Consider the following 117,135-nt stretch of genomic DNA (forward strand, 5'->3'; position numbering starts at 1 on the left):
CATCAGAGGGCGCCGCGCTGTGCAGCACAAGGGTCTCAGCCTTCGGGCTGGGTGTATGTAAATTGATTGTATGTTCCCAGCATTTGTGGTTGTGTTTATTGCCACATTTAAGTAAAATTCTGTTTTGGCAAAAGCTGGTATTGGGGTTGCTTTCCTCATTCGTGACTTCATTGTATCCTGGGAGCCCACCCCGGTACACGGCTTACACATAAATAATAAGTTCTCCCTCCGAGTTCCATAGTAAACCACGTTCCTGCCTTCACGCGTTACATTTCACAGAGGTTAATTCATGTTGGACTTTGTCAAGAACTGAGACTTGATTGCTCCAAGCATCTATAAGAGAATCTTCTGGATTCTTAAGCAGGCCACAAGAATCTACACTGAGGACGAGGTCTGGAGTGAGTTATGTTACTTATAATGAAGCTTAACAACATCCTAAGGGCAAGGAATGGGTTAAAAGCCACCAAAACCGCTGTGCAATTTAGGAGCTGGTGAAGCAGAGCAGAAACCATTCTTGGACACAACCTCCCATTTGTCTTTGGAGAGTTACGATTGCTGGGTCTGGCCCGCACAGGAATAACATTTCGTAAACTTTCACAGTAAGGAACAGATGGACGGTCAAGATATGAGAAAAAAAACGCACTCGCCGGCAGACGGATGGACATTTTAGACTCAATCTCGAATTTTTTATTTTTCTGCTAAAATCCATACAGAGAAAAACAAAGAAAAGTTCACTTACCAGAAGTGACCGATGTAATGTTTGTGATCTGAAAGGGGTTGTGCCACGAAAACCTTTTTTTGCAGTTTTTAAACCAGCACCTGGATCTCATTACTTTTGTAATTGCTTGTAATTAAACATTTAGCATAGCCAGTTATTCAATCAAATGTGTCAAAGTAGCCTTTTTTAAAGGCATAAAGGTATACAGTGGTGAACAGAGTGTTGGCTTATTAAAGAGGACCTTTCACCGATCCTGACATTGTGAACTAAGTATCATGACATATATAGCGGCGCCTAGCGATCTCACTGCACTTACTATTATCCCTGGGCGCCGCTCCGTTCTCCCGTTATGTCCTCCGGTATGTTCGGGGACTTGGTTATAGTAGGCGGAGACTTAGGGGACTTGGTTATAGTAGGCGGAGTCTGCCCTTGTTCTGCTGGGCGTCTCCTTCTCCTAGGCTGTAGCGCTGGCCAATCGCAGAGCAGAGCTCACAGCCTGGGAGGTTTTTTTCTCCCAGGCTGTGAGCTCTGAGATGCGATTGGCCAGCGCTACAGCCTAGGAGAAGGAGACGCCCAGCAGAACAAGGGCAGACTCCGCCTACTATAACCAGGACATAACGGGAGAACGGAGCGGCGCCCAGGGATAATAGTAAGTGCAGTGAGATCCCTGGGCGCCGCAGTATATGTCATGATACTTAGTTCACAATGTCAGGATCGGTGAAAGGTCCTCTTTAAGTAACCTTAAAGGGGATGCCCAGAATTTTTTTCTACCAGATTGTCAGGGGTCTGACACCTCGTAGCCCTGTGGATCAGTTGTTACCTTGTAGCTCTGACGCCATAAGTCGGCACTGGAGTTAAAAAAAACTCCATCCATTGTGTAGTGAATGGAGCTGGAAACTGCAGCGCTGCTCCCATTCACTTCAATGAATGGGTACTGTTAGATAGCAAGCATTCATATGAATGAGTGACCATGATAACGTGGGCATGTTGAACATTTCAGATGGACTCCACTCTATAGAAAGCCAAATGTGGCTCCCCTTCTATGGATAAATAATCTATACAAACCCACAGTCTGTGGGTACAGTTATGCACTCTTGCTAGCAAATAAAACATAACAGATCTGTCAACAGCAGCATTTTGATGGTTTCCTTTTATCAATATTCTTCGATATCTTTTTTTTTACCTTGCTCGGAGTTCAAATATATAAAACCGACAAAATGGGGAAATTTCTTGGAAGCATTCTGGATTTTACATTTGCTGACTATAAAGTCACGTCAGTGGTAGAGGTTGACTTCAAGCTGTCGATTGATAGGCATCAGGTCTTATCAGCGCAGACACTTCTGACAGATCCTGCCTGAGCAAACCTAATTACCGAGAAATGCATTTCAGTTTACTTAAACCGAACTTGTGATGGAAAATAAAATGCGACTGATCAAATTAGGAAAAGTGAGACGCTGAAAGATTTGGTGTTCTTTCAAATATTCCCACATGCCAAATATTTAAAGGCTCCAGAGAAAACAAAACAACGGCCTGGGGAGCGTTGGGTGAGAAATCAAGAAATTGGGTTTGTTGCTCTTCCAATCTTTTGTCATAATGATTTCTTTGCTTACAGCCATTGTAAACAGAGCCACAGTCAGGAAGGTATTTTCCATCTCAGTTTTATCTCTTAGAGGGGTTTTCCTGTCACGGATGTTGTAGGGGAGAACACCAAAGGACAACAAGAAGGAAGGGAAGAGACACTAGGCCTCACCGCTAGGGAAGGAAAAGGGTCACCACCTATAAAACCCTGCTCCTGGCCCTAACTCCTATCCGTTCAATGGTAGAGATGCCCATACACAGGAACCTAGAAAACCCTGGTGGCCCTCAGATGCCCTAATAGTAATGACCTGGCAGAAACAACCCGCTCCTTCCCTGGTGAAGGAACCAGCGTCTCGCTGAGGCCTAGTAAACAACAAAGGTGGGGGGAATACAAAACACAACAAGCGGAACACTTAACTTCTGAGGCTGATGGATGATGGACGAACAGGACTTCACCATGAACCACACTCCAGCTCTTCCAAAAACCAAATGAAGCTATCCAGAGCAAGGAGTGATGGGTAAAGTCAGACTAAAGAGGGGGAGGTGAAGGTCACATGATCCACACCTGAACAGGAGGTGTGGACATACAAGCAACACACAAAGTGAAACCAAAAGAGGCTGTCAGATAACTAATGTGCAGATATTCTTTCAGACCTTCTCAAACCTGTCACCGGCGTGACATTTCCAGGCTGTGACTGGAAATGTAGGGAAAAAGACGAACCATTTAAAAGATAAAATTCTGGCTTCCTGCAGTCACCACTAGGGGGAGCTTAGTGTACAGTGTATACCTCCCCTCATGGACAGAACTGCAAAGGGAAGTACACTTACCTGTTTCTGTCCTCTTCCAATCCTTTCAGGTGCCTGGATGTAAACTTCCAAATAAACTTCCAAATTGAAGCTAGTAATTTTCCACTCCTGTCATATGGGACTAGGCAGAGCTCAGTTGACCATCTGGTTTATTTCTGTTAGAGTTGTTGTTTTTGACTGAAATCTGCTTAGTCATTCCCATTGACTTGTATTGAGGCCTAATACAGATCTATGGCAGCCTTGAACTGCAACATTGTTTCTACTCTCGATTCACCCCTCGCACTAGAACAGTCTAGATCAGATGGAAACTGTATAACAGTAGACCAGAGCCCCTAGTTTTCTGCAGACAGGGACCTGTGTTTAGTAGGAGAGACTCTGCCAGTCTGCAAAAGTGACCAGAAGAAGACGCTGAGACGGTGATACTCTGCCACAGACTCTTTAATCATGGAGCCAGCTGGATGACTGAGCCACAGACACTGGGCCACCAGCCCTTTGACAGGGTACCAACCTTCTAAGAAAGAGAGGGACAGCTAACTTAGGCCTTTCCTCAGCACAGAACCTTCTTCTACCAAGCAGGAGACTAGATAAGCTAGCTCAGTGCATTGTCTGTTTTGTATTGCACTTGAGCTTCTCCAGTTAAGAAGCACACTGGTTTATTGCCAACTCTCACTCTCTGATTTCCCATTGGGGTGCACCACTCTTTACCCTCCCTTCCGGACAGCAGCAACACATGATGACACCTAGATGGTGTCTGGGTGACCCGGAGTAGCATTGGGGGCCACCTAAAACCAGGCCACTGCATCAGACACAGAGAAAGTCTGGTGCACCGAACAGAACGTCTCCACCCACTGTGCACCAAAAACCTTATTTGCATTAAAATAAAAAGAAGCGCAGGACCGGATAGTCACATGAGTGGTATAAGTAATGTTTCGGGACACTTACACTTACCCTACATGGCGGTATGCTTAATTCAATACTGATTCGGAGGTGACAAACAAACAGCATTTACTAAAAGGGGTTATCCCACAAAATATATGAGAAGTCTATTGTAAAAATGTAGAACTTTGCATTATACAAATACAGAGTGCCCCTTTAAGCTGTACAAATCAACCGTTACGTCTCAGGGCGTTTTATCTTTTCATTTTCCATCCAGAACAGCAAAATACATTGTGATGAATAACAAATTCCCGGTCCTGTTCCAGATATTGTTTAAAAAACGCAGGAGAAGATCCAGACCCGTCCACAGCGCGAACAGCGGGATTAGTCAGAGCGCAGGCGAGAAGCCCTATATATGTGTCACCCACTTATCACTATCTGCAGTGCTTCCTGCCGTCATGTCTTCAAAGTGTCATATGGCGACAGCTAATGTATCACGTTTTCTGGAAAGTCCAAGATGCCTTCTACTTAAAGGGCCTGTCCAGGATTTTTTAGATTGATGGCCTATCCAGCATTGGCAACCAGTATCAGATTGGCGGGGGGGGGTCTGACGCCCTGCACCCTTGTCAGGGCTAACTACATCTCCTAAAATGCCTGACCCAACCCAGGGGGAGCTGCAAGGAAACGTAGGACCCCCCACTGGACTCCTAAGCATAGAAAGAGGAGGGTATTAAATGATTAAAGTTCAGATAATACTGATCCTTACCCAAGTAAATACGGCTGAGCTGCATTATCAGATGCATCGACAAGAGAGGCGCTCTGTTAAAGGGGTTGTTACTTTTCTGTAACAACCCCTTTAAGATACATGTTCGACGTGCTGAGAAAGTATCTGTGCACTTTATAAAAAAGGGTCACATGACAGCAATGTATCAATCTAAAACCGCGGTGGTCCGAGGGGCACTTACCCCTGTGACAGCCACTTCAGCCCCGTCACATAATTCACAAGGCAGAACATAGCTGTGTACATATTTAGTTTCCATCATCCTGTTATTAAGAAGACATTCCTTTCCGTTCCTTAAGCCTCCGGTACCCATGATATTCCAGTAACCACTGGGAATTACTGGTAGCTGGAAGCCGGATCAAACACTTGTCTCTCTCCTCCTACACTCCTGAAAATACCAAGTGTCATGGAGATGCCTTTAACGGCTGTGCGGGTTATTATATGAGGTGAGCCGGGACGGGTGACTCCTGCCCTTGGACTGTATCAAAATGTCCTAAAGAGGAGCCGTCCCCTCCCCTGACATGTCTGGTTCAGTAACTACTCGTGTTCTCCATGTAGTAACGATTCTGGTGCATTCATTCTTATGACTCTATGTGACATTCCTCTATTACTCCTATTAGAAGTTATAAATTAATTGCCAATGTAGTGCCCTGGAGCAAGAGTACTTTGGACTATGGACATTTGCCTCTATTGTTCCTATGCAAAGTCATCAACTCCCTACTTTATTGCAAGTTGAAGGGTTAATTGCACTGTGATTTATGTTTTGTGTTTATTGTAATATATCCTGTTCATTTGCACTGTTGATACATTATAGCTGCACTATACAGTGAAAAGGGTTAATGCACAGCCTGCTTTTACTGACAGACATATGAACGTTCTATCTATACACTGAGAAGTTAGAAATCTTCCACAGTTAGAGCTCATTCCGTATGCGGAACCCTTTACTTCAATGGGTCCGCAAAAAAACGGAAATGACTCAGTGTGCATTCCGTTTCCGTATGTCCACATGTTCGTTTTGGAAAAAAATAGAACATGTCCTATTATTGTCCGTTGTTACAATGGATCCGCAAAAAAACGGATGTCATCCGTTTTTTGTTTTTTTTTGCAAATCCGTGTTTTGCAGACTGCAAAATTCATACAGTTGTGTGCATGAGCCCTTACTATAATGGACTATGCAGACCTTTTAACTGTCTAGTTTAGCTCTGTTGTTTATGGCTGAAGACTTCTTTATGTCTGGATAAAATAATTATTCATTCCCATAGACTTGCATTGAAGCTCTACCTAGTTTACGACAGACTAAAATTGTAACATTGTTTCTGTTTATGCTGTGCCTCTCCACTCCGCCCCTCCCACTAGAAGGTTCTAATTCAGCTAAAAACGGTATATAAGGAGAGCAGTCAGAGCCCCTAGTTGCCTGCAGATAGAAGAAGAGGCTTGGCTGTAGTCCCTCACCTTACAGCAGTGTCTATAGATGCCGATCAGAGCTGTACACTTTGCTGTCTCGTCCTCAAGGCTTTCGAGTAGTTATCTCTGAAGAATCATGAATCAGGAGCTTTGCAGGTTGCTTCCTCTCCCTTCTGTCTCTAGACAGGAACTCCCCCTGGAAAAGCCCACTCCTACCAAGAAGGGAGGAACAGTGTGGTTAACCCTATTCCTGCCAACCCTTGCCATCCTTTCCTTGCTAGAAGGAATAAACAATTTGTAGTACCCTCAGGCCTGGGGTACTACACCCCCCCACCATGCACAACAGCAGACTATAAGCCTATTTATTAACCTCCAGATATCCTGGGCCTATGTCTCACAGAGCATGTTGTGCTGCTTTGCACTATAGGAGATGTGGTATACGAGATGATAAAAAAACACAAAAGCTAGGAGCGATTTGATCAATGTGCTTAAAAACCTCTTTGTAGTTTCATCTATGGCAGAAACATTTTGGATTTGGATGCGTCTAATGTTTTTTTTTTTATCTGTGTTAGACAAAGCGTTTGCCAGAAAGCATTTACGCTAAATAAATCTTCAGCAGCGGCGCGGTATCTCCTGCGCCTGGCAGACATCACGAGCGCCTTCACTACATGTAGTACTGGGCCGAAATTATTACTTAGACTGAACACAGCTTGACTTATGAAGTAATATTTGCTCATAAAACAGAATTAGCCATTTTATCTATGGGCATTATGTGTCACCCCTTTGGATCAGAGCTCAGACGAAAACAGCGCTATGCAAAGTGGAAGCAGAAGTCGCGGCCTTATTTGCTAAAACTTTGCTAATTTGCTAATTTTTACCTCAGGCAGTAGAAAGGCTAGGTGCTCCCCTGCCCCTTGCCACAAGGGGAAGGGGGGGGGAGCCAAGCTAAACTCTTGAACCAGGGCCTATGAACCTTTAGCTACGCCCCTGGGTAGGACCCCCACCGATCTAATCCACTCCATTTCCTGCCTTGACATGCAGTTTGTAGGAAGTTTAGGAGATTAGCAGGTAAGTGGCTTTCCTGCTAAGGACAACACAGTAATTTCCCCAACTCTGCCCCCACATGTTCGTTATGTGCAACCAAACGACTGGACCGATCTTCACCAAATTTGGCACACAGGTACATCAGGTGTCCAGGAAGGTTTTAGAGTGGGTCTCAGCTCTCTAGGACATACAGTTTCTGGGATATTCCCAAAAAATTACCTGCATTAGCCAATACAAGCTGTCACCGCTGATACTGTCTGCTGAGCTGTGTATCTAATCCTATCCTGTGTGATACTGTCTGCTGAGCTGTGTATCTAATCCTGTCCTGTGTGATACTGTCTGCTGAGCTGTGTATCTAATCCTATCCTGTGTGATACTGTCTGCTGAGCTGTGTATCTAATCCTGTCCTGTGTGATACTGTCTGCTGAGCTGTGTATCTAATCCTGTCCTGTGTGATACTGTCTGCTGAGCTGTTTATCTAATCCTATCCTGTGTGATACTGTCTGCTGAGCTGTGTATCTAATCCTATCCTGTGTGATACTGTCTGCTGAGCTGTGTATCTAATCCTATCCTGTGTGATACTGTCTGCTGAGCTGTGTATCTAATCCTATCCTGTGTGATACTGTCTGCTGAGCTGTGTATCTAATCCTATCCTGTGTGATACTGTCTGCTGAGCTGTGTATCTAATCCTATCCTGTGTGATACTGTCTGCTGAGCTGTGTATCTAATCCTATCCTGTGTGATACTGTCTGCTGAGCTGTGTATCTAATCCTATCCTGTGTGATACTGTCTGCTGAGCTGTGTATCTAATCCTATCCTGTGTGATACTGTCTGCTGAGCTGTGTATCTAATCCTATCCTGTGTGATACTGTCTGCTGAGCTGTGTATCTAATCCTATCCTGTGTGATACTGTCTGCTGAGCTGTGTATCTAATCCTATCCTGTGTGATACTGTCTGCTGAGCTGTGTATCTAATCCTATCCTGTGTGATACTGTCTGCTGAGCTGTGTATCTAATCCTATCATGTGTGATACTGTCTGCTGAGCTGTGTATCTAATCCTATCATGTGTGATACTGTCTGCTGAGCTGTGTATCTAATCCTATCCTGTGTGATACTGTCTGCTGAGCTGTGTATCTAATCCTATCCTGTGTGATACTGTCTGCTAAGCTGTGTATCTAATCCTATCCTGTGTGATACTGTCTGCTGAGCTGTGTATCTAATCCTATCCTGTGTCACAGTCTGCTGAGCTGTGTATCTAATCCTATCCTGTGTGATACTGTCTGCTGAGCTGTGTATCTAATCCTATCCTGTGTGATACTGTCTGCTGAGCTGTGTATCTAATCCTATTCTGTGTGATACTGTCTGCTGAGCTGTGTATTGAATGTCCTATCTTGTGTGATACTGTCTGCTGAGTTGTGTATCTAATCCTGTCACATGTGATACTGTCTGCTGAGCTGTGTATCTAATCCTATCCTGTGTGATACTGTCTGCTGAGCTGAGCATCTAATCCTATCCTGTGTGATACTGTCTGCTGAGCTGAGCATCTAATCCTATCCTGTGTGATACTGTCTGCTGAGCTGTGTATCTAATCCTATCCTGTGTGATACTGTCTGCTGAGCTGTGTATCTAATCCTATCCTGTGTGATACTGTCTGCTGAGCTGTGTATCTAATCCTATCCTGTGTGATACTGTCTGCTGAGCTGTGTATCTAATCCTATCCTGTGTGATACTGTCTGCTGAGCTGTGTATCTAATCCTATCCTGTGTGATACTGTCTGCTGAGCTGTGTATCTAATCCTATCCTGTGTGATACTGTCTGCTGAGCTGTGTATCTAATCCTATCCTGTGTGATACTGTCTGCTGAGCTGTGTATCTAATCCTATCATGTGTGATACTGTCTGCTGAGCTGTGTATCTAATCCTATCATGTGTGATACTGTCTGCTGAGCTGTGTATCTAATCCTATCCTGTGTGATACTGTCTGCTAAACTGTGTATCTAATCCTATCCTGTGTGATACTGTCTGCTAAGCTGTGTATCTAATCCTATCCTGTGTGATACTGTCTGCTGAGCTGTGTATCTAATCCTATCCTGTGTCACAGTCTGCTGAGCTGTGTATCTAATCCTATCCTGTGTGATACTGTCTGCTGAGCTGTGTATCTAATCCTATCCTGTGTGATACTGTCTGCTGAGCTGTGTATCTAATCCTATCCTGTGTGATACTGTCTGCTGAGCTGTGTATCTAATCCTATCCTGTGTGATACTGTCTGCTGAGCTGTGTATCTAATCCTATCCTGTGTGATACTGTCTGCTGAGCTGTGTATCTAATCCTATCCTGTGTGATACTGTCTGCTGAGCTGTGTATCTAATCCTATCCTGTGTGATACTGTCTGCTGAGCTGTGTATCTAATTCTATCCTGTGTGATACTGTCTGCTGAGCTGTGTATCTAATCCTATCCTGTGTGATACTGTCTGCTGAGCATCTAATCCTATCCTGTGTGATACTGTCTGCTGAGCTGTGTATCTAATCCTATCCTGTGTGATACTGTCTGCTGAGCTGTGTATCTAATCCTATCCTGTGTGATACTGTCTGCTGAGCTGTGTATCTAATCCTATCCTGTGTGATACTGTCTGCTGAGCTGTGTATCTAATCCTATCCTGTGTGATACTGTCTGCTGAGCATCTAATCCTATCCTGTGTGATACTGTCTGCTGAGCTGTGTATCTAATCCTATCCTGTGTGATACTGTCTGCTGAGCTGTGTATCTAATCCTATCCTGTGTGATACTGTCTGCTGAGCTGTGTATCTAATCCTATCCTGTGTGATACTGTCTGCTGAGCTGTGTATCTAATCCTATCCTGTGTGATACTGTCTGCTGAGCTGTGTATCTAATCCTATCCTGTGCGATACTGTCTGCTGAGCTGTGTATCTAATCCTGTCCTGTGTGATACTGTCTGCTGAGCAGTGTATCTAATCCTGACCCGTCATATGACTGAATATTTAAGGACCTGCGTCACATGTCCCTTATCAGCCAATAGAAGCTCGCAGGCCCTTAGTCTCCACATACACACAGTTTTACTCCAGGTTTCCATAACAACCCAGCCATTTTTCTTCACTGCTGTAGATCAGCTTTAGGCTCGGGCTACAGGACGACAATAAGTCGCACGACACATAGGGCACAACTACGCTGCGACATGCATCCATCTTGGATGGATTTTTTACGATTGTCGTGTCGCAGCATGTCACATGTCGCAGTGCGACACCATAGCCTATCATTATAAAAATTGTTGCGCGACATTGGTACGACAAAATGTCGCTTGATACATGTCGTCATGTAGCTCTGGCCTTAAAGGGGCAGGGCGCTATGGAGGTCCCTGTTGAGAGGGGGCAGGAGCCACTATTAAAGGGGCAGCTGCTGTGGAGGTCACTGTTAAGGGGGCAGGGGCCACTATTAAAGGAGCAGCTGTTGTGGAGGTCACTGTTAAAGGAGCGTTCACTGTGGATGTTACTGTTAAGGGGTCAGGCCGCTGTGGAGGTCACTGTTAAAGGGGCGGGCACTGTGGAGGTCACTGTTAAGGGGCAGGGGCCACTATTAAAGGGGCAGCAGCTGTGGAGGTCACTGTTAAGGGAACGGGGTACTGTGGCAGTTTCTGTTAAAGGGACGGGTGCTGTGGAGGTCTCTGTTAAGGGGACAGGGAACAGTGGAGGTCACAGATAAGGGGACAGTCCCCTATGGAGGTCAGTGTTAAGGGGCGGGGTGCTGTATAGGTCACTGTTAATGGGCGGGCCCCTGAGAAGGTCAATGTCAAGGGAATGGGGTGCTTTGAAACTCACTGTTAAAGGGGCGGGCTGCTGTAAAGGTCAAAGTTAAGGGGATGGGCTGCTGTGGAGGTCCCATTTTAAGGAGGCGGGGCACTGTGGGGGGGGTCAGTGTTAAGGGGCGGGGTGCTGTGGAGTTCACTGTTAAAGGGGCGGGGCACTGTGGGGGGGTCAGTGTTAAGGGGTGAGGGGCTGTGGAGTTCACTGTTAAAGGGGCAGGGAGCTGTAGAGGTCACTGTTATGGGGGATACTGTCGATATCTTTTAACGACACACACAAACATTAAATGAAATATATGCGATATCCCCTGCATAATGGAAACGGGGCGGATCCGTTCTGCAGCCCATAGACTTCTGTTATGAAGGAATGAATGACGGAATGCCTCTAAAGGCGTTCCATTATGTATTCCGTCATGGAATTGCATTATGGTCCGTGGTAACGGAATCTATAACGCAATTCACCTTTTACCACCAAAGTGTGAACGAATTTCAAAATATGAAATTCGCTCATCTCTACATACCTCTTAGTAAAAACATATCACCGTACATACATTAGATCTTCTGTAACACAAGTACATATCAGGCCACAAATTCACCTGCCCTAAACATTCACGTTTATGTTTAACTAAAGATCCAAACCCAGATGAGTTTATCATTTTTTATTTGTTTCGGTCATATTCCAACAAAAATATATAACTTAGTATTTCAAGCAATGCTTTATACAAAAGAAAACAATCACTTAAAACAGTACGTGTGTGGGATAAGCATCAAGTTGATAACAAAACGGCTTTAAAGAGGTTTCCCAGGAATATCTATCGATTGCCTATCCGTATGGGTGCTCTACTACTTCTCCTCATCTGACTCGATCCCAACTGATGACACAGTGATGGCCTGTCTCTGACCTATCAGTGGAGGTCCCCCACCCTGAATTCTTCTGATCAGTAGTGGTCACAGGGTCCGGGACTTTTATTAGGTCCGTATTAATGGCCATAGATATATATTCCTAGAAAACCTCTTCTACGATGTCTGGTGGTCATCAATCATGTACACAAAAAAAAGAACAAAAAAACTGCATTGAATGATTTGCGGATGTTTGTGTATAAAATATCTACATATAAAACAACACATATGAGTTTCCATTTTAACGGTAGCGTATCATTGAAAGTTTTTTAAAAAAATCTGGATCCATCGGCAAAGCCCTAAAAAGAGGGAGCTCGAATGACAAAATGAAAGCAATGCCCCTGCAAACCTGATACACTGAGCTATGCCTGGAGCAGAGCATGACGCAAGGATACGGGAAAAATAAAGAGAGAATCCTTGTGTCAGGCCCCGCCCACTAAGGCCCTACACTGGCCATTACTCAGTTTTGCCTGGAGTGTTCCTTTAAAGGAATGTTAAATCATGACCCCATTTTGAATTTCCTCATATGTTGTAAACCTGCATAGTAATACACGTTTTTTTTTTCCTCTGACTTTCCGCCGCACCCCGTCACAAGCTGTGACCCTACCCTGAGGCTCATTCAGTCAGTTTAATGGTTTCTGTAGTATTCACCAGGACAGGTTCCCTTTGATTACAGCGTCTGAACAGTGCCCTAACAAGACGGCACAGGTCCATCCATTAAATAGCTTCTTAATGTACAAATCTATGGGCAAGAAGAAACAAAGCCCACCCTGGACTCTTTAGAAACAGGAAGAGTCCTCTCCTCCATTCCTCAGGGCTGAGATGGGTCGTGTGACAGATGTCTTTGCAGCAGTGATGAAAAGCTGGTTGAGCTTAACAGGGTCTCCAGAAATAGCGGTCGATGGGCTCTTGGAATGTATAACAAGGAGAATAGTAAGAGAAAAGTTCACTGTAATAACCCCTTTCAACTTGGATGTACACTTTAATTTTTGCTTAGGCCATGTTCACACAGTTCCACTTTGGTGCAGTTATATATATATTTATATATACAGTACAGACCAAAAGTTTGGACACACCTTCTCATTCAAAGAGTTTTCTTTATTTTCATGACTATGAAAATTGTAGATTCACACTGAAGGCATCAAAACTATGAACTATGAACATGTGGAATTATATACATAACAAACAAGTGTGAAACAACTGAAAATATGTCATATTCTAGGTTCTCCAAAGTAGCCACCTTTTGCTTTGATTACTGCTTTGCACACTCTTGGCATTCTCTTGATGAGCTTCAAGAGGTAGTCCCCTAAAATGGTTTTCACTTCACACGTGTGCCCTGTCAGGTTTAATAAGTGGGATTTCTTGCCTTATAAATGGGGTTGGGACCATCAGTTGCGTTGAGGAGAAGTCAGGTGGATACACAGCTGATAGTCCTACTGAATAGACTGTTAGAATTTGTATTATGGCAAGAAAAAAGCAGCTAAGTAAAGAAAAACGAGTGGCCATCATTACTTTAAGAAATGAAGGTCAGTCAGTCAGCCGAAAAATTGGGAAAACTTTGAAAGTAAGGGCTATTTGACCATGAAGGAGAGTGATGGGGTGCTGCGCCAGATGACCTGGCCTCCACAGTCACCGGACCTGAACCCAATCGATATGGTTTGTGGTGAGCTGGACCGCAGAGTGAAGGCAAAAGGGCCAACAAGTGCTAAGCATCTCTGGGAACTCCTTCAAGACTGTTGGAAAACCATTTCAGGTGACTACCTCTTGAAGATCATCAAGAGAATACCAAGAGTGTGCAAAGCAGTAATCAAAGCAAAAGGTGACTACTTTGAAGAACCTAGAATATGACATATTTTCAGTTGTTTCACACTTGTTTGTTATGTATATAATTCCACATGTGTTAATTCATAGTTTTGATGCCTTCATAGTCATGAAAATAAAGAAAACTCTTTGAATGAGAAGGTGTGTCCAAACTTTTGGTCTGTACTGTATATATATTGTTTACTGTGATTATACCCCCTCCCCCCAATAAAGAATCATATCGAACATTTCTGTAGGCTTCACTACAATACACTTCTTCTCCCTTTTTGGCTACAAATATACAAGCAAAAATTGTGCCCATACAGGGAAACGACGGACTCGTGGTTTAGTGTCTCAGCTTTTATCTAATCGCCTCTCAACCCTCTATAAACACGGTTGAAATCCCCTTGCTAATGTAAAAAGCAGAAAATAAATGCACCCTCGGACCGCTTTGACATGCTATGATGCACCCTCCTGCAACCTTCACTCAAAATTAACCCTGAAAATACATTATTAGATGGACGCTTTAGACAAAAAAAAATCTAGATGACCAACTGGGGGTGTAGATGACGTTTCCCTAATCCTCTACATCAGGCATCTCAAACTGCGGCCCTCCAGCTGTTGCAAAACTACAACTCCCACAATGCCCTGCTGTAGGCTGATACCTGTAGGCTGTCCGGGCATTGTGGGAGTTGTAGTTTTGCAACAGCTGGAGGGCCGCAGTTTGAGATCCCTGCTCTACACCAAGGGCTGAAGAAGGTTCCCCTCTTGACATGCACCCTGGTGTTAGCCCACAAGGCACAGCAAGAGGGGGGATGAATTAACTAGAATGAGAGGAAGCACTGTAAAGTCATGAATGAGTACTAGAGGGGAGGGGGGGGTGATTTATTTTTTTGCATCATGCCCATGGTGGTCATAACCAGTGCCTCGAGTTAATCACAGTTCTCTACTCAACACACAAGATCCACACGGGGTTTATGTAGACTGAATGTGTGCCATTGTGGACATGCCCTTTAAGAACTACGTGCATCAGTGTGTCCTGCTGGATACATTCAGCCAAGTCAGAAGTGCGCAGTCTATTCATCTATATACAAATACAAGCTTTGCTTCATTATATTAGTGGATCCCTCTGCATATCCCGACGGGACGCTATTATAAAATTATCATCAGTCAAGTGTTTAGCAGTAATTAAACTTAATTGGAAATGTTGGTGCTTTTTCACGTTAAAGACGTCCTTGTTTAGCGTCTCCAATCGCTCCCCAGACATCAAAAACAAACTCATCCGGAAAAGCGAAGTCCCCGAGGGCTTCATCTAAAGCCACCGCAAACTCATCTGGATTTTTCTTGTCCCGTCCGGCTTCCACCATGGTCGCAGCTGAGAACGAAAAGAGAGGGAAATAATGGACATAGTCTTGAGGTAAAAGTAACAAAAATGTATAAAATACATAACAAATTAAAGAGAAACATGCAACACTTATCACAAGTCCGTTTTGACCTGAAGAAGGGTTTTTCAACCTCGAAACGTGTAATCGGCTTGACGTGAAAAGGCATTGAAGCCTAACACAAAATGTGCCTATGACTATTTGAGGAGAAGCGCAATATCCGGGATTTAAAAAAAAAAAAATGTCTGTGGTATCCATTCCTCGTCTATCCAACACTTGTAAAATCCTCGTAAAAAATGTGATGCCCCTCGTCCTATTGTCTGGTATAGTTTTGCTATATGGGGGAGATTTATCCCTTTCTTCCCTGCGTCGCTGGAGGATGCGCCTAATTTATGACGAGGTGCAGGTCTCCTCATAAATTAGGCGCACCCTCCTGCAGTCCGCGAGCCTACAGCTCAGAGCGGCTGTAGATTTCTGGCTTCATTCGCGCACCCCTTTTCATATGTGCAGCGCCGTGGAAGGAGTGGCGCTTTAATAATAAATAACGATAATAAATTTGTCGGGGCGGCTGGCGACGCTCCTATTCCTGCCCTTAACGCGCCCCCTTTAGGGAAAGTGGCTAGGGCGGCGTACGACAATTGCAACTTAACGCAACTTTTTCGCGCCGATCTGATATTGATGACCTATCCTGAGGATAGATCACCAACGGTAAAAGCCCGGACAGCCTCTTTAAGTTAAATACATTTTAACATATTTTTGATATTTTTTAACAATAGACTGACCACCAGGTGGCAGTGTTTAATTGCGCCGTACCTATAACACGCTGCACTGACGCAATCATGAAATTCCCGGAAACGTATAAATTTGAAGCCCGGTTCCTGGTAATTCACTGACTGTCAGATACAGTTACTTTGTAATAACACAAGGTGATAATGTGTCATCTGAGGAAAGACAAGCGAGGACCTTGTATATATATTTATATCCCCTAATCGTAGAGAAAAACTGATATTTCATAGGAATGATACCGACTGTTTTCAGAAACACATATGAGAGATACATTTTTGGCACAAGCGGCAGCTATTGGGTGCACTAAACAGGGGCACAGCTAAAGCCCAGGACAAATCACTCATACCGCCATAAGCAGTCCTCCTAATGAAGCTGAACATAGCCGCATAATACTGCCATACACCGCCTATGCCATACAGATGTACACAACCTACTATATACCAATGCTTGTAAAGAACCTACATAGTACCACTGTACACAGCCCATGTAATTTCATCATACTGTACACAGCACATGTAATACCGCCATACACAGCCCATGTAATACCGCCATACTGTACACAGCCCATGTAATACCGCCATACACAGCCCATGTAATACCGCCATACACAGAACACTTAATACTACATTGCACTAACCACAAAAAAACACCATACACCGCCCATGTAATACCACCTGATATAGCCTATGTAATTTCATCATACTGTACACAGCCCATGTTAGGATACTTTCACACTTGCGTTAAACTTTTCCGGCACTGAGTTCCGTCCTAGGGGCTCAATACCGGAAAAGAACTGATCAGTTTTATCCCCATGCATTCTGAATGGAGAGCGATCCGTTCAGGATGCATCAGGACGTCTTCAGTTCAGTCACTGTACGTTTTTTGGACGGAGAAAATACCGCGGTATTTTCTCTGTCCAAAATTCCGGAACACTTGCCGGAATGCCGGCATTATTTTCCATTGCAAACGCATTAATGCCGGATCTGGCCCCAAGTGTTCCGGAAAAACGGATCTGGTTTTGTGGTCTGCGCATGTTCAGACCTTTAAAAATGTCAAAAAGATAAATACCGGATCGGTTTTTCCAGATGACAACTGGAGAGACAGATCCGGTATTGCAAAGCATTTGTGAGACGGACCCGCATCCGGATCCGTCTACAAATGGTATCCGTTCGTTTGCTTACAGATTGCCGGAACTGCCAGCCGGAATCCAACTATGCAAGTGGGAAAGTACCCTAATACCGCCATACACAGAACACTTAATACTACATTGCACTAACCACCCATGTAATACCACCTCATATAGCCTATGTAATTTAATCGTACATAGCCCATGTAATACCGCCACAGACAGTCCATGTATTTATCGTACATAGCCCATGTAATACCGCCATACACAGTCCATGTATTTATCATACACAGTCCATGTAATACCGCCATACACAGATCGCCTAAAAATAACACCATACACAGCCCATGTAATTTCATCGTACACAGCTCATGTAATACCACCAAAGAGAGTCCATGTAATCATCATACATAGCCCATGTAATACCGCCATACACAGTCAATGTAATTACATTATACTGTACAGTGCTCATGTAATACCACCATACACAGATCACTTTATACTACAGTACACTGACCACATAAAAGTACCGTACACAGCCCATGTAATACCAGCATGTACAGTCCATGTAATCATCATACATTACATAGCCCATATAATACCGCCATATGCAGCCCCTATACAGACTACATACAGTAATACCACCACACACAACCTATGTAATTTCATCATACACAACCCATGTAATCATGTAATACCGCCATACACAGTCTGCTTAATAGCACTGTATACTGACTCCATAATAGCACTATGCACGCCCGTTGTTATTTCCTCAATCATCAGTACACTTAATAGCACCATACACGGACGGACACAATACCCCCACATACAACCCACGTTATACCGCCATACGCAGTTCATTTAATTCTAATGCATACAGGTTCCATATTACCTCCATACACAATAAATGTAATCTTATCATTCAGAGGCCAGATAATATCACCATCACCGCACGTTCCGCATAATGGCACCACATACATCCCATGTAATACCGCTCTATGTAGTAAGTAGCGGTCGTCGCAGGAAGCCTGAATTTTATGACGTTACTACATGTCTATGAAGGAGATTTGGATCTGTGTGCCTGAGAAAAAGGACATATTACACATTCAGAGACCCCCTTTAAGCCTCGCCGATGAGGTTACACCCGGAGGAGAAAGGTTCCTTTAAGAGATTTGCTCAGTTCTCGGTGTGAACAGATTAATGCTATTAAAGCCCCATCTCCGGCCATTACAGATAAGAAGGTCCACAAAAATCACATTAAATGAAGGCGTTTTACAAAATACCAAATTAAAATGCGATTATTTACAGAAATTCCATTAAAGGCGTTAGATGAAGACGACGCGCTTCTCATTAGCCGCTTAACGTCTCCTTTTTTTCACCCCATTTAAAGCGATCTTGGCAACGAGGCGCGTTCTGTATGAGGTCCCTGCCTGCAGTAATGTGGTTACACCAGGACAGATACGGAGCCGCCGGCAGCAGATGACCCGGCCACCGGTGAAGCCTGGCGGGCACGCTCGGCTGCGGGAGCCGCTGTCTGCGCTAAGATATTACAGAACATCTAATGAAGGATTGAGCACTGAGAAGAGCTGCACGCTCCACCGAAAAGGTGTCCACGTGTACACACACAAACCACGGACAAAGCTGGGTCAGCGGCTGGCACATACCCCCAAGAGTCCACAGAATCCCCTCTGCAGACCCACCAAGTCCTGAGACCGGGACCCGTCAGAACTGTAAGGACTGCAAGAATGGAGGCGACATAGTCAGAGCTGCCAGCAGGTGGCAGTATTACAGTGGCTGCTTCCTGAGACCCCCAGTAGGAGACATTAGCAGGGGCGTAGCTATAGGGGAAGCGGCTGCTTTGGGGCCCTGACCCAGAAGGGGCCCATCCAAGAGGAGGAGGAGGACTAAAAGATTTTGTCAGGGCCCCGTCAACAGTATTACACAATGAAATGATATACAGTGGCGGTATAGACGGATGGAGCGGCTGCCGGGCCGGGTCTGAGAGAGCGATCTTTACTAGCCACAGGAATGGGGGCGGCATGAAAGGAAGGGGTTGCGAAAAAATTACTGGGGGAGGGGGCCCCATTCAAAAAATTGCTGTGGGGCCCAGTCATCAGTATCTGACTAGAGACCCCTGCTGATCAGCTGCACTCAAGTAGCGCTGCGGCCTTCTCTCAGCTTCATATGACGTCACGTTCGGCGGTCACATGGCCTAGGCGCAGCTCAGCCCCATTCAGCTGTGATACCAAGCACGGCCACTATACAATGTACGGCGCTGTGCTTGGTCAGGCGAGAGAAGGCCGCAATGTTACTGTGAGCGCCGGTGCCTTCTCAGACAGCAGATTGGTGGGGGTCCCGGGGGTCAGACCCCCACCAATCAGATACTAATTGACCGATCCAGAGGATAGCTCATAAAACTCTTAGAAAACCCCTTTAAGCGGCACGGAACACTTTGTATTTGGGGGTATATGGCTGCACTGTATATGAGCAACATGTGGCTGATCTATACAAGGGGGCGTGTCCTTGTGCTATATGTAGGGTTATATTAATAGGGGGCGTGTCCTTGTGCTATATGTAGGGTTATATTAATAGGGGGCGTGTCCTTGTGCTATATGTAGGGTTATATTAATAGGGGGCGTGTCCTTGTGCTATATATAGGGTTATATTAATAGGGGGCGTGTCCTTGTGCATTATATATAGGGGTATATTAATAGGGGGCGTGTCCTTGTGCTATATATAGGGTTATATTAATAGGGGGCGTGTCCTTGTGCTATATGTAGGGTTATATTAATAGGGAGCGTGTCCTTGTGCTATATGTAGGGTTATATTAATAGGGGGCGTGTCCTTGTGCTATATGTAGGGTTATATTAATAGGGGGCGTGTCCTTGTGCTATATGTAGGGTTATATTAATAGGGGGCGTGTCCTTGTGCTATATGTAGGGTTATATTAATAGGGGACGTGTCCTTGTGCTATATGTAGGGTTATATTAATAGGGGGCGTGTTCTTGTGCTATATGTAGGGTTGTATTAATAGGGGGCATGTCCTTGTGCTATATGTAGGGTTATATTAATAGGGGGCGTGTCCTTGTGCTATATGTAGGGTTATATTAATAGGGGGCGTGTCCTTGTGCTATATATAGGGTTATATTAATAGGGGGCGTGTCCTTGTGCTATATATAGGGTTATATTAATAGGGGGCATGTCCTTGTGCTATATGTAGGGTTATATTTTTTGGGTGGCGTGTCCTTGCGCTATATATAGTGTTATATTAATAGGGGGGTGTCCTTGTGCTATATGTAGGGTTATATTAATAGGGGGCGTATCCTTGTGCAATATGTACGGTTATATTAATAGGTGGCGTGTCCTTGTGCTATATGTAGGGTTTTATTAATAGGGGTCGTGTCCTTGTGCTATATGTAAGGTTATATTTATAGGGGGCGTGTCCTTGTGCTATATGTAGGGTTATATTTATAGGGGGCGTGTCCTTGTGCTATATGTAGGGTTATATTTATAGGGGGCGTGCCCTTGTGCTATATGTAGGGTTATATTTATAGGGGCGTGTCCTTTTTCTATATGTAGGGTTATATTTATAGGGGGCGTGTCCTTGTGCTATATGTAGGGTTATATTTATAGGGGGCGTGTCCTTGTGCTATATGTAGGGTTATATTTATAGGGGGCGTGTCCTTTTGCTATTTATAGGGTTATATTTATAGGGGGCACGTGGCAGGCTCTTTATATGATATAACAAGTGATTTGCTAAGTGGGCAGTCCAAGACATTTCCAGCATATCAAGCCCGAGCCCTGGAAATGGAGAGAAGCAGTGACTGCAGCATGGCCGGCAGTCAAGTAAGGCGAGTAATGGTGGCTTGCTATTTTAACACACTTGGTTTTTAGTTAAAACGATTCCCTTGAACACCCCTTTAAATGGATCTTCCACTTTGGGCAATCCCTACTCGTTTGAAGGGTCGATAAGCTGATCACTAAGTCCCCTTTCACACGGGCGAGAATTCCGCGCGGGTGCAGCGAATGAGGTGAACGCATTGCACCCGCACTGAATCCGGACCCATTCACTTCAATGGGGCTGTGCACATGAGCGGTGATTTTCACGCATCACTTGTGCGATGCCTGAAAATCGCAGCATGTTCTATATATTGTATATTCTGCGTTTTTCACGCAACGCAGGCCCCATATAAAAGAATGGGGATGCGTGAAAATCGCAAGCAAGTGCGGATGCGGTGCGATTTTCAGGCATGGTTGCTAGGAGATGATGTTAGTAAATTGATTAAAGTCTATTCACTGTTATTTTTTGCCTTATAACATGGCTACAAAGGAAAATAGTAGCATTCTTAATACAGAAGGATTACGAAAATGTTGCTTGAGGGGTTAAAAAAAAAAAAAAAATTAACTCACCTCATCCACTTGATCGCGCAGCCGGCATCGTCTTCTTCCTTCTTCTTTCAGGACCTGCAAAAGGACCTTTGATGATGTAATCGCGCGGTGACGTCAGCGCAGGTCCTGCTGAATGAAGATAGAAGATCCTGCGCTGACGTCACCGCGCGATTACATCATCAAAGGTCCTTTTGCAGGTCCTGAAAGAAGAAGGAAGAAGACGATGCCGGCTGCGCGATCAAGTGGATGAGGTGAGTTAATTTTTTTTATTTTTTAACCCCTCAAGCAACATTTTAGTAATCATTCTGTATAAAGAATGCTATTATTTTCCTTTATAACCATGATATAAGGGAAAATAACAAAATCTACAGAACACCGAACCCAAACCCGAACTTCAGTGAAGAAGTCCGGCTTCGGGTCTGGGTACCACAGTCAGTTTTTTATCACGCGCATGCAAAACGCATTGCACCCGCGTGGAAAAAACGGAACCACGCAAAGCAAAGTCAAAACTGCCTGAAATTGCGTGCACACTCGCGCGGGTTTCCCACAATGCACACGGGACACACCCGAAGCAAATCCGGGACGCCCGTGTGAAAGAGGCCTAAGTGTCCTCCTGCTGGGACCACCAGTGACCAGCCGTCATCCGTGAGGAAACCTGGCAGCAAGTGTTTCATTTCCCAGCAGCGCGCCGGCCGTATATAAACTGTAATAATGAAGGCAATCTGAAAATTCATAAAAGACAGAAAGACGAGAAACAAACAAACGCCGCGGCCATGACTCAGGGCGCTGCGGGGGAGTCCCAGGTTACGTCGGGATCTATCACAGTTTCCAAATTTGTGAATCTTCGGTCAGATTGTTCTCATTTTAACCACGGAAATCTCCAGAAGACACGCTGTGCGCCGTCCGGATTGCATAATGCAGAGTCCACCCTGTCACATGTAGACAGAACCTTTCACCACCAGGGGGCAGAACAGACGAGTCACTGTTATCACCGCATATAGGAGCAGACAAGGGATGGCTGATCTATTAGAGGCATATTGAAAATCTGATCATCCAGAAGGTGACGGATTATTATTCCGGACGACCGGATACAATTATCTTTACTCCACACTTAGGGAATGACATGATGGATAAGTGTCTGTAAGGTACCTCATACTAATCGGACACGTGACCCCCCCCGGGGGTATTGGGCGTGTATAGAGTGTCCGAATAATAGAAGTGAGATACTTATAGTGTGATATCTAATCATAAGTGTACATATATATACAAATAAAAACGTATCTATACACACAATGTATACATGTCAACATATACAGTACATGTACACATTCATACAAAGGCATTTATAGGCATGTAAACTCATACATTTACAAACACACACATACATGTAACACATGCATATATAAAGACATACATTTACACAAACATGCATACACATAAATGTGCTGACATACACACATACAATATATACACATAGACATAGACACATACAGTATATACAGACTTGCACATAGACATGTATACACACAAACTCAAATGCATACACTATATGCACATATACATACGCATGCATACAATACATATACAGTATATACATATATGCATAGACACATGTATACACATATAGACAGCTCAGATGCATACACTACATTTGCACACACACACATATACAGACATCATATAAAGCGGTCTTTGGTGCACTGTTTGCACCCACATTTCACTCTCCTCTTTCCTTCACACTGAATTTGCCGCACTGTCCTCTTCCATGTATCTGCATCTGGACCTAAAGCAATCATTTACAGCTTGGAGGGCTCTCTGTGGTAGAGCAGGGGGGCTTTCAGTGACAACTCCATGTACATGTAGGTACATGTGATCTGCAAAGAGTTATCAAGGAAGAGAACCATCTCACTAGCGCCACCTTGTGGAAGTGGCCCCCTATGAGTCAAAATGCAACTTTTTAACAACCCTTGGAACGTGACGACAAGGGAAAGTGCCAAGACAGATATACATCCGTAGACAGCTGTTTTGGGGTGCTTGCCCCTCGTCAGTATGGAGTAGGATCCTGGCTGGCTGGGTGCAATGCCTTTGAATCATTGCCAATAAGTCTCCATGTGACCACGGCATCTGGGAGCACTAAAAGCAGGAGCAGCGTGCTTCCCCTGGCTGAGATCAGGGAAGGCGGTGTCACGGCGGTGTCTCGGTTGTTGTAGTTCGCCATGACACGTCTGCCGTGCATGCAGTTGCCTGGGGCAACGTGTTGTTCTGCATGTTTGTGCACTGCTCCCTTTATCTTTGTTCCTTCCCAGTCTGGTGGGTGTGGATCTAGGTGTGTTCTGGGTGTGACCTCATGGCTCTACTTATTCTGGTGCTGTGAGCTTGAGGTCAGTGGTCTTCTTGCCTTGGTTGGTGATGGAGCTTTGCTCCTGTCTAGATTTTTCATCTGTCCAGTGTGAGGGCCACCTAGTTAGACATCTATGTCCTTTACCCATCCTCACCTGTTGGTCTGTTTGGTGTGGTTTATGTTCGGGGTGTGTTGTTATGTCTAGTTTGGTGTTCCATGTCTGGTCTGTTTGGTGTTTCTAGTCCAGCATGGTTGCTAGACATTTACCATGTCTGTTTGTGCCTTCGGTGAGAGGGTTCCTGGGTTCCCCTGAGGGGGAACTACAAGTCAGTGAGCAGCTCTGCCTGGTTCCGCCATGCTGCCCGTCCGCATGGAAGTCCAGGTAGTCGTTGGTGTTGGTGTTTCACCCTGTTGCTGTGGCAGGTAAGTGCTTGTTGTTCCGGTGTGTTGTTGTATCACTGGGTTCTTACCTACCGATCCAGTTGCTGTTCACTGTCTTCCCCTATCACCTTTTAATTTGCATTACTGAAATAAATCAACTTTGCATGATATTCTAATTTTTCAAGTTTCACTTGTATTGATTGCATGTTGTAGTCACTTAGGGTGACTTAAAAAAAAGTTTTTAAAAGTTTTTAAAAATATTTTTTTTAAATATAAAAATTCAAATCATTACCCTTGCCCTAGAATAATAAAAAAATAAACAAATAAAAATAAACATGGGCATCTCTATCTGAAAACTCTCGTACTATTAAAAAATAAAAAAAAATTGCCATTTTCTCGTCACTTCACCTCCCAAAAAATTTAATAAACAGGGATCAAAAAGTCATACACATTCCAAAATGGTATCAATAAAAATTGATCATACTGCAAAAAAATGAGCCCTCACACAGCACCATAGACATAACTATATCAGAATACGGCGATGAAAAGAAAAAGAAAAAAATTTCCAGTCTTTTTTTTCAGTATTAAAACACAAGAAAAACTACACAAATGTGGTATCTCTGTAATCGTACTGACCCAGAAAATGAAGGGCACAGGTCAGTTTTACCGCATAATGAACGCCGTAAAAACAAAACTCATAAAACTGTGGCGGAATTGTGTTTTTCCAATTCCACCCCATTTAGAAAATTTTTCCAGCTATGCAATAATACATGGTTCTGTTAAAAAGTACAACTTTTCCCGCAAAAAAACAAGTCCTTATATGGCTGTTGTGTGCGGAAAAATAAAAAAAGTTACATCTCTGGGAAGGCGGGTAGTGAAAAAAGAAAAATGCAAAAACAGAAAACCGCCGGGAGCTAGAGGGGATAAAGCTGATCATATAGTAATATAATCAATAACTCCAATGCATCCCATCCATGGTTTACATGAATGTCCCACAAGATGGACCTTAAATGGGGCAGAGTTTAAGCACATGTGCCCCAAAGTCTACGTCTCCAGGATAAGTTTGGTGGATGTTCTTGACAGATTGAAAACGGAGCTTAAAATTACGAAATTAATTCTTACAAATTTCCGAAATTCTTAAAATTCTGAAATTATTTACATTTTGGGAGGTATCATATAATGTATATGAGGAACGCCAAGACTATCTGCCCCCAAGAGAAGACAATGATCAGACATGTTGGGTTTAAACATGACCGGATCTTTGTACCTCCTGATAAGTGGCAGATGTGTCTGTGAGACGCTTATCTCCCTTGGGAATAAACACGCATGATAGGCCAATCTGATTATGCATCGGTTTGGGGATGAAGTAGCTGTTGGCCAAGTGCTTAGGGTCAGCCCTAAAAACGTTCTATACCAGTTCAGTGGGGGTGCGGGGGTTCTGACTGGGTGACGTCCCCCATGACCATATTCCCTAAAAGAGCAAATGCACGGGGGTCATCCTTATAGAGCAAATACAGGGATTGCCCTTTAATCCCAACAACGTGGAGGTTTTCTCCAACAGAGCAAGCGGCAGCACAGACACAAGACGAGAACGTTCCAAAAACAATTCTCCTTCCAGACTAAATACTTTCCATGTGTGAGATGTAATGACTTGAGACAAATATTTGTAAATCGCCTTATTTCAGATGGTCTCCGCAACTTACACAACACTCACCCTTCAAAAATAACCAACAAGCCAACATAAGGAACTCATCTAACAAGGACTATGGTTGGCCAAACCACATGTTTGGAGACGGTGTAGACGGTATCAGGTAGAAACCATGATCAAGAAGCCAAGATCTCAGATTCTGTGGTTCATCTCAGACACATACTTGACCCAGGTGGAGGCACCAAGTGTATTGATGTCTTCGAATCACATCAGGAAGAAAGACATTGTGAACTTTCGGGATCGGGATCACTTGTCAAGTGCAAAGGTCGGATTTGATTTGTGATACAAGCCCACGGGATGTGTTTCTTTTGGCCCGAATGCCAACAGTGTGCTAGTAAAAACCATCTTGCTACAGGCTGTGAAACCAAGGTATTCGCAAGGAAAATAAATAGAACTTTCCCCGTCTTCTCCTCAATTTTACTATTTCTAAGCTTGGTATTTCGGCTTCAAGATTACCTAAAACTACATATTAATAATTTATGTACAAGCAAAGCAATTCTCCGAGCCCCCGGGCAGAACGTATTTTCTGGGAGAGGAGCCGACAAGTAATAAGGCAGGATTATGGAGACCTTTGAATCTTATTTCTCTAAGATGAAAGCCAAAGACTCACCCAACTCAATATCTCGGATGCCCATGTAGCTCTCCAAAAGGTCGTCCACTTTTTTGATTGCCTTCTCTTCAAATGCAGTCGGCTAAAAGGAAACAAGCAGCAGCGTGAGCTCCATAAACGTTATATTTCATCTCGGCATTAAAACTAGCGGAAAGAGGAGGCGGACGGAAGAGCGACGGGGAACTCTATGGTGAAGGCATATACTGTAACATCCATCCTATCAAATATTCCTGCAATAAAATACTCCAAAAAATACCTAAATTACATAAAATAGTTCATAAAACTTATTTTTAATTGATTCGGGTGAAGATAATTCCACCGGTAAGACCAATAGTAGGACTCATCAAGGTGGTACGTATCATGGATAGGGCACTTGGTTTGTTCCCTTTTACTACTTGGTGGCAAAAAACGATACAGGCCTCTCCTCACCTGCGTTGTTAAAAACAAGGGGGCGGAATGTTGCCCTAAGAATCAAGAAAAAGCTAAAGGGCATCTGACAGCAGATTTGTGTTGGTCCCGTATTCAAAAATGATGGTTTAATATATGCAAATGAGCCCCTAGGAGCAACGGGGGTGTTGCCATTGCACCTAGAAGCTCTTCTCTCTGCAACTGCTGCATCCTCTCCACTTTGACAGTGCTAAGCTGTGTAAACGTCATCATACCTGGCCTTGAATATCAAAGTGGAGAGGAAGCGGCAGTTGCAGAGAGCAGAGCCTCTAGGTGCAATGGTAACGCCCCTGTTGCTCCTAGAGGCTCATTTGCATATATTCATTTTTCTCAGCAATGTGGACACATATGAACATGGGACCAACACAGATGCCTTCAGCCGCAAAGCGCACATGTAACAGGTCAGCCAGTGTCATAGGGACAAATCTGCCGACAGATGCCCCTTAATGGATTTTCCGTGACAATATTGATGTCCTACCCTTAGGATAGGTCATCAATATCAAATCTGTGGGGGTCCGACTTCCAGCACCACTATGATCAGCTGTCTACTAAAATGTTCCTATTTGAAGGGGTGTCCCACTAATATAATATCTCCTATACACAGAATACGGGATAAGTGTCTGATCGGTGGGGGTCCGACAGTTGGACACATGTGTAATAACTATCAATAGTAGTAAAATTCTAGTACACTGCTGTGGGTAGACCATTTTCAATAGTCACAAGGGTACCAACGATCTTAGTTCCCTACAAATGCATTACGTTCACGTTGCGGTAATGCCGTAATTTTACCACGACTTTAAAATTCACCAAGGTTGCCTCTTTCTCACCTTAAAGACCACCTATTCCAGGCCATAGATTCTCTGCTAGTGTTCAAAACCCTCCTCTATCTAGTGTAAGACTGTAGACAGGGAGGGAGGGGAGGTGGGGTATGCAGCTGCAGATTTTCACAGCATGCTGTGAGAGGGGAGGATGAGCAGCAGCGGTGAAACATCTACAAGGGCTTTTCCCGGGAGAGAAAATGAGTGAAAAGAGCAACTAGGTAAAGAACATTTAATAGAAAAAAAGCTGAATTTTACTTTTCTGACTACAGCCGCTGTTAGTCAAATACTTTCTACTTGGTGTCTTGTTGGATGTGAAGACATTTGCTCTGGCAGATAGATAGTAGATAACTGTATAGAGAGAGAGAGGAGGGCGGAAGGAAGGAGAGGAGAAAAAGAGCTAAAAAGTAAATGTCCTATGAGAGGATAGAGAGGCTGAGTGAATGAAACGTCTGGTCCTCGAGTTGCGGTAGAAGACGCATATCATCTCCTTTGTGCTGGCGGTGTATACAGATTCACATCGAGGAGGAACAGACACAAAACTCACCATTTCTTCCACGGTGGCAGGACCCTTAGATCTCAACCGGAGGGTCTCTCGTCCGGTGGAAATTTTACCTTCTGTTGGTTTTCCTCCTTTTGATCGTGGCTCAATCATTTCTGGGGGAAAAACAGAGGAATACGAATTATTTTAGAAGTAAAGGAGATGCCAGAAAAAGGACAGTAACAAGGTTGTGTTTTGCAGGGGAGGGTCTGACAGGGCATGTGCCCTAATGCTGGGTGAGGTGCCAGGTTTGGTGCCAACAAGCCATTCAGCCAGGGTATTCAAATACAGGGCTAGGGCAGAGTAACATAGCCTATCCTATGGGCGAGCGAAAACCAAGATATGACCTGTCAACACTGGGGAGAAGCCTTGATATGTTTATGGTCCCTATAATGTATCTATACACTGCTCAGAGCACCTACATGTATCTATACACTGCTCAGAGCACCTACATGTATCTATACACTGCTCAGAGCACCTACATGTATCTATACACTGCTCAGAGCACCTACGTGTATCTATACACTGCCCAGAGCACCTACATGTATCTATACACTGCTCAGAGCACCTACATGTATCTATACACTGCTCAGAGCACCTACATGTATCTATACACTGCTCAGGGCTCCTACATGTATCTATACACTGCTCAGAGCACCTACATGTATCTATACACTGCTCAGAGCACCTACATGTATCTATACACTGCTCAGAGCACCTACATGTATCTATACACTGCTCAGAGCACCTACATGTATCTATACACTGCTCAGAGCACCTACATGTATCTATACACTGCTCAGAGCACCTACATGTATCTATACACTGCTCAGAGCACCTACATGTATCTATACACTGCTCAGAGCACCTACATGTATCTATACACTGCTCAGAGCACCTACATGTATCTATACACTGCTCAGAGCACCTACATGTATCTATACACTGCTCAGAGCACCTACATGTATCTATACACTGCTCAGAGCACCTACATGTATCTATACACTGCTCAGAGCACCTACATGTATCTATACACTGCTCAGAGCACCTATATGTATCTATACACTGCTCAGAGCACCTACATGTATCTATACACTGCTCAGGGCTCCTACATGTATCTATACACTGCTCAGAGCACCTACATGTATCTATACACTGCTCAGAGCTCCTACATGTATCTATACACTGCTCAGAGCACCTACATGTATCTATACACTGCTCACAGCACCTACATGTATCTATACACTGCTCAGAGCACCTACATGTATCTATACACTGCTCAGAGCTCCTACATGTATCTATACACTGCTCAGGGCTCCTACATGTATCTATACACTGCTCAGAGCTCCTACATGTATCTATACACTGCTCAGAGCACCTACATGTATCTATACACTGCTCAGAGCACCTACATGTATCTATACACTGCTCAGAGCACCTACATGTATCTATACACTGCTCAGAGCACCTACATGTATCTATACACTGCTCAGAGCACCTACATGTATCTATACACTGCTCAGAGCACCTACATGTATCTATGCACTGCTCAGAGCTCCTACATGTATCTATACACTGCTCAGAGCACCTACATGTATCTATACACTGCTCAGAGCACCTACATGTATCTATACACTGCTCAGAGCTCCTACATGTATCTATACACTGCTCAGAGCACCTACATGTATCTATACACTGCTCAGAGCACCTACATGTATCTATACACTGCTCAGAGCACCTACATGTATCTATACACTGCTCAGAGCACCTACATGTATCTATACACTGCTCAGAGCACCTACATGTATCTATACACTGCTCAGAGCACCTACATGTATCTATACACTGCTCAGAGCTCCTACATGTATCTATACACTGCTCAGAGCTCCTACATGTATCTATACACTGCTCAGAGCACCTACATGTATCTATACACTGGTCAGAGCACCTACATGTATCTATACACTGCTCAGAGCACCTACATGTATCTATACACTGCTCAGAGCACCTACATGTATCTATACACTGCTCAGAGCACCTACATGTATCTATACACTGCTCAGAGCTCCTACATGTATCTATACACTGCTCAGAGCACCTACATGTATCTATACACTGCTCAGAGCTCCTACATGTATCTATACACTGCTCAGAGCACCTACATGTATCTATACACTGCTCAGAGCTCCTACATGTATCTATACACTGCTCAGAGCACCTACATGTATCTATACACTGCTCAGAGCACCTACATGTATCTATACACTGCTCAGGGCTCCTACATGTATCTATACACTGCTCAGAGCACCTACATGTATCTATACACTGCTCAGAGCACCTACATGTATCTATACACTGCTCAGAGCTCCTACATGTATCTATACACTGCTCAGAGCACCTACATGTATCTATACACTGCTCAGAGCACCTACATGTATCTATACACTGCTCAGAGCACCTACATGTATCTATACACTGCTCAGAGCACCTACATGTATCTATACACTGCTCAGAGCACCTACATGTATCTATACACTGCTCAGAGCACCTACATGTATCTATACACTGCTCAGAGCTCCTACATGTATCTATACACTGCTCAGAGCTCCTACATGTATCTATACACTGCTCAGAGCACCTACATGTATCTATACACTGCTCAGAACACCTACATGTATCTATACACTGCTCAGAGCACCTACATGTATCTATACACTGCTCAGAGCACCTACATGTATCTATACACTGCTCAGAGCACCTACATGTATCTATACACTGCTCAGAGCACCTACATGTATCTATACACTGCTCAGAGCACCTACATGTATCTATACACTGCTCAGAGCTCCTACATGTATCTATACACTGCTCAGAGCACCTACATGTATCTATACACTGCTCAGAGCACCTACATGTATCTATACACTGCTCAGAGCACCTACATGTATCTATACACTGCTCAGAGCACCTACATGTATCTATACACTGCTCAGAGCACCTACATGTATCTATACACTGCTCAGAGCACCTACATGTATCTATACACTGCTCAGAGCTCCTACATGTATCTATACACTGCTCAGAGCTCCTACATGTATCTATACACTGCTCAGAGCACCTACATGTATCTATACACTGCTCAGAGCTCCTACATGTATCTATACACTGCTCAGAGCACCTACATGTATCTATACACTGCTCAGAGCACCTACATGTATCTATACACTGCTCAGAGCACCTACATGTATCTATGCACTGCTCAGAGCACCTACATGTATCTATGCACTGCTCAGAGCACCTACATGTATCTATGCACTGCTCAGAGCACCTACATGTATCTATGCACTGCTCAGAGCACCTACATGTATCTATGCACTGCTCAGAGCACCTACATGTATCTATACACTGCTCAGAGCACCTACATGTATCTATACACTGCTCAGAGCACCTACATGTATCTATACACTGCTCAGAGCACCTACATGTATCTATACACTGCTCAGAGCACCTACATGTATCTATACACTGCTCAGAGCACCTACATGTATCTATACACTGCTCAGAGCACCTACATGTATCTATACACTGCTCAGAGCACCTACATGTATCTATACACTGCTCAGAGCACCTACATGTATCTATACACTGCTCAGAGCAGCATTTGTCACAAAGCTCCAAATCCCCTGCATAGACAGAAGACTAAAACAATACAATTCCGGCTTCCCGTAGCTGCCACTAGGGGGAGCTTACGACATGCTGCCAATAAGGGTCCATTCACACGACCGTATTTCTGGGTCCGCATCCGTTCTGCAATTTTGCGTGTGGACCCATTCATTTCAATGGGGTTGCAAAAGATGCGGACAGCACAACGTGTGCTCTCCACATCCGTACTTTCGTTCCTCGGTCCTGCGAAAAAGATAGAGCATGTCCTATTCTTGGACAAGAATAGGCATTTCTATCATAGGGCTGGTCATGTGCATTCTGAAAAATCTGGACACCACACGGCCGGCACCTGTGTTTTGCGGATCCGCAATTTGCTTATGGTCATGTGAATGGACCCTAAATGTGAGCAATGTCAGATTTTCATCCATTTCCTACGTTGCCAGTGAGGTAGGTAACGTTTTGGGCTAGGAGAAGATGTCTCCGTGTGTCACCACCTTTACTTATAGATCAGGACTAATCTCTATTGCAGCACTGTTGTAATTCTAACTGTAACCACTGGGTGGCAGCAATCTAAACCACATATTTATTGGGCAGGATCCATACATAGTTATTGATACCCAGGGGCCCAAGTGTAATGTGCATTTCCCAAAAAGCAATGCAGGAAGGGTGCATTAAGAGCCTCATACATCAGAGACCATAATGACGGGTTTCTGGTGTAATATTATAGGACAGGTTGTTGAAAGCCGTTGCCTTCCCCCTGGAGCCAAGTTGAGTTGAAGCCGCCTAGACCTTGTGATTGGATGTACGCGGTATTATCTATTCCCGTAAAGTCGGATGTTACAGGAAGACAATTTGGTTGAATTGATTGTATTTCCACTGTCTATATTAAGCATGGCAGGACATGCTGCAAGGATTAAATATTGGGAAATTTCCTAAAACTCTAAGAAATATGTCTGGAGATGTGGCAAGCCGATTAGGACAAAGGAGGAAGTCCAAAAATCTATGTAAAACATGGAAGGATCATAACCAAAGGTTGGAAAAGATATTGGAGAAGTTCTGTTACAATTGTATCAAGTTGTAAGCTCAATGGTCTGCACTGATACATTGTAACAAACCATCAGGAGCTGGAAGAGATGTGCACTGCTGATGCGTTTCACTTGCAAGGGATTGTATAGAACGTATACAACTGATACAGGATGCGAATTTGTTACGAGTTTTCAATGCTGTGTCCATTCACTGACTGCGAGCACAGATCTTAAAAATTGAAAAGTATTGAAATTCAAAGCATGTTAAAAAAATATAATAAATGTTCCTAATATTATGTATGTGCATGAAACCGGAGCAAAACTGCCCATAGCAGCGTATAGACGCTGTACCAAGGATCCATACATCCCAGATCCATAATACAGAGGTGTCCATGAGGTCTTAAAGGGGCCGTGCAGGATTAGATAAACATGGCTGCTGTTCCTGAACACCCGCCCGTGGGTTGTGTCTGGTATTACCGCTCAGGTTCAGTGAAGCGAATGTGGCTGCAGCTGCAATACCAGACGCAACCTGTGGGTAAGTGTGTCGCTGTTTCTGGAAGAATAAAAAAGCAGCCATGTTTTTCTAATCCAGAAAACCGTTTACTGTTAACTTAGGGCTATCTGACCTGTATAAAAGATAAAGCACTCCTGCGCCCTTAGGCCATCATCACTGCTATCATTTGCAAAATCATGAAGACATGTATGATAAAGCTCTCCGACCGAATGACCAGGGTGTAGGTTTTGATGACATAAGCCGCGACATTCAAAGTCCTGTAGAGAAACAGCATTTAATGAAGCTGTAATGTCATTGAGCTCCACTGGGGGGCGCTAAAGGCAGAACAGTTACTGCAGCCACAAAGTAAGTAAACTCCACTGGGGAAGAGCTAAAGGCAGAACAGTTACTGCAATCAGAACGTTAGGGAGCTCCACTGGGGGGGGGGGGGGGGGGGCGCTAAAAGCAGAACTGTTACTGCAGCCAGAAAAGGTAGCAAACTCTGAACAAGTACTGCAGCCAGAAAATTTTGCATGCTCTACTGGGGGGCACTAAAGGCAGAACAGTTACTGCATCCAGAAAGTTAGTGAGCTCCACTGGGGGGAGGCAATAAACACTGAACAGTTACTGCAGACAGAAAGTTAGTGAGCTTTACTGGGGGGTGCTAAAAGCAGAACAGTTACTGCAGCCAGAAAGTTAGTGAGCTCCACTGGGGGGGTGTAAAAGCAGAACAGTTACTGCAGCCAGAAAAGGTAGCAAACTCTGAACAAGTACTGCAACCAGAAAATTGTGCATGCTCAACTGGGGAGGCAATAAAGACTGAACTGTTACTGCAGCTAGAAAGTTAGTGAACTCCACTGGGGGGTGCTAAAAGCAGACCAGTTACTGCAGCCAGAAAGTTAGTGAGCTCCACTGGGGAAGAGCTAAAGGCAGAACAGTTACTGCAATCAGAAAGTTAGGGAGCTCCACTGGGGGGTGCTAAAGACAGAACAGTTACTGCAGCCAGAAAGTTAGTGAGCTCCACTGGGGGGTGCTAAAAGCAGAACAGTTACTGCAGCCAGAAAGTTAGTGAGCTCCACTGGGGGGTGTAAAAGCAGAACAGTTACTGCAGCCAGAAAGTTAGTGAGCTCCACTGGGGGGTGCTAAAAGCAGAACAGTTACTGCAGCCAGAAAGTTAGTGAGCTCCACTGGGGAAGAGCTAAAGGCAGAACAGTTACTGCAATCAGAAAGTTAGGGAGCTCCACTGGGGGGTGCTAAAAGCAGAACAGTTACTGCAGCCAGAAAGTTAGTGAGCTCCACTGGGGGGTGTAAAAGCAGAACAGTTACTGCAGCCAGAAAGTTAGTGAGCTCCACTGGGGGGTGCTAAAAGCAGAACAGTTACTGCAGCCAGAAAGTTAGTGAGCTCCACTGGGGAAGAGCTAAAGGCAGAACAGTTACTGCAATCAGAAAGTTAGGGAGCTCCACTGGGGGGTGCTAAAGACAGAACAGTTACTGCAGCCAGAAAGTTAGTGAGCTCCACTGGGGGGTGCTAAAAGCAGAACAGTTACTGCAGCCAGAAAGTTAGTGAGCTCCACTGGGGGGTGCTAAAAGCAGAACAGTTACTGCAGCCAGAAAGTTAGTGAGCTCCACTGGGGGGTGTAAAAGCAGAACAGTTACTGCAGCCAGAAAGTTAGTGAGCTCCACTGGGGGGTGCTAAAAGCAGAACAGTTACTGCAGCCAGAAAGTTAGTGAGCTCCACTGGGGAAGAGCTAAAGGCAGAACAGTTACTGCAATCAGAAAGTTAGTGAGCTCCACTGGGGGATGCAATAAACACTGAACAGTTACTGCAGCCAGAAAGTTAGTGAGCTCTACTGGGGGGTGCTAAAAGCAGAACAGTTACTGCAGCCAGAAAGTTAGTGAGCTCCACTGGGGGGTGCTAAAAGCAGAACAGTTACTGCAGCCAGAAAAGGTAGCAATCTCTGAACAAGTACTGCAGCCAGATAATTTTGCATTCTCAACTGGGGAGGCAATAAAGACTGAACTGTTACTGCAGCCAGAAAGTTAGTGAACTCCACTGGGGTTGTAAAAGCAGAACAGTTACTGCATCCAGAAAGTTAGTGAGTCCACTGGGGGGCGTCAAAGGCTGAACAGTTACTGCATCCAGAAAGTTAGTGATTCCACTGGGGGGCGTTAAAGGCTGAACAGTTACTGAATCCAGACAGTTAATGAACTCCACAGGGGGGCGCCAGAAGCAGAACTGTTACACAGCACAGTGTGCTATTATCCAAGAGCATTTTTAAAAGGTATGGCCCCCCCATAATGTTACCTCCTCTTGAGGGCGCTACATCCTCCTCTCTGGCTGCATCACTTAGTATGAACCTGTCTGGATGAGTCAATACAGGAAATCTGAGATGTCAATGGAATGAAGCCGACACGTACTTAGTACTGTTAGTACCGCCCCAGGGTGCAGAACTGTTACGTGGCCAAGGCTTTCAAAAGCTTCCACAGAACAGGGCTCCCAGGGCTTTTAAGGAAGCGGGCAGCGTGCCCCTGGCAAACAGATTTTGCCATTGTAAGACCACCCACGATGAATAAAGTAAGCGTGACGTGCTGAGCAGTCTCCACATAGAGGAAATGACTGTGAATATTTCAGCTTATACTTTATCCCTTAATTGATGTATTTCATGCTTTTATTTTTACTTTTGTTTGTTTGTTTTTTTGCTATAAATTTTTGAAAAATTTATTATAAAACTTATCGTTTTGTATTATTCCTGCTAGAAATTATTAATTAATTGCTAGCATTTTGCAGTGAAGGTCCAGGTGGGTGTTAACAGTTGTTTTTTTGTTTTTTTTTTGGGGGGGGGGGGGGTCCCTACATAGTTTGATACTGTCAGCACGGATTGGATAGTGTCAGACTGTGCAGGGACACACCCTCAACTGGTAACACCCATCTGGACCTTCATTGCAAACTGCTAGTAAATTCATTCATAACTTCTGGCAGGAAAAATAAAGGAATGGCACAACATAGAGTCATAGAAATAGATGCTCCAGGATTGTTATCACATGGGGAATGCAAGTAGTTACTAAAACAGACATGTCAGGAGAGGGGACGGGTCCTCTTGAAGAGGCCATGAGCCGGCACATGCAGGGGACCATCAGTCAGATCAGAGTGATGCAGAAACAGAGCAGCAGCCAGAAAAAGGATTGCTAAACTTTTACCAATTTAGTAATGCGCTTAAGGCCTCATGCACACGAATGTATTTTCTATCCGTGTCCGTTCCGGGTTTTTTTGAGGACCGTACGTGGAACCATTTACTCCGTGTGCATTCCTTTCCGCAAAAAAACATGTCTTATTATTGTCCGCATTACGGACAAGGATAGGACTGTTCTATTAGGGGCCGGCTGTTCCGTTCCGCAAAAAACGGAATGCACACAGACGTCATCTGTATTTTTTGCGGATCCGTTTTTTGCGGACCGCAAAATACAAACGGTCATGTGCATTAGGCCTAAGGGGTGTGTATACTATTGCAACTCTCTGTTACAATGCACCTAAGAACGCCTTCACACCCTGCATCCTTCACCCCCCCGGTTCCATTCATTTCAGCGGGGCGGCGAGCACACGGATTTCTGCAAGCCCCATTCAGGTGAATGGAACTGATTTTCAGTTGCAGTAAATTTTGCAACAAAATAAGCAGCGTGTGAAGGTGCCCTTAAATTACAAATGAAGCAATTCTGCAAATAGTCTTCTCTAAAAAAAAACTTCCTACTGATTGGAGCATATAGCTTGTATACAGGTCTCCATGGTTACAGACTACAAACAACGTCTAGGTGTAGTCGGATCCTGCAGCCACGTGCTACTCCACTCCATCTGCTCCTTCTTCTTGCTCAGTCACAGTAGAAGAGATGTTTGTTAGATGGAAAGCCTGCACTTGGACATCTCCTGATAAGTCCTTTTAGTCATAAACATCTTTGGAATATGGTTTACCAGGGACGGAGAGCTGTCTTGGCGTATACTACTAGTCTGGTGCGCTACGTAAAATATTCTACAGTTTTCAAACCAGCACCTAGATCTCAATACTTTTGTAATTGCATGTCATTAAACATTTAGTATAGCCACTGAGTTATTTAATAAAATGTATCTGTATGGCGCCACCTGCTGTCTGTTCTTTTCCTTATTTCTTGTCCACCTCACTGAGGTGGTCGCACATGCTCAGTTTAATTCTTCAACTGTCACCAGTCATATCTTCTGTTAGAAGCTGTGGCAGTTACACAGAGAGAGAGAGAGAGCTGCAGTGGAAAGCAGTCACCCTCTGAGCTATGATAGGAAGAGGGCTGCAGCAGAAAGGACACACCCCTGAGCTATAATAGGAAGAGGGCTGCAGCAGAAAGGACACACCCCTGAGCTATAATAGGAAGAGGGCTGCAGCAGAAAGGACACACCCCTGAGCTATAATAGGAAGAGGGCTGCAGCCGAAAGGACACACCCCTTGAGTTTTAAGAGGGACAGAGCTGGAACAGAAAGGACACACTTCAGTGATTTGGTCAGTGACTTCCATCAGTGATTTTGAGACAAAACCAGGTGCAGATCTTTCCATAACCCTGGTTTCACATCTGAGCGTTTCTGAAACGCACGATTTACGCGCGTATTTGTCGTGCGTTTTTATGCAATAGTAAACGCACGTTTGACGCCCGTTTGTGTGATTGACAGCAGTGTCCTATGGCCGCAAACGCGCGTCAAAACACCCCAAAGAAGCGCAAGAACTTGTTCGAGCGTCGGGCGTTTTACAGCACGATCGTACGCGCTGTAAAACGCCCAGGTGAGAACCATTCCCATAGGGAAGCATTGGTTTCTCCTTGTTGAGCGTTTTACAGCGCGTAGGAACGCGCTGTAAAACGCTCAGGTGTGAACTTAGGGTTACACCTCATCTCCGTAGAGCCTCCACTCCTGGTTTTGGCTCCCAATCACTAGGCCTGAAAGTGAGAGAGCTGCAGCAGAAAGGGCCGTTGTTTGGGTCCGCACCCGAGCCGCCGTTTTGGCGGCTCGGATGCGGACCCATTCACTTCAATGGGGACGCAAAAGATGCGGACAGCACTCCGTGTGCTGTCCGCATCCGTTGCTCCATTCCGTGGCCCCGCTAAAAAAATATAACCTGTCCTATTCTTGTACACGCTTTGCGGACAAGAATAGGCATTTATTTTAAAAGCTGTCCGTGCCGTTCCGCAAATTGCGGAACGCGCACGGACGCCATCCGTGTTTTGCAGATCCGCGACTTGCGGACCGCAAAACACGCCACGGTCGTGTGCATGCGGCCTAATTGGAAGTTATCCGTATCATAGGACCCCCACCAATGTAATAGCTATCCCCTATCTCTGGGACACCCAATAATCACAAGAATGGGGACCCCATGCCGCACAGGGTCCCCCTGAACTGAACAGAGTAGCAGGTCGAGCGTACGCACCACTGCTCCATTCTTCTCTATGGGACTGCAGTGTTGGACTGGGGTGCTTAGGGCCCTCCAGTAAAAATCATTCTGGGGCCCCACTGTACAGCTACATGCAAATATTACCTGCGCAGACAGCGGCAGCAGCAAGATGCTACAAGATGAGTGACTATGGGCGTCTCTGCGGAGACCTGGAGAAAGAGGATGCTGGCAGGCCTCCATAGTTAAGCCTCATTCACACGTCAGTGTTTCACGGACAGCACACGTCCCCATTCCCTTTAGGCTACATGCACACAAACGTTGTTTGTTTCGGTCCGTTCAGTTTTTTTGCAGATGGGATGCAGACCCATTCACTTCAATGGGTCCGCAAAAAACGCGGACAGCACACTGCATGCTGTCCGCATCAATATGTCCGTTCTGTTTCCCCAGCAAAAAAAATAGTGCTTGTCCTATTTTTTTCTAGCTTGCGAACAAGGATAGGCATTATTACAACTGATCCGCAAAAAAACTGATGCCATACGGAACGTCATCCGTTTTTTTGGCGTATCCGCAAAACACATACGGTCGTGTGCATGAGGCCTTAATGTGTGTATTCAGACATCAGTGTTTTAGCACGGTTCGTGGGTCCGTGTTTTTAGCACGCATGCGTGCTCTATTTTGTCCATCCATCACGTCCATTATAGTCTATGGGTCCGTGAAAACCACGGATGCAACATGGATGCCATCCGTGTTGCATCCGTGTTTCACGGACCATTAAGAAGAGACGCTTTGAAACTAATTTTTCAGCTGTTCAGCTGTTCAGCGTCAGTGAAACACGGGTGCAACACGGACCGAACACGGATCCTTCACGGATGCATCACTGACCACCTGCGCACGGATTTGAGCACGGACACGGACGTGTGAATGAGGCTTAAGAAGTAATCTCAGCCACCGGATGCCTCTATAATAACACACGGGGCGGTCTGTTCAGCAATCTGCCCGGTTTTCATATGAACTGAGGTTGGGTGAGATACTCTGCGCTGTCTATCTATAGGGAGAGCGGTCTGCGGTATCATGGGTTCTTTATCTATGTTACTCACTTAGGTCTGTGCCGGCCATTCCGTGCACTGGGGGCCGCATCACACTGTCCCCAATGGGGCTCACAATCTAAGGTCCCTATCGGTATCTCTTTGGCGCGTGGGAGGAAACCCACGCAAACACGGGGAGAACCTACAAGCTCCATGCAGATGTCATCCTAGGACCCCAGCGCTGCAAGGCACCAGCACAGGGCCCCCGTTCTCGTGATCAGTGGTAGAACTCCCACCCATCTAATAGTTAGGCCTCTTTCACACGGGCGTTGCGGGAAAATGTGCGGGTGCGTTACGGGAACACCCGCGATTTTTCCGCGCGAGTGCAAAACATTGTAATGCGTTTTGCACTTGCGTGAGAAAAATCGCGCGTGTTTGGTACCCAAACCCGAACTTCTTCACAGAAGTTCGGGCTTGGGATCGGGGTTCTGTAGATTGTATTATTTTCCCTTATAACATGGTTATAAGGGAAAATAATAGCTATCTGAATACAGAATGCATAGTAAAACAGCGCTGGAGGGGTTAAAAAAAATTTAAAAAAAATTAAACTCACCTTAGTCCACTTGTTCGCGGCCCGGCATCTCCTTCTGGCTTCATCTGATCTCTGTGCAGCAACAGGACCTGTGGTGACGTCATTCCGGTCATCACATGGTCCGTCACATGATCTTTTACCAAAGTGATTCACCATGGTAAAAGATCATGTGATGGACCATGTGATGACCGGAGTGACGTCACCACAGGTCCTTGACCTATAATTAATGCTCACCACAGGTCCTATTCAGTAAAGGGGACAGAAGGAGATGCCGACATCGCGATCAAGTGGATTAAGGTGAGTTAAATGATTTTTTATTTTTTTTAACCCCTCCAGCGCTGTTTTACTTTGCATTCTGTATTCAGAATGCTATTATTTTCCCTTATAACCATGTTATAAGGGAAAATAATAATGATCGGGTCCCCATCCCGATCGTCTCCTAGCAACAGTGCGTGGAAATCGTACCACATCCGCACTTGCTTGCGGATGCTTGCGATTTTCACGCAACCCCATTCATTTCTATGGGGCTTGCGTTACGTGAAAAACGCACAAAGAGGAGCATGCTGCGATTTTCACGCAACGCACAAGTGATGCGTGAAAATCGCTGCTCGTGTGCACAGCCCCATAGAAATGAATGGGTCAGGATTCAGTGCGGGTGCAATGCGTTCACCTCCCGCAACGCATCCGCGCGGAATACTCGCTCGTGTGAAAGGGGCCTTATCCCCTGTCCTGTGGATAGGATATAACTTAATATTATCGGAAAACCCCTATAAAGATGCACAAAATGATAGTAATTATTAGGACATGGATAACGAGTGGGGGTCAGGTGACGACACTCGAGCGCTCTAAGATGTCTCGGTGACATTGTAAGAACAGCTACTAAGTGAATATACATTACTGCAGGAGGCGGCTACCGCCACATACCATGAAGACGCCAACAGGGATCTAATTAAACAGGAATCTGATGCAGCAAATAAGAAATGGAGAACATTAGCGTATTAGCAGAATGTAACATCTCTCCCCTGTTACTGGATTCTATTTATCAAACCCTGCCCTTTCTGTTACTTGTTTAGTTTCTAAATCAGACAAATCCCCCCCCCCCCCCCCCCTAATAAACACTGGAGCCGCCGCTAATTGGCAGCTAAATGTTGTTCTGCGCAACACAAGCTCCAGCAAGAAATGCAAGGTGACAGCGCCACCTAGTGGTCAATCTGGGAATGGCCGCCCAAAAAAGTTGTGTGTTGCGTTTGTTTGTCATTTCTGTAAAGATATTATTTATTTATTTTTGTTCTCAAGAGTGGGAAATGAAGGACGGCAAGAAGACAGGGCTGTTAGGTGACTAAAACCCTGCGCACGTACTGTGGTACGGCACTACATGAACAGTCAACCCCTTCCCCTGGATGCATTCTGACCCTAATGACCAATTCAGATACTGCCCTTTTAATGCATTAAAAAAAAAATAATAATAATTTTTTTAAGAAAATGCAATTTTTTTTCATTTTCAGTGTCATTTTCTTAATGACGTAAAATAAAAACCATAAAATGTTTTTTTTTTCTTCATTGTGTAAGGGCTCATGCATACGAACGTATCTTTTATCCGTGTTCTTATTTTTTGCAGTTCGTATGTGGAACCATTCACTTCAATGGGGCTTAAAAAAAAACGGAAATGACTCAGTTTCCGTATATACCCACGGCCGTTCTGCAAAAAAATGATGTCCGCATTACGGACAAGGATCATAGGACTGTTCTATTAGGGGCCATCTGTTCTGTTCCGCAAAATACGGAATGCACGCGGACGGTATCCATGTTTTGCGGATCCACAATTTGCAGACCGCAAAATAACAATGGTCATGTGCATGAGCCCTAATGCTCATTTAGATATAGGACATGTCCCACTGTGTCGAGGGGCCGGGCTTTGTACACGATTTGCGGGTATTCATTTATTATGAGTTTATTTATTTATTTTTGATTATGAGTCCCCCAAAGGGTTCCCTATAACCGACGCTGCCATAGAAACCCCCAGTTACAGAGGAAAACGGTCCTGACCACTGTCACGGACAGGGCGGTGTAATGCCTCGTTCACACGTCCGTGAGATACCGGACCGGCATCCTGCTGAGTGCATTAGTGCACGGCCTTATTGGTTACTATGACGCCGTGCGCTTCGAGCCACCGCCGCTGTACAGTAATACACTCATATGATCTATACGAGTGTATTACTGTAAAGCAGCAGCGGCACGAAGCGCACGGCGTCATAGTAACCAATGACGCCGTGCGCTCCTGCACTCAGCAGGATGCCGGTCCGGTATCTCACGGACAGTGTTCCAGCCCAGCCCAATTTTTTCTATGTAATTACTGTATACTGCATATGCCATACGGAAAAACGGAATGGAACCGGAAACACTACTGAAACAAAAAAACTGAAAAACTGATCCGTTAAAAACGGCCCGCAAAACAGAGAAAAAAATCAAACAAACGGTCGTGTGAACAAGCCCTAAGGCCTCTTGCACACCGTGCGACCGTATGGCTTTTTCAGTACTTTGCGGTCCGCAAAAAACGGATCCGCAAAAAACACAGATGATAGAACAGTACCATCCTTGTCCGTTATGCGGACAATAATAGGACATGTTCTATCTTTGAACGGAACGGAAATACGGAAAGGCATACGGAGTACCTTCAGTTTTCTTGGCGGAAGAGATACAACACGGACGTCACATGCAGACCACAAAATACATACGGTCGTGTGAATGAGCTGATAACAGGTAACAACAGGTTACATTCCAGGACACAGGGAATGGAGGGAAGGGTCTCTGTCTATTAGGCCTCATTCACACGTCAGAGTTTCACGGACGCGCGCTGTACGCGTTCTCCACTGGCAGCACACGTCCCCATTGATTTTAATGTGTGTATTCAGACATCAGTGTTTTAGTCTGTGGGTCCGTGTTTTTAGCACGGATGAACGCTCTATTTTGTCCGTGTTCCCGGATCCATCATGTCCATTATAGCCTATGGGTCCGTGAAAACCATGGATGCAACATGGATGCCATCCGTGTTTCACGGATCATTAAGAAGAGATGCTTTGAAAATTATTTTTCAGCTGTTCAGTGTCCGTGAAACACGGATGCAACACGGGCAGCAAAAAAACGGACACACGGATCCAACACGGATCCTTCACGGATGCATCACTGACCACCTGCTCGCGGATTTGAGCACGGACCTGTGAATGAGGCTTTATAAAGGAAGGTTACAGCGTGGGCCGTGAGCCCGGGGGTCACCCCGCACAGCGACTCCTGTTCTTCAGCACTTTGTTCTTGTCCTGTTCCCATCCCCCTCCTCCTCCTCCTGAGAACCTGACTCCTTCCACACTTATCAGACCCATACACTTTCCAGCATCTTTTCTATCCATTTCCCTTCTCGTCTTTCTTCGGGGATCATCTTACGGTTTTCTCTGCTCACCAAATGTATGTTGCTTCCCAACAGCAGCAAAAACCCAAGACCTGGAGGTTTGTAGTCTAGCAGCTGCCGTAGGGACTACAAGCCCCAGCATGACAGTGTTTACAAAGGAATGGATGTAGGACTGCCTAAAACGGTGTTATATGGACCACATACTAGATCAAGGATCAGCGACCTCCGGCTGTTGTGAAACTACAACTCCCAGAATCCTCCTTTCACTTCTATGGGAGTTACAAGAACAGCCGAGCAAGTGTGCATGCTGGGAGTTGTAGTTTCACAGCAGCTGGAGTGCCCGAAGGCTGCTGATCCCTGTCCTAATGAGTCCTCTTCTGGCTCCATTTAAAGGGGGTTTCCCACTCTTTAGATATTGCTGACTGATCCTCCGATCGGTGGGGTTCTGGCTCCCGGCACCGTCGTTGATCAGTTGTTCTCGGCAGAGTGGACGGAGCCGGAGGCAGAAAGCCTTCTCCACTGGTCGTGCACTGCTGCCGAAAATGAGCTGCAGTAACCAGGAACGGCCACTACAGAGGGTGTGGCGCTGTCTGCTTCCTGCCCCGTGCACTGTGTTTATCTGGCGGCTCCTGCTAGCAGCTGATAGATTGGGGCGCCTGGTGTCGGACCCCCGCCGATCTGATCTGATATTGATGACTTAAACCCCCTTTAATTCTACAGGGATACAGATGTAGCCAGGTGGGATGTGCTCAGATGTTTCTGTATTCATATGTGCCTCCTCAGCTCAGTCCTCTATAGCATATCACTTTACATGATGGGAATACCCCTCCGCGCTGCGCAAGGTTTTAATTATGGCAGACTGCTGGCTGACAGACAGCAAAAGAGTGAAATGACAAACTCAGCTCTGCTACATCTATGTAATCAAAGTCCTGGGATCCTGGAGCCAAGTCAGTGACGAACTAAACAGGAAGAGACGCGTAAAATCCTCTCCAACATCTCCACAATCACAGCAGCGGATTGGCACGGCACGTCGAGCTGCAAGCGTCTTTCCCTTACATGGCGGTGACCCCCGGCCTATAATAATACTCCTGGTGTGTGAAGAGTCAGAAGCCATCTGTCAGTGACAGCCGCCATTGTGTAGAGGAGAACAAAACGTGTGTCCGGAACCGGCGTCTATAATAATATCCCCATCACCGCAGTACGGGATAAAAAGTTTTGCCAAAAAAACTTTCTACACCTATTAATAGCTTCTTATTAACTACATTACCTTTGTTTCTGCCTTTAATTATTGAACAGATACTTTGTTACTGTTTGTTGTGATGAAAAAAAAACAATGTTTCTAATTGGAAACCATCAGCAGGCAGGAGAGCTGCTGTGGAGGCTTCTTACCTGGCTGTGCTTTCATTTAAATTCTGGTTTCTGGGGCTACGCCGGACACACGCACTAACATTGTGAAAACGGAATATACAGCAGATAGAATAATCATATACAGTATCAGCCAACAGCAGCTTGTTGACTGTTTCCAGGTATTAACAAGCAATACCGCAGCCGGAAAGATATTGTATTACAAAAAGCCAAACACAAAGCGAAACCCAGAACTTACCGAACGCTTTTAAGGGCTCTATTAACTTCAGGGTGAACGTCTTGCCTTTCTCCAGCTCCTTCAGCATCTTGGCAACTTCGTAATGGCGCGTCCCCACGATGTTCTTCCCGTTAATGCACTCGATGTGGTCCCCGACATTTATTACTTTGATTTTGTCAATGATGCTGTCCTCTTTAATACGCTGCAAAACAGGAAATGTGATCGTTTCATTCAGAAGCAAAAAATCTGATTGATAGTGCAGGGGGAAATAAGGAATGGAGAACCTGGGGTCATGTCCGACAGACTGGTTGCTATGGAAATACTGCCTAACAACAAGCCTGTTTAATAGTGCCGCACTCTGTCTAAAACCGGCCCTGATTGAACGGAGTAATAACATTGAGGGCTACAAGGGTGCGGGCAAAGGGGTAGGATCTGCTGTAGATCTGGCCCTTTCACAACCTCAATACCCTTTTTACAGTCCCAATTACCCCATTCCAAATACAATGCCCCTCTCACACCCCCAATGCCCCATCACAGTCCCACTACCCTTTTTACAGCCCAAATACCCCTTTTCACAGCCCCAATATCCCTTTTACAGTCCCAGTACCCCGTTCACACCCTGATGTCCTTTTTACAGTTCCAATGCCCCATCACAGCCCCAATACCCCTTTGACAGACCAAACGTCCCTTTTAAAGTCCCAATTCCCCATCCCAGCCCTAATTCCCCCATCCCAGCCACAATACCCCCTTCCCTGCCATAATGCCCCTTTCACAACTACAATACCCACATAGCAGCCATCCCGGCTTGCGTTTTCAAGGGAATACCAGACACTCACCTCTGATGTGCACCAACCTGCCCCCACTGACTACTAGCTGTAGTCTCACCCAGTCCAGGAGATAGGTAAGTATAAGCGACTGTATGTGCCACAGAAGAGCCACAGTGCCCTCATTGCAATGACTCAATCTACTTAACCCCTTTGGGACACTACATTATTTCACCTTAAGGACTTGGCCATTTTTTGCAAATCTGACCAGTGTCACTTTAAGTGGTGATAACTTTAAAACACTTTGACTTATCCAGGCCGTTCTGAGATTGTTTTTTGTCACATATTGTACTTCATGACACTGGTAAAATGAAGTAAAAAAAAAAAATTTTTTATTTTATTTATAAAAAAAATACCAAATTTACCAAAAATACCTACAAAAATAGTTATTACTTTACATTCCTCATATGTCTACTTCATGTTTGGATCAATTTGGGAATGATATTTTATTTTTGGGGGATGTTACAAGGCTTAGAAGTTTAGAAGCAAATCTTGAAATTTTTCAGAAACTTTTTAGGGACCAGTTCAGGTCTGAAGTCACTTTGTGAGGCTTGCATAATAGAAACCACCCAAAAATGACCCTATTCTAGAAACTACACCCCTCAAGGTATTCAAAACTGATTTTACAAACGTCGTTAACCCTTTAGGTGTTCCACAAGCGTTAATGGCAAATGGTGATAAAATTTCAGAATTTTGATTTTTTGGCAAATTTTCTATTTTATTCCATTTTTTCCAGTAACAAAGCAAGGGTTAACAGCCAAGCAAAATGCTATATTTATTGCCCCGATTCTGTAGTTTGCAGAAACACCCCATATGTGGCCGTAAACTACTGTACGGGCACACAGTAGGGCGTAGAGGGAAAGGTGCGCCGTATGGTTTTTGGAAGGCAGATTTTGCTGGACTGTTTTTTTTGACACCATGTCCCATTTGAAGCCCCCCTGATGCACCCCTAGAGTAGAAACTCTATAAAAGTGACCCCATCTAAGAAACTACACCCCTCAAGGTATTCAAAACTGATTTTACAAACTTTGTTAACCCTTTAGGTGTTCCACAAGAATTAATGGAAAATAGAGATACAATTTCAAAATTTCACTTTTTTGGCAGATTTTACATTTTAATAATTTTTTTCCAGTCACAAAGCAAGGGTTAACACCCAAACAAAACTCAATATTTATGGCTCTGATTCTGTTGTTTACAGAAACACCCCATATGTGGTCGTAAACCGCTGTACGGGCACACGGCAGGGCGCAGAAGGAAAGGAATGCCATACTGTTTTGGAAGGCAGATTTTGCTGGACCGGTTGTTGACACCATGTCCCATTTGAAGCCCCCCTGATGCACCCCTAGAGTAGAAACTCCAAAAAAGTGACCCCATTTTAGAAACTACGGGATAGGGTGGCAGTATTGTTGGTACTAGTTTAGGGTACATATGATTTTTGGTAGCTCTGTATTACACTTTTTGTGAGGAAAGGTAACAAGAAATAGCTGTTTTTATTTTTTGTTATTTTCAACATTCATCTGACAGGTTAGATCATGTAATATTTTTATAGAGCAGGTTGTCACGGATGCGGCGATACCTAATATGTATACAATTTTTTTTATTTATGTAAGTTTTACACAATGATTTCATTTTTGAAACAAAAATAATCATGTTTTAGTGTCTCTATAGTCTGAGAGCCATAGTTTTTTCAGTTTTTGGGCGATTATCTTGGGTAGGGTATGATTTTAGCGGGATGAGATGGCGGTTTGATTGGCACTATTTTGGGGTGCGTGTGACTTTTTGATCGCTTGCTATTTAGTGATGTAAGGTGACAAAAAATTGCTTTTTTTACACCTTTTTTTTTTTTTTTTTACGGCATTCACCTGAGGGGTTAGGTCATGTGATATTTTTATAGAGCAGGTTATTACGGACGCGGCGATACCTAATATGTATAGGTTTTTTTTTATGTATGCAAGTTTTACACAATTATTTTATTTTTGAAACAAAAACAAAAAAAATCATGTTTTAGTGTCTCCATATTCTGAGAGCCATAGTTTTTTCAGTTTTTGGGCGATTATCTTAGGTAGGGTCTCATTTTTTGCGGGATGAGGTGACGGTTTGATTGGTACTATTTTGGCGTACATACAACTTTTTTGATCACTTTTATTATCTTTTTTGGGAAGTAAGGTGGGCAAAATGTCAATTTCATCATAGTTCATTTTTTTTTTTATGGCGTTCACCGTGCGGGTAAAGTAACATGACCGTTTTATAGATCAGGTCGTTACGGACGCGGTGATATCAAACATGTGTAGGGAATTTTTTTATTTTATTTTATTTATTTTTTCTATTTCAACACCTTTATTGATATACAAAGGAACTTCAAGCTTAGTGTAATTAATACCACTTTACCCCTAACCCCCTTTCCCACCCCCCACCCCCCCTGTGATGCGTCCGCCCCCTCCTCACCCCCCCCCCCCCCCATATAAAGGGGGCGAGAAAAAAGGGGAGAAGGAAGAGAAGGGGAAAGAGAAAATTGAAAAAAAAGAAAACTTCAGAAAACAGTTAAATCAACACTTCCTGTCGTCCCATATCTTAATCCATTTCTCTAATGCATCTCTCTGCTTGTAAAGAATCCGTTCGTAATTTTTAACCTTATTAACCAGATTTATCCAATTGTTTACCTCTGGAGTATGGCATGCAAACTAACTCCGACTAATCAGGACACTGGCCAATAATAATATTCTACCTAGGAGGATCTTTTGATATTTATGGCTACCTAGTGACGAGAAATCATTCAATAAAAACAATTGTGGCTCAAGAGGAATCCGTATTTTTTATTTATGGGTAAGAGAATTATTAATACCATTCCAATAAGCTCCAAGTTCTGGGCATGTCTAGATCATGTGCAAATAATCCGCACCTACAGTATCACATGGAGGGCATTTGGAGGTATCTCTTAATCCACACTTGTTTAACCAAATTGGGGTAACATATAATCTATGATAAATATTGAACTGTATTAGAACATGATTAAAATTGTGAGATAGTAAGTAAAAGTTAGTAAAAATACTTCCCCACCCTACCCATTGTATATTTGGACAATCCATCTCCCAGGCCCTTTGTGTCTCTCCAAAACGTGACTTAAGTAATAATTTATATATATTTGAAATCTTCATTCTTTGTGTTATCTTCCCTAACCACCCATTTAATGGAGAGGTATTATCTATTTCTAACAGTGATTCATCATTCAAACTAAAGTGCCGACCGAAGCTGAAAATACCTAAACCAAGAAAGATTCGCTATGTTATGTGATAATTCCACAAACGACTTAATCTCTCTATTCTTAACAACCTGTGTAATATAAAGAATCCCATTCTTTTGCCAAAATATATCCGCTGCTATACCCTCTAGGGTCTGTAAGTGAGTATTACGCCAAAGAGGCGTGAATGTAAGTGATCCCTTTACCCCCAACCATCCTCTAGTGATAGCCCACATTTTCAGTAGTGATTTATTTTGTAGTCACTTTATGGCCCTGGTCTCTATTAATCAGTATCCCGGATTCCAAAAGCGTAAATATGTTGTTATGCGAGGGGCTTCTCACTAACCTACTTAAAAAGGTACTATTTTGCCATTCATAGCACGTCCATAACTGAGCAGCAATAAAATAACCTTTGAAGTAAGGAAGATTTAAGCCCCCCTGCTCCAAAGGTTTATATAGATATTCCAATTTGAGGCGCACACGTTTTCTTCCCCGAACTAAGTCATTGATTATTCTTTCCGTAAGTTTATAATATTTATCCTCTATCCAGATGGGTGTATTCCTAAGAACATAGAGGATTTGGGGTAGAATCACCATCTTGACCAGTGATACTCGATCAGCCCTAGATAAAGGGAATCTCAACCAAATCCCTATTTTTGCCCGAATTTTCGTTATCAATAGGATCAGATTGAGTCGAACACAATTTTCAACCCTGGGAGATATCATCATACCCAAGTATTGAAAAGTGTCAACGACATCTAGCTGGGTAATCAAGGACTCCTTTTGGGACACCGGATCTAATGGCATCAACATTGTCTTCGACCAGTTTAGGTCTAGGCCTGATACCTCACCAAATAATTTAACCGTCCGGATAATTCTTGGGACAGTTATTTCTGTATTATCTATGAAAAAGAGGACATCGTCTGCGTGTAGCGAAATACGATCCTCCACGCCTAGTATTCCAAATCCTTTAATTTGAGCGTCCTGCCTAATAGCCAGAGCCAGGGGCTCAATATAAATATCAGATAGGAGTGGTGATAGTGGGCAGCCCTGGCGAGTACCTCTGTTTAAGTTAAAACTGGTAGTAAAGCTCCCGTTAAGACTTAACTTAGCCGTGGAGGATCTATACAATAGTTTAATCATATTTATTAATCTCTCCCCAAAACCCATCCTGGCCAGAACCCTCCACAGGAATCGCCACTCCACCCTGTCAAAGGGCTTGGAGGCATCCAATGACAGGATGGAGCGAGCGGACCCCCCGGGAGACTGTATATTAGCAAAAAGCCGGTGAAGATTGTGATGAGTACCCTTATTTGGGATGAAACCGTTCTGGTCCGGGTGGACAATGGAAGAAATGACCCCGGCGAGTCTTGTGGCCAAAATTCTTGCCAGGAGCTTTACGTCCGCGTTCAACAGTGAAATCGGTCTGTAGGATCCCAAATCTATGGGGTCCTTACCTTTTTTTGGAATTAATATTATTACAGCTTCAGACATTGAACCCGGTAGGGTCCCCTCCTCCACCGATTTAGCAAAGACCCCCAACAGTTTAGGAAGAATAACCTCCTTATATTTACTATAGAATTCGTATGGGAGTCCGTCTGAACCGGGGGTGGAGTTACCCGAGCAAAGTTTAATTGCCCCTTCAAGCTCCTGAATTGAGAGATCAGACTCAAGTACCCTCCTTTGAGCCGAGGTAATAATAGGAAAAATAATACCATCAAGATAGACATCCATCATTTCATCCGTAATCCTACAATCGGCTCTATAAAGTTCTGAGAAGTAGTCCAGGAAAACTTTCTCTATAGAATTTTGTCCAGCAACTATCCTCCCATTAGCCAGACGGATATTGTCTATGTTTCTCTTGGGATCCTGATTCGAGATAACTCTAGATAAAAATTTCCCCGGTCGCCCCGATTCGGTGAAATATTTTTGACTCTTAAAGGATAGACTCTGTTGGGCCTTCTCTATCAAAAAATTAGAGTATGATTGTGTGGTCTTCTGCATAGTTTCCCTATTTTCCTCTGTCCTATTTATATAAAAGGATTGTGTAGCTAAGGAAGCTTGTTCTTTTAAGTTTTCCTCCTTTTCCCCATACTCTTTTCTCAGGTTGGCGATATTACTAACCATTATTCCCAACATGTAGGCCTTGAAGGTGTCCCATACTACTTGGGTTTTTGCTGAAGTATAATTAGCCTCCCAGAATTGGTTAATTTCCTTTTCTTTTCTTTTTTTAATTTTTAATCAGTGATAAAAGTGTTTTTTGATTTTTACTTTTTTTTTTACTTTTTTTTGACCCAGACCCACTTGGTTCTTGAAGATCCAGTGGGTCTGATGTCTGTATAATACAGTACAGTACACTATATAGTGTACTGTACTGTATTTTCACTTTACAAAGTCTGATTAGCCATCACCATGGACATCAGTGGGTGATGGGGAGGGAGGGGGGCCCCCTCCCTCTCCCATCGGGGGCTGAAAAGGCACCGCAGCCACCGATGGGAGGGGGAGGGAGCTCCCTCCCTCTTAACCTTTTCCATACAGCGGTCCCTACGGACCGTGGCATGGAAGGGGTTAAACGCATGGCACCTGTGCCAGCACAGATGTCAGGCGTTTCAAGCAGAGTGTCAGCAATGTACTGACACTCTGCAAACCGCTCGGCTATCCTGAGAGAGGGGGCGGGTGGATGATCGCATGCCTGCCCGCCCGCCCAACCACCCTCCCTGCTGCAGGGACCGGGTTCCGATCATCGTCTGCCGGGCGGCGGTGATCGGAACTAAACATGACGTACCGGTACGTCATGTGTCCTTAAGTACCAGGACAACATGCCGTACCGATACGTCATGTGTCCTTAAGAGGTTAATAGTGCCTCCCATACCAGCCAGGACTGATGACATAATCAGTTTTCAGCTCCACTGTTGGCGGTAGATGGGTGCCTACAGTGCCACTGCCATGATGACAGCTGTGCCCTGCTCAGTGCACCGTGTGCCCAAAAAGAGCCACAGTGCCTTCAATGTAGTGCCAGCCACCACTCAATTAATCTACTTGATAGTGCCTCCCATGCCAACCGGGATTGATGACAACATCAGGGGTAGATGGGAGCCTACAGTTCATACTCCCCAGATGACACCTGGTGCCCAGCCTTGCTGGGTGCTGCCGCCAGTCCTGACTGTGCCCTCACATGACGCAGGATGCTCGCCCTCCATGTTTACAGCTGTGAAAAATTGCTGTATTACAACCTCATTAATAAACCAAAGAAACATTAACGGAGAAATCCTCCGAGACAAAGGACCTGGCCTGTCTGCCCGCGCCCAATCTCTGCCCCTCTCTGTCCTATTCATCTCTCATGACAGATCAGTCGGGATGTGGCGGTGTTTGTTACCAGACCTGTCTGCAGCCATGACCCCACCGCTCGCTCCGTCCCTGCAATCAGCCAGACACCTTCTCCAGAAATATTACACCGCATGTAGCCGAGAGAAATCCATCATCTGCATGGTGTAAATAAGAGCTTACATGATGCAACCGCAGCTGCTGCCTGCAACCTGTCCTCAGGACACAATATGGGGGGAATCTATCTATTATCTATCTATCTACTATCTATTATCTATCTCATATCTATTATCTATCTATCTATCATCTATCTATCCCCGATGACTTTTGCTACTTTATTTACCAGTGAATTGTATTAGGTGTCAGTAAATTCACTAGCAGGTGACAGTCACCCTGTAATTACTCCGGTCGTACAGTCAGTGACGTATATACTATTGCATAATACCAGGGTAATGACACATGTAATAACCTCCGCACTAGAAGCAGATTTCTATCTCAGACTCTACAACGCCCACAGGTACATCCAGGGTAAGGTGCACTGATATAACCAGCCTTAAAGGGGTTCTCCCATGAATAATGTAAAAAATGAAAATCAGACATCATGTAGTACATGACAACCTCTTTCTAACAAAGCTAGAACCAGCCCTGTACCTCACATGGATCCAGAGATCTCCCCAGTCATTGCTCTGCTAGATTTATATCAAGCCGACAGCTCAAGGGGAGTCTTTTCTGCTGCAGCTCAGGCGGCGTGTCCAAGCTCTGCCTATCACAGCTCAGGGGGCGTGTCCAAGCTCTGCCTATCACAGCTCAGGGGGCGTGTCCAAGCTCTGCCTATCACAGCTCAGGGGGCGTTTCCATGCTCTGCCTAATACAGCTCAGGGGGTGTGTCCATGCTCTCCCCATCACAGCTCAGGGGGCGTGTCCATGCTCTACCTATCACAGCTCAGGTGGTGTGTCCATGCTCTGTCTATCACAGCTCAGGGGGTGTGCCCATGCTCTCCCTATCACAGCTCAGGGGGCGTGTCCATGCTCTGCCTATCACAGCTCAGGGGGCGTGTCCATGATCTGCCTATCACAGCTCAGGGGGCGTGTCCATGCTCTCCCTATCACAGCTCAGGGGGCGTGTCCATGCTCTCCCTATCACAGCTCAGGGGGCGTGTCCATGCTCTGCCTTTCACAGCTCAGGGGGTGTGTCCATGCTCTCCCTATCACAGCTCAGGGGGCGTGTCCATGCTCTCCCTATCACAGCTCAGGAGGCAGTTGAAGGATGAAACTGAGCATGTGCGGCCATCTCAGTGAGCAGGTCAAAGAAATTAGAAATTAAGTGGCACTATACAGATACATTTTATTGAATAACTGAATGGCTATGCAAAATTTTTAATTACAAGCAATTACAAAAGTATTCAGATCCAGGTGCTGGTTTGAAAACTGTAGAATATTTTTCATGGGGCAAGCCCTTTAATCCTCATAGTATTAGGCCTCATTCACACTTCAGTGTTCGGTCAGTGATTTCCATCAGTGATTTTGAGCCAAAACCAGGTGCGGCTCTAAACACAGAACAGGTGTAGATCTTTCCCTTAGGGCCCTTGCACACGACTATTGTCCTGCACTCATAGGATTTTATGAGTGCAGGACAATAGCCCCGCGGGCGGCCCGACGTGCAGGGCATCATTGTAATCTATGATGCTGTGTGCTCCCGTACCCACAATCAATGCCGGGACATATGGCCCGCTTATGGACCGTATGTCTCGGAGGCCATACGGTCGTGTGCAAGGACCCTTATACTTTACGTCTGTGGAGGCTCCACTCCTGGTTTTGATGAAAATCACTGACCAAAACAAGGCTTTACCCTTGTTAGATCAGCAGTTTGTGCTCCGGAGCTGCTCTCCCTATAATCCCCGGGGACAGGAGGTTTTCTGGTCACCTGGTTACCCCTATAGTCCCACCTATGTATTATATCCAGGTTTCCCTTCATTTCAATTTATTTCAGGCACTTCTGGTGACAAAAGCAGAAAAACGCGGTAAAACGTTACCTTTATAAAAGCGACCCCCGCGCCATTGTCCGTGATGGTCAACCCCAAAGCATCATCTGCCTTCAGCACGTCCACTTCTTTCTTTGAACCTTTTACATGGGCGAAGATGAAGTCTTCAAGGCCGATCTGCCCTCCTAGGAGTTTATCCATGTCGATTTTATGGGTGTTCAAGGTGCAAAATAAGATCTAAAGGAAGAAAATTCATAGTACTATTAATAAAAGTCTAAGATTACAAAAAACTCGCCTGCATTCTACCAGAAACAGTGCCACTCCTCTCCGCAGGCTGTCTCTGGTATTGCAGCTTTGCTCCATTGAAGTGAATAGGGATGAACTGCAGTACCGCACCCAACCAGTGGACAGGGGTGGAGCTGGAGGACAGAATAGGAAAACAAAAAAAAACTAACCGTGCCCAAACTGTTTTCACTATCGTTCTGTAATGTAATGATTAACGCTTTGGACTTTGAATCCGCTAACCTGAGGTCAACTCATGGCGGGACATCAAGCATATGACTAAAAGCAGAATCTTATACTGAATTTTAACCTCCATTCCTCAGTTAAACACTCCTTAAAATTCCTTGCTAGAATCCCCCAGAACATGCACACCATGTGTTCGGCACCCACCAGCAGGATCAACCCCATTACACAATCCATAACACCTGGTGGGGTTGCTCCTGCTGAGTACGTCGATACTTTAATAATTGGTTGCGCCGTTCCAGAGCAAATTTGCTATTTATTAATATATAAAAGTAGGTTTTTGGTGCACCAAGTGGCGGCCCTGTGCACCCGAGCTACTCTTCTCTTACTGCCTCTCATCCCTTCCCTTGATTGACAGGGATAGGTACCTTGTGTGAACAGACCCTTAGGCCCTGTGCACACGACCGTGTCCGTTTTGCAACCCGCAAGATACAGATGCGGTCTATGTGCCGCCTGCATTTTTTTTCTGCACACCCATTCACTTTGATGGGTCAGTAGTCCGCATTTTGCGGTCATATTCTGTCTTTTCGCGGAACAGACGGATAGTCCATGTGCTTTCCGCATCCGTATGTCCGTTCCACAAAAAGACAGAACATGTCCTATACTTGGCTGCAAAATACGGAACCTTTGAAGTCATGAGTCTGCAAAAAATGTGGATGCAACATGGATCACCTCTGACAAATTAGACTTTATTTTCCTAACTTCCATCTCAACAGAGGTTACCCCATCTCAGGACAACCACTTTACCACTCTGCCACGACCACACGATCCGACTCGGTCATTACTAGTCTTTTGTTTCAGCGAGGGAGAACCTGTATATGAAGGAACGACCAAACATGGAAACTTTCTTCAACTATGGTCCTGAGGAGCACGTGTTCCACAGACAAAGAGAACATAGGGAGCGCCTTGTAGTTATGGCCATGTGGTTAAGGCGACTACGCGCCTGATGTTTCCATATTTTGAAGATCCACAAATTTGCAGACCGCAAAATACATACGGTTGTGTGCACGAGGCCGTAACATGGTGACACTTTCTTTTGGCACTTTTTGCATTCAATAATTTTAGTGAAGGATTTGCTTCTGTTCAGAACCGCTGTATCGGGAGGTTGAGTACCCATCATAATCCTATCCCTAACGCGGGTTTTGCGACATACCAATAAAAAAAAACATCAGGCGCGTAGTTGGCAATATTCAAACCTGAAGGGGGGGGCGCCTCAATAGATTTCAAGGCCATCGCCTTAACCACATGGCCACAACTACAAGGCGCTCCCTATGTTCTCCTTGTCTGTGGAACACGTGCTCCTCAGGACCATAGTTGAAGAAAGTTTCCATGTTTGGTCGTTCCTTCATATACAGGTTCTCCCTCGCTGAAACAAAAGACTAGTAATGACCGAGTCGGATCGTGTGGTCTTGGCAGAGTGGTAAAGTGGTTGTCCTGAGATGGGGTAACCTCTGTTGAGATGGAAGGGCAAGTTAGGAAAATAAAGTCTAATTTGTCAGAGGTGATCTGGTCCCTGCTGGACTGGAAGAGTGACACGCTATCTACATGTGTAGGTTAATGTTTTACACTGACGAGCATAGGCGTAACAATGCTTTGAACCTTTGACTTTCAGGCTCCATATGTCACCATCCACTAGAGCTTCCAATGGGAGAACGTGTAGAAGAGACCTGGGAACAGATTTCGAGCGAGACATGCTTGGATCTGATCGAGAACATGCCCAGAAGCATTCAGGCAGTGTTGAAAGCCAAAGGTGGATTCATAAAATACTAACAAAATAATATTTAGGAGCAAAACAGTAACAATGCAGTTACATGACAAGAATCTGCAGAACTAATCATACGCTAAATAGCTGCAAGTCCAATTGGTGTATGAGATAGCCGAGATGATTGTCTATAAAATGATGGTAGCCTCCCGTTCGGAGCTGTAGTGGATGGTGAGATATGGAGCCTGAAAGCCAAAAGTTCTAAACATTGTTACCCTTTTGCTCGTCAGTGTGTTGCTAGATTCACAGGAGCGTGCCAAGGATCTGTTTGCACATATTTGCTGACAGAAGCTATGATGTGCCTTCAGACATGTTTGGGGAATGTATTGCTGTGGCAGATCACTAACTTTTCCATCAAACCTCTGTAGATGTTTTTGGAAGGAGGATGGATTCTTAGCTAGTTCAGACTTGCTCTCCCTGTTCAGTGAGACAGTAGGCAGTTAGGCTACTTTCACATCTGCGGCACCGCGATCCGGCCGCCAGTTCCGGCAGAGAATGCCAGGAATCGACCGGACACAAAACCAAAGCATGCAGCAGTTTGTTTGTACCCGGACGATTCTCTGCATATTTGCCGGATCGTGACCGGATCTCAGCCAGACCCCATTATGGTTAATAGGCCCGGCATTCCAGTTGCATCCTGCAGCGCCGGATCCGGCGAATTACAGCAGGCTGTTCTCTGCCGGAATCCATGCCGCAGATGTGAAAGTAGCCTTATAAATGAGTCGGTCAGGAGAAGACGTAGGTTATGGGCCTCATAGCATGGACTAAAGCTTAGGCTTCTGGCCTGGCTTAGTAGCTCTCATTGCTGTTGTGATTTGGAGTTCTGCACCTCGTCACTAGGAACTAGAGATGTCTCCAATAGTTTGCCGGCGAATAGTTCCCAGCGAACATAGCTTGTTCGCGTTCGCCGCGGCGGGCGAACATATGCGATGTTCGGTCCACCCCCTATTCGTCATCATTGAGTAAACTTTGACCCTGTACCTCACAGTCAGCAGACACATTCCAGCCAATCAGCAGCAGACCCTCCCTCCCAGACCCTCCCACCTCCTGGACAGCATCCATTTTAGATTCATTCGGAAGCTGCAGTCTTAGTGAGAGGAGGGACAGTGCTGCTGCTGCTGATTTATTAGGAAAATCGATAGCTAGGCCAGTGTATTCTGTGTCCACTACAGTCCTGAAGGACTCATCTGATCTCTGCTGTAAGGACAGCACCGCAAAAAGCCCTTTTTTAATTTTTTCTTCCTGTGTAATCTAATTGCAGTTGCCTGCCAGCGTGTGTGTCAGGCTCACAGCGTATACTGTGCCCACTTGCCCAGTGCCACCACTCATATCTGGTGTCACAATAGCTTGCATTTAAAAAAAACAAAAAACTTTTTGAACTGTGAAATAATAGCAGTCAGTTGCCTGCACGCGTGTGTGTTTCAGGCCCTGCCAGGGCACAGTGTCACCAGCGCAACTCATATCTGGTGTCACAGTGGTGCACATTTAAAAAAAAACTACAGTTTTGACTGTAATAGATTGAATAGCAGTTAGTTGTCTGCAAGCGTGTGTGTCAGGCCTACAGTGTCTACTCTGCCAACTTCTGCCAGTGCAAAGTGCCACTCATATCTGGTGTCACAGTAGCTTGCACGCATAGTACAACTTAACTAATCTAAAAAAAATGACAGGCAGAGGCAGGCCACCCCGCAGGGGCCATCGTGGTCGTGGTGCTGTGATTCCCTTTGGCCCTAGAATAATGCCCCGTGTTCAGAGGCCACGTACCCTGAACTCGAAAAGTTCTGAGGACATAGTTGACTGGCTAACACAGGACACCCAATCTTCTACAGCTTCCGCTCGGAACCTTGACGCATCATCCTCCTCCAGCTCAGCTTCGGGCACCTCTCAAGTTACCACTCGCCCGCCTGCCACCACCACCAACACTAGCACCACAGCCGCTTCACTTGATCTGTCAGAGGAGTTATTTACACATCAGTTGGAAGAAATGAGTGATGCCCAACCATTATTGCCAGAGGATGTAGATAACAGGGATATGTCTCAGTCAGGCAGCATTACACACATGGACGTACGGTGTGATGAGGATGATGATGTTGTACCCGCTGCTGCTTCCTTTGCTGAGTTGTCAGATACAAGTGAAGCGGTTGATGATGACGATGTGTACGTGGATGTCACGTGGGTGCCCGCTCGAAGAGAAGAAGAACAGGGTGAAAGTTCAGATGGGGAGACAGAGAGGAGGAGGAGACGAGTTGGAAGCAGGGGGAGGTCGTCGCAAGGAGCTAGTGGCACAGTCAGACAGCATGCATCGGCACCCGGGGTCAGCCAGACAGCACGCCAATCAACGCATGCTGTTGCCACCACCAGAATGCCGTCATTGCAAAGCTCAGCAGTGTGGCATTTTTTTTGTGTGTCTGCCTGTGACAACAGCGATGCCATTTGCAACCTGTGCCAAAAGAAACTGAGTCGTGGGAAGTCCAACACCCACCTAGGTACAACTGCTTTGCGAAGGCACATGATCGCACATCACAAACGCCAATGGGATCAACACATGATGAGTACAAGCAGCACACAAATTCAAAGCCGCCATCCTCCTCCTGGTCCAGCATCTTCAGCCACGTCAACCACTGCTGTCCTCCTTGCCCCCTCTCAACCACCCGCCACTCCGCCTCTCACCTTCAGCAGTTCCTGCTCATCTGCCCACAGTCAGGTGTCTGTCAAGGACATGTTTGAGCGTAAGAAGCCAATGTCACAAAGTCACCCCCTTGCCCGGCGTCTGACAGCTGGCTTGTCTGAACTCTTAGCCCGCCAGCTTTTACCATACAAGCTGGTGGAGTCTGAGGCGTTCCAAATATTTGTAGCTATTGGGACACCGCAGTGGAAGGTACCCGGCCGAAATTTCTTGCACAAAAGGCAATCCCCAACCTGTACTCGATTGTGCAAAAGGAAGTAATGGCAGGTCTGGCACACAGTGTTGGGGCAAGGGTCCATCTGACCACTGATACCTGGTGTGCAAAACACGGTCAGGGCAGGTATATCACCTACACTGCGCATTGGGTAAACCTGCTGAGTTGGTGACACCGCCACGACTTGCAGGCAGGCCTGCTGCCACCTCCTCTACTCCTATAGATTGCACGCGCAGTGCCTCAAATTTGAAGTAGGAGGACCGACCAAGCATCTTTTTCCATCTCCCCGTTCCTAAAATCGATGCCATATACACGTCCCCTGATAGGGGACGTAACAGGGATTAAACTGATAGGAATAGTACTACTTAACACACCTTATAATAATGCAGAGAGAGGCAACGCAGAGAGAGGAGTCTGAAGAAGAGGAGTCAGAGGAGGAAGGTGGCTTTGAGGAGGTGGAAGACCAACCACAGCAGGCGTCCCAGGGGGCTTGTTGTCACCTTTCGGGGACCCTTGGTGTTGTACGTGGCTGGGTGGAGGAAGAGACCTTCAATGACATCAGTGAGGACAAGGAACGGGACATGGCTAGCTTGGTATCCAACCTTATGCAAATGGGGAGTTTGCGGTTGTGCAAATGGACTGTTTGCGGTGCGTTAAACGGGGAGTTTGGTCTGTCACTGTGAAGCGGGCGTAACCGTTACACTACCTGATTGATACAACATCATACCTGATGTTTTAAAGCAAGTTATTCCAAACAATTTAGGAATGTTAGGTGATTTATGCCCTTTATGGATTAAAACCCGACTCTGCGTCAACTATGTATAATTTCCATGGGAGTTTTGCAATGGATCCCCCTCCGGCATGCCAAAGTCCAGGTGTTAGTCCCCTTGAAACAACTTTTCCATCACTATTGTGGCCAGAAAGAGTCCCTGCGGGTTGTTAAAATTCGCCGGCCTATTGAAGTCTATGGCGGTTCGCCCGGTTTGCCCGTTCGCGAAAATTTTATGTTCGCGACATCTCTACTAGGAACTGCAGGAAATGTACAGCAGAGGGATTGCATCAAGAGAATCAGATTGCTACACCTAGAAGACATTGGCATTTGGAAAACATTGCTCCAGCCCAGCCAGACCATTGTTGGGTAACTGCCTGTAAGACTATGTACTTCCATCTTGTTTGGACGTGTTCTACAACTTGCTGCCAAGTTAAGAAACCATGGGCAACATGTTCACCTCGTTCTCCTGCCTATCATTTTGCACTCCAACACCAAGGCCACCCCAAGTGTCCATCAGCCAGGACACTCTACACAGGGTGTGCCCCAATCAAACTACACTGCTCAAAAAAAATAAAGGGAACACTTAAACAACACAATGTAACTCCAAGTCAATCACACTTCTGTGAAATCAAACTGTCCACTTAGGAAGCAACACTGAGTGACAATCAATTTCACATGCTGTTGTGCAAATGGGATAGACAACAGGTGGAAATTATAGGCAATTAGCAAGACACCCCCAATAAAGGAGTGGTTCTGCAGGTGGTGACAACAGACCACTTCTCAGTTCCTATGCTTCCTGGCTGATGTTTTGGTCACTTTTGAATGCTGGCGGTGCTTTCACTCTAGTGGTAGCATGAGACAGAGTCTACAACCCACACAAGTGGCTCAGGTAGTGCAGCTTATCCAGGATGGCACATCAATGCGAGCTGTGGCAAGAAGGTTTGCTGTGTCTGTCAGCGTAGTGTCCAGAGCATGGAGGCGCTACCAGGAGACAGGCCAGTACATCAGGAGACGTGGAGGAGGCCGTAGGAGGGCAACAACCCAGCAGCAGGACCGCTACCTCCACCTTTGTGCAAGGAGGAACAGAAGGAGCACTGCCAGAGCTGTGCAAAATGACCTCCAGCAGGCCACAAATGTGCATGTGTCTGCTCAAACGGTCAGAAACAGACTCCATGAGGGTGATATAAGGGCCCGACATCCACAGGTGGGGGTTGGGCTTACAGCCTAACACCGTGCAGGACGTTTGGCATTTGCCAGAGAACACCAAGATTGGCAAATTCGCCACTGGCGCCCTGTGCTCTTCACAGATGAAAGCAGGTTCACACTGAGCACATGTGACAGACGTGACAGTCTGGAGACGCCGTGGAGAACGTTCTGCTGCCTGCAACATCCTCCAGCATGACCGGTTTGGAATTGGGTCAGTAATGGTGTGGGGTGGCATTTCTTTGGAGGGCCGCACAGCCCTCCATGTGCTCGCCAGAGGTAGCCTGACTGCCATTAGGTACCGAGATGAGATCCTCAGACCACTTGTGAGACCATATGCTAGTGCGGTTGGCCCTGGGTTCCTCCTAATGCAAGACAATGCTAGACCTCATGTGGCTGGAGTGTGTCAGCAGTTCCTGCAAGACGAAGGCAATTTAATTTCCATTATTTTTTTTTGTGTGATTTTGTTGTCAGCACATTAAACTATGTAAAGAACAAAGTATTTCAGAAGAATATTTAATTAACTCAGATCTAGGATGTGTTATTTTTGTGTTCCCTTTATTTTTTTTAACAGTGTACTTCTATCTCATGTGCAACTCCCTGGGAGTGTGGGAGGTTTGGTGGAGAGAAACCCTGCCACTGTGACTACCACCTACATCATGCCTACCAAAACTCCCATCTGCTCTACTCCCCCCTGGGTTGTTGCAGATCACCGCTGCTCGCCAATCAATGTCCTCTGGTGATGGGTTCAGGAATGGAACAAGACCTCTGACACCACCAAGGCTACTTAATGGCTGGCGGCGGTGATGTCCATGTAGACGGCACGTCACACTTCATGTCTAGCAGGGACTGGAAGCAGAGGAGAAGAGAGCTCGACAAAAGACTCAGATTTCTCATGACAGGTGAGACTTCTTTTTTTAACTTTTACATCCTGCCCATCCATCTCAGCAGAGGTTCCCCTCTAACTACAGGAGTTGACTTGGTCATTACTGTTCATGAATTTTATTTTGTTTCTACGAGGGAGAGAAAAACAAACATGGAAACTTTCACAGCGATCCTAAAGAGCAAGTTTAATCCCGACAAAGAGTGCACAGCAAACACCACACATGTAGTTGTAGTTGTGGCCGAGCGGTTAAGGCGATGGACTTGAAATCCATTGGGGTTTCCCCGCGCAGGTTCGAATCCTGCCAACTACGTTCTACAGATTTTGCTTCGGATGCCCTAAAACAAGATGTTCAATAATAGTATAATAATGGGTACTCAACCTGAGGTCCTCCTGGCACAGTAGATGCTAATTATTTGCCAAAATAATCGAATGCAAGAAATGCCAAGAGATAAAGTCAAACATGTTAAAGTGTAACTGTCATATTTTTTTTTATTTGCTAGTTTATTACAGCTCGGCATGTATACCTGAGTTACTCTGTCAATGATTGTCAAAAGATCTGTAATTACCTTATAATAACAGCTTTCATTAATGTCCTCTGTCCCTTAAAAGACAGTGGCTATGGCTTGTCTGCCTCTGGCTAAGAAGACAGAGGGGCGGTCCTTCACACTGCATGCCTGCATTAGGCTTTAGAGTGAGGAGGCGTGTCTCTCAGTAATCCAATCTGATTGGCTGGCAGGGAGCTGCTGGCTACAGCAATTGTGCATGGAAAGTGAAGGAAAGCAGTTTTGGCCTCAGAGAACTGGCAGAGGAGCCATCTTGAGAAGGTCCTCATATTGTAAATGTTTAAAGGGAGTCTTTCACCTAAAATCACCATTATAAAACACTAACATCAGGATCTCCATTACATTCCCCATATTAGAATGCTACCTTCCATATTGCTGTCCATCACCGATTTTCTCAGAAAAAACACTTTTATTCAATGTGTTAATTAGCTTCTGAAGGTGCCCAGGGGCGGCGTTCATGCAGCCGTTGCCCAGGCCCCTCGTAGCTTTTCATACGAAACCTCTCCCCTTACACCCCTCTGCCCCGCCCTAGGTTCTTCTGATTACGTCCTCCTCTTAGAAATCCAGTGCCAGCGCCGTTCAACAGATTCGCTGGGCCTGCGCACTTCATTCCCCATTATGGGCAGAGGCACAAGGCCGGCTAGATCGGGATGTACGGGCCAGCACATGCCTATTAAAGGCTCTTGTGCCTCTGCCCATAATGAAGAATTAAGTGCGCAGGCCCAGCGAATCTGTTGAATGGCGCTGGATTTCTCACTAAGAGGAGGACATAATCAGAAGAACCTAGGGCGGGGCAGAGGGGTGAAAAGGGAGGGGTTTCGTATGAAAAGCGACAAGGGGCCTGGGCAACGGCCGCATGAACGCCGCCCCTGGGCACCTTCAGAAGCTAATTAACATTGAATAAAAGTGTTTTTCTGAGAAAATCGGCGATGGACAGCAATATGGAAGGTAGCATTCTAATATGGGGAATGTAATGGAGATCCTGATGTTAGTGTTCTATAATGGTGATTTTAGGTGAAAGACTCCCTTTAAACAGCCGTAACTAAGGGAAAAACTCAAGGAAAACGGTGGTATGCGAAGAAACTAAAGATTGCTTTATGCATAATGCTGCTGCAGCAGTAACATATGCTAAAATAGATTTTTTGATGAGTTACCCTTTAAGGGTCCGTTCACATGTTCATTGCAGTATCTTATTCCCACCTCACATACAAACTAAGCCGTTGTGGCCAAGCAGTTACAGGGGATGCCAAGGATTATAAAAAAGAAAACATGGCTGCCACACCCGTCCATGAGTTGTGTTTGGTATTGCAGCTTCGTTCCATATCAATGAACCTGAGCTGCAATACCATGTACAACCTGTGGACAGGTGTTGGCGCTGTTTCAGGAAGAAAGCAGCCATGTTTATGTATTCTTAGACAACGCCCTTCAAGGTGATGATGGACTCTGATGGACTGGTGATGGACGCAGCTACAACTCTGTTGGTGGCTTTTGGAAGCCACAAGAAAGTCTGGGAGAAGAACATTTTCATGTAGGTAATATTCCTTCCCCGTCAATTAAAAAGGACAACCTTGGCTTCCGTAAGACAACTAAGATTCAGATTCAACTCTTTATCACAGAAATCAGCATCCTGGTCAAAGAATACTTTACGCTCTTGGGGGGGTCATGTATTAAGAGCGGCGTTTTAGACACCGGTCTTAATATCCCCTATGGCTAGCGGTGGATCCTCCGGAGTTATGAATTGGCGCCGGCCTCTACATAACTTCAGCGGATCCACCGCCGATTCGAAATGTAAGACTGCTTCCTAGCTGTCTTACATTTAGACCATTTTCTATGCCTAAAACAGGTGTTGAAAATGGTAAATGAGCCCATCCCCTTCCCTGTCCACGTCATGCCCACTTCTTTAGACCTGGCGCGAGCGGGGGAAAAGTCTCAGATTGCGGGTCAAATAACCTTTGCACCAGAAATACACCTGATATAGCTGTATTTCTGGTTAGTAAATGACCCCCTTCAAATACAAGTCCAACCTTGTTCAAAACCAACCAATTTTTTTTTCCAAAAAGCTAGGACGTAGTTGGCAGGATTCGAACCTGCGCGGGGAAACCCCAATGGATTTCAAGTCCATCGCCTTAACCGCTCGGCCACAACTACACACAGAGGGCAGGTGTTTTGTGTGCACTCTTGGTCGGTAGTAGAAGGACTCTTCAGGCTCACAATGGAAGAAAATCTTCTGTGTTTGTTTTTCCCTTCGAATACAGGTCCTCCCTGACTGACAACAAATGAAGTTCATGAATATGAAAGAGACAGTCAACAGATAGCAGAACTGTATCTAGATGTGGTTAAAAGGGTTCTCTGGACTAAAGATATTAAGGACCTCTCCTCAAGATAAGTCATCAATATCAGATTGGTGGGGGTCCGACACCCAGCCACCTCACCCTTCAGCTGTTTCGGGCAGAGCGGGAAACTGTACAGTATATGGAGTGGAAGCAGAAGGCTCCATCCACTGTGCACTTTCTGGCACCGACACACAGGGTGTGGGGTGTCGGATCCCACTGGTCTGATACTGATGACCTATGCTGAGGATGGGTCCTCAATATCTGTACCCTGGACAATTCCTTTAAGGTGATGGACTTAAAAACCAATTGGGATCCCATACCAGGCTTGAGTCTTCCAGATGCCCCAAAAAGGAAATTCTGCAGCCTTACGGTTTGGGGGGATGTTTACTTGCATTCAACACCTATTCGAAATAATAACATCTTAAAGGGGCTGTCCCATCTGGAGATTTATGGCCTATTTATAGGACCCACCTCTGGGACCTGGTCCTCTCAATAACGGGGCCCAGCCATGAATGGAGATATGGATACCAAGCATGTGCGGAGATGTCTATTTCTTTTGGGGTCTGTATTAATTAAGGAGGTTTGGTCTGGAGTCTGAATGTATAGGATATCTTGATCTGTCTGGGGTCTAAATATCTTTGGAGGTCTTGTCCAAAATCTTTGGGGTCTGCAGATATGGTGGCACAGGATATGTCTGGGATACACCAGTCTCATGACGATCAATGTATGAGACCTTGAAATTTCTAGCTACGCCCATCCTCGTGTTCATGTGCCATCAGATGGTGCATCACATAGCATGGACATATCCCCCCCCCACCCCTAAACCAAGCTCCACAGTATGGTATTAATGAGCTTCACATGTAGCATGCCTCAGTATGACTTCACACATAGTCATGTTCTTTTTTTTAATTCAAGTTGAATGGTTCTGGATCTGTCTGAGGAATCCGCGTGGATGTTGCCCGTGTATTGGGGGCCGCCGCAAATTGCAGTCCCCAATGCACGGAACGGCCGTGTGCATGAGCCCTAAAGCTAGAAGAGGGCAGAGGAACATAATAATTCAGCTTGCAAACATGCCTCCACCTGTGAACCCATAGGCTTTTACGATATCTAAGTCTTAAAAAGCCAGTACCAGTGCAAAATAAATGACAAAAATTTCCTGTCGTTTTGTGTCTACAGCTCCAGTTCAGGATAATGTGTCTCCATGGTAACAGACAGCGAGCAAACTCTTTGCAGTCAGATCCTACAGTCATCTCCCTTCTGTTTGTCCTCTATCTCTTGCCAGCCTAACGAAGGTAAGAACAAAGTAGAGGACAAATGGAAGAAAGTAGGATCTGACTACTGGATCTGACTACACAGGGTTTGTTTGTAGTCTGTAACCATGGTGACATGCAGTCTACATATCAGCTGCAGACACAAAATGATAGGAGATCTTTCCTTGCGACCTATTGTTTTATTGTTCATTTACATGCACTGGGACAGTAAAAAAATAAATAGTTGTGAAGGTGGACATGGCCTTTAATTAGACTTCTGAGTGCAGCATACAAGAGCGGCCATTTCTCAATTAACTATTTTTACGATCTCCGTTTGACATCCCGCAACGTTTTTTGGAGCGTGTAAATGAGGTTTATTGCTATCGATGAGTAAAGGTTTAGTGTATTCACTGATGCGGTGATTCGTTTTTATAGCAGAACCTCCTTTGTCTGCTCCCTTCTGACTCCATGGTGATCCGTACAAACCAGATCTTATCATTGCCAAGAAACAAAAAGGACAAAAACTCATGACTCACAGCCTTAAGGCAGGTGAAATCTCAAGTCACAGGAATCTAGAGGAAACCAGCCCAGAACTGGAGATATGAGGGACTTTCCTGGGTTTCTGAGGGACCACTACAGGTGGCCGTACACATTACACAAACCTAGGCTGAACCCTTCAATTTCATTGGGACAGGCTGACCTTAATATTGGGGAGTCCTGACTTTTCCACTGACGAAAAGGGTCGGGCATGTTGGATTTCGACATGCACAATCCCTTGTTCTCACATGAGCTAGGCCTCTGTAGTCCAGTTCCTGTACGAGTTGGGAGAACAGGTAAAAGCCTGGGTTCACATCACTGTTTCATTTTCCGTTCTTCTGATCCGTCAGAAGAGCAGAAGAAAAAAAATGGACCTGTAAAAAAAACTACGTTATGCACATTTTGCATCCGTTTTAGCCATTTTCATCTGAGATCCGTTTCTTTCGACAGAAAAAAGTCCTGCAATGCAAAAACAGATACGAAATGTGCATAACGGATGCTCAGGATCCGTCTTACAGGATCCGTTTTTTTATTTTTTTTTCTGCTCTTCACCGGAACTTCCCTAATATATAGATAGGGAACTTCTGGTGACAAAAATACTACTCAATAGAGGCACATTAGGGTACAGTCACGCGGTCAGGTTCCTGATGCGGTTTTTGAAGTTAAAATCAAGAGTGGATCACAAAAGAAGAGAAAATATAAAAGGACAGATACGACTTTTTTTAGTTCAATCCTGGTTTTGGCAGAAACCTGACCGCGTGGCCGAACCCTTTTAAGAACAGCAGATCTGTCAACAGCAGCTTGTTGATGGTTTCCAGCTTAGCGACACCTTTTCTTTACTAAAGAAAAAAATGAGAGAAGGGCGAGGTTCACATCGTATTTGTGTTGTACTTTAAAGAGTAACTAAACCTTTATATGAACGCAAAAAAACGGAACGTAAGCAAAGAGGCCTTATATGAAGTTTTAATATGTTGTCCCTAATGCCCTAATAAAACGATTTCCAATATACTTTATTAATCAATTTTGTATTTTTATTATACTTTTACTTCCCTAAAGCGCGCCATTCACTGTGCACTAAAAACTCTGTTTGTTCTCTGTACAATGTGCTCCCCGGAGGTTTACTAACTCTTGGCATGGGTACCCTGCACCCATGTACTATGCCAGGATTAGCGGAGGGGGCTCTTGCTTCTGCCTGCTACGCCAAGCTAAGAGAACTGCATGTCGGCGGTGTACAGAGAACAGAGTGCACAGTGAATGTCGCGCTTTAGAGAAGTAAAAGTATAATAAAAATACAAAATTGATTAATAAAGTATATTGGAAATCGTTTTATTAGGGCATTAGGGACAACATATTAAAACTTCATATAAGGCCTCTTTGTTTACGTTCCGTTTTTTTGCGTTCCGTATACGGAGCCATTCACTTCAATGGATCCGCAAAAAAAGGAAGGTACTCCGTATGCCTTCCGTTTCCGTATTTCCGTTCTAAGATAGTATAACAGTATAATAGGACATGTTCTATCAGGGGCCAGCTGTTCCATTCCGCAAAAAAACGGAATGCACACAGACGTCATCCGTATATTTTGCAGATCCGTTTTTTGCGGACCGCAAAATACTGAAAAAGCCATATGCAAGAGGCCTAAAGGTTTAGTTACTCTTTAAGGCCTCTTGCACATGACTCAGTATTGCGCTTTCTCAGTATTATGCGGTCCGCAAAAAAAGGATCCGCAACCAATACGGATGACGTCTGTGTGCATTCCGTTTTTTGCGGAATGGAACAGCTGGCCCCTGATAGTATAACAGTACAAGGGTCCATTCGCACATGCGTGTGTGTTTTGCGGATCCACGGATGCGCAAAACACGGACAGCGGCAATGTGCGTTCCGCATTTTGTGGACCGCACATCGCCGGCACTAATAGAATATGCCTATTCTTGTCCGCAATTGCGGACAAGAATAGTGCATGTTCTATTTTTTTCGGGAACGGAATTGCGGACCCGGCATTGCGGGTCCATTCACACGTCCGTAAGTGTTTTGCGGATCCGCAAAAAAACGGACACCTGCAATGTGCAATCCGCAATTTGGGGACCGCACATCACAGACACTATAATAGAAAATGCCTTTTCTGGTCCGCAATTGCGGACAAGAATAGGACATGTTCTATTTTTTTTTTTTCAGGAACTTAATTGCGGATCCTGAAAAAACGGATTCGGATCCCGCGGATGCGGATCCAGGAAATGCGGATTTGCATCCGTCACAGCCTCATTTAAAGTGAACGGGTCCGCAAATTGCGGAACGAATGCGGACCCAAATTATGGACGTGTGAATGGACCCTATAGGACATGTTCTATCTCTGAACGGAAATACGGAAACGGAAGGCATACGGAGCACCTTCCGTTTTTTTTTGCGAATCCATTGAAATGAATGGTCCCGAATACAGTCTGTATACGGAACGCAAAAAATGGAACGTAAATGGAAAAAAAAAAACGTTCGTGTGCAAGAGGCCTAAGAATGCCCTCCAGGAAAGCTGCTGGCGCGCATGTTACGTGTCTATGGGGTTGCATTAGCTCAAAAGAGTGTCCTCTAGGCTGGTAAAGGTCAGTATACCAGGAGGATGGCATAGTGCCGTAGAATTTTTCTTTTATGTTTTTGAAATGGGACCCTATGGGTAATGGATGGTAGTGCATGGCATTCCTCATGGGCATCGGTTTAACCCATACATTCCCCTATATACGTTAAGAAGAGGTCAAAAAAGAACTTTAGAAGTGCTCATGGGGTTCCCTTTGTCTCTCAATCCTGCAGTAGTTCACCGCCTCTCACCTACGACACACAAGCCATACAATGCCGCCACCCTGGTATTTATGCCCATTGCTAGATTAACCATATAATCACCATGTAGCATGGCGGAGCTTCCTCATATAACACAGAACTGTGCGCTGCCTACAAGGAAGGCCGCTACCGGCGCAGACAACCCGGCGGCCGCCAATTCGCACGTAGGATCTTGTCCTAGTGCCAGCCACTCGGAACAAATATTTACTATGAAAACACTGGGGTGATTGTACGGGACGAGGGATTTTACATTAGTACCTGGTGACTAAAGATTTCCCTGTATGAGCAGTCCCCTAAACAGGATGCTGTAGTGTGTCTCATTCAATTAGGGAATACTTAAAGGGATTTCCAGGATTAGATAAAAAGATGGCTGCTTTCTTCCAGAAACAGCGCCACCCCTGCCCACAGTTTGGGTATGGTATTGCAGCTGAGTCCCATTCACTTTAACGAAGCTGGGTGCTGTTACTTCTGGGGGCAGTCATGCTTTTTCAATCAATCCCCTTAATCAACTTTAAATATGCTACATGCCATTTTTGCAATAATGCCCCCTGCGGAGAAGTATACCTACCTGTCTGGACTTGATCCTGTTGATTTCTCCATTATAGGTTCCATTCGGAGACATAACTTGAATCTCTTCAGCACCAATGCAAAATCTACCTGATGTCCCCCATGTACCGTGCCCATTTATAATAATAGAGTCTTGCTATGGGGCAGGGGGGTCTTTGGGTCTCTGGCACACGGGCTTGGGTGCGACTACACCCTCTGCACCCCATAGAGCTATAGCCTCCGCCTATAGAAATACTTTGGGTGGGAATTCCCTTTTCACAAGTCATATGTCAGCATTGCTAATTACATGGGTGTCATGGCAGTATTAACCACCGCCATATCCTGTACGTGTGATCTGTATGAATATTTGTATGATTCATGTTTTTGACTTCCCGTATTGACAAGAAGGCGTCTTATGTTTCCCAACTACAAGCAGCAGCCTGGGGTATGTAGTTCTCCTACGACTGCATCAAAAGGGTCGTCATTTTCAGTCCTGCATTATTTCTCTACTTTCTACAGCAAAAGTGAATGCCCACATGTAAAAAAAAACAGTCTGCTTTTATCACAAAAATTCTGTTCGGATTCATATTATATATATTGTACAATAGTCAGAGCTCCGTTTTCCGATGCACAGCTCCAAATCCTGAAAATGATAACAGGCTGGCTTTCCTGCTGCCACCACTAGAGGGAGCTCACTGCATACTGGGTTATTATTCAGTTCAATGTATATACAGTCCGCAGTAAGCTCCCTCTAGTGGTGGCTGCTGGAGCAGCCCTGTTATGTCATTATGGAGTATCACTGAAGCCTGATGGGTTATGTTTTTTCACAAGTTTTTTTTTTTTTTTACAGGTTTTGCCAATTTGGTGGATTTGTTTGAATTTCACACCACCCTTTTAGCTGCTATGCCCCCGCATAGACATGGCCGGATCCGACAAGCGTCTGTTACAACCAAAAGAATAAGTTTCCATCATTTTGAACTAATATGCAACCAAAGATATAAATGATATGAACCTGTAGTAGTGCAGCCAATTATATATGTCACACATATAGATGTACATGTATGTGGGGCACTGGACATATGGGACATAAAGCAGTCATCATGGGGGTCAGGGATTTTTCTGCATTTCCTACCAGTCATCCCATAGACAAATCCTACTGATACCAGAGAGCAATAGAGTGCACTGACCAACACAGTGAAGTAGTCCCGTTCGCTCTGGTGTTTAGACTTCGGCCTCTTGCACACGACCGTATGGCTTTTTTTTTGTATTTTGCGGTCCGCAAAAAATACGGATGACGTCCGTGTGCATTCCGTTTTTTGCGGAACGGAACAGCTGGCCCCTGATAGAACAGTCCTATCCTTGTCCGTTATGCGGACAATTATAGGACATGTTCTATCTTTGAACGGAACGGGAATACGGAAACGGGCCGTATACGAAACCATTCATTTCAATGGATCCACAAAAAAAAATGGAAGGTACTCCGTATGCCTTCCGTTTCCGTTTTTCCGTTCCGTGCCCCACATACACGTACGGAACGTAAACGGAAAAAAAAAAACGTTTGTGTGCAAGAGGCCTTAACCTTACAGGCCTGCCTTGGTTTATCTTCGGCCATAATTAGCCCTTAGGCCTGTTTAACACTGGCAATTTCATCTACTTATAAAGCGCAGTCCGCAATTTAAAGGGGAGTTTCCCACCAGACGACCAATTTTGTGCAATTTTCTCTGGTACTCTGTAAGAGCTTGTTATACAACTCTAGGAAAAAAGCCAAAATAGACACGTAGCTACAACCCCCCCCCCCCCCCCCCCATAGCAGTGACTAGGCATAAGACCCGTAGGAATATCTGCAGCAGGCCGACAGTAAATCTGATTTCCTCCTCACATTGTGATAAAAATTTGGTATAAAAAAGCAATCAAAATTCCAAATTATATTGTAGATCTGAGCTGGAAATGATCAGACATTCTGGATTATCAAATGTTGGAGTAAACTGAGTGTTTTTTATGCAAAGGTGTAACATGAAGTCCCCGGGTCCCAATGTAAAATATGCATCAGGGCCCCCGCCTGCCATGTGTCATTTATAATGGTTGTGTCTACCTATGTGGCGAGGCACCGGTGCCCTGGCGCAACTGCTGTCTTTAGACCCCTGTTATTGGACTAGCTGTAAGGCCTCTTTCACACGGGCGTTGTGGGAAAAGGTGCGGGTGCGTTGCGGGAACACCCGCGATTTTTCCACACGAGTGCAAAACATTGTAATGCGTTTTGCACTCGCGTGAGAAAAATCGCGCATGTTTGGTACCCAAACCCGAACTTCTTCACAGAAGTTCAGGTTTGGGTTAGTTGTAGTGTAGATTGTATTATTTCCCCTTATAACATGGTTATAAGGGAAAATAATAGCATTCTGAATACAGACTGCATAGTACAATAGCGATGGAGGGGTTAAAAAAATAAAATAAAAATTAAACTCACCTTAGTCCACTTGATCGCAGCCCGGCATCTCGTCTGTCTCCTTTGCTGAACAGGACCTGTGGTGACGTCACTCCGGTCATCACATGATCCATCACCATGGTAAAAGATCATGTGATGACCGGAGTGACGTCACCACAGGTCCTTTTCCAGAAATCAACAAAGAAGGAGACAGAAGAGATGCCGGCTGCGCGATCAAGTGGATTAAGGCGAGTTTAGTTTTAATTTTTATTTTTTTAACCCCTCCAGCCCTATTTTACTATGCATTCTGTATTCAGAATGCTATTATTTTTCCTTATAACCATGTTATAAGGGAAAATAATAATGATCGGGTCTCCATCCCGATCGTCTCCTAGCAACCGTGCGTGAAAATCGCACCGCATCCGCACTTGCAATTTTCACGCAACCCCATTCATTTCTATGGGGCCTGCGTTACGTGAAAAAACGCACAAATAGGAGCATGCTGCGATTTTCACGCAACGCACAAGTGATGCATGAAAATCACCGCTCGTGTGCACAGCCCCATAGAAATGAATGGGTCCAGATTCAGTGCGGGTGCAATGCATTCAACTCACGCATCGCACCCGCGCGGAATACTCGCCCGTGTGAAAGGGGCCTTAAAGGGATTTTCTGTTTTGGACAATCTCTACTTGTTAGAAAGGTCCATTTAAAGTAAAATGATCACCAAGTGTCCCCCAGCGATCAGCTGTAATCTGCGGAGACACCTGACGGTAAGTGTTCGATTTCGCTACAGCACCACCAGTGGGCAATTTATGTATTACACATCAAAGGGGTTGTGTCTGTGTAATGCGGGACGGAGCAGGTCCTCCAGAGCGAGAGACGCTCTTTGTAACCACTCTGACCAAGAAATTAGAATCCTGAACAGAGTCCCCCCTCTAGTAACCCAGAATTCCCAAATATATTATATGGGAATGGGTTCTCTAATCTAATCCTAATGCAGAATGCAGCCGATCAATGGACCAGGTAGCGCGTTACTAACAAGCATGTCTACTGAGAAGGTTGTAAAGGCACTGCTCCAGTTTTTGGGCGTATAAAAGTTGCTAATTTTTGCACAGGAACGTGTGCAACTTTTTGCGCTTTTGCGATGCCATCGTCTCTTTTATAAGACTGGACAGGGTAAGACCTATGTGGTCTGACAGATTTTCTGGCACAAGTTACATATAGTAACATAGCAGTATGATGGGGCACTTGGATGGACACCAGTAGTGATTGCCCGTCGGTGCTCTACCAGTGGTACATGTATGGGTACACACCATAGAGAGAAATTTATCAAGACTGGCGCATGTTTTGGCGTATCAGAATCAAAAGTCTGTGATTTCAGATGTAACTTGTGCCAGAAAACTGATGTAAGTGGTCTTAAATTTGTCAGACCACATAGGTCTTACCCTCTCTGGTCTTTTATAAAAGGGCAGAAAGTTGCACACAGTCCTGTGCAAAAATCTGTACGCCAAAAAAATGGAGTAGTGCCTTTAATAAATTCCCCCATATATCTAAGGGTTACTTGCACTGTCCTAATAATTTGTGTTGGTAAATTCAGGCAGTTTAAAGGGGTATTCCGGTTAGATTAAGTTATACTATAACTATTAGATCGATGGGGGTCCTACCGCAGGGACCCCCATCGATCACGAGAACAGGGGCCCCGTACCCTCTGCAGCCGCCCTGAAATAAATTAAGCGGCGGTCCATTGATTTCTATCGGAATTCTGGAGACAGACGAGCAGATATCTTAAACTCACGGGAATACCCCTTTAAGCCCTATCCCATTCCCACCCAAAATCCAGCTGGAAACCCCCACTCTCGGGCAGGGTAAACCTGCATTTTTGGGCCAGGGCAAGTTAAATGATGATAAATAATGCAATATATTATATGCAATGCGACCCAACACAATATGGAAATCATTCTTAGGGCTTGTTCACATGACCGCAAACTGCGGATCCGCAAAACACGGATGCAGCCCGTGTGCCCTCCGCAATTTACAAAACGGAAGGGACGGCCCATTATAGAAATGCCTATTCTTGTCCGCAAAACGGACAAGAATAGGACACGACTTATAATTTTTGCGGGGCCACGGAACGGAGCGAAGTGAATGCGCCTCGGATGCGTCACCAAACCACGGTCGTGTGAACAAGCCCTTATAGTGTAATGTAGTGCCCAATGGTGGACATGCAGATTACAGTTTTTTGAAGTCAACCTATTCCATCAGGTCCTCTGCGTGAGCTGCGACAGATAATACGGCTTCATCTCTGTCATCTGAACTTGCAGAATTTGGCTGTAACAAATATTTCTCTGGACCATATATCCCGTCCGTAGGGAGATGACGCGTCTGCTCCCAGTCAGTGACCTCCTGAACTGCAGCAACCAAGAGGATTCCGGTTCCCAGCAAGAGCTTACACCACCCGCCATGCTATAGAGGGAGGGACACCTCGCTGGGTAAAGCACAAACAGATGTCATTATATAGACACGGAAACAGCAAAGAAACAACCAGCATTTCCTATAAAACCCATCACACTAAATGGTCACAATCTGGATTTTCTTTAAAAAACTAAAAAATTTGTAATTGCAGAAAAAAATTGGCAATCTGATTTTAACATTTGACGTAGGCCTCATGCACACGACCGTCCGCGCAATTTGCAGAACGGAACGGGCGGCCCATTGTATAAATGCCTATTCTTGTCCGCAAAACAGACAAGAATAGGACATGTTATATTTTTTTTGCGGGGCCGCGGAACGGAGCAACGGATGCGGACAGCACACGGAGCGCTGTCCGCATCTTTTGCGGCCCCATTAAAGTGAATGGGTCCGAAACTGCGGCTCGGATGCGGACCAGAACAATGGTCGTGTGCGTGAGGCCGTAATCAAACAATAAAACTTTTCTGGTTGTATTCATCTTTTTCCAATGTTTTAATATATTCCCAAAACTCAGCACCTGGGGGAGTCATGTTAAAGGGCATCTGTCAGCAGTTTTGTACCTATGACACTGGCTGACCTGTTACATGTGCGCTTGGCAGCTGAAGGCATCTGTTTTAATATATGCAAATTAGTCTCTAGGTGCAACAGGGGCGTTACCATTACACCTAGAGGCTCTGCTCTCTCTGCTGCGTCCTCTGCACTGTGATTGACAGGGCCAGGCTTGATGACGTATTTACTGCCTGGCCCTGTCAATCAAAGTGTAGAGGGCGCGGCAGTTGCAGAGAGAGCAGAGCCTCTAGGTGTAATGGTAACGCCCCCGTTGCTCCTAGAGGCTTATTTGCATACGATTCCCTTGGGGTCTCACTGAACGCTGTACAGGCCAGAGCATCCTGCCTATAGTTGGGCCATGTCAGGCTTTAGCAGAGCGGGCGCAGGCAGGAGGAGGGATGTGCTATGCGAGCTCCTGCCCTGCACTCACTCAGCCTGGAGGACTGATGCACTGTTTATTGCAGACTGCTAGCAATTCATTCATAACTTCTAGTAGGAATAATAGAGGAATGAGAAAAGAGGTTCCAGAATCTTACGTGGGGAATGCTAGTAGTTACTAAAGCATACATGTCGGGAGAGGGGACGGCTCCACTTTAAACGTGAGTGGCGATGGAAATTTAATGCGAGTGGTAACTGTAAACTACTGTCCAAAAATGTCCAAAAGTAAAAATGTGACGCAGTTGGGAACACGTCGTTACAAAGAGGCCAGCGCTACATAGGTGAGCTCTGAGGCCAGTGAGGTCTGATGGCTGCAGTGGTCACGTGGAGCAGTCGGGCGCGTCATCGATGCAACGCCGGGAGCACCGAAATTGGTGGCAGTGGAAAAGCAAGGATTGAGCAGGTGAGTAAGGTTTCTTTTATTTTATAATATTTCTTGCCTTCGCCACAATTTTTGGGCGTCCCAGAAAACCCCTTTAATAATAAAGGTTACTGCTTATAGCTCATACACTGGATGAAGGGAAATAGCCAAAGATATACAGTGATCTCTGGGCAAAGGATCTTTATTCCTCCCGTCACTCAGATCTAATGTTCTGCCATTTATTTATTCATTCCAAAGTTAACGCCCCGGAAACTTTCTTCATTTTTATAGGGATTTTAAGTTATTTTTTTACCATCAGTCGTAAACAAGGGAAAAGGCGCAGAACACCCATAAAAAGCCACATAAAAGAAATGTGTCACATTATCCCATTATCCTTAATTATCCTATTAAGAAGCAGAGCCCTCAAATAATACAGACTACTGAGAAGTGAACCAGCTTAGAACATGGCTGCCAAACGGTTCTAAATTTGCCCTAATTTTCAAGCACAATCCCAGCAAATTCCGCTGGTCCGAAAAAGAGCAGGGTTTATGTAAACCCGCTTATAAGGGAGCGTTCAGTTTGGGGCATACCCGGGGGCAGGGCTTAAATGTCCTGAATCTACCAACACAAATGTGCAGTGACCCGGTGGTTCACTGCTAAAGGGGTTAATGCTATAATGTGCTGTGGTTCACTGCTAAAGCTGTCAAAATGTTTACTGTCAGACAAGGGTTAATGTATGCCAACTATACACTTTCAGTAGTGCAAATGGCTAATGTGGCTTTATTATGCAACTGTATCTCAAAAGGCTGTATATGGGAAGAGAATAGTTAAGTGGCAGACCTAAGAGACAGATGCCAGGTGGTTGGCTGGCCCCACCCTCCGGGTTGTTGGCAAGTAGGCCAAGATGTGTTTGGTAGTTGCTGGTGTAGCTGAAGCTGAAAAGAAAGGAGAATCTGTGTCCAGGGAAACACCATCCCTGTGAATTAAAAGCTGCCATAATATGCAACTGTGCTCAAAGCCAAACTCTAGGGGAAAGAAGCATTCAACTTCTATAGAAGGTTGAGGACCAATAAAAGGGACAGTGTGTGAACAAGAAAGCCAGTGAAGGGTAACACACGTTTATGGCTATAGACTTCACTGCATGTGGTTTGGGATATATTGCTTCAGGCACCTGTCACACTACTGAGGCCGACCGGCTATCCGTTATAGGACTACACCTCGCAGTTGGGCATTTTAGTACATGTCACTGAAAGAAAATTGCACATCTTTGGTCATTTGGGAAGACTGTATTGTTTGCTGGAGCAGGAGACTCAGAGGGGACTGTTACCATTTCTACCCTGTACGCACAGTCTTTAGGGAAAGCCTACCTTGTGATCCGAGGACTATGTCCATTACTTGTACTGTACTACCCATCATCCACTGAGACTATATTTTGCTTTAACCTTATCCAACCTGGGCCCCTGTTCTCCTGCCTTGCAACCTGCTGCTCATCTATACATCAAGCACCAGGCAGGAGCCCCCAAACACAGCACACCAACAGAAGGCACATCACTGTAAACCTGCGTGAGCCGTAATGGCAGCCATATTCGTTGACCTCCAGCTTTAAATGAAGCAGCTAGATGAAGTCCGGTCAAGCAATCAAGGATAGAAAAATTTAAAAGGATTGTCTCACTGAGGCCAGTGATTGGCTGCAGCAGTCAAACGTGTTGTCGTGATTTCACCACTGCAGTACAGTAAGCAAAGCCTGGCAGGGGCACCGGAGTGGAGGTAGTGACAGTTCTTTCATTATTTTATGCATTTTCACCCCCTTAGCTCATTTTTTTCTTGATCCCAGACTACCCACCATTAGGGATTTTCCGGATGACTTGTCATCTTCTGTCGAGCTCGTTCGTGTCACCAAAAGCCACCGATACTTGACAGAAAATGGTCTAAATTGGCTTTTTTGGCCAGAGTATAGCCAGTTTCACATTCACCGATGATGACCTTGTTCTAGTATCTGCTAAGGAGCCTTCAATATTACAATGACTAATCTGCATCTCAAAACAGGTTTATTATATCTATAGCAAAGGCAAATCCACTGTTCTAATTTTACACCCGGCTCCACACTACAATTGACATAATTAATTAACAGGTTACTCGAGAAGATTACCAGGTTACCGATTGCGTACAAATCTTATTCATAACCTATGGCCGGGAGTAATTCATGTAGATGTTATGTTCTCTGTGTTAATGAGGACACTGCATTTATTTTAAAGGGCACCTATCCGCAGGATCAACCCTGCTAAACCAGACAGTCTGTTAGGTAGAGGTGAACCTCCTGATTAAAAGGATACCTGCCTTGTGAAAATCGGTTGTGGCATTCCTGAGAAAAAAACATTTGAATTCTTAATGCACATAAGGACTTCAGTGTACTGAGGGGTGGAGCCTAATCTGTCAGGGAACCTCAGCTTTCCAGGCCTGGCCACGCCCCTTGGTGAACTGAAGCCCCCATTTGCCTAAAAAGTAAAAGTCTATTTTCTCAGGAACGCCTCAACCGATTTCAAGAAGACAGGTATCATTTTAATCAGGAGGATCTACCCTATCGGGAAGTATGACCTGTGAACGGGTACTCTTTAAGGCCTTAATTCCGCTTTTAGTTTAGTTTGTGGGATTTTTTTCAGACCTTGAAGAGGAAAATGTAGAGCATCTGCCCTTGGTGCTGAGGGCCGGAAAATCTAGACACAGGTTTAGGGCAGCGGACTGAATATTTGCCCCAGGTGAAACAACACCTAAGCTATGACTCTGAGGACTTGGTCTTCTATTTCCTCCACCAGTATCTCTCCATATACTGTGATGACTATGCCATCATGAGGGTACGTACATAATGGCATAACATCATGTGACCCTGACATCCGTAGGTGCCGTGGGGCATTACATCGCAATAAAAAACCTGCAGTGCTTAATCTGGCCACCCACATCCCATTTCGGTGGCCCTGGCTGCGGTACTGTCCTGATGGTGGTACTGCCATTAAGTATAGATGGGGTATGTCAAGTTGCTAGCACCAGGGGCGTGTGCCCTAGGTCTCCAGCAATCACCACATTCATTTCATCATTGTCCTACCCCTTCTACCAATGCCCCAAGTATCTCTGCAGTCCATCCCTGGCCAGGACTCTTCTCTTTCTGGGACTGCTGCCACTATCTTAATATACTTAGGTGTCAGAGAAGATTTCTGGCCACAATTGGCCTCCTGAGACATAGAGAAGAAGCCGCTCCTTCCCTTATGTTTATTTCATAGAATGGAAAATGGTGACAGGTCCTCTTAAATACCATCCGTGGCTGGAATTCCTCTTTAATCCCTTTGCAATATTAGGTTTCAGCCTGTGTGTTCAGTGCTCTGTGTGAACCTGCGGAGAACAATGTCCTGTCACCTGGCAGATGTCCTCAAACAGGTGACATCACTTCTCGAAAGCTTCTCACCCGCACTCGCCTGCAGAGTTTGTTAAAGGGACACTATTGCTTTATTTTTTGAGCCATGTTTGTTTAAAGGGGATGTCTCATCATGGACAATGGGGGCATATCGCTAGTGAAGGAGGGCGCCCTCCATTCATTTTCTATGGGGCCGGCGAAAATAGCCGAGCGCTGGATCGGCTATTTCCATCGGCCCCATAGAAATTAATGGGAGCGGAGGCCGCGCATGCGCGGTACGCTCCCATTCACTTCTATGGGGAGCCAGCTTGGTGGTGGCCGGACCAGAGTCCTCCAGCCACAGCCTTGCGGGGCTCGGTTTTCGATATAGGTGGGACCCACACCTATTAGACAATGGGGGCATATCCTAGCGATATGCCCCCCATTGTCCATGAGGAGACAACTCCTTTAATAAAGGGGTCATCCCACAAAAAACATTCCTATGCAATGAACAGGGCAATGCAAATTAAGCATTACTGCTATATACATGCCACAAAAGAATTACATTTTCCACTTTGCTAGCGCCCCCTGCTGTTTCTCCTTCTGGTCCACCTTGTCTTGCATTCAGAGGTGGACTGACATGCTCAGTAGCTTCCCTGCTCCCTTCCCCTCTCCTCATAGTGAGCCTTTCATTCATTAATGGATAGAAATACACAGCAATCTCTCTCTAGACAGCAGAGAAGGAAATTTTGGGGGGCGTCACACAGCATATGTATCTCTGGGGCAATACATAAGGGACAAATTTCTATGCAGGAGAAGAAGGGGTTAACAAGAACTAATTGCAATGTTTCCTGAGAGATAGAGGCGCTTCATGAGCTGCTGCCCACCCACAGAAAGGGAAGAAAGTCGTCCAGATAATGTGAATAAAAACAGTTTTTTAAATTTGTGGGATAACCCCTTTAAAAGGGTTTTCCAAGACCTCTAGATAGGTCATCAGTATCTGATCGGTGGGGGTCTGACACCCGGGACCCCCGCTGTTCAGCTGTTTGAGAACAGCGCCATCCATTGTATAGTGGTTGTACTTGGTATTTCAGCTCAGCTCCATTAAGGCTACTTTCACACTGTCGTTTCTGGGTCCGCTTGTGAGATCCGTTTCAGGGCTCTCACAAGCGGCCCAAAAAGGATCAGTTCAGCCCCAATGCATTATGAATGGATAAGGATCCGTTCAGAATGCATCAGTTTGGCTGCGTTTGGTCTCCGTTGCGTTCTTTAGACGGTCACTAAAACGCAGCTTGCAGCGTTTTGGTGTCCGCCTGACGATGCGGAGCCAAACGGATCCGTCCTGACTTACAATTTAAGTCAATGGGGACAGATCCGTTTTTCACTGACACAATATGGTGCAATTGAAAACGGATCCGCCTCCCATTGACTTTCAATGTAAGTCAGGACGGATCCGTTTTGACTTAAGACTTTTTTTTTTTTAATGAATAATGCAAACGGATCCGTTCTGAACGGATACAAGCGTTTGCGTTATCGGTGCGGATCCGTCTGTGCAGATACAAGACGGATCCGCACCGAACGCGAGTGTGAAAGTAGCCTTACTTCTATAGGACTGAGCTGCGCCTAGGCCATGTGACCGATGAACGTGTCATCACCGACCTTGGAAAAGCTGCAAAAAGACCGCGGCGCTACTGTGAGCGCTGGTGCCTTTTCAAACAGCTGATTGGCGGGGGGGTCCCGGGTGTCGGACCCCCACCGTTCCTGAGGATACGTCATCAGAGTAAGTCTTGGAAAAACCCTTTCCGCAAAGAAATGTTATTCTTTATATCATGAAAAGTTACGAAACTTTCCAATATACTTTCTGTATCAGACTCTGCTTGCTGTCATTGATTTTGACAAACTGCAAGCAGAGATCTTGAAGACTGTGAAGAACTGGTACAGAAAGTATATTGGAAACATTGTATAACTTGTTTATAAATAAAGGATAACATATTTCTGGAAACCCGAATACCCCTTTAGGGTAAGGACATAGCGGCACGAAGTGGCGACAAGATCAGGGGATTTTGCTGTGGATCTCACTCGCTGCCTACGTCCACGTGCTGCAGGCTTAGGGCATGTTCACACGTGGCTTTTAAGCTGCACGATTTCTTTTGCTGATTTGTGCAGATGCCTCCCTGATATAAACCAGTTATTTTCTCTCTGTTTGGGTGACATTTTTCACTTGAACACCCCCCACCCGATTGCTTCTCGTCCCTCCGGGTGCTAATACCGAGCTGCGCCCTAGGAGTGGAATTTACTTCTATACGTTGTGTACACTCCCAGAAAATATCACAAGATGCAAATCCACGGCACAGGAAAGTGTCCGCCATTACCCTGCGGCCTGTTATTAGGGCTGTAAACGCACCCACAGCTTCCTCCGCGCCCTCCAGGCGGCGGGACAAAATGTTCGACCCTGAACCTTGTACGAAACCAGTCTCCTCCAGATAACTGGTTCTATGCGCAACTCGTCCCACTGTTACTGTGCCCTAGTTTTGCCATTCAGGAGCCTGGAAAAGCTGGGTGACGAGCCCTAGGAAAGGAAATATTTCTCACCCAGCTTTCCCAAGAAAAGATATAACTGCAGAATTAGTAAAATATTTTAAGAACTTATATATTCTTGAAGTTTTGTTGGAAATGATCAATTTCATTGTTTGCTCTGGGCGACTGGTCAGTCCGTGACATACATTAAAGGGGTTATCCGATATCTAAAATATCCCCCCCCCCCCCTTCAAATATACCTGCTCCCTGACACCCACGTTGCTCCGGATCCCTGCGCGGCCACCGCTGCATCTCCTCATCACTCAGATCAAAACATCTGGCGACGGGGAAAGCAGCCAATAGCAGCACACGACGGGGGAAGCAGCCAATAGCAGCACACGACGGGGGAAGCAGCCAATAGCAGCACACGACGGGGGAAGCAGCCAATAGCAGGACACGACGGGGAGATGCAGCAGCGGCTGTGCAGGGATCCGGAGCGACGCGGGTGTCGGGGAGCAGGTAAGTGTAATCCATACAAGGGGCCCGGGCATTGGGGGGGATCGGATAACCTCTTTAAAGGGGTATTCTTATTATAACAAGTATCCACTATTCACAGGATAAGGGATAACTGATAGTCCCCTATCCTAAGAATACAGGATAACTTTTTATAACCGGAATTCCCCTTTAACTTTCAGTCTGTACAGTCTTCAAGATCTCTGCTTGCAGTCAGTGTAAGGAAATGTTTTATATCCAGAGCAATACTTTTAACCAATGACCAGCAAATTATCAGGGTGGGTTTTCGGCCCCCGGCCTCATGGAGACATCAGGTAGTGGCCCCCCCCCTCGTGCGGTGCAATGTAAAGGGCCACAATGTGGCTTCCGATGGAAAATGGTACCATTTTTGTACTGCCAGATTTCATTTTAATAAAAAAAAAAAAATGGCACTTTTCTCCGCTGGATGCCACAATGCGGTGCGATGCAGGTTCACACAACAAAAGTGACGGTGCGGGAAAAGCCAAAAGCCGATTGTCAGTTTGAAAGGACGCAAATCCACGTGCGTGTAAACCCACCGCCGTTTCAGATTGACAATCCGTGTGGGAAAATATCCTGGGCCGCACGGATACCCGAAACATCGAAAACAATAGAGCACCCGTGTGAACATACCCACAGCCCCACAGACTTCTATGGCTGCTGTGTTACGGTCTCTGGAGTTTACCGTAATACGTCAGTGGGCGTTGACAAAAAATATTCCCATTCACTGTCAGCAAGTAGAGATCTTAAATGGAAAGATATCGAAACACGAATTATAGTAAAAAGCTGCATAAATGTTCCACGTTCTCACGATTAAAGTGATTTTCGGCACTGATCATATCGATGGCCTCACTTGATTCGATATGGTCCGTGGTGGTCTGATCACTGGGACCCCCCAACAACCCTGGGAACGGAGGGGTTAGACACAGCATGCTAATGGTTTCCATTTCACTAAAGCAAGACAATCCCTCGCCCACTTTCAGTTTGTTGCCCTCCTCCTGTGTCTAAATACCCTGCCCCAAGGCTTGTTGGCGCCCCCCTCTGGCACCCAGCAGTCTAACCCTAGTAAATAACACATATATTGAATTACACATATCCTGGCATTTCTCCCGCGGGCACCTAGTAGCTGTGGACGGGCACATGGGTCAGCATGGTGACAGGGGAGGGTGAGGCTTCTCAGTAATGCGACCTTTACACCAGGCAGGTTAACCCGTGACAGTCCTTCTCTTACCTCTTCTGGGGTGATCTGGAAGGCTTCGGCAATCTTGGCGTACAATTCCTTGACGTTGGTGAAGCCCTCGATCCTGCCGGTGGGGCTGCCATGTGCCAGCTGGGTGTGGAAGACCAGTTTGGGGCGCATGTTCGGCGGGGGAGGTGGCAGACCGGCCGCACCGTTGGCATTGGCAGAGTCCTTGGATGCGCCGCTCCCGGCCGTCCGGTTCTCCACTACTTCACTTTCCACTAACTTGGAGGAGACCTCCTTAGTCTTGTTCTTCTTCTTCCCTCTCAGTCCCAGAGGCATGGTGGTAGCGCAGGGATGGAGTGTGTGCTGGAATTAACGAAACCCCCTCCCGACTCTGTGCCCACTCCTCCCGACTCTGTGCCCACTCCTCCCCTCTGCCGCCTCCTCTGTTGTCACTCTTTCCACCTTGTCAGGTCTCTGTGTCTCTGTACATGTTCTCAGGTGAGACACTTCCTGCTTCTCTGGGAATAAGAGAACTCCCTCGGATCTCTCCTCCTCCTCCTCCCCGGCTATACCCGTACCGTGCCTCTCATCTGCTCTGTGCATCCTCCTCCCCATGTGCTGCTCCCCCTCTGTACCCACTCCCCTCCCCATGTGCTGCTCTCCCTCTGTACCCACTCCTCCCCCGATCTGCTGCTCTCCCTCTGTACCCACTCCTCTCCCCATCTGCCGCTCTCCCTCTGTACCCACTCCTCTCCCCATCTGCCGCTCTCCCTCTGTACCCACTCCTCTCCCCATCTGCTGCTCTCCCTCTGTACCCACTCCTCTCCCCATGTGCTGCTCTCCCTCTGTACCCACTCCTCTCCCCATCTGCCGCTCTCCCTCTGTACCCACTCCTCTCCCCATCTGCCGCTCTCCCTCTGTACCCACTCCTCTCCCCATCTGCTGCTCTCCCTCTGTACCCACACTCCCCTCCCCATCTGCTGCTCTCCCTCTGTACCCACTCCTCTCCCCATGTGCTGCTCTCCCTCTGTACCCACTCCTCTCCCCATCTGCTGCTCTCCCTCTGTACCCACTCCCCTCCCCATGTGCTGCTCTCCCTCTGTACCCACTCCTCTCCCCATCTGCTACTCTCCCTCTGTACCCACTCCTCTCCCCATGTGCCACTCTCCCTCTGTACCCACTCCTCTCCCCATGTGCTGCTCCCCCTCTGTACCCACTCCCCTCCCCATGTGCTGCTCTCCCTCTGTACCCACACTCCTCTCCCCATCTGCCGCTCTCCCTCTGTACCCACTTACCTCCCCATCTGCTGCTCTCCCTCTGTACCCACTCCTCTCCCCATGTACTGCTCCCCCTCTGTACCCACTCCCCTCCCCATGTGCCGCTCTCCCTCTGTACCCACTCCTCTCCCCATCTGCCGCTCTCCCTCTGTACCCACTCCCCTCCCCATGTGCCGCTCTCCCTCTGTACCCACTCCTTTCCCCATGTGCGCTCTCCCTCTGTACCCACTCCTCTCCATGTGCTGCTCTCCCTCTGTACCCACTCCTCTCCCCATCTGCTGCTCTCCCTCTGTACCCACTCCCCTCCCCATGTGCTGCTCTCCCTCTGTACCCACTCCTCTCCCCATCTGCTACTCTCCCTCTGTACCCACTCCTCTCCCCATGTGCCGCTCTCCCTCTGTACCCACTCATCTCCCCATGTGCCGCTCTCCCTCTGTACCCACTTCCCTCCCCATCTGCTTCTCTCCCTCTGTACCCACTCCTCTCCCCATGGTGCAGCTCTCCATCTGTACCCACTCCCCTTCCCATGTGCTGCTCTCCCTCTGTACCCACTCCCCTCCCTATGGTGCCGCTCTCCCTCTGTACCCACTCCTCTCCCCATCTGCCGCTCTCCCTCTGTACCCACTCCCCTCCCCATGTGCCGCTCTCCCTCTGTACCCACTCCTCTCCCCATCTGCCGCTCTCCCTCTGTACCCACTCCTCTCCCCATGTGCTGCTTTCCCTCTGTACCCACTCCCCTCCCCATGTGCTGCTCTCCCTCTGTACCCACTCCTCTCCCCATCTGCTACTCTCCCTCTGTACCCACTCCTCTCCCCATCTGCTACTCTCCCTCTGTACCCACTCCTCTCCCCATGTGCTGCTCTCCCTCTGTACCCACTCCTCTCCCCATGTGCTGCTCTCCCTCTGTACCCACTCCCCTCCCCATGTGCTGCTCTCCCTCTGTACCCACTCCTCTCCATGTGCTGCTCTCCCTCTGTACCCACACTCCTCTCCCCATGTGCCGCTCTCCCTCTGTACCCACTCCTCTCCCCATGTGCGCTCTCCCTCTGTACCCACTCCTCTCCCCATGTGCTGCTCTCCCTCTGTACCCACACTCCTCTCCCCATGTGCCGCTCTCCCTCTGTACCCACTCCTCTCCATGTGCTGCTCTCCCTCTGTACCCACTCCTCTCCCCATGTGCTGCTCTCCCTCTGTACCCACTCCTCTCCCCATCTGCTGCTCTCCCTCTGTACCCACTTCCCCCCCATCTGCTGCTCTCCCTCTGTACCCACTCCTCTCCATGTGCTGCTCTCCCTCTGTACCCACTCCTCTCCCCATGGTGCAGCTCTCCATCTGTACCCACTCCCCTTCCCATGTGCTGCTCTCCCTCTGTACCCACTCCCCTCCCTATGGTGCTGCTCTCCCTCTGTACCCACTCCTCTCCCCATGTGCTGCTCTCCCTCTGTACCCACTCCCCTCCCCATGTGCTACTCTCCCTCTGTACCGACTCCCCTCCCCATGGTGCTGTTCTCCCTCTGTACCCACTCCTCTTCCCATGTGCCGCTCTCCCTCTGTACCCACTCCCCTCCCCATGTGCCGCTCTCCCTCTGTACCCACTTCTCTCCCCATCTGCCGCTCTCCCTCTGTACCCACTCCCCTCCCCATGTGCCGCTCTCCCTCTGTACCCACTCCTCTCCCCATCTGCTGCTCTCTCTCTGTACCCACTCCTCTCCATGTGCTGCTCTCCCTCTGTACCCACTCCTCTCCATGTGCTGCTCTCCCTCTGTACCCACTCCTCTCCCCATGTGCTGCTCTCCCTCTGTACCCACTCCTCTCCCCATCTGCCGCTCTCCCTCTGTACCTACTCCTCTCCCCATCTGCTGCTCTCCCTCTGTACCCACTCCCCTCCCCATCTGCTGCTCTCCCTCTGTACCCACTCCTCTCCCCATGTGCTGCTCTCCCTCTGTACCCACTCCCCCCCATCTGCTGCTCTCCCTCTGTACCCACTCCTCTCCCCATGTGCTGCTCTCCCTCTGTACCCACTCCTCTCCCCATCTGCCGCTCTCCCTCTGTACCTACTCCTCTCCCCATCTGCTGCTCTCCCTCTGTACCCACTCCCCTCCCCATCTGCTGCTCTCCCTCTGTACCCACTCCTCTTCCCATCTGCCGCTCTCCCTCTGTTCCCACTCCCCTCCCCATGTGCCGCTCTCCCTCTGTACCCACTCCTCTCCCCATGTGCTGCTCTCCCTCTGTACCCACTCCCCTCCCCATGTGCCGCTCTCCCTCTGTACCCACTCCCCTCCCCATGTGCCGCTCTCCCTCTGTACCCACTCCCCTCCCCATGTGCCGCTCTCCCTCTGTACCCACTCCTCTCCATGTGCTGCTCTCCCTCTGTACCCACTCCCCTCCCCATCTGCTGCTCTCCCTCTGTACCCACTCCTCTCCCCATGTGCTTCTCTCCCTCTGTACCCACTTCCCTCCTCATATGCTGCTCTCCCTCTGTACCCACTCCCCTCCCCATGTGCCACTCTCCCTCTGTATCTACTCCTCTCCCCATCTGCTGCTCTCCCTCTGTACCCACTCCCCTCCCCATCTGCTGCTCTCCCTCTGTACCCACTCCTCTTCCCATCTGCCGCTCTCCCTCTGTTCCCACTCCCCTCCCCATGTGCCGCTCTCCCTCTGTACCCACTCCTCTCCCCATGTGCTGCTCTCCCTCTGTACCCACTCCCCTCCCCATGTGCCGCTCTCCCTCTGTACCCACTCCCCTCCCCATGTGCCGCTCTCCCTCTGTACCCACTCCTCTCCATGTGCTGCTCTCCCTCTGTACCCACTCCCCTCCCCATCTGCTGCTCTCCCTCTGTACCCACTCCTCTCCCCATGTGCTACTCTCCCTCTGTACCCACTTCCCTCCTCATGTGCTGCTCTCCCTCTGTACCCACTCCCCTCCCCATGTGCCACTCTCCCTCTTTACCCACTCCTCTCCCCATGGTGCAGCTCTCCATCTGTACCCACTCCCCTTCCCATGTGCTGCTCTCCCTCTGTACCCACTCCCCTCCCTATGGTGCTGCTCTCCCTCTGTACCCACTCCTCTCCCCATGGTGCTGCTCTCCCTCTGTACCCACTCCTCTCCCCATGGTGCTGCTCTCCCTCGGTACCCATTCCTCTCCCCTTGTGCTGCTCTCGCTCTGTACCCACTCCTCTCCCCATCTGCCGCTCTCCCTCTGTACCCACTCCCCTCCCCATGTGCCGCTCTCTCTGTACCCACTCCCTCTCTGTACCCACTCCTCTCCCCATGGTGCAGCTCTCCATCTGTACCCACTCCCCTCCCCATCTGCCGCTCTCCTTCTGTACCCACTACCCTGCCCATGGTGCCGCTCTCCCTCTGTACCCACTCCCCTCCCCATGGTGCCGCTCTCCCTCTGTACCCACTCACCTCCCCATGGTGCTGCTCTCCCTCTGTACCCACTCCCCTCTCCATGTGCTGCTCTCCCTCTGTACCCACTCCCCTCCCCATGGTGCTGCTCTCCCTCTGTTCCCATCCTCCTCCCCATGGTGCTGCTCTCCCTCTGTACCCACTCCCCTCCCCATCTGCCGCTCTCCCTCTGTACCCACTCCCCTCCCCATGGCGCTGCTCTCCCTCTGTACCAACTCCCCTCCCCATGGTGCCGCTCTCCCTCTGTACCCACTCCCCTCCCCATGCTACTGCTCTCCCTCTGTACCCACTTCTTTCCCCATGGTGCTGCGCTCCCTCTGTACCCACTCCCCTCCCCATGGTACTGCTCTCCCTCTGTACCCACTACCCTCCCCATGGTGCCGCTCTCCCTCTGTACCCACTCCCCTTCCCATGGTGCAGCACAGAGGGAGAGCAGTAGCATGGGGAGGGTAGTGGGTACAGAGGGAGAGCTGCACCATGGGGAGGGGAGTTCCATTCAAGTGAACAGAGCTTAGCCCCGCCCACGCTAGTTGATACTAGTCGTGACGTCAGTGGACCGGCGGTAAACAGTGAGAAGGCCGCGGCGCTGCTGGAGCGCCGCTGCCTTCTCAAACAGCTGATCGGCGGGGGTCCCGGGTGTCGGACCCCCGCCGATCGGATGCTGATGATCTATCCAGAGGATAGATCATCAGTTAAATGAAAGTTCAGAACCCCTTTAAGCATGTCCGTCCACCTCAAAAATTTTCAAACAGCAGGTGGCGCAATACAGATGGATTTTATTGGCTATACTAAATGTTTGATTACATGCAACTACAAAAGTATTCAGATCCAGGTGCCGGTGTAAAAAGGCAGAATATTTTTGTTGACACCCCATTTAAGGATAAGGAAAATGGTATTTATTTAATTTATTTATTTATTGCTCTGAATTTTAAAAGCTATAGGTCCCTCCAGCCACCAGCCGGGTTCCTATCCATTTGATGTTTGGAGCATTAATTAATGCTAGGAACATCAGGTACTTGGATGGGTAGATAGATAGATAGATAGATAGATAGATAGATAGATAGATAGATAGATAGATAGATAGATAGATAGATAGATAGATAGATAGATAGATAATAGATGATTGATAGATAGATAGATAGATAGATAGATAGATAGATAGATAGATAGATAGAAGGATAGATAGATATTAGATAGATAGATAGATAGATAGATAGATAGATAATAGATGATTGATAGATAGATAGATAGATAGATAGATAGATATTAGATAGATAGATACATAATAGATAGATAGATATTAGATAGATACATAGATAGATAGATAATAGATGATTGATAGATAGATAGAAGGATGGATAGATAGATATTAGATAGATAGATAGATATGTAATAGATAGATAGAAGGATAGAAGGATAGATAGATAATAGATGATTGATAGATAGATAGAAGGATAGATAGATAGATAGATAGATAGATAGATAGATAGATAGATAGAATAATACAACTTTTATCTTCCCTGACATATACTATTGGGGGCAGTCAGGAGGCCCCTGTACACATTAGACGGTCGGCTGGTTCCTGCCGGCCCCCGCCCCCGCCCTGCTCCAGGTTCTCATGCTTCCAGATGGCGCTGTGTTTGTCATCTCGGCCTCTGGTGTCCTCCCTACGTCTCTGGAGACTCGCTTCTTTATATGGACACAGCACAGGCGCTGACATTTCACTTTTTTTTTTTATCAACTTTATTGTACACAAACAACGTCCCCCACGTCTTGTACTGTTTCTTCGGCCTAGAACCTTTCACGCTGAACGTTCAGTCCAATCTGGACCGATTGAACTGAATGTTATATAGTTTTGTAGGAGAGCATTCTGTGTGACTTGTAATTTACCGCTCTAAACCCATCTCATTTTGACAGAAAACAGAGGAAAGAAGCTCTTAAACGTCCAATAGTGAAAATATATATAACTTTATTGAATGTTCAGTCAGTGAATTTAATAAAACTGCCATAAAAACAGGGGAAGTATGGAGCACAGACGCCATCCCAGTTCTACAGTGTCAGCATGAAAAATCACAGATAGATTAGACATAAATTAGATTACATGTGAGTCCAAAATAGAAGGAATGGCTGAACTATTGAAGTAATGTGGACAATGGCCAGAAGATAATCCACACACACATACAGCCCGTGCACCAGGCGATGGTGTGATCTGACTGGACCCGTGTCCTATCTATATGCAGAGGGCCAGACCAGAAGATGAATGGTACAAAAAGAAAGAGGACTCACCAAAATGAATGCGACCTGGATAGCTGGGATGGCGTTACCCCGACGCGCGTTTCGGCGTACCTTCGTCAGGGGTTACTTATATACAATAAGCTTGTCCAGTTATATTGGGACACAGGGTAGTCTCTTTATCTAGCCTCACCATTGTGTGTATACATACCCGGCCATTGACACCCTTGGTTGTGTTTTTTGTTTTTGTTTTCCATCTCATTTTGAGCTTAGGAGTCCAGTGGGCGGTCCTAACTCTGTGTATGCAGATATAGCTGTCGATCAGAACCGCCCACTGGACTCCTAAACCCACAGAGAGGTCAGGGATTTATATTAAATACAAATTCTACTGAATCTTTGCCAACAAATGTATATATCAATCTGCTCTATAACCTGCACCACGGTTTATCATCCACAATAATCACTATCTGCACCTCAATTGTGAGCAGAGCTCGGCTGTTAGAACATAGATCGGCTCTGCCTCCTACCCTGGTAATAGCACTATATGGCAGTATAGGTAAGGATCCCACCTCTGGTACCCAGTCCTATCTGAAGAATGCAGCCCGTAGCACAGCGCAGGAGACAGAGAGGAGGTTGCACATGCGCGGCTCTCCCCATTCACTGCTATGGGTCTTCTGATAGTAGCTGATCGCTCTTACTAAGGCCTCATGCACATGAACGTGTGCCGGCCGTTCCGCAATGTGTGGTCCCCAATGCACGGGCAATATTCGTGCGGTTTCCGCAGACAGATGCAGACCCATTCAACTTGAATGGGTCCATGATCCATGTTCTATTTTTTTGCAGTATGGAGGCAAGGAGAGAAACCCAAAGGAAGCACACTGTAGTGCTTTCCTGGGATTCCGTGCCTCCGTTCCGCACTGCACCTTCCGGATTGCATGCCCATTCAAGTGAATGGATCCGCATCCGTGATGTGGTGCACAAATGGCCGGTGTCCGTAAATTGCAGGCCCACCACCTTTGTGCGCATGAGCTCTTAGAGTTTAAAGGGGTTTAACCTCCCCCCATCACCTGACAGAAGGGGCCACTGCGGCAAGCGCTACAGCCTCAAATGTACAGCACCATACATTTGGTCGTGGCTGTGCCTGGTATTGCAGCTCTCTGCAGGTACCACTTGGAACCGAACCCGAGTTCGGGAAATGTTTTTTTACAGAATAAATCAATTTCTGAAGTTATTGCAAAAAAGTCTCGCAAGACTTACCAAAGTAATAACTTCGCCTCATCGGAGCCAATACATTCTAATACTGTACGGAGCTCGCTCGTTTTATGCGAATCAACTTCGGAGGTTTCATCCCAAGTCGATTCGCTAATCCCTACCTACAGTATTTTGATTAAAAAAAAGTAGAAATTCATGTGTTACTAAAGACATGTTCACAGTTTTGTCTCAAGGCATATTTACATGCGCTGAAAGAGCAGGCAATTATCATCAGGAGGGGACTGTTCCCTCCCGATAATTGCCTACTTGTCAGTGGAGAAAAAAAGCTGCATTTCCATGCAGAAATCTCCTTCACTATATGGGGACGAGTGATGGCTACTGCCATCGCTCAATCTCATACAGATTCATTGTCTCTGGGCAGAAGATCCCTGTTCACACAGCATGATCTGCTGCCCAGGAATGATGATTTAAGGGGGTTATCCCACAATTAATGTGCATGGCAATCTGTTTCTAACACACCTAGAAGCTGCCCTGTACCTCACGTGGACCCATTCACTGCTCCAGTAGCTCTGATAGATTTATGTCAAGGGGAGTGTCCTTTCTGCTGCAGCTCAGGGGAGTGTCCTTTCTGCTGCAGCTCAGGGGCGTGTCCTTTCTGCTGCAGCTCAGGGGGCGTATCCTTTCTGCTACAGCTCTCTCCCTATCACAGCTTAAAGCGAACCTTTCACCAGGATTTCACTTAATAAACCATTACCAGTACCTTATAGATTGTCCTCATTCTGTTTCAATGCATTCTTGTGCCGCTTTCCTGGGATGGATATTCATGAAAAAACGACTTATAAAGTCCTCGTCTCCAGCTCCTGAAGTCACGCTAGAAGTCAAGGGGGTAGCCCTTCCCTCACTCCGGGCTGTACCTCCCCTGCCCTAACCCCTCATCTAAGTAGTGTAACTGACACCTGGCTCAGTCGCCGGGACCGCGCTTGTACAGGTGGTGCATGCGCCGTCGGACTCAAGCGCGATCCTGTAACTGAATCGCGCGTGAGGAAGAGAAGACAGGCAGGCATCGGGGACGACGCATGCGCGATTCAGTTGCAGGATCGCGCTTGAGTCTGACGGCGCATGCACCACCTGTACAAGCGCGGTCCCGGCGACTGAGCCGGGTGTCAGTTACACTGCTTAGAGGAGGGGTTAGGGCAGGGGAGTTACAGCCCGGAGTGAGGGAAGGGCTACCCCCTTGACTTCTAGCGTGACTTCAGGAGCTGGAGACGAGGACTTTATAAGTCGTTTTTTTCATGAATATACATCCCAGGAAAGCGGCACAAGAATGCATTGAAACAGAATGAGGATAATCTATAAGGTACTGGTAATGGTTTATTAAGTGAAATCCTGGTGAAAGGTTCGCTTTAAGATTCAGTTGAAGGATGAAACTGAGCATGTGCTGCCTTCTCAGTGAGCGAGACAAAGAAATAAGAAAAACGAATAAACACCAGGTGGCGCTATACAGATAGATTTTATTGAATAACTCAGTGGCTATGCTAAATATTTAATTACATGCAATTACAAAAGTATTCAGACCCAGGTGCTGGTTTGAAAACTGTAGAATATTTTTCATGTGCTGCATTAAAGATCATTTTATTGGGTGATCAGAGGCGCCTTTACAGGAACAAGCATTCGTATTAATGTCCTTTCCTGATAATCGGCCTGACAATTTCCCCATGTAACCCACCATTAGTCTCATGTTGACACCTCATTCAGTGGTCCACAATACAAACATGGTAGGTAAGTTCTTCATGGTCATTCCAGTTGATCTCCTTGCTTCTCCAGGAAGCACACAATGGATGGAGATCGATGCAAATTCATCCCACTGCTGAACGTGTTGTGTCCATTTGTACAAAGATTTGCCTTTCAAACCATCAACTCCTTCATTATTACGCAAACTCCATTTGTGGATCAGTCCCTTAAACTCTCAGAAGCTGTGCTATTATGTATCTTCCATTGTAGGCTAACCTGTAGGCTAGGGTTATATGGCAACTTGTCAATAAAAGTAACATTGCAGAATTACCATGACCACTCGACCTCAGTGTTTTCCTATAGGAAACAAGGTTGCAGGTGACTTTCTGACCATCGCAGAATATCCATCCAGGTCGTTGGGTCTAAGTTGTTGTGACTTTATCGCGATTCATAGTAGGCCAGAAGTCACCTTGGAGCTCTAGTCTTAGTTTAGGTCAATAATCTAGAATCCACATTAAAATGATGCAACCAGTGGTGCCTCTAAGCAGCCGTATGACCAGGTATAATGGCATTCAGGAAGGGCCTCTGTACAAAGTGCCTTGAGGGTGGTTACCGGTGGGCACCTAAAAATCATTTGGGAAAGGCAAACGAGTTAACTGGAAGAACTTAATTTTCTTCGACACTTCTTCTTTACCCTGACTGATCAGGTAGACTTAAACTTTAGGCACTTTATGCCAATAGGTGTCCCTTCTAAAGGTCTGGGGGTGTCACCATCGTGTTTCTCAGTTGCTTGCAACCGCAGCTCTCTCGTTTTCCATAGCCAAGCCTATGACTTACTCATGGCGGACGCTGGGGTGACCAGAAGCAGGTCGGACTCTCTTTAAGCTGTGGAGAGGAGAAACCATGGATTCCTGATAATTGCAACACCTTTTGGTCTTGAAGGTTGAGAAATAGGGTTATGGGAGCCTTTGGAAAGGGCTTGTTATAGACCAGGGATGGCCAACCTGCGGCTCTTTAGCTGTTGTAAAACTACAATTCCCACCATGCCCTGCTGTAGGCAGTCCTTGCATGCTAGGAGTTGTAGTTTTGCAATAGCTGGATAGCCACAGGTTGACCTGATCTGGCATGATGCACAATGCGGACATCCCTGAACTGAATAACTACTACAGTACAAGCTCGTGTGGGATTCAGAGGCTGAGGGGCCCCTCCATATAGGTGCTGAACAGAGGGAAAAACATGGAGGCAATCTGCCTCCTGCTGGGCTGTGTGGGTCCTACGTTACATAGGAGATATAATATGACACTACTATCTATCCTCAAGTAAAAGTAGTTTTACAGCATTTTGGATTACTACTATTCATGGTCAACACCTTGGGTAACCCCTTAGCTGTGAACAGTTTTTCAGAATCAATGGTGGTCCCAGCTGATGGATGGCCACCAATATTGTCTTCTGTCATGCTTCTCAAAAATTACAAGAAGATAGCATCATGGACCATGGTCAACCCTGGTCCTCACAATGTAGATATTCCCTTGGGATCTTATAATTATACATACACCTCATGGACCATATTTAGCAATGCCTGGAAGTTTTATGATACTCAGGGTTGCAAATAGATTATGACGAAACACTTGGAATAAATGCATGTGGTGCTAGATCAGCCTGGCAGTGTCACAGCCAGACAGCTGAGAAGCGCTCACAGGAGCTTCTCAGATCCTCCTCCTTGAATTTCTTTGTTTTGGTTTAGTTTCTCATCTCGTTAGTCTATCTCAGCTGTCATGCAGTTGGACTAATTGCTACCCTTTAAGTTCCTCCCCATAATGCAGTAGTGTGCGGCTGATACAACTTCCTGGAGTGTGTGTGCATGCTGTTCCCAGTTCCCAGTCCTCAGTCGTCTGCAAGATAAGTGCTGTTTATGTATTTATGATTTTGTCTTTTCTGGATCCAGGTGACCCTGACTCCCTCCGTGTCAGTGTAGGGAGCCGGTGGTCGTGTCCCTTCACTATTGTAGGGTCTTCAGGTAATAGATAGCCGAGGAACGTGGATATGCGGCCATCCACCTTTGGGGTGTTCGCATAGGCTGAGCAGTGAGGGAGAGCGGCAGGTCTATTGCAGGGGTCTCCCTTTGTTCCTTAGTTGTGGATCCAGAGAGACATTGTTTATCTGGTATTGTCTTGTTTCCTTTACACCATCCGTGACAGGCAGTAGACTGTGTGCACCAAGACGCAATATGTGTCGGACAAACATGACTGCAGGCCATGAGCCTCTCATAAAACATGAAGGAGCTGATAAGCATCTCCTAGTAATTTGAGTCCTTCTAGCTTCTGTAGCAACCCCATCCTCCTGGGAAGCATCTGCTGCGTAGTCTGTCCTCCAACTCACACCAACACTCTGTAGTTAATTGTCACTCGCCATGAAGAATTGACCACACCGGGGATCCGTAAGTTACTGGTGTAGGACAATGCCCTCATTTTATAAAGCACGAGTTATAAATGTTAGCGTGAGATTAGAAGAGTGTGAGTCAAGAAGTGGAATTTACACTGGGCCACAGAGCGGAGGGAGGGTCTCAAAATCAACTTCTCTTCCATTGACCCAACACCACCACACGAGATATGGGGTAAGAGGCAACTGTTGTGGTGCACAATTAGGCATATTACGTCACGCCCTTTGCCCACTAAGCCACATCCCTTTTCCGTTAAGCCATGCCCCCTTGTTAGGCTAGGCACAGACAGTTTTTCTAAATCTAGATGCGCCAAATTGTGCCATACTGTGGAGCCAATTACACCAAAATCTAGGTGATCTAAAATTGATGACCTCTCTAGAGGATAGGTCTTCAGGGGAGGATTGGCCATAGACCTTACAGGGACATTTTCCGGCGGGTCAATGCCCAGGGGGCTGTCTGAGACCTCCTCAAGGCCGGCCAGTGGAAGTTTTTGGGGATGTATTTTGTGCTGTTGGCAGTATTTTGTGATTGACTGTGGTGTTTGGCTCGGTTGGGGTGGTATAAAGGTATTGCTGGCCCTGCCTTCCATCAATTTGGACCCAACTACAAAACGGGACCACTTTTAGTATTTTTTCCAGGGCCGCTTTAAGTTTCCAGTCCACCCCTGTAGGTCTTCAATATTAATTACCAGATAAGCCCTTTAAGATATGGTGCTATCAGCTCCCAGGCCCCGCTATTCGACTTTATCACCATTCTGAGGACAGCAGTACAATTGAATTCAGTAAGGCATCTGCAGCCGCTGGGCAGGAACATGAGTACCTGATGCTCCCAACATTAACTACCGTGTAGTGCATCAGTTCATTATGTACTTGTCCAGCAGCAGCAAGGGGGGCAGCTCCCTGAGATTCGGCCCACCAGGAAATTTCCCTGTAGGGTCTATGGCCAGTCCGCCCCTAACCAAGCTGGAATGTGTGCTTTTAAAGATTCCCCAATCCCCCATGCAAAGCCCCGTTCTCCATCTGGGGACAGTGGTCCTGGACCTTTGTGGTCTTACCGTTCAGGAAGTGAGTTTGACTTGTTGTACACGCAATTAACCCAAACTGCTACACATAAAGGGTTAAAAAAAAATCCATCTGCGCTGTCACCCGAGTAGTTTGCAGGAAATACACGATAAATGAAGGAACATTTCCTTTACTATTTATTTGCAGATTAAAGGAAGCAATTTCCTGTGAATTACTTGGGTGACAGCGCAGACAGATTTTTTAACCCTTTAATTTTTTCTCTTAAACTGGTACCTTTCCAGCCACTTCTGGACTGCAGCACATCCACCCCATCTATATGTGCTTGAATGAGAGTTGTGCTTTTTGGGCCCCTAATATAAAAGGCATAGCTGCCAACAGTTTGTAGGGACTGTCCCAAATATTCAGAGATAGTCCCGGCAAATGTGGGATGTCCTGTGACAAAAATGAGTAGGGCTTGCATAAGTGCTGCCCATAAGTGGATGTAACTGCAGTGTACACTGCAAAAAGGAGTTAAAATATATATATATACAGTACAGACCAAAAGTTTGGACACACCTTCTCATTCAAAGAGTTTTCTTTATTTTCATGACTATGAAAATTGTAGATTCACACTGAAGGCATCAAAACTATAAATTAACGCATGTGGAATTATATACATAACAAACAAGTGTGAAACAACTGAAAATATGTCATATTCTAGGTTCTTCAAAGTAGCCACCTTTTGCTTTGATTACTGCTTTGCACACTCTTGGCATTCTCTTGATGAGTTTCAAGAGGTAGACCCCTGAAATGGTCTTCACTTCACAGGTGTGCCCTGTCAGGTTTAATAAGTGGGATTTCTTGCCTTATAAATGGGGTTGGGACCATCAGTTGCGTTGAGGAGAAGTCAGGTGGATACACAGCTGATAGTCCTACTGAATAGACTGTTAGAATTTGCATTATGGCAAGAAAAAAGCAGCTAAGTAAAGAAAAACGAGTGGCCATCATTACTTTAAGAAATGAAGGTCAGTCAGTCAGCCGAAAAATTGGGAAAACTTTAAAAGTAAGGGCTATTTGACCATGAAGGAGAGTGATGGGGTGCTGCGCCAGATGACCTGGCCTCCACAGTCACCGGACCTGAACCCAATCGAGATGGTTTGGGGTGAGCTGGACCGCAGAGTGAAGGAAAAAGGGCCAACAAGTGCTAAGCATCTCTGGGAACTCCTTCAAGACTGTTGGAAGACCATTTCAGGGGACTACCTCTTGAAGCTCATCAAGAGAATGCCAAGAGTGTGCAAAGCAGTAATCAAAGCAAAAGGTGGCTACTTTGAAGAACCTAGAATATGACATATTTTCAGTTGTTTCACACTTGTTTGTTATGTATATAATTCCACATGTGTTAATTCATAGTTTTGATGCCTTCATAGTCATGAAAATAAAGAAAACTCTTTGAATGAGAAGGTGTGTCCAAACTTTTGGTCTGTACTGTGTATATATATAAAAAAGGATGTGTATATGTAAGTATGTTGCGCGACACATGTCGTGTAGCCGTAGCATTAAATGGGCAGGGCGCTGTTGAGGTCACTGTTAAAGGGGCGCGCAGTGTGAAGGTCACTGTTAAAGAGGCGTTCACTGTGGAGGTCACTGTTAAGGGGGCAGGGGCCACTATTAAAGGGGCAACTTTTGTGGAAGTCACTGTTAAGGCAGCAGGGTACTGTGGAGGTCACTGTTAAGGCAGCGGGGTACTGAGAGGTCTCTGTTAAGGCAGCGGGGTACTGTGGAGGTCACTGTTAAGGCAGCGGGTGCTGTGGAGGTCACTGTCAAGGGAGTGGGGTGCCGTGAGACTCACTGTTAAAGGGGCGGGCTGCTGTGAAGGTCAAAGTTAAGGGGATGGGCTACTGTGGAGGTCCCATTTTAAAGTGGTGGGGCACTGTGGGGGGCATCAGTGTTAAGGGGTGGGGGACTGTAGAGTTTACTGTTAAAGGGGCGGAGTGCTGTAGACGTCACTGTTATGGGGATACTGTCGATATCTTTTAACGACACACACAAACATTAAATTAAATATACCCGTGCGAAGCCGGGTCCTTCTGCTAGTATTTTATATGATAAATGCATTTCTGTATAGGTATGCCTTAGGTGTTGATAGGTCATATTCACAGCCACCAATAGATGGTGATGGTGTCACCCTTTTTATATAGAGAAGATGGGTTAGTCCCGTTTTAGATCAGACCAGACCAAAATGTGGTAGCTGACAAAAAAGCCAGTCCTTGATGAGGTGCCAACCAGGGCCAGGCCAGAAAAGAAGTAGTTTGCTAGAAAAGCAGGCCAGAAGTAAAGAGAGAGGTGCAGAGTAAAAGTACTGTGGAGGTGAGGTGTCTAAAGAGGACGTATTGGCTCTACAGCATATTTGTACAGGAGGTTTTTTTCAGGTGCTTGGACACACATTGGGGCAGATTGGCCTTCTGCGTAAAAGAATACCTACATCCCATAGAGGACACATTGTAAGTTAAGCAACCTGTTCAAAAAGGTGCAGAGCTTAGTCTGACGTTAGGGTCCTCCCTGAGGTTGCACCGAAAGAAGGAGAAAGTGCTGCACCCCCATTGCTGGGTGCTTAGGTCCAAGTCAGCTAGAGAAGGGCATCGTAAGAAAGATTGATATAAAGTAACATCCTGGCCTATTAACAACACGATGCAGCAGTTTCACCTGACAGTCCATTGCACGCTGAGACGTGCATAAACCTACTTCTTCAGTAAAGAATCGTTTGCTGTTAACCTGGATTCATTATTCCCTGCACCGGCATCCACAGCGGCAGCAAGGGACTCGAAACCACCAACACCATGAGCACCCCAACCTATACCAGGCAGGAGACCCCGAGAATCCTGGTGTGCCCTGAAGGGAAGAACAGGTCCATCCTCCCCATCACTGTGCAACCCAGGGCAGTGACATAGTGAGTACTACGACCACCATTCTTGCTACTATCAGTCCTCTCGTCCTCTTCACTCTCCAGGGCTCACTGCAGAACCACCAGGTTTGGGGTCATTCCCTGGGACAGGGCTTAGATGCCCCACATTTTCCAACAAGAATGTAAGTATGTAAAAGGCTCCAAAATTTAAGTACAAGAAAGACTCCACTTGACACAGAACCTCTACGGCTTCTGTATTACAGCTCAGCGCTTGTAATGGGCTAAAATACGACCAATGGAAGGGGGTCTTATTCTGCGGTTGAGCTTTAGCGTTAATAATAATAATAACCAGATTGCAGGATGTAAAACAGACCTTAAGGCCTCTTTCACACTTGCGTTGTTGGGATCCGGCATGCACTTCCGTTGCCGGAGGTGCCTGCCGGATCCGGAAAAACGCAAGTGTACTGAAAGCATTTGAAGACGGAACCGTCTTCCAAATGCTTTCAGTGTTACTATGGCACCCAGGACGCTATTAAAGTCCTGGTTGCCATAGTAGTAGTGGGGAGCGGAGGAGCGGTATACTTACAGTCCGTGCGGCTCCCGGGGCGCTCCAGAGTGACGTCAGGGCGCCCCACGCGCATGGATGACGTGATCACATGGATCACGTCATCCATGCTCTTGGGGCGCCCTGACGTCACTCTGGAGCGCCCGGGGAGCCGCACGGACGGTAAGTACACTGCTCCCCCGCTCCCCACTACACTTACCATGGCTGTCAGGACTTTAGCGTCCCGGCAGCCATGGTAACCACTCTGAAAAAGCTAAATGTCGGCTCCGGCAATGCGCCGAAACGACGTTTAGCTTAAGGCCGGATCCGGATCAATGCCTTCCAATGGGCATTAATTCCGGATCGGCCTTGCGGCAAGTGTTCCGGATTTTTGGCCGGAGCAAAAAGCGCAGCATGCTGCGGTATTTTCTCCGGCCAACAAACGTTCCGTACCGGAACTGAAGACATCCTGATGCATCCTGAACGGATTACTCTCCATTCAGAATGCATTAGGATAATCCTGATCAGGATTCTTCCGGCATAGAGCCCCGACAACGGAACTCTATGCCGGAAGACAATAACGCAGGTGTGAAAGAGCCCTTAATCGGTGAGTAATATAATTCAAGAGAATCCGTATCAATTGAACATGATATGTATTGTACACAGCACGTCCTATATTTGCCAAGAGAATAATGAACTTATAAATTATTTCAGCCATTAATGTTTAACCTTTCATGTATTTTGGACATGTACTGTAACCCGATGTGCACTGCACTGGCTATTTATGGATACTGACACTTGTAAGGGGTTAAATTACAAGATTATTACTCATGGAGGAGCCACAGGCTGAGTTCCTTCATGCAGGTTGTGGAACTTTGACTTCTGATATTAATAATAATTTAATGTAAAGGGGTAGATCACACCTCAGCTGCTGCAGAACCTCATAATACACACCTCAGCTGCTGCAGAACATCATAATACACACCTCAGCTGCTGCAGAACCTCATAATACACATCTCAGCTGCTGCAGAATCAATAACTGATCAATGATAAACCCATTCATCCTGTACCAAGACGTCTGTAACATCTAAAGTGTGTATTATGGTGTTCTGCAGCAGCTGAGGTATGTATTATGAGGTTCTGCAGCAGCTGAGGTGTGTATTATGAGGTTCTGCAGCAGCTGAGATGTGTATTATGATGTTCTGCAGCAGCTGAGGTGTGTATTATGAGGTTCTGCAGCAGCTGAGGTGTGTATTATGAGGTTCTGCAGCAGCTGAGATGTGTATTATGATGTTCTGCAGCAGTTGAGGTGTGTATTATGATGTTCTGCAGCAGCTGAGGTGTGTATTATGATGTTCTGCAGCAGCTGAGGTGTGTATTATGATGTTCTGCAGCAGCTGACATTTGCATCGTGATGTTCTGCAGCAGCTGGTGTATTATGAGGTTCTGCAGCAGCTGAGGTGTGTATTATGAGGTTCTGCAGCAGCTGAGGTGTGTATTATGAGGTTCTGCAGCAGCTGAGATGTGTATTATGAGGTTCTGCAGCTGAGATGTGTATTATGAGGTTCTGCAGCAGCTGAGGTGTGTATTATGAGGTTCTGCAGCAGCTGAGATGTGTATTATGATGTTCTGCAGCAGCTGAGATGTGTATTATGAGGTTCTGCAGCAGCTGAGGTGTGTATTATTATTTATTTGTTTACATTTAAAAAATCTGTAAAAACATAAAAACTAAAATATTTCCATTTGCAACAATGTAATTACCACAGGGAGTTGTCTGTGGATCCTGGACATGAAGAGTCTGCTCTGGGGTCTGTATTAGGCTTCATGCACACGGCCGTTGCCGTATTGCGGCCCGCAAACAGCGGGTCCGCAATATGCAGGCACCGGCCGTGTGCTCCCAGCATCACGGATGCGGACCCATTCACTTGACCCCATTGGGTCCGCAACGGTCCGTGGTGCTTCCGTGGGGTTCCGTGGAACGGAGGCACGGAACCCCACGGAAGCACCACGGACCCATTTGTTTTACGGTGCGGACGGATCACGGACCCATTCAAGTTGAATGGGTCTCGATCCGTCCCGGCCACCGCACAGACATTGCCCGTGCATTGGGGACCGCAAATTGCTGTCCCCAATGCACGGAACGGCTGTGTGCATGAGGCCTTAGTTTAGAGGTTCTGGGGGTCCTTTGCGCTGCTTGTTATCCAAGTGCCTGTATGGCGTGTTCAATATAAACGGACAAGGCTTATGGGAAGAAGCTGTTCACCTCGGCGGCTGCTATATGTGGCCAGCATAACCTTATGTTCAGACCTGAAACTATATAAAGTTTTATGTTTTGTTTGGACTTTTTTTCGGGGATGACGGACGCTTTAAAGTCAACCAAGGTTCCACCTGAAATAGATTTGATGATGTTCTTTATATAGCCCATGAGTGGTCTTGGCACGCGGCGCTGGCAGTCCCGTCAGTCTGTTCCATGTGAAGTATCTCCGAATCACATACTCTCACCTGTTACAAAGTTTGCCCAAGGAGAAGGAAGAACTAAGGTCACAGAACGAAGGGAATCGATTAAAATGGTAACGATTAAAAATACCTGCTGACACCTGTGCCTCCTTATCAGGGTTTAGTCATGGTGACAGCACGAAATGCATTCTGCAGCGTACTAAAAACGGGGCATGCGCGGGGCGTCATGCTTGCCATGTTTTTTATTTTTATTTTTAAAGGTTTAAAGAGAACTCCTGACAGGTCTGTTTTAGTAAGTACTTGCATTCCCCATGTAATAACAGTTCTGGAGGATCTGTGACTCTATGTTGTGCCATTCCTTCTATACTTCTACTAGAAGTTTAGCCAGCAGTCTGCAATAAGGTCCAGCTGGATGTTACCAGTTGCGGGGAGTGTCCCTGTACAGTCTGAAACTGTCAGCACTAATTGGATAGTGTCAGACTGTGCAGGGGCAGAGCCCCAACCAGTAGCGCGCATCTGGACCCTTACTGCAGACTGATTGCAATTCATTTCATACACCTCTATAGCCGGAATAATAAAGGAACGCACAACATAGAGTATGAGAATAGATGCTCCAGAATGGTTATTAGTGGGGAATGCAAGTAGTCTACTAAAACAGATGTCAGGAGGGGGGACAGCTTCTCTGTATGGCGGTTTTATATGTGTTTTAGGCAACTTTGAGGGTGGAATGGAGAAGGTTTACTGGGTTGCAGACGTCCCCAGCTGTCTACTGCTTCACCGTAAATGCTCCCATAATCCACACCAGATGTACCGCTTCATCGCCCCCTGTATGGTGGCCATAAATTCTCACATAAACCCCGAACTTTAGAGGGTCCTGACTTTTCCAGTAGCAAGTAAGTACAGTCGTGGCCAAAAGTTTTGAGAATTACATAAATATTGGAGATTGGAAAAGTTGCTGCTTAAATTTTTATAATAGCAATTTGCATATACTCCAGAATGTTATGAAGAGTGATCAGATGAATTGCATAGTCCTTCTTTGCCATGAAAATTAACTTAATCCCAAAAAAACCTTTCCACTGCATTTCATTGCTGTCATTAAAGGACCTGCTGAGATCATTTCAGTAATCGTCTTGTTAACTCAGGTGAGAATGTTGACGAGCACAAGGCTGGAGATCATTATGTTAGGCTGATTGGGTTAAAATGGCAGACTTGACATGTTAAAAGGAGGGAGATGCTTGAAATCATTGTTCTTCCATTGTTAACCATGGTGACCTGCAAAGAAACGCGTGCAGCCATCATTGCGTTGCATAAAAATGGCTTCACAGGCAAGGATATTGTGGCTACTAAGATTGCACCTCAATCAACAATTTATAGGATCATCAAGAACTTCAAGGGAAGAGGTTCAATTCTTGTTAAGAAGGCTTCAGGGCGTCCAAGAAAGTCCAGCAAGCGCCGGGATCGTCTCCTAAAGAGGATTCAGCTGCGGGATCGGAGTGCCACCAGTGCAGAGCTTGCTCAGGAATGGCAGCGCAGGTGTGAGCGCATCTGCACGCACAGTGAGGCAAAGACTTTTGGAAGATGGCCTGGTGTCAAGAAGGGCAGCAAAGAAGCCACTTCTCTCCAAAAAAAACATCCGGGACAGATTGATCTTCTGCAGAAAGTATGGTGAATGGACTGCTGAGGACTGGGGCAAAGTCATATTCTCCGATGAAGCCTCTTTCCGATTGTTTGGGGCATCTGGAAAAAGGCTTGTCCGGAGAAGAAAAGGTGAGCGCTACCATCAGTCCTATGTCATGCCAACAGTAAAGCATCCTGAGACCATTCATGTGTGGGGTTGCTTCTCATCCAAGGGAGTGGGCTCACTCACAATTTGCCCAAAAACACAGCCATGAATAAAGAATGGTACCAAAACCCCTCCAACAGCAACTTCTTCCAACAATCCAACAACAGTTTGGTGAAGAACAATGCATTTTCCAGCACGATGGAGCACCGTGCCATAAGGCAAAAGTGATAACTAAGTGGCTCGGGGACCAAAACGTTGACATTTTGGGTCCATGGCCTGGAAACTCCCCAGATCTTAATCCCATTGAGAACTTGTGGTCAATCCTCAAGAGGCGGGTGGACAAACAAAAACCCACTAATTCTGACAAACTCCAAGAAGTGATTATGAAAGAATGGGTTGCTATCAGTCAGGAATTGGCCCAGAAGTTGATTGAGAGCATGCGCAGTCGAATTGCAGAGGTCCTGAAAAAGAAGGACCAACACTGCAAATACTGACTCTTTGCATAAATGTCATGTAATTGTCGATAAAAGCCTTTGAAACGTATGAAGTGCGTGTAATTATATTTCACTACATCACAGAAACAACTGAAACAAAGATCTAAAAGCAGTTTAGCAGCAAACTTTGTGAAAACTAATATTTGTGTCATTCTCAAAACTTTTGGCCACGACTGTACATTCTTGGCCACCTGGAGTAGGGACCTTGTTAAGGACCATTTGTAGCTAGCTTCCCCTGTGGGGAACATAAAAAGGCAGAGAAATGAACAATCTTTTTGCACTCATTATATAGCACACTACTCAAGTCTACAATCTAGGGACCGGTGGCAACTCCACCACAGGGGTGCCATTGTTCCCTTATCTCACACCACAGGGTGCCAGCAACATCCCACTGTTTTCTATGTGCATCGGACACTAAAGACCTATACATTAAAGGCTTTGTCTCATGAAGACCACCTAAGTCTATAGGCCCTGTTATAGGGCAAATGGACATTATTGAGTGGGTCTGCTGAGGACCATCTTTTATGAGCCAGAATGGCTGCTGATCCTGTCCTGGAAGACTCAACCTATCCAAGAACAGATATTCATCTTACATTTCCCCTGCGGAGGCCATGCTGGCCATGGTTTCCCCTGGCAAAATCAGCTGTTGCTTGGAGATGCTAGTGGCCGGGGGAATCGCCTGATCACCATATATTGGGTGGTCTCTGAAGACAATACCACTTTAAGTCATTGCAAGTCAATGGCAGACATATCCAACAATATTGGTAGACATTTGCACAGTATATTTGCATACAAAATAAAAACCCTGATCTATCGGCTATAATGCATATAAAGATGATGTTTTTGTATTAATGATTACTATTTAATTTTAACTTATTTTCACCGTATTACAGGACTTTTTCAAGGGACTGTGCCTGTGCTGCAGTACCAGACCTTGTCCATGGATAAGGATGGCGCTGTTACAAGTTTAAATTGCCCCATTGCAAACAATTTTTGAAGATGGAATAAATTGCTCAGTGAAACCATTACAGGATACTATTCCTTATTCCTTGAGCTTGAGATATAAGACTGACATACATTCTGATGGCGCTGTGTCCTCGACAAAGTCTCCAAACAGCACTTAACGGCCATATAAATAAAACGCGACCATCACAATAATGACGGCATGTCAAACTGATGTTTACCCCGGGTAGACCGCATGGAAATAATAAGGTTTTCACTTGCAAATTCAGATTTTAACAATGGTTGCAACAATATGAATAGTGTATAGTAACTTGTAGTGAACGCGTTGCGACTCCGGGTTTCTCACCCTGTGATAATACAAGGTGGACCGGAATTAGACAAAAATGGTTGGTCAAAAATTGTGGAACAGTCACACAGTCCTCAGGACACAACTGTGCAGCTTAGAGGCTGTCCACACCATCTTTTTATCCCACGTTTAACACATATACGCTGCGAAAACAAGGAATGCAAAAGTGCAGTAGGGACTATTTTTTTCCGTCATGTATAACGGAACCAAACTGAACCGTTATTTGTCCCAATAGACAAGTATTAGGATGGAGCAAAACGGAATACCTCTTAAAGGCTTTCATTTTGCATGCGCAGACCTTTAAAAATGCCCCAAAAAAATTATACTGGATCCGTTTTTTTCAGATGACACCGGAGAGATGTATTCGGTAAAAAAATATATGACTTTAGTGGGGTGACAGAAGCCCTTTAAGTAAAAAAAATTGCATTGTTACAGTAATTGTATAGAGCACAACTCCTTGAGTAAAACTACACTTCACCCATGGACATCTTTCTGCTGTACAGGAGGCAGGACCAGCAGTTTGTAATTGCACCCTGTTAGGACCCTATGACATGACAGATGGGGGGTCCCATGTTCAGAATTCACTCTCACACTTTGGCTGGCCCGACCTTTTCATGCATTAGGGCTCATGCACGCGGCGGTACTGGCTCAGTGCCCATGCTGCGGACCACAATTCACGGGCGCCGATTGTGTACATTCCGTATTGCGGTGCGGACCCATTGACTTGAATGGGTCCGCAATCCGTAATCCGCTTCGTAGTGCTTCTCATCCGTGCCACCATTCCGCAAAAGATAGGTGGAAGTCCTATCTATCTTGGGTCATATCTTGTGGGATCATGAACCCATTGACCTGAATGGGTGCGCACACTGCCAGTGCCCGTATATATTACGGACCCGCCGTTCGCGGTCCGCCCTGAGCCCTTACATAGATGGCCGACCAACTGCAAAGGATGGACATTTTGCTGACGACAACAGCCGATTGAAGCTTGACGCCTGACACTCAACACGTTGCTGGTCCAGCCTCATTTAAAAAGGGCCGGAACCGTTATTCTGGATGATATTTCCTAATGAACTGTTGTAATAATATAGTTAATTGTTGTGTTACCCTTTAATTATTGTCAAAACCCGGCTTCGCTTTATTCTGCATGAGCAAAGACTTCAGTGTACGGTTACAATCGAGCCACAGGGCAAACAATGAGTAACGTCTGAATCCTGTCCGTGCCAAACAGCGGCGGCGTTCATTCCTTGGCAAATTGCTCGTTTTTTTCAGATTTGCAAATGAATTATTGATGTTATTATATTGTACTACTAGATCGGCTTTTCAGCAAGAGCGGCAGATTCAAGGACTCTTCACCTCTCTGTTTAAGTACATGCGGTTCTACAAATGAACCCCACTGACCCTTTAAAGGGGTCGAGTCGCGAAACACATACTACATTTTTTTTCAAACCAGAACCTGGCTCTGAATACTTTTATAATGGCATGTCATTAAAAATTTGGCATAGCCACTGCGCTATTCAAAAAAATGTATCCGTATAGCGCCACCTGCTGTTTATCCTTTTCCTTATTTTCTGTCCGTCTCACTGAGCTGGTCGCACGCGCTCAGTTTAAATCTTCAACTGCCACTAGCCGGCTACAGATGGTGCAGCGGTGGCAGTCACACCCAGGAACTAGTGCCTCTCTGCCACATAAGAAAACAGCGGTATTATATCTGGCACGTGGTAGGCGGAGGGCCTTCTTACAGATTGTGCATTGGGGCCCATGTTATAGATTGTGCATAGGGGCCCAAGGGCTTCGTGTTACACTACTGCTTGGAAATCTGTTCCTGTATCCAGGGTTGGGGGGCAGACAGCAGGGGTCTACTAGGCAAGAACGCCCGTATACTGTAGATTATCCTCCATATCCCAATGCAAGAACGGGATGTACTTTCCTGCCCCCTGGTTCTCACATCATCAGTGGATGGACCACCGCTGGTTTACTGCTCTGCCAGCTCTTTGGTCCAGAACAGAGAAGCCATTTTTGCAATTCTTAACTATTAGTGGTAGGCAATTAAGAGTGCCGCATTTGTGTGAGGGGAGGCGGGGCGTTCACTATTTAAACCTGGCCCTCCTCCCCCCACTTGTCGGTTCGAACGATTTCGAATCGGCTTGTGGGTTGGTGCCAGAGAAGGGCATGCGTCACTGGAGGATGGGGGGATCGGCTGCGTCGAGCTCGTCGCTACGGTGATTAGGTAGGCAGGGTGGCTTGCACACCCGTCTCGCTATGTATAACATGTGGGGCTGCCGAGCGTGCCGCCGGTCCCCAGCTGCGCTGGAGACTGCCCGCACTCCCGATCGCTTCCGGCACCCCGAGACAGGCACCCCGATCCGATCCAGGCCCTGCGCTAAGCACCCCCGCTCCCACATGCAGCGTCCCCCAGGCGGGAACCCCTCACCTGTGGCTCAGCAGCGACGGGTCACGACGTCCGCTCGCATACCCTGAGCATCGGTCACGCCGGCCGTCGGCTCCACGACGCAGCGTTATATATTACTCACTCCCGTATCAGAACGTTCCGCCGTAGAGGAAAACGCCGTCCGCTCACACAGGGATCTATTCATTAGCTGCAATCAGTAAGCGGAGGTCCAGCTGCAGGATCGGGGGACGGAAGCCGAAACCTATAGGCGATTAATACGCCGCGGCTTTCCCTGTACAAATAGACGATAGCGGTGGGCACGGGATGCAATGTTCCACATGGCGGAGCGCAAATCCCTCGCAGCCGATCCTGATGCACATTCTCCTGGTAATTACAATTAGCGAGGCAGTGAAGGTGGACATGCTTATGTGACTTTCAGTCATGTCTAGGAATCCGCTGCAGAATAAACTCGTCTTCTTTACTGCGCCAAACTCAGGCAAGACGAGATAAGCAGATACTCAGACATGTGCACTGTATAACAAGTTAGGATTTCAATGGTTAATTCTAACCTAGAAGGGAATCACTGGCTTGCTGCGCTCCAGCAGGTCCTGGCTTGAGAGAGGGCGGGGGATGGTTGACACCTACAGGCCCATACTGGTACTGCAGTCCAGGTGCAGGGCTCCTCTGCTCAGGCACAGTGGCTAGGTACTAAGGCAGGAGTATAAAAAATAAAAATAAAAAATATTTAAATAAAATTTGGAATATGTTCAAGGATCAAATATAAAGAGGGCTTCAAGGAGGGGGGCTGGCCACGTCACTTTGCGCACGCAGCCGGGCCGCCCGTAAGCCCATACGGTCAGTCAGGGGGTTGGTTTGGGCGCAGTCACAATAATCCGGTGGTTAGCTAGAGAGCGGTGGCATGAGTGAAGTGTCGCCCAGCTGGCGTGCGCTCACTCACACGTCTGTTCTTGGTTGTTCAGGTCCACAGGTGGTGGGCTAACTTACGATACTGTGGGGTTCGTGGCTGTCATGGCCGCCAGGTGAGTCAGGGCTGGTGCATGCGGGGGCCAACCCCCTCTTTTCTCCTGCATAGGCTTGGGGGACGGGGGATGGTGGACTATTATGTCCAGGCCTCTGGCGCATCTCTTACAGGGTGGCGCCTACAGTCGTGGCCTTTGGTGGGGGGAAAAAAAAAAAAAAAAAAAAAAAAAGAATAATAATGGTATAGATAGGAATGTTGCTTTGCCAGGTCTGTCACGACTACAGACTCCTTATAAAGCCCTGCCACGACTGCAGGCATCAGTCTGTCACGACTACAGACCCGCTCTAAAGCCCTGCCACGACTGCAGGCAACAGTCTGTCACGACTACAGACTCGTTATAAAGTCCTGCCACGACTGCAGGCATCAGTCTGTCACGACTACAGACCCGTTATAAAGCCCTGCCACGACTGCAGGCATCAGTCTGTCACGACTACAGACTCGTTATAAAGTCCTGCCACGACTGCAGGCATCAGTCTGTCACGACTACAGACCCGCTCTAAAGCCCTGCCACGACTGCAGGCACAAATCCGTTACGACTACAGACTCATTATTAAGACCGGCCACGACTGCAGGCATTAGTCTCATGTCAACAGACTCATGAGGTAATACTACCACGTCTACAGGCGATGGTCCGTTACCGCTACTCTCGATGTAGGGTCCCCTCACGACTACAGGGGCTAGTCGGTCACATCCACAGACTCGGTCGCACTCCCGTTAACTACAGGCACTGGGTGGGCATCTACGGGTAGTTGCATCACGACTACGCACGTGGGTCAGCCACGGCCTGGGAGGTCAGCCTTCACGGTCACAGGTAGGTCCAGTTAGGCTTCAGTCTCCCAGCGGGTTCCAGTCACAATAACCAGCCCCTAGGTGAGGGGGGGCACTCCCGCACCGGCGCACAATGCCAGGGAGCTGTGCGGCTCCTCACGCAGCACACGGTTCAAACCAGCGGGGGCCGGGGCCCACGGTAAAGGAAGGGCTCCCTCTGATCCGGTGCACATTGCCAGGGAGTGGCGCTGCTCCCCACGCGGTACGAGTGTCCAGCCGGCGGTGGGTCGGCCCTAGCTGAGGAGGGGGGCTCCCCCGCACTGGTGCATTCTGCCAGGGAGCAGCGTGAGCTCCCCACGCGGCTGGGGGGTAAGGCTCCTCATCTTCAATAAAGTCTGGCACGGGCCGCCGTGCCGTTAGGTAGGCAGGGATCAGGGGAAGGAGTACTAGGCTCGGTCAGGGGGAGCAGATCATAGGCGGTGGCTGGCTTCCTGCTGCCGGCCGTACATTAGGTTCCAAGGGGGTTATTTAGGCACAGGATGTTAGTTAGTCCGTGCAGGTGATCTGCGTTATACCATGCTCTTCATGCTCGTACTCAGAGCTGTGCCCATACGAGAGCTGCTTAAGTGGTTGATAGTGAAAAAAAAAAAAATATAATTTTTGAGTCTCTCACGCATGACTTCTCCGTTTTAGGTTTACACATATGACTCCGCCATCTGAGTCTCTCACGCATGGCTTCTCCGTGTTAGTTTTACACATACGGATCTGCCATTAGAGTCTCTCACACATGGCTTCTCCGTTTTAGGTTACACAGATGACTCCGCCATTAGAGTCTCTCACGCATGGCTTCTCCATGTGAGTTTTACACATACGACTCCGCCATTAGTCTCTCACGCCTGGCTTCTCCGTTTTAGGTTGGCACATATGACTCCGCCATTAGAATCTCTCACGCATGGCTGCTCCGTTTTAGGTTTACACATATGACTCCGCCATTAGAGTCTCTCATGCATGGCTTCTCCGTTTTAGGTTACACAAATGACTCCGCCATCTGAGTCTCTCACGCATGGCTTCTCCGTTTTAGTTTTACACATATGACTCCGCCATTAGAGTCCCTCACGCAGAGCTTCTCCGTTTTAGTTTTACACATATGACTCCGCCATTAGTCTCTCACGCATGGCTTCTCCGCTTTAGGTCTCTCACGCATGGAGATAAAAAAAAAAAAGGGGGCCTATCACTCACCTATTGGGCTTTGTCGGGGTTTTGCCACGCTCAATTAAACCTGTCCTATAGCATTGTTAACTATACATGGCAGGTATTCAGCACCATTGGTACAGGCTACATCCGGACCTACCGTCACTCTTCTCCGCCCACCCGATCAAAGCGGCGTTGAAGGGTTTGCGCAAGATGTCTGTTGTGAAACGACATGGGCGTCAGCCGTTTACCGGTAGCTTGTTCAGGCCGTGACAGGCAAACTGCAGGGGCAAACCGTTCGGGCCACAGGTTAGCGCTCTGGTAGAAACAGCCTTGTACCTGGCCTTCCATGGATTCCTCAGGTCAGGCGAGCTCATGGGCACCAATACGCTGGCTGGGTGCCTGCGGAAAGGTCAGCTCATCCGGCGCGGGTCCATCTATGTCCTCACCTTGGCCTCGTCCAAGACGTCACGGCCGGGGCAACCAGTGGCGGTCAGATACTTTCCCACGGACAGCAGATGGTGTCCGATGCAGGCCTTGGAGGCTTGGCTGCGTAGTATTTAGTCCAAGCGGCATGTTCTCCCGTACTCGAACTAGGCAATGCCCGGCTAACCACCGCGGCCTTTCTTACGTACATTCAGGTTAGTTGACAGGTTCACGGGTCGGTCCTCGCTGGATCACAGGACATTCCTTCCGCATGGGCGCGGCAGCGGCGGCGTCCATGCATAAGGTGCCAGTACATGTCATCAAACGGTTGGGTCGTCGCAGTTCCGCGTGTTCCATGCGTAATATCCCGGATCCTTATACGAAATATCATTGGCTTTCGAGTTTTGGTCTGTAGTTTCTGTTATCAAGTTTTCTAACTCCTATGCATGGTTCTTTTGGCCCCTTTAGGCTACCCTTCGATAAGCAGTTCCGGCATAACTCTGCTGCTTCTAGGTTGGGGGGGTGGAGTAAAGGCTTAGGTAGGGTACCCTCTCAGCATGAGCCGATCCGAGCACAAGTGGTAGGCAATTGAGAGTGCCGCATTTGTGTGAGGGGAGGCGGGGCGTTCACTATTTAAACCTGGCCCTCCTCCCCCCACTTGTCGGTTCGAACGATTTCAACCCACCCAGGAGCCCTCCCTTCTTTCAGGTCTCATCATTGGGGTAGCCCCCTTTAGGCTACCCTTCGATAAGCAGTTCCGGCATAACTCTGCTGCTTCTAGGTTGGGGGGGTGGAGTATAGGCTTAGGTAGGGTACCCTCTCAGCATGAGCCGATCCGAGCACAACATTACTTTAAGGATGGGGCTACACGGCGATCTTTGATGGTAGTGTAGCAGTGCAGCCTTAGAAATGAATGGGGTCACAGAGCGACTCGCCGCCATGCCGGAATTGCACAAAAATCTGGGGATTACAGTAGAGGCAAGTTGCAAGGCAACCCCATTCATTTCTATAGCTGCACTGCGATCTTCTTGTACACAAGATCGCCGTGTAGCACCAGCCTTAGGCCTCCTGCACACAACTGTAGGTGTCCCGTTGCCGTATTGCGGACCGCATTTGCGGATCCGCAATACACGGGCACAGTTCCGTGTGCATTCCGCATCACGGATGCGGACCCATTCACTTCAATGGGTCCGCAAATCTGGAGTTGCGGAATGGTGCGGAACGGAAGCACGGAAGGGAACCCTACGGAAGAACTACGGAGTGTTTCATCCCGTACTTCCGTTCTGCAAAAAGATAGAACATGTCCTATCTTTTTGCGGAACGTCCCGATCGCGGACCCATTAAAGTGAATGGGTCCTCGATCCGCTGCGGCTGCCCCACGGCCGGTGTTCGTGCATTGCGCCCCGCAGCACGGCCACGGGTTTCTGTGAGTTTTATACTGATGCTCTATCCTCTGGATAGGTCATCAATATCTGATCGGGAAAGGGTCCGACACCCGGAACCCCCGCTGATTGGCTGTTTGAAAAGGCACCGGCGCTCACAGTTGCGCCACGGCCCTCTGTCAGCTTTCCAAGCACAGCGCCGTACATTATATAGTATTGAAGCTCAGCCCCATTCACTTCAATGGGGCTGAGCTGCGCCTAGGCCACGTGACCAATGAATGTGACGTCAACGGCCTAGTTAAAGCAGAGAGAAGGCCCCGGCGCTACTGCAAACTCGTGTCCTTTCTCAAAAAGCTTATTAGTGGGGGTCCCAGGTTTCAGACCCCCACCAATCAGATCCAGAGGACCCCTTTACAATGCTCAATAGAGCAGGCGCTTGTCAGGAAGGACGCATTCCTTACACGTAGCGATCTCCTCCACAGTGTGGAGGACGAACGCTCGTTAGCGATAATCTGCCCAATCATCGGGGGTCTAAAGGGGGCTTTAGTGTAATGTAATAGATAAGAATAAGATAAGTTGCCCCAAAGCAGCAGTCTGCTATAAAAACGTGATGACTAAAGACGGACCTCGTTGTGCGGAGTTACACTAATTAGCAACTATGCAAGTGAGATCATGGCTCTGTCAAACACCGGCTTCGAGTAATGCATCAAAGGATTCGCTTGCTGATTTCATCCGGAAAAAATGCTCATCGTCCCGGAGAACATATGCCGACGTTTGTCAAAGCTCAACTTTCTCAGCTACAGAGCCCGAAGCAAAAAGAAGCGGGTTACATGTCTGAGTAGTTTTTGACTTGGCAGAAAAGTTACCTTTCTATTGGGCCGGATTTAACCTCTTCCCGACATCCACCACTGGCTCGGTAGCTAAGTGGGTGCTGCCTGCGGGTGTCTGCTGTTTTACACAGTGTACAGGATCAGAGACGACTCCAATCACAAGCTTTTAGCCCATCGGTTGCCGTGGTCAATAATTGCGACCACAGCATCTGAGAGGACATTTGCTAGGAGACAGCTGCTTCCGACACCTGAAAGGCTTATCCACGATGAGAATCAAGAGAGCCGGTCGATACGGTATGGTAGTCAGGAACCTTGTGAAGTCTCCCAGGCCTGCACCTCTAACGTTCCTGCTGAGCCCTTCCTCAGGCAGCGCTCAATAGACACTTAGCAATTTTCCATAAGCAATAACCAATAAACCATAGACTGCAATGGTAAACTATTGCAGTCTATGGTATCAGCGATCTCATGTTTAAAAAGTTATCGTGTCGGAATATGGTGATACAAAAAAAAAAATTCAAACTTTATTAAAAAAAAAAAAAAAATGATATTGATCTGGCATTGCTGTAAGTGCGCCGACCCACAGAATAAAGGTTATGTCATTTTTTTAGTATAGGGAACAACGTAAAAATAAAACCTAAGGGGGGGCGTGGCCTGAGCATGCAGCAGTGAACACGCATATTACAGAGCTCCCGGACCCTTGGCCCTTATAACAGTGTAATTCAGCAACGATTTTGATGATACTGACCTAAAAATCATGGTCAGACGTTCGGGCCGCCATAGGTCTACTTTTATGTCCTCGGATCCCAGAATATCGAGGTACTTCACGACTGCGCCGACTCCCGCTCTGGACCCGTCCAAGATGGCGCCGGCGAAGGAAGGAGCCGCACTGCAGACCGCTCCCTCACAGCCGGGAGACGGCGGTTCACAGCGGACGCAGGCAGATCCTCTGCCCCCGCTCTCATCACCCTCTGAATGGCCAGCTGTATCCACCATGCCCGTGAGCCATGAAGACGGGCCGGGCAGGAAATCTTATATGCAAGCAGCCGCATGGCCTAAGATGGCGACGGAGGACTCAGGGGAAGTGGAGGTACCTATAACACCAGCAGGACAGGCTGGTCACTACCCACAAACCCCTCAGCAGAGGGCTCACTTACCCATCGTCGCATCTGGAGAGGATCCACAAGTACCACCTCAGGCGTCCGCTCCCAGACTGGAGGATCCTGGCGGGACCCACGTTCTGACTCCGGTGAGTGAGAAAGGCTCTGAACCCCCACATAGCCCACAAGCAAAGGCCCTGCCTTCTCCAAAGCTCCCTCACGATCACCTGGAGACTCCTGTCCCTTTGCCAGAGACACTCTTTCACATGCGCAGGCCTCTGATGAATGACCCTGATCTGCAGGCCCTGAATGGTTCACAGACAGCGATTAGAAGTGACCGGCCTACCCAGGCCCACTCGCCTGATATTCCTTCTACCCCAGCCATATTCCACTCATCAGCAACATCTGATTCATCGGGGGAATCCTCATCCACTTCATCCTCCCAGGGCAAACCTG

The 117,135-nt window shown here is 46.5% G+C and overlaps 1 protein-coding gene and 2 non-coding genes across 3 annotated transcripts; 1 reads left to right on the forward strand and 2 right to left on the reverse strand.

The window, feature by feature from the left end:
• Positions 1–13,881: 13,881 nt before the first annotated feature.
• On the reverse strand, positions 13,882–85,224 carry GIPC2 (GIPC PDZ domain containing family member 2). Its single transcript, XM_040406966.1, has 6 exons — positions 84,806–85,224; positions 54,857–55,042; positions 45,459–45,639; positions 28,259–28,368; positions 26,447–26,528; positions 13,882–15,098 (listed from the first exon to the last, which is right to left on the reverse strand). The coding sequence occupies exons 1-6, from the start codon at positions 85,094–85,096 to the stop codon at positions 14,947–14,949; spliced, it is 1,002 nt and encodes a 333-aa protein (XP_040262900.1). The 5' UTR covers positions 85,097–85,224; the 3' UTR covers positions 13,882–14,946.
• TRNAS-UGA lies at positions 63,079–63,160 on the forward strand. The gene has a single exon. It is a non-coding gene; the product is annotated as a tRNA-Ser (tRNA).
• On the reverse strand, positions 65,480–65,561 carry TRNAS-UGA. Its single transcript has one exon. It is a non-coding gene; the product is annotated as a tRNA-Ser (tRNA).
• Positions 85,225–117,135: the final 31,911 nt, after the last annotated feature.

The sequence above is a fragment of the Bufo bufo genome, chromosome 9 (assembly GCF_905171765.1).
Source record: "Bufo bufo chromosome 9, aBufBuf1.1, whole genome shotgun sequence".
Taxonomy (NCBI): Eukaryota; Metazoa; Chordata; class Amphibia; order Anura; family Bufonidae; genus Bufo; species Bufo bufo.

What these genes read in the sequence shown, in the direction of transcription:
- GIPC2 (XM_040406966.1), bottom strand. Translation starts at nt 85,096, where the DNA reads ATGCCTCTGGGACTGAGAGGGAAGAAGAAGAACAAGACTAAGGAGGTC. An exon ending in TCCAGATCACCCCAGAAGAG is followed by an intron (nt 55,043 to 84,805) that starts GTAAGAGAAGGA and finishes TTCTTCCTTTAG; the next exon opens with ATCTTATTTTGCACCTTGAA. An exon ending in CGGGGGTCGCTTTTATAAAG is followed by an intron (nt 45,640 to 54,856) that starts GTAACGTTTTAC and finishes CCTGTTTTGCAG; the next exon opens with CGTATTAAAGAGGACAGCAT.